The sequence below is a fragment of the Labrus mixtus genome, chromosome 5, assembly GCF_963584025.1.
Source record: "Labrus mixtus chromosome 5, fLabMix1.1, whole genome shotgun sequence".
Taxonomy (NCBI): domain Eukaryota; kingdom Metazoa; phylum Chordata; class Actinopteri; order Labriformes; family Labridae; genus Labrus; species Labrus mixtus.
Window position 1 is genome coordinate 24931370 of NC_083616.1, and position 138458 is coordinate 25069827.

The 138458-nt window shown below is 42.6% G+C and overlaps 3 protein-coding genes across 4 annotated transcripts in view; 2 read left to right on the forward strand and 1 right to left on the reverse strand.

Annotated features, from left to right (window-relative positions):
• Positions 1-4296: 4296 nt before the first annotated feature.
• ptch1 (patched 1) lies at positions 4297-58526 on the forward strand. Its single transcript, XM_061038776.1, is given in 25 exon segments — positions 4297-4868; positions 6453-6645; positions 23846-24035; positions 25067-25136; positions 25267-25358; positions 27082-27280; positions 27444-27565; positions 29169-29316; positions 30579-30710; positions 30921-31076; positions 32573-32671; positions 33782-33907; positions 37067-37185; positions 37802-38187; positions 38190-38482; positions 39644-39953; positions 41227-41369; positions 45411-45594; positions 47530-47810; positions 49943-50080; positions 50222-50364; positions 54501-54600; positions 54747-55100; positions 55202-55751; positions 55861-58526. Coding segments are annotated over 24 exon segments (4698 nt in total). The 5' UTR covers positions 4297-4697; the 3' UTR covers position 55751; positions 55861-58526.
• An 18293-nt stretch (positions 58527-76819) lies between these two features.
• Positions 76820-112089, forward strand: fancc (FA complementation group C). Of its 2 annotated transcripts, XM_061038778.1 has the most exons (16): positions 76820-76966; positions 77157-77207; positions 80622-80866; positions 87616-87703; positions 87897-87991; positions 94771-94878; positions 95690-95754; positions 96312-96476; positions 96607-96763; positions 101273-101328; positions 101452-101551; positions 103244-103319; positions 106018-106138; positions 107973-108147; positions 109715-109927; positions 111349-112089. In XM_061038778.1, exons 3-16 carry the CDS (start codon positions 80666-80668, stop codon positions 111544-111546), a joined length of 1818 nt encoding a protein of 605 aa, XP_060894761.1. In that variant the 5' UTR covers positions 76820-76966; positions 77157-77207; positions 80622-80665; the 3' UTR covers positions 111547-112089. The 2 variants fall into 2 exon arrangements, with proteins under 2 accessions (XP_060894761.1, XP_060894760.1); XM_061038777.1 differs by lacking the exon at positions 77157-77207.
• An 811-nt stretch (positions 112090-112900) lies between these two features.
• Positions 112901-138458, reverse strand: part of aopep (aminopeptidase O (putative)) — an 86832-nt gene continuing 61274 nt past the window's right edge. The window contains exons 15-18 of the mRNA XM_061038779.1: positions 129620-129736; positions 123759-123845; positions 123502-123650; positions 112901-114221 (exon numbers count right to left, since the gene is read on the reverse strand). Coding sequence (XP_060894762.1) covers positions 123510-123650; positions 123759-123845; positions 129620-129736 — 345 coding nt within the window. The 3' untranslated portion in view covers positions 112901-114221; positions 123502-123509. The remainder of the gene's footprint in view (positions 114222-123501; positions 123651-123758; positions 123846-129619; positions 129737-138458) is intronic.

Consider the following 138458-nt stretch of genomic DNA (forward strand, 5'->3'; position numbering starts at 1 on the left):
CAAGGGTCAGAGCGGGAGATTGGTTAATGAATTTGTTGCAGGACTGATGCCCAAGACAAAAAGCTTTGGAGTAAACGACAGTCAATAGCTACATATATCGAATACGAATAGTGATAGACCAAAGTTTGGAAATACTACAGACGAGTAAATGACTTATTCTGTTCTATAGATAATTCAAGATTATTTTCACCAGTAACTGTAATGCTGTTCAGCTTTAGTATAACTGAACTTTATAGACAATAACAAAAGTCTGAGATTGCCTGCGGTGACTAAATTAAAAGAAGCTGATTTGGAATACATGTCTCCATCCTTGGTGTACGGTGATTCCTAAAGAGAACAATTAGTCCATCTGATCCATATTAACACATGATAGAAAAAAAAGGAAACATGCTCATGTTTGGTCAAGGGTGTTTTTGGCATCTAATGTGCATACGTATTTCATTAGTTCACACAGATGCTTGCAATATAATCTCTGAGAGCATTTTTTACTGGCATATCTTTACAGCCTCTACACTACAGTATTCAAAGGATAGGAGCGTTTTCCACAATGACCTGCGGCACTCTGATGGAGTCCGACAGCGCATTATGACAACAGCCGGAACATGTCGGGCACAGATATGGTGAAAACAGTTCTTAGCTTATGTTTGCGATACAGGCACGTTTCACTGAGACAGCCCTGGTTTTATTCAAGAGGCATTAGGGGGCATCACAGTATAACTTTATGACACCTTATAGATGTCGTCACACTCAACCAAACCTGGGATACCTGATGCTATGTTGTTGAAATATGTGTTGTGTAACTTTAATTAATGAAAAAAAAAAAACCTTTTACGGGAAATCATTTTATCTTAACACCTTTTTTTTCCTCATTTTTTTTACGAGATGGGGTCAAACCAATCACATAATCTGAGCTGTTTCAACAGTCACAAAGTTATAGATGTTTGAAAAAAAAAGATGGTGACGGTGGTTTAAATTTGATATTAATAGTCGTCAGTTATAAAAGCTAATATATAATCTTTTAACCTGTTTGTTGGGGTTTATTAAGAGCTACTCAAGAGCCAGCACTGTAATGAACTCAACAGGAACACTGAACATTGATAACTGAACACTTTGGGACTTACAATTGACAGCATGAGCATGGTGCATAACATTTAATGTGAACAATTATATAGGCTACATTGCATTTACATTGAATGTGCCATGTTGTTCAGAATTGACTGTGCACTATTTCTTTTCATTGTGAAATAATAGTTAGTGTACACAAAATCATGCAGCATTAAATGTAATGTGCAAAACACATTTGAGTTGCAATAGCATTTCATATGAAATAATATTAATTGTAGCATTTCATGTGCAATATTTCTTCTGATGCATAACATTCAATGTGCACGTGTATCCTTGTAAGGTGCAACACTTACCCAAGACTACAATGAAGGCACTTGGTTTTCTTAATCTTAATGTACATCTTTTTTATTATTAGACATTTTTATAACATTAGGCATGGACTGGGATGTGTGTGGATAACTGTGATGAATGCTGTTCTTTGTTTGAGAAAATCCCAGCAAATTCCGTTGTACAATGCGCAATGCCAATAAAGGCTTCATTCTATTTTATTCTATTGGTGTTTGCTTTAATGTTAATGTTTGTCCCAATGTGTGCATGCTTTCTGATATGTGCAACTTGTATGCACATCCCTACTTACAGAAATAACATTATGTTGTAGGCCTATAGTAAAGTGTGTTCATTCTGAAGCATGCCATTTAAAGTGTATATTTGGAGTTTTGTATCTAATGTAAACACACTCTCATTAGTGCACAAATGTATAAGTATTTGTAAGGTGTTTCCTTACAAATGAAGCCTATTACAGCATGCACCTCTGCCTACCTCTTTTCACTTGTTTGCATATACCTGCTTACAGTATTAACATTCTGTAACATGCACATTTGTAAGTGTATATTGTATGTTTGTGTGTCTAATGTCTGCACACACTCATTTATACAAATGTATAGTTTATGTGCATCTGTGCGTATACAAATGTAGCCTTTCACAGAATGCACCTCTGACTATGAGTGCTGCTGTGCCTTCAGTTGGTACTGTTTAAAGTGTTAGGCTTATCACGTGACTGTCAAAGGGTCCTGCCTAAAGACCATCCAGGAGGTCAAAAAGAAACAGCCATGGAATTGTGAGTGAACACCTTCCAGGACGCTGGATGCCAGCGACCAAGACGGATCTCCTTGCGACAGTAAAGTGAAGTTCTTTTTATCTTCATCATAACTGACACGTTTCAAATCCACGGGAGGCGGATATCTCGGATTTGTTCCCCCGCCACCTGGACTGAAGATGGTGAGTGCGCGGCTGGCAGCCAGACGAGCCGCTGCTGAGCTGGAATGGCTCAGGTGTGCGTGTGTGTGTGTGTGTGTGTGTGTGTGTGTGTGTGTGTGTGTGTGTGTGTGTGTGTGTGTGTGTGTGTGTTGGTTCATTCTTAGCATTTAAGAAAAGACCCATGAATCCATAAAAGACATTCTACTGTGGGTTAAATTGAGTGATGTTTTAAAGGATGTCCAATGTGAGCTTTAGTGAGAATATAAGGGCATTTTATGCAGCTTGTGAAAAAAAATAGCCTAAAGACAAAAGCATTGTTGTGATAGGCTACTGTGCGTAATAGCATGTGATTTAATATTCATTAAGATTTACTTTATTGATCCCCGCAAGGGGAAATTTAAGTTTTTACACTCTGTAAGTCATGAACACACACATAGGCTGAAATATACACACACACATGCAGAAACAGGATCATATGGACATGCACTAATGGAGAGAAGCCAGAGTGACGGAGCGGCCCACAGCGGGCGCTCCTGAGCTGATGGTGGGGAGAGGGTTCGGTGCCTTGCTCAGGGGCACCTCGGCAGTGCTCAGGAGGTGATCTGGCACCTCTCCAGCTACCAGACCAACTTCCATATTTGGTCCGCACCGGAACTTGAACAAGCAACCCTCCGGTTCCCAACCCAAGTCCCTACAGACTGAGCTACTGCCGCCATTAAGGTAGGTAATGTATTTAATAGGCCTAGTTATTTCCTTAGAAGATATTTTGTATGCTGTTGTTGGGTTTTTCTAGCGATGTAGAGTAGACTATGCTACACAAAACAACAGTTTAGCTGTTAATTGTAGACCTATGTTGGACCTTTGTCCTAATTTACATTTTTAATATTTCAGGTTTTTCAAATATTACTTCTTATAAACAGCCTACTAAAGAATCCCGTGCCATTGGAGTAGGCTACTGTGTATTAAATGTCACTCTTAAGACTAACCTACAATAGTTAAGAAGCCTATAATAATGTCACACTTCTCTGTAGCACCTCCCCTTGAACCGCTGTAATCTGAGGCTGATTGTGATAGTGATAGTGAACCAACACTAGAAGTGCCATGTCGTCTTTAACGCTTTCACCATGTTTGTAGAATGATTTGCATTTGATAGTGAGGCCACTACCACCATCATGGTGGTGACATGGGCGGTTCTAGGCAGGGGCCAACAGGGGCCAGTGCCCCTGTAACACTGAGCTTGCCCCCCCCCCCCCCCCCTGTGGCCACCCCTCCAAAAGGAAGAGCCCTTCTCAAAACAGGTAAACAGTAATTGACTCAACAACTGGACTCACAATCTAGTATTAAATTCTGTTACTGAAACAAATATAAATCATGGTATTTTATGATGTGCGCTATTCTTTGGCATAATATATATATATTTTTAAAGCGATCATCTTTGTCTATTTTTGACCTGGGTTTAATGTTCCCCTCTGCCAAAACAACTGGCCCCAGTTTGGTCCCCCACAGTAAAAGTGGTCTAGAACCGCCACTGTGGTGGTGGTTTAGAGACAAATATATCAAAGTTGAAACCCTCATTTTTTGTACATGCCTCGTCCCCTGTGTGTCGCGCACAACGTGTACTTTAACTCAGACCTCGGGATTTGTCAGGGAAATCTCTCTTCCCAGCGACGGAGCTGTCTAAAGCCAAATCACCAAAAACGCACCGATGCGGGTTTGGCTGTCCTGAAGCCTCCCCTGAAGTTGGGAGATGCACACATGAGGTCTCTCTGCCTGGGTGGTCTCTCTACTTTAGTGAGCTGTTGCTAAGCAGCTAATAATAGTCGTGTTTGCTGAGTAATTTTTGCCCTTCTGGAACCAATCAGAAGCAAGAAACTCCTGCGATCTGACAGCCCCAGAGGCGGGATCTCGAGACTTTTTTTTTTTTTCTTTTTTTTTTATTCTTCACCCCTCCTCCTTTTCTGCCTCCAAATGGAGAGAGGTCTTTTTCTCCTTCTACTATTGAATCTCAGAGTTGGCCGTGACGCGCGGCCCATGGGAAGACCACATAGATCTCAGCAGAATGCTACGACCATCGAGCTTTCTCCCCCGACGACTCGTGTATGGGAATCCCTCTGCGCAGCTCGCCTTTTGAGAGAAACACACTTTTTGTGACGGGACACGGTGAAAGCGGTGAGAGCGGTGGAGACCTCCGGATCACGAAATGTTGGGATGGAAGGCGCAGACTTTGACTCGCCGTCTCCAACAGGAGTATGAAGTCCTACTTGACGGGTGTGAGATCTCCGAGAGTGAAACTTTGTTGCCTTGGGATATCGCTACACGCCATCGGGGAGATACAATAAAGTGGGAAACGGTTACCACCTCGCAGTCCCCGCAACATGGCCTCGGCTGCTAATGCGCCCTCCGAGCAGGAAAACAGAGACCCCGATCGGCCGAGGATAACGCGGAGGAACAGGGGGGACTATACCCGCAACACACCGCTGGATTTGGAGTATTTGCAGCGGCCGAGCTACTGCGATGCGGGCTTCGCTTTGCAGCAGATCACAGAGGTGCTTATTTCTCATCTTAGCCTGGAAACAACTCTTTCAGTCTTGGGTTTCATTGTATTCGCCGAAATAGTGGCCAAACTATGTCCCGTCGCTGCTAGGTAACGGGACGGGCTGGGCAAAGGGGGGACACGGGGGTAAGGCAAGGTTGAAGGAAGCCGAAAGGTTTCTTGTTATAAATGGTGCATCTGTAAAGTTTCTCATTACGCAGCCGGCTTCTCTTCACAGAGTAAAACAAACTCTTTACACCAGCACTACCGCTCCTTTCTTCCCAATACAACATCCCAGCCTCTAACGGTCTCAGACGAGGCAAAACATGCAGCTTTCACTCCCACTCTGCTCTGCCACTGAGGGGGTTCCTAACGCACAACTTTACGCAGCTCCGCTCTTAAAGTTTTAAAAAAAACGTTTTTAGTGGTTAAAGTTAAAGGTTTGCATGACAGTGTCTGAACTTGGTTCGGCTCGCGTAAAGGCAGAAGAGAGGAAAGCACAAAAAAAAAAAAAAAAAAAAAAAGAATCCATGTGGCTGCCCTCTTCCGTTCACAAATATTGTGAGTCTCCCCCCGTGATGGCTACTCCACTCCCCCACGCAGGCCCGGAACACACGGGGTGCTGCACGGGGGAGAGGGGACTGTGTGTGTGTGTGTGTGTGTGTGTGTGGTGGGAAATCTGTGGCTTTTTTTTTTTTTTTTTAGCTTTTTGAAGTGTCAGAGTGTTTAATGTTACAAGATTACACCACATCACAAATAAAGAAAAATGTTGAGTGGATCACATATCAGACTTTAAAGTCTTTCCACAGGTGTGCTGTTTTACAATATTATCAATAGCAGGATGTCAAGATGTCTGAGGTCATGTTTTTTTTTTTTTGTGGGGGGGGGGGGTGTCTGTGTGGAATAGAGAGACACATAAGTCCATCAAAAATGCTGCCTACACTGCATAAGTGTGGCTTGACAACTGTCTCCCCTTTATCTACCTGCATGCAGCCCCGAGGTGCAGCTGCAGAGCATTTCTTTGGAGTACAATAACAAAAACAAAAGTGACACATGATGTCAGTAAATCTGTCCTCCGAAACTCATCACTGCAGCGGAGAAATGACAGAAACGGACGAGGCTGTGTGTGTGTCTCTGTGTGTGTGTCTCTGTGTGTGTCTCTGTGTGTGTGTCTCTGTGTGTGTGTGTGTGTAGGGGTTGAAGATATCTGACTTTTGCATGTATCCTGCTAAGGTTACAGTTTATACATGATACTGATATGACGGAACCCATTTGCTCTCACCCTGGGGAGTCCTCAGTGGTTTCCACACAGTCCGCAGCAATCTGCATTTATCACATCTCGGCAGAGTGAGATGCTGGATGTGTTTATTATTTGGAATATGGCTCATGTTTTCCTCTCGGATGAGGTTCCTTATGTCAGATCAGGGCCGTTAAACCTCCTGTACATGATGCTGCCATGTCTTGTTTCCTTGCATAATGATTTTAACCCTTTTTTTCCCTTCGTGCACCCTGCAGTTTCACCTGTCCAGGTAAGTTGAGCTTGGCTTGTGTTTTTTGGTAACTCACAGTAACACCGGGACTCTTGTCTTCCTCATAGGGGAAGGCGACGGGGAGGAAGGCACCTCTGTGGCTGAGAGCGAAGTTCCAGAGACTTTTATTCAGGCTGGGCTGTTACATACAAAAGAACTGCGGAAAGTTTTTGGTTGTGGGGCTGATGATTTTTGGAGCTTTCGCTGTGGGCTTACGGGCAGCTAATCTGGAGACGGACGTGGAGAAGCTCTGGGTGGAAGGTAAGACAATCTGATTTGTTATTGGTTGTTTTCTGTGTGTGTGTGTGTGTGTGTGTGTGTGTGTGTTTGTATGAATGTAAGATGCTGTGATTATTACTTTTGAGGGTTTGTTTTTTTGATGAGGTGGTTTATTGGAGGAAAAAAAGAAGGGGGGTGGGGTGGGGGTGGGGATGGGGGGGGGGGGTAGATGCTACCAAACAAGCCTGTGGGATTGTTTATTGTTTACTTCCTGGCAAAAGGCCAAGGGAAACTTGTAAATAATTTTAATTCCTGCGAACATTCTTTCACATTATCCGAGCGGTGTTGGATGCACTCAGGAGAAGTGCAAGAGGTGGCTGCAACTGCACTCAGAAGTAAGGTTGTAATTAAGTTTATAAGCTGCTTTTGGGGTAGAGGAAATTTTTGTCAAAGCCGCCATTTTGTGAGAGTGTGTGAGTGTGTGTGTGTGTGTGTGTGTGTGTGTGTGTGAGTGTGTGTGAGTGTGTGTCTGCCTGCCCCCAGCAGTTGAATGCTCAGAGACTGTGTGTGGTCCCGTTTTGGACAGCTCTCAACTTTCCAGAAAGATTTGTCTCTGGCTGCAGGGAAAAAGCGGAGTGAGGACAAGAACTCGTGTTTGTGGAGTGGATACGCCACTCACTTGTTTGTGTGTGTGTGTGTGTGTGTGTGTGTGTGGGTGTGTGTGTGTGTGTGTGTGTGTGTGTGTGTGTGTGTGTGTGTGTGTGTGTGTGTGTGTGTGTGGGTGTGTGTGTGTGTGTGTGTCAGAAATAACTTATGAAGACTGAACATTTTAAAGGAAAAAAAAAAAGAAAAGAAGGGAACTGTGTGTGTATGGGTGGTGCTTTGGGGGGCAAAGGGAAGGGGCTGTGCTTTTTTTTTTTTTCTTTCTTTCTTTCCTTTGATCCGCATTCCTGCACTTATGGGCTCGAGTCGGCTGTAGGAGTCATGAATGGAGGAGTCGATTTCACCGCTGAGGAATTAAAAACATTTTTTTTTCTTGTCCTAAAAGAAGATAAAATATGGTGATTACGCAAAGTTCTCGTCATGTTTTTTTTTTTTTTTCCTTCCCTATTTTTCTGCACATTAAATTCCAAATAAACATCTCCCTGAGATCCCACATTAACGCACACTGATCCACGCACACAATCAAACACACACACACACCTCCTCCTTTGCTTGGATGCTGTGTCCTTGCGTGCGTGCGGCTGCAGGGGTCTGACAGACAGCGCCTTTTCATCTAATCTGTGACGCAGGCGCAGTCTGCAGCGGTTTAGAGCAGAGGGGAGCCTCTCAGTACAGGACTCCTGATAGTCAGAGGAACACACTGTTTTCACGCCCTTTCTCCCATGTCACACCACGGTCATGTCTACGAGGGCGAGGGGCACCCTGCGAGTCTGAAGAGATATTACTGACCTCACTGTAGAGTTGTCACGATACCAACATTTTCAACTGCAGTCCAATACTGGAAAAAAATCAAAATCCATACCTGTTTCGATATCGTGGCAAACAAGAATATAAGTTCTAGGCAACCATTCATGATTTGAATTGCCAAAGGTTGCAAGCAATCTCCTGCACACTGTCTACATTTCTCAAACACATTGGCAATGTTTCGGTAGCGAAAAGGTTGGACCACTGCTTCTCTCTCTTTCCTTCAGTAACTGCAGCTTTGTGCTTAAATATATGGACAGCCTCTGTACTTTTCCACACTACCTAACATTAAAATAATGGCGTTAGTATGGTTTTAAACGAGGTCTCGACATGAGTCAAACATTTGAACATGCTCACTCCAAAGGTCCATCCTCTAAGTTAGTGCCAGGGACGCCATAAAGGGGAGAAGAGTTAGGACGATTCTAAGTGTCCTGGACTGATAGGGGCCCTACAAATATAATGAACAGTTTGTTAGATCCCTGGTGGCGCTCCTGGTTGGCAGGATTGAGTGCTGAATGTCATTCGGAAAGAAATAGTTTGAAATAGAATGAATTGGCTGTCTGTTGTGATTGTAATTCTCTCTAATAAAGTGAAAAAAACAAAACTTTGCCAGCTTGTAAATGGACTATAGTTGGTGAGAGGGGAAGGGGAAAAAACATCACTAACTTGTAAATGATATTGGTCTTAAGGATGCTCCTTTGGAACAGGTGTATTTAGATATATTTTAAAGTATACTGCAGCTACTGTTGGAGTGTCTCTGGATTCACCCTCTGGCACTCAAGTTTTTGAATACTTTTCGATACTACAAGGTTTGAAACTATCCACTCTCTGCTCTTTAAATGACTGGTTTAGTATTGAAAAGTACAGAAGCTTTAAAAAAAACTTTGATCTTCAGCCATATTTTCAGCCTAGACTTGTATTTTTTCTCGCCATGGTATTGAAACAAGTGTCAATACTGTGTCATTTGATTGCCACGAGAATAGTGTGAAATTTAAGACATCTGGTATTGTGACAGCCCTATTTGACACTTTGAAAGTTTTTGCCTTTTGAAAAACACTATTTGTTACACATTTTCAAAGTGTAAACCTCTTGCTGACATCGTTTTTTGGTTTTCAGGACTCAAAATGTCTGATAATAAAAAAACATATCAGCTTGGATGGATTTTTTTTAAAGGTATTGTGTAGCAAAACAAGGCTCTTTGCATCTTTTCAAGCGTCAGGATCCTGCGGTGGATTTTCTTTTTTGTTTGTCAGAGGAAGAGTACTTGAGCATGGTAACATGATCAAGTGCTGGTCATTATTCTGAATGACTTCGTGGTCTGATTCATGAATCAGTGTCGTACAGTTATCCACGGCATTGCTGGATTTACAAACCTTCACTTGCACATAACTCCTTTTTTTGATAATTGTTCTGAGCCTTGAGTTACCTTGACCTCTCTTTTACTCCTCTCTCTTGCACTGAAGTTGGACCCCAGAGTTTTGTGACTGTGAGAACAGGCTGAAGAACCTGGCTCATGCAGACACACAGAGACCTGTTCATGCACACAGACTCTGACAAAGAGCCCGGGCCGTGGTGGTTTCCTAGGTCCCGGTACATGAGGGGTTCCAGATGTTGATAGGGAGAGATCTGTTTGTTTAGATTAGCCTGCACAGCTGAGGGATAGATTAGTTCTGCCTGGACCGCGGAACCGTGCGCTGGGCTGTGCTGGGGGACCGGCCCAATCATACGAGAGGAAAAAAGAGGAGAGAGAGAGAGAGAGAGAGAGAGAGAGAGAGAGAGAGAGAGAGAGAGAGAGAGAGGAGGAGAGGACAGAGCGGCTGTTTATGTTTCATTTGGAACTGCCCTCCGCAGGCGACCCATGGACGACCCCGCCTGGAAGCTTGTGTGGCCTGTGGACGCACGCACACACACACATCCTCACACACACATCCTCACACACACATCCACACACACACATCCTCACACACACATCCCCACACACACATCCTCACACACACATCCACACACACACAATAGGTCATGCTCGATCTCTCAGCTCCTTTGCATTTCACTTGAGCTTCTTTTCTTGCTTTTTGTGATCTCATGTTGTGTTTGTCGTCACCTGTTTTTTTTTTGTTTTTTTTTCATACTTTAAAGGTGGATGATGCTCAGCTGTGTGTCGTAGCTGTTTCTTCCACACGCTGTGGAAGTTTTCACTGGGATTGTCTCCTTTTGACAGAGTGCTCACTCAGCACTGTTTATAAACACAGGAAGTTCTGTTTATGAGACAAAGTGACAGAGAACAATGGGGAATGAGCACTTGCCTCCCCTGAAGAGGTGATCGTGTCAAACCTCTGAGGATGTACGGTGGGGGGGGGGGGGGGGGGGGGGGGGGGGGTTGAGTTTTTGCTAACCTTGTAGTTTAGTCCTGATAAAAAAATGATGGTGGCTCGTATTTAGGCCAGATCCACTCTTGCTTGTTTATGTCCACATGGGCACACACAGGAAATTATTAGCTCAAACAGGAAGTTGTAGTATTGCGGGCTCCTATCTTCCCCTTACAAAACGTGCGCTGCTGCTCTGTGTGTGCTTTCTCTCGAAGTTCAGAACTTCAGATCCATCTTCAGAAGACAATTCTAGATGATCTTAGCTGTATTTAACTCCAAACCCACATTCAGCGGAGAAGACACAAAAGAGCAGAAAAAAAAAAAAAAAAACCTTAGAGTTCATCCTGGCCACAAACGGAAAATGAAGCCATCCCCTGGCATTCTGGGTGAAGGCAAACATAGGCCAAATTGTAAAGAAAATAGCAGCGCCGTCTGCGTCTAATTAAAAACGGTATCGCCTAAACATTGGCCTTCCTGTAGGCCGACCCCTCCACTCTCTCTCTCTCTCTCCGTCTCTCTGTGCTGAGAGAAGGGCTGGAGGTGCAGTGGGGGTTACGGGGCTGTGTTGATGGGTTAGAGAAGGTACAGGCGGCGGCGGGGGGGGGGGGGGACTTCGGAGATGTAGCTTTTAAAGCTCAAGCTCTGGGCTGAGGATTGCACCTGGGAGTTCCTGTTGGCGAGAAGAGCTGTCTGTGGTTAGCCTGTAGCTTTAGCAGAGCGTAGAGAGAGGATGGGGCCTGGTAGCAGTCAGAACATTGTCTTTTGTTTACATTCTGGACTTGAGTTGACCTATACAGAGATATGTGTGAGGGGATTCAAGTTGAAATGAGTTCATAGTCTCTTAGATTTATGGCCTGGGCCGGGGCGAAGGGGCTGTGGGTTGAGGCTACAGACTGCGAGGAGGCCTCTAGTCCCCGAGCGCTTTCTTGGGGGGACATAAGCGAGAGAGGCCAGGGGCCACGGGGGTTAGACCCCTGGGACCCTGAGGTCATCTCGCGGAGGCCCCCGCTATTTAAAACCTCACCTGATACTCACCCTGTGGCCTGGGCGCAGAGTGAAGGCTCACAGCAGAGGGAGGGAGGGAGGGAGGGAGGGAGGGAGGGAGGGAGGGACTGCAGCAGAAGTGGCAGCTGTCACCAGGTGTTGTTTGTGTCCTGATCATTTATGTGCGTCGTTTTGAGAGCGTCATCACGAGCCAGATGTTCATTGTTGTTGTGTTGGGTTAGAAGTGCAGGCAGTGTTAGTAGTATATTCCACCAGGTTGTGTTTAACCTTTTGACATCTGTCCTCCAGCAGAGGGCAGTGAATCAAATATAACTTTTGCTTTAATCCCTGAAACCTGTTGAACATTCATTCTCACACAAAAATATTAGAGTTTTGCATCAATGGCAGACATCATTCCTGCTTTAATTATCGAACGTATTAATCGGACCGACCCGATAAATCGATTAACACTCCTGACATATTCATGATTTATTTCCCTCATTACTGCCTCATTGCCATTCCTTATTTCTGATATGAATATGACATGAACAGTCGTCATGTTTATGAGCGTCCCGATCCTGATTTAAGGTTCCACAATCCATCTCTGATCGGGAGGAGACAAAGCGTTTGGTCCTTTGCTCCCTCGCACAGTCTGTTTCGTATATCTGCTGTGAGATTAAGAGCCCAGTTGAAGGAGTCGGTGGTTGTTTTGTTGTTTTTGCTGGTGATGGCGGCAGAGCAGGGAGCGGTGTAATGTTGAGTGTATTGCGGAAGAAGCCTTGACGTCCTTTCTTGTGGATGAAGATGAGGAGGAGGAGGAGGAGGAGGAGGGGAAGAACGAAAGAGGAGTGCCCCTGAATGTGGCTTCTTCACTGAGACGATTGTGGTTTGCATGATTGAATTATCCAGCTTTTTGATGTGTGTGGGAGTATTGATACATACATGGATGCACACACACACACACACACACACACACACACACACACACACACACACACACACACAGATGGGGTTTAGGGTTTTGGTTCTGTGAATGAGTAGGTGGTTGAGTGCTACTGGCATGTCATGCTATTTTGATGGGCCTCTTTTTTTTTCATGTTCTTCTTCTTCATTTTCTTTTCTTTCATCTGTATTTCTCTTTTCTTTTCTTTTCTTTTACTCCATCCCTCTACCTCACACCGCTTTTATACAGCAGCCGCGAGCTGTATCAAACACACAAAAAAAACCCGCCCACACCCAATATTTCTCCCCCAAGTTAGAACACAATACACTACTTCAGAGCCGTTGATTCTGTCCTCTAGTTTCAAATGCGAGCGTGCACACACATGCACTCCTTTTTTTTTTTCTTTTTTTTTTACATTTTATTCTTATTTTTGCAAACTGGACTCAATTAACTTTTGTGTTTATCAGTTCACTACAAACAGGATTAAACCTCCATGGAAGGAATAACATTCCAGCGTGTTTTGTTAAACTTTACGAGTTGATGAAAAGTGCAGGCTAGCTGGTGAGGGATTTAGCGTGGGGAAACATTGCGCCTCTGGTACTGTACACAGACTTCCAGCGCTATTTTCTCAAGCTGGCGCTCGCCCTCGTTTCAAAGCAGTTCTGTATATATTAGCCCTACTTGGCTTTAGAAATTAGAAATAACTATTTAAAACTTTGCTGACTAACTTTGATGTGTTTGTGTGTGTGTGTGTGTGTGTGTGTGTGTGTGTGTGTGTGTGTGTGTGTGTGTGTTTGCTTGCTCTCAATCCCATTCACAAGCAACATCCTGAGATGCCTCCAAGCTCTCTGTTTACATTTTGCATTCTTCCAGGCGCTCTTATTCAAAAACCAGAGCCCTGCGAATGACCGACCACAGGAGACTGTGGAGAGAATTACCCTCCCCTCCCCCCCCCCCCCCCTCCTCTACCTCCTTCTTACTCGCTCTCTCCCCTTTTTCTTCTATCCCTCTCTTTTCCTCCCTGCCAGAAAGGTCTCTCTCTTTACCCGAGCCTCCCCCCTCCCTCCCCACCCCCCCTTCACCACCCCCCCCCCCCCCCGGCTGGAGAGAGAGTGGCCTCAGAATGCCAGATGTATTACAGAGTGAGCCACGGCAATGTAAACACTCAGGCCTGCCATGAGAGCAGGGTGGTCTGGCCTCCCTCCTTCCCTCCCCGCTCCTCTACTCCCCCTCCCTCTTCCCCTTTCCTCTCTTCCCTCCCTCCCAGCGCTCACTGCCAGAGGGGTGGAGAAAGCACAAAACAGCAGAGCGAGAAAGTGTGTGTGTGTGTGTGTGTTGGGGGGGGGGGGGGGGGGTTAGGACGAAGCGAGGGATGAAGCAGGAGTATAGTAGCGGTAGTGTGTTTGTGTTTTGGCTGCGGTGCCTACCGTGCACCAGGAGAGAGATCGGGTGTGGATTGATGCTTCTCAGACTGCAGAGCTAGAGAATCTTTCATGCAAACATGCCGTAAACTTCTGCAAATTGTGCGTGTCAATGGAATATTCTAGACCCCTTTTATGCACATATGGGTTTACGTATGCAGCAGTATAGTTCATTGCAATTCCTGCGGCACAACGTCATAGGAATCTGGCAGCGGCAGCAATTACACAAGTACCACACATGCAATGCGAGGCATAAAGATACAGAGATATAAAACGCTTCCTCTCTCCCGTGATTGAGAGGTCTGGAGCTCCAGATTGACTCAGTGTGCAGCAGGAGGAAAATACTCTCAAGTGCTGATACCGCCCTGCAAGTCCGAGTGAAACATCAGAACAAAACACAACAGCGGCTGTTACATAAGGTGTATCAAGTGTCACTGCTTTCTGTCATTGTCTGTTTGGTTATCTGTTTGGACATTTACAGCGGATTGTTTTGTCCAGGCGCTGCTCTCAGTGATTGCAGCACAGGGGAAAATGAATCAAATGTTTCTGTGTACTATGCAAGAAGAGGCTCCAGGTGACTTCCAGCAGAGGATAATCGCCCAACTCTGAAGTTCATCTCCGCTTCTCGAGGGTCTTTCAGCCCCATTGTTTTGGTTGTACGCCAGAAACTGTAATGCTTATCTGCTTTGCTTTGGGCTTTACCGGCTGACGGCTGCTATGTGCAAACAGGCTTGAATAAAACTCGCTGAACACTACATGAACTGTACATCAGCAAACAGCAGAGAGACAAACGGTAAGGTCATAGCTGGTGATGGTAGTCATCGATCTTGCCTATACCGTCCCACAGGGGAAACTTCACAGTAGCTGTTTTTACATTATGCTGAAAATATCTAGATCATTTCAGGAGGACTTCTCTGGAGATTATCCTGATCTGGCTGCTCACATATGCACCTCACAGCGGGAGATTATCCCTGTCAGACAGAAGGTGCATGGGGGGGGGGGGGTCTCCTGAGGTGAGAAAATATACTTTGTGGAAGTAGCGGATGAAGCGACAGAGTCTGCTATACGATGCTATGCAGAAAATGTAATGCCATTTAAGTACAGCGATCGTATAGCGGGTGCATGCAGACAGTCTATGCACTGACTCCAGTCACGTGATATAAACCTCACCACCCTCTCTCAGTGGCTCGAGGTGAATTCTCCAGATAATTTCCTGCTGTGTTCTCGCATCAACTCGCTCAGACTTTATGTGGAAAAAAAATACTAGGAGGCTGGCAGGAGGAAAATTTGTGTGTTTTGCGTTCACACATACCGACAATTATCAGGAGTTTTCTGCAAGTGTGAAAGCCCTAAAGAGAGCCAAAAGCAACTTCTCTTACAATTATTTGTAAAATAATAATTCAGCATATGGTACCAACACATATAAACAACACATGTCAACTTTCAAAGCAGTTTTAAGCTACTTGCTTTTTGCTTAAGTGCCCCCCCCTCTCACACTGATGCCTGTAGTAGTTACGGTGTAACTGTTTAAAAAAATATATGTTAAGGTCATTTGACTCAAAGTTGCATTATTTTGGCACCACAGGTTTGATAGTTTAAAGTGCAAAGTTAACCTAAAATGTAATTGAAGGATTTAGGTGACCAGGATGAAATCTTATTATTATTATTATTTTTTTTTTTACGACTCCCTCTCTTTTGTCTCCCCATTCACACTCGCTCTCCTCCTCCTCTCTCCGACTTGTGTCTTATATTCCACACTTTGGAATGTGTGATTTTTTTTCGGATACCTGGAATCATGGGCCATCTTTCCAGGAAATGACAGGGAGATGGCTGGTTGAGATTGGCCGCTCGGGCTCATGTCACGGTCTGTTATGGCTGGGCCGCGGGCCAATCGCAGGGCAGCAAATGCAACAGGGGGGGAGATTCCTCACCTGGCTTGCATTGGACAGGCACCGACAGGGGATACATGATGAGATTTTTCTTTTTTCTCTCCGACAGATCTGAAGTTTCAAATTCTGTTAGTTTAACTTTTTTAATGTTTTTTTTTATTTAACCTAGCAAATGAATGCATGAGTGCTTGGCTTTTTAATCACTTTAGCATCATTCAAATTGGCTGTTGCATCAAATCTCGCTCGTCCTTGTTGCTGCACACACTAATGAAGACATCATTCACCCAACCACTGCACACATGCATGCACATGCGACACACAGACTCTCTGTCAGCGATTTCTTAGCCTACTACTACTTCCACCGCTCTGTGAATCCATTGGCATTGAATAGTTTTTTTTTTTTTTTTTGGTGGGGTTGGGCGGTGTTAGGAGGGAGAGAGAGTGGGACCTGAATGAAGGCAGCAACGTGGAAGAATCTGCCCATTGAGGAGTGTGTGAATGTACACCTCGGGCCCAGGGGAAGCAGCATTGGGAGCCAGCCGACTGCTAAATACACCCATTTTAGAGGCTGCAGGGGCCGGACAGGTGATTAGCATAATCAGGGGCGAGGGGAGCCATACATATGGTAATACTGGAGTTGGGAGGCATGGGTGGGGGTTTGGAGAGGAGAGTGTGTGTGTGTGGGTGGGGTGTGTGTGTGTGTTTGGACGGGGGGTGCTGGCAGCTGGGGTGTCACATTTGTGCAAGGGGTCAGGGTCTTGGGGGGGGGGGGGTCTCGCGCTGCCCGAGGAGACACCATCTAATCTGCACGTCAGAGCACGTCTTCTACTCAGTTTCATATCTTTTTTCACCCCCAAAGTTTTGGTCATCTGCTCCCTTTTTTTTTTCTTCCTTTAACTCTCACCCCCTCTCTGTCTTTCTTGTTTTACCCTTCCTCTGTGTGGTAGCCCCCCCCCCCCTCCTCTTTCAAAGCTGAAAGGAGAGAGAGAGAGAGAGAGAGTGAGTGAGCGAGGGGGAGAGAGCTGCAGAGTGAGGGGGGGCTCACCACGGGTCAGATGGGGTCTCAGCTCTCAGTGAGGCCTTTCATCACATATTTGTGGCTGTGTGCACACCTGCATTGCAGTGCCCACATTTAAAACTCACCATTACTGCTTTGCATACTGCAGCGTTGGCTTCTACTACCACGAACACACAATACTCCGAGTACTCCCTGGTACTGTTAGTAGTTTAAACACAACAGAGAATGCATTGTTACAGTACCTTTGTATGGATCTCAGAGTGTCATCTTCAAATGGAATAATGAGAAGACAAAGAACTCAAGGTTCATATTCAAAAGCTGGAAATGACAATGGACCAGTGACTGGAGTTTGTAGTACAGTTAGACAGTAAATAACCCCCCCCCATAAAAAAAAACAGGAGAGAGTTCATGTTGCATTGCTTTGCAAAACTTGTATAGAGGATGAAAAGGAAAATGGGAATAAAGTTATTGAAATTAATATCATGGAAAAAAATGACCTTCCTACCACGTCTGCAGATGGATACACAGAATGATGCCTTAGGTGGGGGTGTGGCGGTGGTGGCTTGGTCGTCAGGAGGTGGAGGTGGTGGTGATGGGCTCGGCTGTAGGGATGATGTGGAGGTTTATTTAAGGCTGTTTTGTCAATGTTTGTTTGAAATTTACGTCAGTCATCATTGCCAAAATTGCCAAATTAAAAAATACATTATAGTCATGCGTAATGAAAGGTTACCTCATCATAGGATACAATACGTGATATGTTGCGCACGATAACAATAATATCACTATACAGCAATACCATGATAATTGATAGATTGCAAAGTAATCTCATCACGATGTCTGTTTAACTGAAGGTTCCAGAGTGCAGGATAAATGTATTTATTTGCTGCAGGTTGGTGTCAGCTTGCCCTCTTTTTCGTCTCACCGCTCTGTCCGACATTATTCAGCTTTCTCCTGTTCAACTCGTTCATGCCATGAGTACCAACATGAGGAGTCCAATCGGCAGGGAAATATGTTTAGAGTAACGTATTTACTTGAATAACAAATATCTATTTTGCACCAGCGATTCAATCATTTTGTGTCACGGGATGCAGATATGTTGCTGTATGGATATCATGTCCCACCCCTTATGTGTATACCTGATATAAGTACCGGTGTGCACATTCGTTTCTGATGCATCTATAAATTGTGCTTTCTGTACCTTTGTATTTATTTAGTTATGCTCTTTTATAGAGTTATAACACACACACACACACACACACACACACACACACACACACACAGACAGAGTTACAGCAGATGGTAGGAGGGAGCAGCAGATGAGCAGGGGAAGAGGGCAACAGGTGTGTGTTGTTCTCAGTGATTCAAAGCTCTCTCAGGTTATTGACGGAAGCGGATATGATTTCACACCAATAAAGCTGTGATTCTTTATAAATTGTCATAAAGAGGCGGAGCTTAAAGATGCTAATAAATTCCAATGTTTCTTCTTCACATATCGATGATAAAGAAATGTTCATCATTGATGTAGTGAACCATATGAACATATTTGACATCCCTTTGTGTTCTTTCAGTTGTTAATGATTTTTACTAGAAGCAGCTGGATACTTTATTTTCATAATAAGAGCTTCTTTTGAGCTTCTTTGTTTCAGCATTTTCAGTGTGACGTCAATTTCAATGTTACAATTACTTCAAATCAGTCACATGAATATAAACACAACAGAACAGCAAAATGACTTCCAACACTTAAATACAGCCCGTGACATCTCATGCAGCAGGTGTAACTTCCCCAGCGTACTTGGTCCATGTCTGTTATGTGTCAGCTGAGAAGTTTCTATTTAGAACATTTGATTACTTGTGTCTTGCATGCAAAACAAACATTTGCATCAAAGTTTACACATTTTATTTTCACATGCTGACTTTCCATTCTGGACACACCTTTTGGCTGTTTCTAGTGTTTATTTTATTTTCCTGATCACATGTCCCGGTGTAGTTGTTCTGCAGAGATGTGTCCCTCCTCTGTCGGTGTACAGAGCTGCTCAGGGTATGGGAGGTCGCTGTAGACTTGGTGGCGGAGAGATGACCTGGTTTCGGGGGGCTTCCTCCTCACCACAGGGGTCCCCTGCTGAGAGGGGGCCTAATCCAGCTAATCCTTTCTCTGCACACACACACACACACACACACACACACTCACACGTAAGCACACACACAAAGATGTGTTCCGCCAAATGCATGTACATACAGAATAAATTCACATATGCATGCATGCAAACTAATAATTGATGCATCTTATAACATGTTCTGAATCTTATCCATATATGTGCACTTTTTTTTAAGCTAAAGAACCCCCTCCAGTGTCTGTTTCTGTAGGTGGGAGGTGAACGTTTTGTGTGCACAGTACTTGCACAGTGTGTATGTTTTAATACCAGCTTCAGAGTCGTGCGAGCTGTGTGCCGCTTCTTGTGCATGTTTTCCTTAAAAGTGCGGGATGCTTCCGTTGTCAGGCGGCAGAGATGTGCAGAGGGTGGGGCTACGCTGTTTGTGTGTGTTGCATGGAAAAGAGAGAAAGTTGGCAAGGGGGGTGGGGGGTGGGTGGGCTGGGCTGGCTTTGACAGAGGGGCCGGGCTGATTGCCACCATGATCTGGCCAATCACAGAGTAGAGCTGAATAGAGCGAAAGGGAGAAAAAACGAGAGTATAAAGAGGAGGGGGGAGTTTAAGGCTGAAAGGAGGGAGAGGGGAGGGGGGGGGTGATGTCAGTTCCTTAGAAACCTACTTTCTCTCCCGTTCGTCCCCGCAGCCCCCCGTTCCCCTACTTTGAGAATAGCGGGGACCAGGGGTTAATGTTATGCAACACGCTGAATACCCACACTGAGCGCTCCAATACAGTGACACACATAGGACTGCTTCTCCTCTCCTGCCTCGCCTCGGTTCCCTTTTCTCTGCTCCTCTTCTGTGTGGGTCGACTTTTTTAAATTATTAACTTAGCATAAGCATTAAAGCACTTATATTAGGGTTAAGAATTTTAAACTTAAATACGACGCTTGTAAAAAAAAATAATCAAACAATATTGATACCTGTTTTCAAACCAGAGCAACGCTGCAGATGTATTTGTACATATTGGACGGTGTCCCCCTCCTCTGCTCTCTGTCTGTCTGTCTAAGACATGGACAGACGTTTTTACACCATTAGGACCACCACTACATTTCTCTTTCTCTAGTCAGGAAGCTTCTCTAGCTTTGAGTGAAAAATCTGTGTTTCTTTTTAAGCTTTAATGCCTTTCGATGATATGGATTATTAAAATAATGGAGATTGCGTCATTAAAAACCATGTGGTATCCAGAAGTATCAAAAATGTGAACAACCTAATGCTGCACCTGGATATATGACACATATATAGTTAACATGGACAGTCTGACTTGTGAAGGATGTGTGAATTAAGAGAAGGCTGCTAGAGGGCGGTGTTACCATGATGGTCATATTGTTGTTTTTAGGGAAAGAGTTTTATTTCTTTTCATTTAACCAGCAGATTGTCGCAGATTGATGATATTTTGATCCATACAAGTTAATTCAAGTCATTTAAGTCCCCCCCCCAAGAAATATTTTGGTAGCCACTCTCCTGTGTGAGGATTTCTATGAAATGTGAGTCTTCGGTGTGTTTGCTTCATTAGGGCGGTGGTTTCTTCAGAAGAATTGTCTCAAAGTAAATCCACGAACGACACTCACTAAACTATTACGCGTTTTTTTCCACACATTCACACAAAACTGATCACAAGGGAGTGGGCAGGGTCGATCAGCGAGCGGCCGGTGTAATGTTGGCGCACATAGAGAAGCTGCCGCGTATACTCTTGTCTGCTTGCCCCGTGTCTTCTTTTCCACTCTTGAGTTGATACTGTAGAATTTGTCCAATTCCATGTAGTATTAATTCAAAGGCACAAAAACGTTGATCGTAGTGTCAAACTCGTCTGCCATCTTGGATTTTTTTATGTCATGTCGTGACTTCTGAGACCCCCCCCCCACTCCCCCTCATCCGACAGGGAAACTTCAAGCTGTGAGGGACATGTGTAATTAAACATTTCAGGGGTGGGCTGTACTGAAATTTGGTCCTAGAAATGTTCAGGAGTCCATTGAACACCGCTTTAGAAAAAAAAAGGGTTGTGAGTGAGTGATGTGTAAACCATCAGATATGGAAAAAAAAAAGGGTTGTGAGTGAGTGATGTGTAAACCATCAGATATGGAAAAAAAAAAAAGGGTTGTGAGTGAGCAACGAGGTGTTACAAGACGCCTTTTGAAAGTCTGTGACACTTTGTTTTAGGTCGCAGCAGCTTGAGCGCTGAGCGGGACACCTTCAAGATATCAACACATGCCGGGGTCAACCAGTTTTCTTAGCAGAAGGAATATGGGAATATGTGTCATTGAAGAAACACAGCTGTGTGTACACACACACACACACACACACACACACACACACACACACACTCACACACATTTTCCTGGTCCAGCTGGGGTGTTAATTTCACCCCGAGGCTGTGTGAGTGTTGACCCCAAAACGCTGTAACCTCGTGAAGTGTGGAATTCTCTAAGCCTGAGGCCGTGATGTGCTGTTTCCTGTAGAGAGAGCGAGTACATTCCTTTGACTTGTCCCATTCCTCGCCGCTTGCTGTAAACTCGGGGTCTTTGGGTGGCAGTCCCCGACTTGGAGTGTGTTCAAAACAGACAGTGACTTCCTTGAAATCTCCTTGTCTGTATTGCTGTTTAAACAGACCTTTAGCTCTTTTCTTGCACGTTTAAAAAAAAAAAAAAGAAAAGCTGAAGATGAACGCACTTCTTTCTCCAAACTCGTGTTCCCAGTTTCCCCCTTGATGGTGCGTTTCAGCCAAGCCTCAGGCTAGCTTTCCATCCGAGCATCGAGTGCACCAGACAAGTCAACTTGTTAGTGCTCTGTCAGTGTGCGTAGGGTCTAAATCAGTTCCATGCGTGCTTGTTTTGAAGGCAGCGCTGGTGTAGCGTAGCCGTGTAGCAGTGCAAAGCATGTCGCTCCGGTTAGCCCCGGCCTGCTATTAATGATGAGTATTATAAACATGCCTTCAGACAGGATCGGATGGGAATGCTGTTTGGGTCCAGAAAAAAAGAAATCAAGTGTGTTTTCTCTAATGCCCCAAGACATGGCCCCCTCCCTCCGGGTTCCATTGGTCTGACTGGGTGGTCCGGCTCAGCAGAACAGGCATGCTTATGTTCAACTTTAATGCTATTACAACGGGCTGAAAATATTCAATCTATGCCTGCTGTTGCACGAATTGAGCGGAATTGTTAAATTGGATTAGGGCGTGATAAAATGTTACAGATTTTTCACACAGTCGGCTCTCTGACTGGGTGGGTTTTTTTTCCCATTTTGTTTGTGTGTGTGTGCGCGCGACTGTGTGTGTGCGCGCGACTGTGTGTGTGTGTGTGTGTGTGTGTGTGTGTGTGAGACTTGCCTCAGCTTTCACCAAGCATTCAGTTACTGATGATGGAAGATCTCAAATCCTCTGCTTGTAAATCAGACACAGATTTGCTAAACAGCAACACACACACACACACACACACACACACACACACACACATTTGCATATTTAAAATATTTTTCTTGTTCAAAGAATGCATTTGTTCAATTTTGATTTTTTTTTTTAGATTTTACTGATGCTTGCATGCCTGTAATTCCCTACATTTGTATGTATGTTTGTGCGTGTGTGTGTGTGTGCGTGTGTTTGTGATAGAGACTTTGCCAGATTTGCCTTGGCTGTACTGGGGTGGAGCTGGGCAGCTAAACGACCTGAAAGGCTGCTTTTGTAGCCGAGGCTAGCTCAGGGCGCACGCACAGGGCTTAGTCCCACCACGACACTGGGAGCAAAGCCTGGAAGAGAGCCTCTCTCTCTCTCTCTCTCTCTCTCTCTCTCTCTCTCTCTCTCTCTCTCTCTCTCTCTCTCTCTCTCTCTCTCTCTCTCTCTCTCTCTCTCTCTCTCTCTCTCTTCATCAAACACACACACTGTCACACACACACACACACACATGCAGTTAACATGGCCTGGCACTCCTGTCTTGTTAGCAAATGAAAGCAGAAACGTTGAGCTGTTTTTATGTGAGATATCGATTAGCTGGAGGAGTTGTGTTTCTCATTTGAGAGTCACAAGCTGGCTGTGAGCAACGTGCTGCTGTTAAAGATACATGTCTGATCAAATGAATGCCATGGTGAGCTGTCTATATGAGTGTGCATTGCAGTCAGGATCAACTCTAGATCTCCAGGTGTTTTAACTCATGATGCGAGTTTCTGTGTGTCTCACCATCTGTCAGTTTTGGAAAGTGTGTCAAATGTGTGCGTGCTCTTTGTTAGTTGTATCCAGGGCTCATTGTTTTCAGTTTGTCATTTTAAAATAGTTATATTTAACATTTTTACGTTACTTTGCTGAAATTGTAAATGTTTGATGGGTTTAAGATGTGACTCCTTCTTCAAAGTCTGGACATCAAGGACCACAATGAAAGTCTTAAAGCCCTTTTTCAGACTGCGCCATCATGATGCTCAACCATTATCACGCCTTTGTGCTTTTATGTTGATGCCACAGCGGTGTGATATCGGTGTCCCAGTCAGTGAACAAACACACTCAGACGAGCACACAGACACAGGGCTGCTCTGCTGCTTTACAGTGATCCGGTCTCGTCCCTGTAACACCTCTGTTACTACCTCTGATGCGCACACAGTTGGAAAGGCCAACTTGAGCCCATCGTCATGCCTCTGTGATATTCACATTGAAGACGTTACAGAGGCGTACATGTCTCACATTGAAGTGGCTTTATGCGAAACGCTTTCGTCTATGAATCAGTGTCATCCTTTTTATCACAAATAGTTCTGACTTTATGTTTCTGTTGAAAGAGTAATTTGTTAAATCCAAACAGTGGTAGGTATGTAGCAGTAACATCTTACAGTGTGTGCATGGGGGGTGTCAGACCAAAGCTGAATCAGTTAACACCTCCTTTTGGGAGTACTGGAAAAATCTGTTCAAGCTGAAAATAATGAGCCTTCAATGTGTTCCATTTTAATCAGAGTCATTCAATGTAGAGGTGCTTTGGTATTTTTGCAGAGAAGCTTTGAACTTTCAAACTTAACAGAATTCTCTTCTTTGTCCAGTTGGCGGGCGTGTGAACCAGGAGCTGAGGTACACACGGCAGAAGATAGGCGAGGAGGCCATGTTTAACCCTCAGCTGATGATCCAGACGCCGCGGGATGAAGGAGCCAATGTTTTAACGGTGGAGGCGCTCCTGCAGCACCTGGATTCAGCTCTCAGAGCCAGCAGAGTTCATGTTTACCTTTATAATAGGTAACTGACATTTTTCATATTGTTGCTGTACAACAGGCCATGCCCCCCTTTGTGCACACACACAAAATAATTTAGCATATTTACCCTTTCTGTCCCCACTAATGATCTGTACTGGTAAGTAACACAATTTTTCACATACATCTTCTTACTATATACATACATATACATCTATACTAATTCTTTTAGGACTCAAAAAGAAGATGTCACAAAACTGAAGTACTTTGAAAATTGCATGCAAACTCTTTCACACTGTTTACTTTGTAAAAATACTTTTATTGGCAATTTTTTACCCCAAACATTGTTAGTAAGTGCTTTTGTTAGTTAGCAGTGTGTACGAGTTTGCGAGTAAACAGCCAATCATAGTTGGGGATTTTGGGGTGGCACCTTGGGTGGATTTCCCATGCCACCCCTCTGGACACACCCCCCCTGACTGTGTCACAACTTCATGACTCCTCTCAAAGGTGCTTATGACATGAAGGAGGGAAGTGGAAATAAACTGGCCAAAAAGAAGTTTACAGCAGGATCATGTCAGACAGTGATGAAAAGAAGTTCAGGGTTATCCCGATATATAATTATATGATTGTCTTGCAATACCTTAATGGTCTATGTATTGTGATATCGTTGTTACCGTTTGCCGTGTATCACGTGTCGTATCATGAGTAAACATGCGATCCCCTCCCCTCATATGAGATGACTTTATTGCCCCCAAGGAGAGATTTGCCTGGCGGATATAATGCCAAAGAAACATAGAGCTCAGAGCAGCTTGATGTCAAATAAAAACACTCACGACTGGCAACCAGAAATAAAAATCAAGTCGAGCATAAAGACACTATATTGAAATGGAAGATAAGATATGATAAAGAGCGCTCCTGTTGGTTGCCTTCAGTTATGTCTTGGCTTGCAGTTCATCGTCTTGATGAAAGACGTCTAATTATCGATCATCATTCTTTGAGCACTCTAGCCTAAGGGGCTCCTGTTGTTACAAAGCAATGATGAAAACTGAACATCGATTCTTTCCTTCTCCTTTTCAGACAATGGAAATTGGAACACTTATGCTACAAATCAGGAGAACTAGTCACAGAAACTCATTTTATGAATCAGGTAAGATATATTAAAGAGGCATTATCATCATCCTTCCATCTCTGGTGATTTTTTTCTTTCTCCGTCTTGCTTCCTGTCGTCAATGTATGTCAATCCTGTTTTGTTCTGGGCCCTGTTTTTGTCCAATTAGATCATAGAAAAGCTACATCCCTGCCTCATCATCACCCCTTTGGACTGTTTCTGGGAGGGCGCCAAGCTCCATTCAGGAATGCTCTATCTCCCGTGAGTACACTGAACTCCTTTTTTTTTTTCTTTTTTTTTTTTACTGGACTGAATCTGTATTTTATGATGTGTTTGTTCAATAACAACATGCCAAAACAAGCGTGCATATTATTCAACTGACCAATCTCTTTTTAAGCATCCTGTCACATAATCAGATGTACTAAAAAAAAAAAATCTAACTAAGCACATAAAGGACTTTCCTCATGATGAGGCCAGTTTGCAAACAGATGAAAATGCTCTTCAGAGACGATGAGACACTGAGCTTATGAGTGCTTAGAATGACAGGAACAGTATTGTAACAGTACTTTCAGATTGTTTTCAAGACAGAGGACGAGAGACTGTGGGGATTTGCTGCTTGTTTTTACCCCCTTTGGTAGAGGCTGCCCAAACACGCTCAGCCCATCTAAAGAGACACTAGAGAGAAACAAGAGTGTGTGTGCATGTGTGTGTGTGTCCTGAACTCGTCCCCTCTGAAGGCTCTATTGTAGTGGTTGCTGGCATGCGTATCGCTGGCGATAGTTTCTCTCCAGCCCTGGGCCTCACACCATTGTCTGGCCCTTCTGTTGCTAATGGCCTGCTGCTACAGTAATACTCAGCAGACCTTTACCTCTGCATGCATGTGTGCATGCACACAGTGTGGGACACTGCCAACCCTGCATATGTTTTCATTATTTATTTTGCAGATGCGTGAAACTAAGTGTCTCCTATTGCATCTGTGTCATCAGACTTCATGAATGTGTGAGTGTGTGTGTGTGTTCTTCTTAGATGGTAAATAAGGTTTTTACTATGTTCTGGTTGGGAGGCTGGGAATAATAACCCAAGCCTGGTTAAGCACATACAATGTAGTCTGAATGACGGAGAGAGAGAGAGAGATTCAGAGAAAGAGAGGTTGGAATGTGTGAGGCAAAGAGGAGACAAGGACTGGTCTTCAGCAGGAATTCAGCACTGCACCATTGCATGATGGGAATTTGTCTTCATTTATTGTATTCTGTCATCAAGCAAGAAGGGGATTTTTCTCTTCATTAAAAACCTGTCGGCTTTGGAGGTGAAAACTTGAGTCAAACATGTGAAAAAGTGCAACTCAGCCTTCAACAAATTCTGTTCTCTCACCCTTTTGTCCACCCGTACAGTTCTTGTCTTAACTGCAGTGTCTTTATGAAACAATCATCCTGCAGAAAAGAAACTCCTCGCAAATTTGCATTTAATAATCTGAAAAGTTGCACTTCTAAACACAAACTCCAAATATAACCGATAAAACCCTTCTGATGTTTTCACAAATGCACAAAACTCCTGAACACTTTCCAAATGTTTCAGAGTGAGCCGCACGTGTGCCTGATCAGCTCCGTCTCTATGACATTTATATGAAAGGCGAGACTTGAAAAGGTCGTAATTCTCCCGCCTTGAACTGGCAATATCAAAGGGGCTTCAGAATCCGATGCACAGCCCCTTAAAAAATGCTTTAAGTCCCATTTAAACAGAATCCTTTTTAATACTATCTAAGGAATTCAAAATATTTGATACTTGCATGATACATTGATACAATATGATTTAAATTGATACAATGCCATGCAGCTTAACTTAAATATTTGGTGCCTAGGACTTCTATTTTTGTTGCTGTGGTATCAAAACCGGTATCTTTGTGGTTTGATTTTTACTAGTACCATATCAGTTTCAATAAGTTTCAAATTCCGGTACAGTGACAGCTCTCCCACTCTCTCTGCAGAGGTAAAGACCCTCTCCAGTGGACCAACTTTGACCCTAAGGAGTTCCTCGAGGACTTGCGAAAGGCAAACTTCCCCGTTGAAGGTTTCGAGGAAATGCTGGAGAAGGCGGGCGTCGGACACGGCTACATGGATAGACCCTGTCTGAACCCTGCTGACCCTGACTGTCCCCTCACTGCGCCCAATAAGAACTCAACAAAGGTAGGCACCCACTTTATGTAGGCGCAAGCTTTTTTTTGGGGGGGGGGGGGGCATAGAATATCCTCTGCACAAGTTTTATTTGTTTTGGTTGAACGTCAAGCCTTTAAGTCTGAGCCTAGCTGCTGACAGTTATTTTTCTCGCCTGTTGCTTTTATTGCACCAGCCATTCGACGTGGCGCGGGCCCTGAGAGGAGGCTGCCACGGTCTGTCCAGGAAGTACATGCACTGGCAGGAGGAACTGATCGTGGGAGGGACCACCAAGAACGGCAGCGGACCCCTGCTCAGGTAACATACCCACACTTACACATACACACCCTCATAAACACTGCCGCGATCACTGCAGGGCTTATTCTGCAAAGAGTGTGTGTTTTTTTTTTTTTTTTTGTTCTTTTTAACGCTCTCCGGAACGGTGCGTGCGTGCATGAGTGTGTGCGTGCGTGTGCGCTCGCTGCTGTAAATCTTGCAGTCATTAGCAGATTCCAGTGAAATCTTAGAGCTCCAGCTGTTCCTGCTCAGCTCTCACTGTTCTGCCTGGACACTACCTACTCATACACACACACTCACACACATACACACATGTGCACAGGATGATCTATTGCCTGGCTAGTTTGTGCAAATATACAGCGATTTGGGGTACATGGCCTTAATTCCAGCACAAGCAGCAGGACAAAGCTTAAAGATTATGCGGTATCCCAATGGAGATATGATATGTACAATACTAAGCGGTGTATGCCCTCCACTGCAAGAGAAACACATGCACTCTATAACTGTTTCATATCCATTAAATATACAGAGAAATAAAAAAATGCATCTTTTATTAAGCAACACCTTGCTTCTTAGACAGGGTACGTTACACAAACTATGCTACATTTAGCATTTAATGTAAAAGTGTAGTTTTAAATGGTGCACGGATATGCATGTACACACAAAGGAAAAAACACACACATACACACTCTGACGCATTAACACACATACTGGTAACAGAGTACAGTGGGGTGCGTTGTTTGTTTTGTGGTCGTGTTTTTTCCTGGCAAGGTTGGGTCATTAGGGTGTCTGTGCGTGCCTGCCTGCCTGCCTGTGTGGGTTTCTCTCTCTCTCTCTCTGTGTGTGTGTGTGTGTGTGTGTGTGTGTGTGTGTGTGTGATTCAGTCCCTCTGTCCACTGGGCTGTTACTGCTGGCACTCAATTTCTACATCTTGTTTACTAACTGCCACCATTACCTCGATTATCACCACATTACAGGGATCACATTCATGAAGAGAACGGCTAGCTCACGTCGACTCCCGCAGTTCGTCGAGTTTGACGAGCTGACACCGCACCGACTGACTCGACTGCCTCGAACGTTTTGAAGCTGCAGTCTGTTCCAAAGTCATTTTTGTAATGAAGCTATTCGCGGTGATTCTTCATGGTCGTCATCGCTGTGTGCACCAACGGGGGCGGTGCATTCCTCCTCGTTTCATTAGATACCACAGCTCTGTTAAAAAAAAAATCTGTCAGAACACGATCAGGAATCTGCCAGATTAGGACCGGAAACTTATTTTATGGGGTCTGGCTCCTTCCTTTGTCGCTATAAAAGCCAGTCTGTATCGATCGTGTCATCCAGTTTAGCAGATAATATCTTTGGAAGGAATAGTAGCAGTGAAGCGAGGTAATGGTGGTTTTGGTTAAATTAATAAATAAATAAAGGACGCACAGATTTCTAATACCTTTCAAAGTGTCATGGTAACACATTAGAATAACCATCACTAATAGACAGCACATTCTAAGCTTTAATAAATCAACGTTTTTATTCCCTCATGTTCAGGTAAAGCTTGTTTCTCATTGATCTCTTTTTTTTTCTTTCCCTCTTTCATCCTTTCCTCCTCCTCTCTTTGCCATCCTCCGTGCAGTGCCCAGGCCTTACAGACCATGTTCCAGCTGATGACTCCCAAGCAGATGTTTGAGCACTTTCGGGGCTACGACGATGTTTCCCACATCAACTGGAACGAAGAGAAGGCTGCAGCTATACTGGAAGCCTGGCAGAGGAGATACTCTGAGGTAAGACACTCAGAAACAGGAGAGAGAGAGAGAGAGAGAAAAGAAATCTACCCTAAATCCCCTACAACCACATTGTAAATCACCGGCCGGATACAGGTGAACATGGAAAGGCCCCATCCAAAGCCGGGGCCCCTGATAGATCCTCCAACCACTGTTGGTGTGTGGTAAAGGGCTGAAGCTCTCGCTGCTAGTAGAGAGGAGCAACAGGCTGAGCAGGTCTGGAATACATTAAGGGTGTGCTGAATCTCTCTCTCTCTCTAACTCACGCACAAACGCACACACACTGACACACCAAAAAACTTCACACACAATCTCTTTCCCAGCTGTGGCCCCATTGGTGGCTCATGTGTGACATCATCTGGTCTTTGTTTTGGGGGCCCCAACCTCTGTTCGACATGGCGTGACCTTGTGTGTGTGTGCATACATGTATGTGTGTGTGTGTGTATCTGTGTGTGTGTGTGTCCAATGTCCATTCATCTTGGGGCCCAGGGATCACTGATAGAAAAGAGGGTTTTAATTCAGAAATGGAATGAAGTGTTTTTAACAATGAAACAAAAAAAACACACCAAAATACTGTATTCTGCGTGTGTGTTCATGCACATGCATCAGGTGTGTCCGCTTGAATGCCATGTGCATGCATGTGGGCGTGTGTGTGTGTGTGTGTGTGTGTGTGTCTGACATATGCGCGAGTTCACACGTGGGTTTTTCCGAGAGTGTGTGTGTGATCTAGTGCGTGCTTCCTAATGTGTGTCAGCCAGCATCGCTCCCCACTGAGCAGTAAGTGCAGTACAATGTTGAAGCCATCTGTCTGCCCGAGACGGTGAAAGAGAGAGAGGATGGCTCGGGGTGCTGTCTGCAGATTCTCACAAATGCCTCCCTCAACAGAGGCAGAGCTCAGTATTTACAGCTGTGATTCGTTTTTGTCATCTTAAGACACATAAGGTGATACAGTATGTACCTTTTTTTTTTTTTCAATGCTGCAAAGTCGGGCGGTGAAATAAACCGCAATTCTATTTGAAAGAACAAGATAGTAGCAAATTACAGATTAACACAACATCATTAACATTCATTATGAATTAGAAAGTTGTGCTGCACTGTCTGACGTTAACACAGGGATCACATAGAGTCACTTCTCCTCCTTTTGCCTTATTACCTGGTTTGGTTTAAGTTGTCTTTCCTTCTATCTATTATAAGTCTTAATAATGCTCTTCCTCTCGTTTTCCTCTCTTTGTCTTCCTTGTCTGTGTATTCTTTCTCTGTAGGCCGTGTTGCAGAGTGTGGCAGCAAATTCCTCCCAGAAGGTTTTGTCTTTCACCACCACCACTCTGGAGGACATCCTCAAGTCTTTCTCTGACATCAGTGTCATCCGTGTGGCCAGTGGATACCTGCTGATGGTGAGCGCAGGGGACCAAGAAGGAGATCACTACATTTCCTCATTTGAATGTTTATGTTTGACTTCACAGCGGGGAAATATGGTTTGAAACAGATTTTGTAACTAGATGTGAAGAGATGTGATATTTAAGGAAAATGCTTAAAGACAGACTTACACATGCAATAGGTTGATTAATAAATGGATTCCTTGTTTGCTGTGTGTGTGTGTCCAGCTGGCCTATGCGTGTCTGACCATGCTGCGGTGGGACTGTGCCAAGTCTCAGGGGGCCGTGGGGCTGGCGGGTGTCCTGCTGGTGACGCTCTCTGTGGCGGCCGGTCTGGGCCTCTGCTCTCTGCTGGGCATCTCCTTCAATGCTGCCACCACACAGGTATCACATATACATACTGCATTTACATACTGATCAAGGGGTATTGCTAAAAAAAAGAAAAACATGGATAAACACACTTAAATTATTATTACTTTTTGTTTTTATTGTACATACGGTGCAACTTCACACATAGTTCCAATCAGGAGTTTGAAACTGATGTATTGCACAGAGAGTTCAAAGCTTTTGTTTATTTCTAACTCTTTCCCTAGTGAGGCCTTTCATGTTATATGTTCGGGTATCATGTTATGTTTGTCATTTTTTATCCTTTGACATCGATTTGTTGTACAAAATCTGAAACATTTTCATTTATGATGTAGGTTTTTGCACTTTCTAACACCAAGAAGAGAATTTTGAGAAGATGATAACCAAAAGATGCTCCAAATACTTTTATCCGTAGTGGTAATGTCAGATAGCGTTGTTGAGGCCGAGCATACTCTGTCTGGTTTTCAAAAGGTCAAGGTGGAATGTTAGCCCAGACTGAACGATTCGATCGTTTCGGATGCTCGACCAAAGCTCACGACGTCTGAGCTCACACTGTGCTCGCACTGTGCCGTCTGATTGTTGGGCACGACTGAGCTCACACTGTGCTCACACTGTGCATGTTGAATCAGGACCAAGCATTGACAACTGTCGATAAAGTTTCCTGTGAAAACTCCCACAGATGATAGTCGAAGTCAGATTTTTCTGTATTTTGGTTTTCTCATCCACACGTCTCAAATCCAAACAGCATCAATAACCCTCTCGCTCTGTCACATGTGCACACACTCGGCAACAACAACAAACAAAAGCTAGCTATCGGAGCTAATTCCTGGCAGCTGGAGGTCTGCAGTTATTTCCTGCCAATGTGTCTCTCGCTCTTATCTTTGGTGACAGGAGGCGGGGAGACGCATCAAGCTTTTGTTTTTTTTGCCATGGTGCTTTCAGTTTGTGCAGGTTTGAGATCAGGAAAATAAAGCTCTGAAGTTTAGGGAACAGATTGTGGCTCTGCTCTCACTGTGCAAGTGTTTGCAGTCATACCACCAAAAATGTCCAACATGCCAGAAAATCATATGACCAGTCTGGACTTCCCTTCACACTGCACGGCTAACGACACGTTGATCGGACTGAAATTCAGGCAGACCTCAAAGTCAGTCATGCTCCTTGAGAATCGGGTCAAAATCAGCCTGAAACCGCACTGTGTATGCCCAACTTAACACCAGTCAATTATTAAATCACAGAATCCGCCTGACACCGTTATCAATCAATCAAGAAAGAAATTTGATGTCGCTCTGTCGAAGTTTTTTTCCTCGAAAACATCAGCTTATTTCACCCAAAAAACGTCTTTTTTTTATCGCAGCAGGAACAGCTGATACTGTATATGAAATCAGGTTTCAGAAACGATACAGGGAATGGAAATTCTTTTGTCAAACCATCTGTAAAGAAGAATGTGTTCAGTATGATATACAGTATGCTCATTGAGAGTGAAAATGTGTGTGTTTGTGTTTGTGTGCAAACAGGTGTTACCCTTCCTGGCTCTGGGCGTTGGAGTGGATGATGTCTTCCTCCTCGCTCATGCCTTCAGTGAAACCGGACAGAACAAGAGGATCCCCTTCGAGGTGAGAAGGGGATCCTTCCCCCCCCCCCCCCCATTTCTGCCCCTCTGCCGTCTTATCTGCTCCTTAGAGGAATGTGTGAAAGCCTGTCTGTGCCTGTGATGTGGCATCAAACAACCCCTGTGCCACACACACACTCAGCCCGCTTATCTAAGCAGCGCTCCATGATAAATATGTTCCCTTTGAAAAACATTACGCCAGCCACTGCAGACTTTTTTTTTTCCGCCTGTTTACATTTTAATGTCCTTTTTTTTCCTTGTTATGCGTTTCTGTTGCCGTACTTTTTGCTGGAATTTCATAAAAATAAGTTTAAAAGATGTATTTTGCATCTCACAATATAGCTCAAGGTGCAGAGAGAATTTATTACAAAAAAAACCCCAACTTGAAACCAAAGCTTAGAAAAGTTTAGAAGAGTATATTTCTGCAACCTCATGTGTATGTGTGTGTGTGTGTGTGTGTGTGTGTGTGTGTTTCTGTGGAGCGGGATAACTTTCCACCTCCAGACGTGGGGAAAACACCAGCATGTATTTGCTTGTTGTTGTTTTCCCTCTGCTTCCTTCCCCGTGCTCTATGTGTCCCTCATCCCCCAGCTTCCTTTGTGTGGCTGAGATGAAAACTAAACAGAGCTGAACCTGATCCCTCCCGTCTGAGACACACACACACATACAAACACACACACACACACACACACAAAGATGAACACGCCTCAAAACACTCCCTGTGTGGTCCTGCACGTCCTCGGATCTTCACACAAGTGCCGCCAAACCTCCGAGCAGGCTTATCTCTCCTCTGCAGTCATCATTTGACTGAAAATGCCTTTTATTTTAAAGAGCGGTGTGTCATTATGTTCTTTTATTTATTTTTTTCTTCTCTTACCTCCAATGTTCGCACAGAAAGAAAGACACGCCCAGGTGGATTAGCGTTGAGCACTTCAGGGCTTAAAGAAACATTGCAATCACTGTCACTCATATCAGTATTAGGATAATTGTACGTCATCTCAAGTATTACATGTTCGCCTTTGGCAAGGATCGGATCAAAAGAGATGAGTTTCATTGCTTTGCCTTTCATCTCTCTCTCTCTCTCTCTCTCTCTCTCTCTCTCTCTCTCTCTCAGGACCGTACGGGCGAGTGTCTTAAGAGGACGGGGGCAAGCGTGGCTCTCACCTCCATCAGTAACGTCACAGCATTCTTCATGGCAGCCCTCATCCCCATCCCGGCGCTCAGAGCTTTTTCTCTACAGGTACGCCACAGCAGTGCTGGTGTGTGTGTGTGTGTGTTTCAGTGTGTGTGTGTGTGTGTGTGTGTGTGTGTGTGTGTGTGTGTGTGTGTGTGTGTGTGTGTGTGTGTGTGTGTGTGTGTGTGTGTGTGTGTGTGTGTGTGTGTGTGTGTGTGTGTGTGTGTGTGTGTGTGTGTGTGTGTGTGTGTGTGTGTGTGTGTGTGTGTGTGTGTGTGTGTGTGTGTGTGTGTGTGTGTGTGTGTGTGTGTGTGTGTGTGTGTGTGTGTGTGTGTGTGTTCAGGAGAAAGGGAGAGAGACTTCAGTCGTGTGGGGCCTCTCTCTGCTAATAGTCTTGTTCCAGTCTTCATTGGCTCCAGATTTCTCCAGACAGTTGTTTTATTGATTTCATTCATCAAACTGAAAGTGTGTGTAGTGCATGTGTGTGTGTGTGTGTGTGTGCACGTGTATGTGTGTGTGTGCATGTGTGAGGAGGAGTGTGTGTTTTGTTAAATCCATCCAGCCCTCTCCTTTCCTCTTTGAGAGGCTGTTTAGTGGTGGGCCCGTCGTCTGTCCAGATTGTGGCCGATGTCTATGTAACTGAAACCCTCTGTGTGTGTGTGTGTGTGTGTGTGTGTGTGTGTGTGTGTGTGTGTGTGTGTGTAATAGCATATCCTCAAACTTGTGTGTATGTGTGAGTGTAAGAGTTGTAGCATCTGTGTGGGAGGTTTAAAAAGCAATAGTCTAGCTGTTTGTGTGGTTTTTTTTCTGTAGTGTGTGTGTGTGTGTGTGTGTGTGTGTGTGTGTGTGTGTGTGTGTGTGTGTGTGTGTGTGTGTGTGCTTGTGTCTTAATCGTGTGTGTGCGTGTGTGTGTGTGTGTGCGTGTGTAAAGGTTGGGGGATCTAGAGGGGAGCTCTGACTTCTCTAACATCTGTCAGTAATTACAGACGTCACCAGAAGAGCGAAAACTGGGACAGAATGAGACGTCTGTCAGTGGGACAAAAAGCCTTCAAATAAGCACTCAATTGTTAATCATACAAATGCTCTGCCAATCAGAAGGATACACGCTGTTCACAGAAGACAGGAGCAGAATAAAGCTTCTGTATTTAGGCTGAAGCTTTGCCTTTTTTTGGGGGGGGTTTAAGGAAGAGTGGCTTGAAAACTAAATAATGTCTAATGCAAAGTTGGTCATTATTTTCAGTGATGTAAGTGAGCGAGGGCACTGTGTACACTCCTGTGGTTAAATCCTCCGCTTTCTTAGCTCTGTCTTTGGCTCGCTCTCTCACAGACACACACACACACACACACACACACACACACACACACACACATAGTGAGGCAAGATGTCGCCACAGTGAGTACAATATTAGCATGTGTGGATAGATGGCTTTAGTACAGCGAGTCTGTCAAACATGATCCATTTACCCCATGGGTCTAATCCATGCGGCCTCGTTTTATACGCACACATACACTCAGGCGCGGACACACACGAACGAGTAAAACGCACACACACACACACACACACACACGTGCGCATAGCATGCATAGTTTATACTTGTGGTTTTGTGACTGGTGGAGGGCAGACTTGCAGCGAGGCAGACATTCATGCTGATACCCATCTTTCATGATGGAACACACACACACACACACGCCCATCACTACTGCAATCAGTGGTACTCATGCGTGCAGTGATGTGTGTCAGTAGAAGTGTGTGTGTGTGTGTGTGTGTGTGTGTGTGTGTCTTTATCAGCATTTCCTGTGAATGACCCCTCCTTGGATTCATCTCTCTCTCTCTCTCTTTTCTCTGTCAATTTCTCCCGTTCACTTCCTTCCATCAGTACGGACAAAAAAAAAAAAAAAGGGGGGGTTTTTTCTTCCAGATAACAACACGGGAACACACACATTCACGCACCGAGGACAGATGTGAGGATAAATCTTCCCACTCTGGGGTCAACTCACGGTCGCTCTTTGTGTGTGTGTGTGTGTGTGTGTGTGTGTGTGTCTGTGTAGTCAAACTGTATCCGTCTGGACGTTAGTGAGCCAATTGAGAATGAATTGTTCTCCTCTGCTTTCAGAGGTTTCTGTCTAATCTGCGTCTCTTCTTCTCTCACTTTATTTCTCTCTTGTTGAGTGAGTGTTGTGCTGAAGAATGAGGGAGGGCGAGGATGTTCTGTGTGTGTGTGTGTGTCTGGTTGGTGTTAAGGTGTGGTTTAAGTAGGAGGCTGTAGAGGGTTTTTTTTTTTAACTGCCAGGAGATACGTACTTGTGTGTGTGTGTGTGTGTGTGTGTGTGTGTGTGTGTGCATTTTTGTGTGTGTTGTCTGTACAGCCGCGGTGCCTGCTCATCACCTCAGGCCCCGCGGGCCTCCGGCTCCTTGGGTGGTCTGGCACACACACCGGATTGTGTGTATAAATGAGCCTGTGTGTGTGTGTGTGTGTGTGTGTGTGTGTGTGTGTGTGTGTGTGTGTGTGTGTGTGTGTGTGTGTGTGTGTGTGTGTGTGTGTGTAGTGGTCTGGCAACTACGCAAGATCCAGATTGTACTCTGGGAAGGGCCCCAACCTAACCCCAACCCCCACCCTCTGCTGCAGTGCACCTTCAAATACTTAACCACAACACTGTACTGGCTTCTATTACTCACACATACGCAGACACACACACACACACACACAAGCAAACGCACACACATGTCTGTCACTTTTCTCTTTACTCTTCGTGTTTTTGTCTTGGAGGAAATTAAGAAAGTGTTGAAAGGAAAGTTTTTCTTGGCGCAGACATTTCTAATTGTGTTATTTTAAGATTTGTTTGTTTATACAGACGTTCATTCTTTGAGGTCATACGACATCCTTGGAATATTTTTACATTTGAAGGACATTGATAGAGATGCAGAAATATTGATATGGACATTTTTTGGTTTTAATCACATTTTTTAAGTTTGTCTTGAATAAAACTTTTAGTCTGATTTGTATCTGTTTTGTTTGTTCCCGCTGGATTTGAATCTTTTGTAACGACCTTGTTGTGAAACACCTGTTGCGTCAGACTTTATCCAAACAGACGCTTCAACACTTAAAGCCATCTGCTTTCTCTTCCTTTGCTTCTGTATTGTTTCAAACAAGTCAGTTCAAACTGCGCCCAAACAACTCCCCCCCCCGGTGTATAACGGCATGTTCTCCGTGTGTGTCGACGCAGGCTGCAGTAGTGGTGGTGTTCAACTTTGCTATGGTGCTGCTCATCTTCCCCGCCATCCTCAGCATGGACCTCTACCGACGAGAAGACCGACGTTTCGACATTTTCTGCTGCTTCTACAGGTGTGCACACACAACGCTGTTATCACACAAAGACGCTCTTTTATTTCTGATGAAAGTGACGGTTCAATAACTCTTTTTAGCTTTCATGTTTCTCTCTGATCTAAAAATGATCTTCAATGCGTGCTTATCTTCCGGACATCTCTTTACTGTAATCCCCCCCCCCCCAGTCAAAACCTAATTACTGATTACCTCTGGCTGCTCGGTTGATTCACTGAAATTTTTTGTTTTGTTTATCTGTCACAGTCTTTATTAAACTTTGCCAGTCTGTCTGCTGGTCTGGGCATGCTTCTTGGCACAACAATCATACAGATGTGCACACATACTATTAAATTCCCTTGACGGGCCTCGGCTCCATATTTCATTCTGTTGGCAGAGAGATCGAAAGAATTCAAAATAACATCAGATTCAAAAACCAAAAAGATTTAAAGAAGTTAATTATTTAAAAACTGAGTTTTTCACCTTATTTTATCTACAAGCCAATCCAAACAAATCACCCCTAAATGAATCATTAAAATGTTTTGTATTTGAATTTTGAATAAAATGCTTAACCTTTTCACAAACTCTGATACATCCCATAATTTCTCTGACTTTTCCTCCTGTGTATTCATCTCTTTAGCCCATGTGCCAACCGTGTGATCCAAATAGAGCCCCACGCGTACCTGGATGGGGCAGATTCAAGCCGCTACAGCCCTCCGCCATCCTACCGCACCCCTCCGCCCTCCTACCGCACGCCTCCGCCCAGCTACAGCAGCCCCCCTCCCTCGTACAGCAGCCACGGCTTTGCCCAGCAGACCCAGATCACCATGCAGTCCACGGTGCAGCTCAGGACCGAGTACGACCCGCGCACTCAGGCCTTCTACACCACAGCCGAGCCCAGGTCCCAGATCTCTGTGCAGCCCATCAACCCAGCTCCCGCCAGGGGCAACCAGAACGCCGACTATTACAGCAGCAACGCAAGCGGGAGCAGGAGCAGCAGCGGCAGCAACCACGGCAATCTCAACAACACAACAGCGGGAGAATGGGGAGCAATGGGGGATCACGGGGTTCGGACACGTTCTCCCATCATCATCCTGTTCCTGCTCCGGCTGCTCCAAATGCCAGCTCGGCTCCTCAGGGTGACGTGGCCTCATCCACAGGACAGATCCCGGAGAATAACAGCTCTACACGGGACCTCATATCCCAGTTTGGGGACGGCTCACTGGGCCTGCGCTGCCTTGAGCCTCCCTGTTCCCGCTGGACACTGGCATCTTTTGCTGAGAGACACTACGCTCCGTTCCTTCTGCAGCCCACTACCAAGGTCAGTTTAGCCTCTTTCAAACATTCCTGAAGTTCTCTTGAACAAATAAAGACAGCCTACCGCTAAAGTTTCCCAAAGTTGCCCTCTCACACGTCTCTCACAGCGGGAAAATGTCCCAGTGGGATGGGAAGGTTTCAGGAGGCAGAGCATGACCTCATAAAAGGATGCTGCGGATGTCACAGAGCTTTTCAGAGTGCGACACCCCAACAGCGGCGGGACAAAGCCTTTTTGTCATTATGCCTTTTTACTGGCATATTGATTCCAAAAGTCGTAATATTGGTGTCCCAGTCTGTGATTTCACATTGCTTTATGGCGTTGTGAAAGCAAGAAACAGCTGGGGCTACACAAACACACATTTTGAATATTAGACAGTCCATGGGTTAAAATATCTCACCTTGTGGAAACTTAACAAGGAGGCTGGCAGAATGTAAAAAAAAAAAAAAAAATGTGGCCGTGTTGGTTGTGACATACAATACCATCCCGGAAAATTCCAGAACTGTGAAGTGCATGTGTGAAAAGTTAATTTTTTTATATACTTTATGTTGTTCATAAAGAGAGTTCATTAAAAAAGGGGAAAAGCTCCTGTGTGAGGTAAGGAAAACGTTTGCGCTGACTCACCGTGGTGATAATTTGAAAGGGAGGATTAGTCACTGAAGTGAATGGTGAGAGGAAATGTGGGGTGGAGGTTGCGGTTCTGTCCTATCTGAGTCACACACGCAGTCTGACCTCAGTGCTGTGGGTGGCCTGTCTTCCAGAAAGCCTCCCAGAACTGAAATGATCGCGTGGCCCGTACTTGATATTATTAGAAAGTCTTGTCATCACACTGACAAAATGTTTCCTCAGTGTACCAGATTACTTCATGTTCTGTCTATGATTCCTTAAACCAATACTCGCCTGATGACTAACAGGACTATTCTGTTTTATTACAACCTGCATCTTTCTTTTCTTATTATTGGCCCACAACTTAACTACAACAAAAGTCTAACGAGGAAAGAAACATCAAAGTTAGATCATCATGTGGTCTGTTTGCAGTGTTCGTTATTTTTAAATCAATCTGTTGTTGTGACTTTTAAACGTCTTGCTTCCTGCTGTTTGAAACGTGTGAACTTGAATCCCATTGCACAGTGAGTTGATTGATGAAGTCCTATCTCTGCCCTCCAGGTGGTTGTGATTGTGCTCTTCCTCTGCCTGCTGGGAGTCAGTTTGTACGGGACCACCCAGGTGAGGGACGGCCTGGAGCTGACCGACATCGTGCCCAGAGAAACCAGCGAGTACGACTTCATCGGCGCCCAGTTCAAGTTCTTCTCCTTCTACAACATGTACGTGGTGACGCAGCGGGCCGAATACGCCCAGAAGCAGCCTCTGCTGCACCAGCTCCACCAGAGGTTCCACACTGTGCGCTACGTGCTGAAGGAGGACAACGGACAGCTGCCCCGCATGTGGCTGGGCTACTTCAGGGATTGGCTGCAAGGTAGAATTTAATCAAATAACTCGACAGACCCAAAAAAACATTTAATCAATTCAACAATGTTATACAGAGTCAGTGTAAGAGCACTTAAATACTACCCTGATACTGTCACAGATGAGTTTAATATTAATACTTTATTTAAAACAACTTCTCAAGAAGAAGTTTGGACCTGGTATTCATTGTTTTGAGATCATATTTGTCTCCTGTGTTTTGACATCAATCTGCAGGAATCAAGATGTCTGGCAGAGCTTCAGAAGCGGGTTGAAACTGTAAAATGAACAGTGACAGAAGTCTTGATTAAAATCACTCGTGTCCACATTAAGTGGGGTTAACGGAGGAGGACAAAGTGGTGGGCCGCAGAGACAACAGTAAATGAAGTTGTCATTGCAACCTGCAACCCACGTACACTCGTTGAACTCACACTGGGGCAGAATTGGAAATTCTTTTGAAATGTACTTCTTGAGAATCTGAACTATTTAGCATATCAAAAAAACACAGATTTTTTAATATTATTAGACCTTAAACAATGTTGTGGAATAGCAGGATTCACAATAGGATGCTTAGCTGTTTATATAATCATCCAGTTACAGCTCATAATAACTCTGATGTGCCACTGATCAATGATACTTCCGTAAAAATGGAGTCGCTTCCATCAAGGAAATCACACTCATTGTCTTGCCTTTAACCAAGAAACAGTGTGTGTGTGTGTGCCGTCTGGAAACCACACAGAGAGTGTGTGGGTGAGTGAGACAGAGAGTGAGAGAGAGAAAACTGTGTCTGATATTGCTCTCTGCAATGGTAGGACAAATTGGAGCCAGACAGGCCAAGGAACGAGACCCAAAACAACATCTTCCACAGACGGACGACAGCATGGGCCGTGGGGGAGAGCCAATTGTGTGTGTGTGTGTGTGCGTGTGCGTGTGTGTGTGTGTGTGGGGGGGGGGGGGGTCCATACACATATGGATTAGAGAGTAGTATAGAAAAAGGGAGACACATGTTACTGATATATTCCCTAATGATCGCTTTGAATCAAAAGCAGCATACTTTTGAAGCTTTTTGAAGCCTCGTTTGGTGGTTAAGAATGGAAGAAGTTATCATATTAAATCAATCATGCTTATTACAGGGTGAGTGTTGGGTTGCGCGGCTGTGTTTTGTTGTGTTGTACTCGTGAACTGGGCTCTTTTTCTTTAAGTGTAATGCAGAGGAGGAATGAAGATAACAGGGCATGAAAGCTTTTAAAACCTAACCCGGTCCGTCTTGTTGCGGTTTCCTGCAGGTCTCCAGCAGGCTTTCGACAAGGACTGGGAGGCCGGCCGCATCACTCTCAACAGCTACAGGAACGGCTCCGATGATGGCGTCCTGGCGTACAAGCTTTTGGTGCAGACAGGACGCAGGGACAAGCCCATCAACTTCAACCTGGTGTGTTCTAAAATAACCCCTAAATCTGTTGTTCCTGGAGATGAAAGTGCTTTAATTTCAGATTGACAGACTGGATAGTTTAATTGGGGCAGTGTCCTGCATACCATAAAAATCTCTTGGTATTTTTCTCTTTTCTCCGTCTCTGTGTCCTTCTCCATCTTCATTCTGTGATGACTTTACCGAGCTCAGGAATTTAAAGCTCTCACTGGGGCTGCACACGACCTCTGAAAAACCTATTAACTCTTCATTTAAACCATTTGTCCCTTTTTGGTAGTTCTGCTGTCGTGTGATGTGAATGAATGCAGGGCTTTGACAGTGAGACGACTTCCCCTTAGACTTTTAGATTGGTGCATTGTCAGTGATGCTGGACACTGTTTGTGGTATTAAATAAGGTCCATCAATAATCAGCCTGGATTCCATAGCGCAAAGACAAAGTTGTCAGAATGAACTGAAACTGCAGAAAGAAATGTATGAATAACCCAATATGAAGACATCTTTGCACATTTGTTGCCCATTTTGACATCTGATAAATTGAGATTGTTGGCATCTCTGTGAAGAAAAATGGCGATATATAATCGGGACATAGTTATGATTGTGTTTTTAATGATTCTCCCTGTGCAGTGATTGGTTGAGCTGTTTAAATTATAGTGAGTAAACATCAAATGTAGATATCTAAATCACCTGGAAAACTCCAGCTCAGCTGTTGAATGGAGTCTTGTTTCCAGAGTTGAACTGTGGTGGTGTTCAGTATCCAACAACAACGACACAAGCCAATCAGGCGAGGAGCTAAGTTCTAAAAAAGCAGTTTATCCAAACAACATGGTGTAATTTCAAAATCAAGTTTTTCTTTCCTCACAGAAATATGCCAAACAGCTTGTAATGAATTGAGAAGCAGGGGGAAATGAGGGGGCATATTCGGGTTGAGTAAATGTTTTATAGGGCATTACATGTTGTTTTTAGTACCACCACTTCTTGGCAGGAGATGGTGAAAACAGACGATAAGGAACTGGAGATTAAAAATCTGAAATTCTTGGCCAATTTTTTCTGCAAATCCGAAACACAATTGAGTTAATTTTCCTCCAGGATAATTACCTTTGACAAGAAGCTAAGCTGCGTCTTTTGTTTATTTATATAATTAACATGTGAGCCAATTTCCAAGTAGTGTATTTCTACTTCTAAAAAACATTTCCCCTCCTCTTTTAGCTCTTTGTTTTTCACTTTCTCTTATCCGTTGAGGCCCATTGCAACATAGCATTCTTCCCATCCTTTTCCACAAGCCAGCAGGAAGCAGAGGTAAGCCTGGTGTGCGGCCCTGTGACATCATTTCCTGTGCCTGTGAGGGAAGGGTATTTGCCGTGAGGCGTGGGGGCCGCCAGCAGAGATGCCTGGGCTTCCCGTGACAGCTTGAAGACATACAGTTGTTGCGTATCCCGCTGTTAAATTCAATCCAGATCCTCTGGAATCCGGCTCTCTTTCTTGCCCCCTCAGTCTCTCCTGCTCCACTACTACTCCTGCTCTCTCTTTCTCTCTCCTCCCTTCCTTTCCCTCCCTCTGTGCTCCACCGCTGTGTCCTCTTTCAGTGAGAGGAGCTCAAACACGTGGTTTCTTTGAGGCAGCGCTGTGTGTGCATTTGTATGTTTTGAGTGTGTGTTCTGCTTTTGTGTCTGTTGTGCGTGGACCTCCAGCAGTAGCTGTTTTTTGTGACTCAAAATGAGGACCAGATCTTTTTCCAGCCCTGGCAAATTGCAGCGCTAGATGTTTTATTTTGATATGCCACTCCATGGATCTGTGCAGAGGTGTTCTGCCTTTGATCTGTTGCTGTTAACATTTCTCTCGGTGCTGGGCGACCATTCGTTCCTTATGGCCCTGCCTGGGAGTCATATGGTGGCTAGTGGTCTGTGTGAGTGTGTATTTGTTGTGTGTGTGTGTGTGTGTGTGTGTGTGTGTGTGTGTGTGTCTGTGCAGGGTTTGAAAATAAGAGAAAAAAAAGATAAAGCTTTGGAGAATGAATACAGAAGGAGGCGGGTGTGGAGAAAAAGGAGGAGGGGGGAATGTTTGAAAGTGCTAGAGAGTCATGCTAACGCTATCAAGGGCCCTTTTCTTCTCAGGGCAGGGTCCGTCTATGGCGCCAGGCCTTCTGGGTACCCGTAGGGGTCAGGAGAAGCAAGTGTGAGCAACATTTGTACAGATGTTGTGTTATTTTTATAGCTCTACTCCATTTGCTGGGTGGCATTTCCTTCAGTGTTAACAACCAGGTTAACTGCACACAGACGCGCTCAGGGACTCCAGCCAATTTTTTTATTGTTACGCTAACTCAAGCAATTTTTTTCTCCCCCCCCACCCCCACCCTTCACAGAAAAAAAAAAACCTAACCCTTTCTTCATCCACCTAACCCTGTGAGTCCGACCTCACCCCTAGAACTCTGCCAGGCAGCCTCTCTGAAGGAGGGATTTATGGCTCCTTGAAGGGAGAGTGGCAGGGCAGCGCACATTAATGGTTTTACCTCTCAGGCGGTAGCAATGCTAGGCTACACTCTTCTGTTTCCACACTGGACGGAGAGACAGCCATTCTTTTCTACCTACTGACCAGCAGTCACAACGAACGATGCTCATGGGAATGAGGAAAAATAATGTCACAGACTCAAAAAAATGCAATTGAGAAATGGATTTCAGAAGTTTAGCTACAGGCTAACAAAGAGTTACCATTTTTTTTTTTTTTTTAACCAGTTCCTCATTTTAAGAGTTACTGAAAGTGACTACAGTGTAAGAAAATTAGAGCTAAGGTGCCGTTATCAAAGTAGTTGTTATATTTATTTACTGGTAAGATATGTTATGCTAGTTTATGTTTGACATTGGTTGTTTACAGCAGTGGAAGCATCTCTTTGAGAAATGCTCAAGCTAAATGCTAGCATCAGCATTCCACCATGCTTTCATTGACAAGCAACACATGCTGATTGTACACAGGAATATGTCTAATTTATTTAAGCAATTAAAACAATTGCAGCATAAGAAGAATGTGATTTGTTTTGCAGATATGTGACTGGAACACTGAGTAGGCCTACACTCAACGTATAACCTACAAATGGCAGCAGTTGGTTAACGTAAAAGAATCACAAAGGTTGTCACATGTGACACTGAGATCATGACAACTTCCCTTTAATCTAACAGGCTGACAGGCTGTATTCAAATGTACCAAAGTGGCCGACCGGGATCCATTAATGTTGCCAATAAGGCATTTTTCTCAGCTGTCAAAAAAGTTAAGACGACATAATAAAGTCTTGGCATTTAAGCAGCAATACAGTCACCAACTTGTCAGATTAGAGCTCGTCTCACACAACTACTATTAATATATGTTAATATATCCCACCATTAACGTTACTTAGACTTGGCACGTCCTCCTCAGCAGCTGCTTCCAGACAGAGAAGGGCTGCAGGCTTTCTTCTTAAATATATTCAGAGCGGTCAGGACGTTGGGCCATGAAGTTGGACCGGCCAATATCTGCTGTATGTAAAGGGAGAAGCTGATTCGACATTTTCCATGTTTTAATGTGGCATGATAATTCTGGGAAGCTGTGATGAGGAATACGGGAATTTTCAGAAAGAAGACCACTGTTTTACTTGTTGATGTTTCTTTGGTCGGAAAGAGAGAGAGAGGGACTAATATTTGACTCTTATTTTGAAAGCTGCTCCGTTCTCCTGCAATCATGCATGTGTATAAATAAGCATGTCTGTGGTCGCCTCACCTGAAGGAAGTTTTAGTTAAACACGTCCCATTTCCACAATACCTTTTTTGGTGTTTTTTGATGTATACTTTACCCTCCACCAGTCTTTCACATTGCTGTTGGTTCTTGGCTTTGTTCAGTGGCTTGTCAAATGATCACCAGGTGTAGCCGTGATTCAACAGACATTGAAAGAGAATGGCTTCCATGGGTGTATAGTACGGATTTAAGACAAATTTGGAGTGGTCTCTTAATGTTTCCAGAGCTGTCTGCATTAGTTAACATGGTTCCATCATTAACTCGTCTTTTTTCTCTGTTTTGTAGCTGACTCGTCAGAGGCTTGTGGACGCAGACGGCATCATCAACCCTGGGGCTTTCTACATCTACCTAACCGCCTGGGTCAGCAATGATCCTGTGGCCTACGCCGCCTCGCAGGCCAACATCCGCCCACACCCTCCTGAGTGGCTCCATGACCGTACCGACTCTATGCCCGAGACACGCCTCAGCAGTAAGTCGGCGTGCAATATGTCCAGAAAATGTGCTCAAATTAAAAGGAAGCCTTAAAGTGTAATGGAATGACGTTTTTTTTTCTGCAACACAAGGAAGGAATTCATATCATTTGTTCCAACAATTGAAGCTAAGTTTGTGGAAGTTCTTACCTGGTACACGGTACATTTGAACTAATTGCATTTACTAAGTGAAACTTTTCATACTGACATTTTAAGCCAATTTTTTGTGGGGCTCGTTGGTCTGGGCTCCATAAGACATCTGCTGCATGTGAGCAGTGTTTACCTCTTGTGGTCTGAGTTATTGCTCCTCGTCTGCCTCTTAGCTTTAAGTGAGGTAGTAGACTTTACTGTACCGCAGCGGTGTGTGTGTGTGTGTGTGTGTGTGTGTGTGTGTGTGTGAGTGTGAGTGTGTGTGCGCACATTAGTGTGTGTGCGAGCTCAGGTTGCAAGGCTGAGGACCAAAACACAGCTCACTGTGGTTCTTCTAATGGTGCCTGTGGTGAATGCTATAATCCTGGCTACCATGGGGCCCTTGCATTACACACACACACACACACACACACACACACACACACACACACACACACACACACACACACACACACACACACACGCACACACACACATTATTAAAACCCAGTGACCCCAAACACTACACACACCCTGTTCTCGTTTCCCTACCACACACACAGACTGTTACTAACATATAAAGTACAGTCATGTTGTTGTTTGATTCTAGCCTGTGATTTGGTGCAAGTCCGGAAGTGCTCCACGGGGGAGGAAAATGATTGGATAACGAGAAGCGACTTGGGTCTGGGTGGGAAGCACAATTGGATAACAAGCAGGAAGTCCTTTATGGAGGGGGAGGGAATATGATTGGATAAGCAGCGTGAAGTGCTTGGCTGTGCAGGAGCCCCCCGGAGCAGATCCGTGTTGGCCAAAAGCCAACTTGTGTTCTAATGGAAATTTATAGTTGAGATTATAATGGGCCAACCATGTTAGCAAGTGCTCCCGTCTGACCCCCGATGGCAGCGTGGAATATATACACGTAAAGCAAGAGGATGTCATGTTTAAAATGATGGAGCTGGAAATGTTTAGATCCGCCATGTGCATCAATGTGTTGGTAATTACATAGAAGGCTGAAAACTGAATGAAAACACTGTTTTGTCAGCAGCAAAAGTGACTTCACAGCATAGTGACAGGCAGGTACGCGTGTTTATGAATCTATATTATGCTTTATATGGCAGTTGCTAAGTTTAGGGTGTGGTAATGGCGGTGATTCTGACATTGTAATTACCGTGAATCAACGTTAGCTCTGACACTCTGCTGTGTCTGGAACTGATAGGCCCTCATTAGGCAGGCTGGGCCACAGGCTGGCTGGGCTGGAGTCAATGGAGCTCTGTTTCACACTGCTCCGCCCACCCCTTACCACACACACACACACACACACACACACACACACACACACACACACACACACACACACACACACACACACACACACATGCACGCACACACTCTCGAGCACAGATGTAGCCGGTCTTGGAACAAAGTTGAATTAGGGAGGCAGTGCCTTGATATTGGTGGTTTGGCTGGAGAGGCTAAAATGATTTCTGCAGATAGGCGAAATGATCAGAGCCTAATGTTAGTTAATCAGAGCAGACAAATATCATCTGCAGATGTCATCGTTGCCTTTGTCGATGTATCTGATTAACTCCACGTTGTTCCTTTTTTTGCAATCTGTTTCTCTGAATTCAAATGTTTTCATCTTGCAGGCTGCTGTCATGACCTCAAAGTGCAAATCATTTATCAGTCGCTGCCGCTGCTCGTATAAAGATAATAATGTAGAAACTACAGCTTGAATTGTCTCCCCCCCCCCCCCCCCCCCACACTTTGCACATATTAAACTTTTCTTTCATCGTCTCTCCCTCCAGTCCCGGCAGCTGAGCCCATCGAATACGCACAGTTCCCCTTCTACCTCAACGGGCTCCGGGAGACGCCGCAGTTTGTGGAGGCCATCGAGAGTGTGCGGGCTATCTGCAGCAACTACAGCCGACAGGGATTGCCCTCCTACCCAAACGGCTACCCTTTCCTCTTCTGGGAGCAGTATGTTAGTCTGCGCCACTGGCTCCTGCTGTCCATCAGTGTCGTGCTCGCCTGCACCTTCCTCGTCTGTGCCCTCTTCCTGCTCAACCCGTGGACCGCTGGCATCATTGTGAGTATTGGAGTAAAAAACAAACAGACACAGTACGGCACATATAGGGGTGATAATGTCAAGAGAAACAGACCTATATGTGTTTATATGTGTAATACACCTCCACATCCAAATAACAAAGAAAAGGCAGAAAAAACAACTTATAGGTATTTTAATTATAACATAGTTCTTTCCCTGCTCTCCTCCTTCCTGTTGCTTTTTCTGTGTGGTCCACAAGGCGTCTCAGAGAAAAGAGAGTCAGAGAAGGGAGAGAGAGGGGCTGCTGTGTGTTATTGTAGCCCCAGTCACCAGTGTTTATCTTATGCTGTTTTGTCAGGCCCAGTCTGTTTAGTCTAGTCCAACACTCCCAGACATCAGTGCTGAAATAAATGGGGAGAGGACACATAGTTGCCCAGGCAACTTGCTCTCCCACTCCAAACCCATTAAAAAAAAAAAAAAAAAAAAGTTTGATATTATTTCCATCTTCCACACTCCTCCTCTTCCATTCCTTTCAAAAGAGCGGTTTCTCAGGATACACACATTCACACAAACACACAGAGACGCACACTCTACACACACGCTTAAGCAGACATGTATATGCTTGCGCACATACAGCATGAATATGTAAACACACAGGTACATAATTCACGCAGAAACTCATCCACTAAGTGCTCTGGTTTTTCTCTCTGGTGGGTTGTATTTTACGACAGGCAGTGGCCAGGCCACCAGAGCTCTTAAACAGAGGGGGAGGGGACCCTGTGTTCATCCTTCAGGCTTTACTAGCAAGATCAAAAGACAAGTTATGGAGAGGCGTCAAGTTTAACCGCTCGTTCTGTCCAAGACTAGACCACCGCCAGCCCTAAAATGTCAAACCTTCAACCTTAAGTCCTTTCAAACCCGCTCAGCTATTTGCATTGAAATCCATCTTAACCACATAGACGGACTTATTAAACCTTGTGTCCCTCGTTTGGAATAATAAAGATGTTTCTAATGCACTTGATGTTGACTGTTGTTCAGAGCGTAGTCATTTGTGATCTGGTGTTGCTTGCTATCCGTTATTCCTGTTGGTATTTTGTTCAACTGTGGAACTAACAACAACCTAAAGGAGAAATAATAGTTACACACTTCGAAATTTGCCCTCCTGAAAAACAAAGATCTCAAAAGTTTAGTTTTAGTTTAATTCCCTGAAAACTGTTTCGTCAATTCATCCTTCCAATTTTAATCACATCACCCGAGATGCTCTTGTGTAAAAGCTTAACAGAGACAGACAGCATGCACAATTACTCCCTCTTTGACACACACACACACACACACACACACACACACACACACAAACACACACACTCTGTACATTGCATATGAACACATACACATTCCCCCTGCCCACCTCAGCCGTCTTCAAAGGATTTTGGGCCCCATGTAACCTGACACCTGTCAGCTGATAATGGCATTTACTCTCAGCTCCTGTCTCACTGTGCAAACCCACACACACACACACACACACACACACACACACACACACACACACACACACACACCCATACACACACACCAAGACACACATGTTCCATCCAGATTGATGGTTCCCACTTAACACAGCAGTAAAATAGGGATTCTGACACATATCCTCAGGTATTATTTCTCTGATCCGTCTTGTGCACATTTCGAGTCAACTGAAGAGCACATTGTTATGTTTTTAGATCAGTCACCTGGGAAACATGTTTTATAATACAAGCTTTATTGTTCATTTCTGAACACTTTGGATGCACTGCACTGTATGTAGACACATTAGTGACATGAAAGACCATCACAGACCACTTCAAGCCCAAGTTTCAGAGTATTTGAGGACAAAAAGTGATTGTAGAGATTTGTTCGAACAAATCAACTTTAACTTCTTATTAGAAAAAAATAGATATAATATTAGAATTACAGTTATGTCTCCTTTTTTAGGCAAAAGCTAAAGCTGTTTTTTCAGATACAATAAGATTAAAGTATCTCACGAGAGTTCAATATTTTGCCGTACTGATATTTTGTCCCACTCCTGATCCTGGATGTGACTTTATTCAGCCTTTTTCTTTCTGGCCCCTTATTGGAGAAAACCCATAAAAAGGATTCTTCATGTATTTGAACTAACGCTCCTTCTCTTCCCTCAGGTATTGGTGCTTTCTCTCATGACTGTGGAGCTGTTTGGCTTCATGGGGCTGATGGGAATCAAGCTGAGCGCCGTGCCTGTGGTCATCCTCATCGCCTCCGTCGGCATTGGAGTGGAGTTCACCGTCCATGTGGCCCTGGTAGGCACACAAACCCAAGAAATAATCTGGCCTGTTGGCACAAGAATTCATCTCCAAAGAATAACGACTGATATATCGTGAAAGCTCTTGATAAGTCCCCTTAAAAAAGAGACATTAACTATTTCTCTGTGTGTGTTGTAGGCGTTCCTGACAGCCATAGGGGATCGTCACAAGCGGGCCGTGCTGGCGTTGGAGCACATGTTTGCTCCGGTGCTCGATGGAGCCTTTTCCACATTACTAGGCGTCCTCATGCTTGCTGGGTCTGAGTTCGACTTTATCGTCAGGTGAGTTAAAAAAAAATCAAATCACATCCCTCTAGTTAACTCCAAAAGCTCACAGGACTGCACCTCTAGCAGAGGTTAAGCTGTGGTTTCTGTGTCGTGTCAGTGGACCGTTGAGACCATGCCTCAACCTGTATGTCACACAGGAATCTACCTGAGACACCAGCCATGCATGAAAGCTCTCTCTCGTCTTCCACCCACATCTCCCTCTCGTGTTCCCTCTCTGTAAACCTCATCCCCCTTTCCGACAGGGTCCGCACATTTCTCGGAGAAGAATCTTCACAAACAAGAACCCTTTTCTCTCTCCACCCTCCTATCCGTTATGTATTTTCTTTCATCTCTCTCTCTCTCTCTCCTCTGCCTCTGTGTTTCTCATGCCGGACATTTTTAGGGGGCGGGGGGAACCAGAGGAAGGATGGAAAGTTGAAGGTCAGGAGAACAAAGACGAGGAGGGAAGTCGAGGGTACAAAGTGAAAGAGTGAGGGGGAAGAAAGAGAGAGCAGAGAAGTCTTCTCCTTCAGCTAGTTTAACTGCCCTCGCTAGACGTTTACAAGCATGGGAAGGAGTATCCAGGTGGCAGGGCAAGAAGGACAATTGCAGAAAGACAGGAGAAGTGGAAATTAAAGCAGACTCTGTGGGGAGCTCTGCGCACTCTTACAAGCGTCAGACCGAAAAGTAGCGCGTAGTCGCTCTACAAGGGAGTAAAAGGAATGATTCTGTGCATTCTCAAGCCTTCGGTGTTATGAGAAGTTTCCAGTGAGCTCAGTGAATAATTTAAAGTAGATGAGGTAGCGGTGTGATTTAGCTGACCTGCTCCTTTAAGAAAAGGGAGCACTCAAGTCCATGTGATCGGTGAGCACACACACTCTGTCATGTGCAAAGGTCTGCGCTCATGCATGCACAATCACACTATCACACATAGTCCCCCTAACACACACACACCCCTGCACCCTGACCCTGTAATCATGGGGGTCAATGATGGCGTGCCTTCCAGTGAGAGAACACACAGCAACACACTCACAGAGACACACTCACACACACACACAAACACAGGGAGGCCTAAAGACCTTCTCTCCGCACCTCCAGTGGTGTGCTCTGGTTTCTGGCTCAGTCTCGGGCCTCCATTTAAAGGTTCTGCTGTTGTCTGAGCAAACAAAGCTGCGGCCCAAGACGGCGCAATAACAACAGGCCCCGGCTCGTATTTTTCTGCTTGCGCTGAAAGAAATGTTTCCCTGACTTTCCCCCGCCGTCAGCCCTGTGAATGTTTTCACTCCAAACAGCCCAGTGGGATTCTCAGCCTGGTATGTGGGCTCCACGCGTCCATGTGTGTGCTCGTACGTGTGTCCCAAAGGTGACGTGGCGTTAACCCCACCTGGCGTGTTTTGACCACAGTGATGACACGGTTATTTCAGTTTTGATAATCTAATAAAAGTAGACTAAGGACGTGTGGTTAGGCTTTAAAAACTGTGTTAGAAGAGTCTGTGTGTGTGCATGTGGCTGTGTTGATCTAGCTCCTATGAGCATGTTGTGCTGTATTCACACATGCACAAAACTTCTGAAAATGTCCCACATTTTTTTGGGGGGGTGAGCTGCATGTGTGAACTCAAACAGTGGAGATTTTTTTCACCGCAATATTATCCAGACTTCTTTTCCTGCTTGCCCCCCTTAGTGAAATTCCCACCTGAAGCCGTGGTGAGCTAATGTGCAAACTCGAGCAGGAATTACTCGAGTTGGTTGAGGTGATAAAGTTTATATCCCACTACCGGTGAGCCACTGGCGATGCTTTTGTTGTGAAGAATTAAGCAGCCTCATGCTCTTTTCTGCTCAGCCATATGTTCTCTTCCACCTACATGTAGCTTTGATATCAAGTCAACTTTGGAACATTTCAGGGGCAGGCCTTCCTTACATTTTTAAATACATTTTCTGGAGGGCAGACGGCTTCGTACTAGGTGTCTGTATGATTTCTTCCTTTATATCTGGATTTTGTTCCTCCCTTTGATCTTTCTATATTACATTTTTCAGTCATGTCATGGAGACATGAAGACAGGCATTTTTTTCATTTCTATTGAAGATTCACTTGATCAGTTCCCATATCTGTGATCAATGATGTATTTTTGTCCCTCCAAGAAATCTGTATTCCTATTGGTCAAAAAGGTGACAGGTACCTTGTGTGAATTCATTTTTAGGGGGAAATAAAAAGTGATGGTGCATTCACTTTCCTGTCATTTTGAATGAGGGATTATTTCCAGCATCCTGAAATGGACTCATCTTGTGACAGTGGGTCTATCACAGCATGTGGTCATGTCCACACCTCACATCAGTGTACCAACAACACTGGATAGGAACAAAAAAAAAAACGACTTAACTGATCTCATTGTTGCATGTTGTTCGCAATCAAAAACGTGGCCATTTTAAAAATATTGAGTCTGTTTCCGTTCAGTTCCATTGTCAGAAACAGTGAACCAGTATTGTCACATTAAGGCCACACAACTAACACAGATTATTTATGAATGTGCATTCAATTCTCGGCACAGCTGCACAGCATACCAGCAAATCTACACCTCAGTTAGCGCATGCTTAACCCCCCCCCCCCCCCCCCCCCCCCCCCCCCCCCCCACACACACACACACACACACACACACACACACACACACACACACACTTACACAAACAGCACAGTGTACAGTCAGGCAAAGGGCTTCATCAGTGTGTCCTGATAACCTGAGAGCGTCCACTGCAGAGAACCAAATGAGGAGGAAAGCCTTCCCCTAATGAAGAGAGCTGGATTGGTGAGAGAGAGAGAGAGAGAGAGAGAGAGAGAGAGAGAGAGAGAGAGAGAGAGAGAGAGAGAGAGAGAGAGAGAGAGAGAGAGAGAGAGAGAGAGAGAGAGAAGAGAGAGAGAGAGAGAGAGAGAGAGAGAGAGAGAGAGAGAGAGAGAGAGAGAGAGAGAGAGAGAGGAGATTGGGGGGTCTTACCTGATACATTGGAGATTTAATTAGGCCGAGGGGATTGTGGAGTGGCCGGGAATTTCACAGGGGCTTAGCTGGAAGGAAAGGGAGAGAGAAGTGAGGCAGAGAAGAGAGAGAAAGAAATAAAGAGAGAGAGAGGGAGCGAGCTCGGAGGGGTGGCGCTCTGAGGGTCCCCTTCTCTTCTTCCTAGACTAAATTGTTTAAATTCTATACCCTTCACTTCATTTGTTTGCCTCTCCCTCTCTCCTTTTTAGAGCCGGAGAGGAGAGAGAGGCCCCTGTCCTCTTGTGCCCCCCCCCCCCCACCCCCACCCCCTAATGTTCCCCTCACCCGCCTCTCCTCTCATCCACCCCTTTTTTTTTTTTTTTTTTTACCCTCTCTTACCCCCTCTCTCCCCCCTCCTTCCTTCACATTCCTCACTGCTTTGTTTTCTCCATGTTTGCTTATACACCACACACCCAAGAGAGAGTACCCTCGCCCCCAATAACTGCCCCCCCCCCCCCCCCCCCCCCCTCCTTCCCCCTTCTTTTTTCTTTCCTTTCCTCCCGTGCCTTTGAATTAACCAGCTCCGGCTAATTATGCTTCCCCTTTCTTTTCTCTCTGCGGCTTCTTAAAGACTAACTCTCTTTGGCAGGACTTAGAATCACATAAGGTACATTTCTGTTTTGCTCCTCGAAACCACAGTGCATGCCTGCCTGTCTGTGGGGGGTTTGTGTGTGTGTGTGTGTGTGTGTGTGTGTGTGTGTGTGTGTGTGTGTGTGTGTGTAAGTGTGTGTTTGGGGAGTGGCCAGGCATCTTTGTGGAAGTATTCTTTTGGGCATGTGTTATGGTTGATCTTGCACATGTCTACCCATGTCTAAACCTCTGTGGTTTGCGCAGGTATTTTCTTTGTTTTTACGTCTACTCTGTTTCTCTTCTCGTCTCCTTGTGGTGGTCTCAGCGACTGTGTTTTGTCTTTAGCTATTTTGGTCCTAGTCATGAATTGTCCTTTTTTTTGAGGACTGTGTCTGTGATATCTGGTAGTCTTAACATTTTTTATGAAACAGGGGTAAAACATGACGTAAATGAATAAATGCAATGTTCTTGTCCTGACCAGTTGTGTTGATTATCTCTGACATTAAAGTGTATTCCCTCTAACTAAGTTTGTGTGTGTACCTGTGCTGTTTTCAGGTATTTCTTTGCAGTGTTGGCCATCCTTACAGTTCTTGGAGTACTGAATGGATTGGTACTTCTTCCAGTATTACTGTCGTACTTTGGACCCTATCCTGAGGTAAGATCCCATAAAGCGACAAGAGGGTTTAAATAGAAAAGGCGGTGATGTATCATGCAAGGGTGCATCATTAGCTGGCGATACAAGAATGACTTTTTTCTTTTGTTCACTGACTCCTCCTCACGTTTTCTGTTCTCACCTCTCAGGTGTCACCAGTCGATGGTCGCAGCAGGTTACCCACCCCGTCCCCAGAGGCCCCCCCTCCCGTGGTCCGCTTCTCTGTCCGTCCTCACCACACTACCGGGACCGCAACCACCTCGGGCGCAGCTTCAGACTCTTCGGACTCTGAGTACAGTTCTAACACCACAGCGTCTGGCATCAGCCACGAGCTGCAGAACTACAACCTGCCCTCCTCACACAGAGGACAAACTCGAGCAGAGGAGCAGCAGTACCACCTCCAGGCCAGCAGGGGCAGAGCAGCCAGGACAGACGAGGAGAGAAGAGCAGGAGCAGGGCACAGACGCTCAGCCAGACAGCCCGAACCTCCAAACTATTCTTCGGTAAGAAAATACCCTCCATCGTGTTGCATCTATGATTCTCTTATTCCAGTTTTTCTAGTTTCTGAATTAAAAAATAAAAATCCAATTGTTTTGTTCTACAGACTGTGTCCTCTCAGGGTTGTGATTCTGGGACCCGGTCCAGGGCTACTCAACGTACCAGCAGCAGGGACCCCAAGAGCCAGCTGCACTGGCAAGCCCCGCCCCCAGCCCGCCCGCGCATGGACGCTTTTGAAACTGCTACTGAGGCTGGGGGCCATCATGGCGCTCACAGCCATAGAGAACACTCAGCAGGCCATAGAGCCCGCTCGACCCACAACCCACAGCCTAATCACCACCACCCACACCACCACCCTAACCCCACCCCATACTGCCAACCCATCACCACGGTAACGGCGTCAGCCTCCGTCACTGTTGCCGTCCACCCGCCCCCTTTATCCAACCAGAGCCCCCCCACTTCTTCTTATCCAGGATACACTGCAACGGACAGTTACTGCTCATCAGGGCCGAAGGAGCCGGAGACTGTCTTCCAGGACCCACACGTGCCGCTGGACACCCACACAGGGGTCAGGGGGGTCCAGGTGGAGGCCATGGAGCTTCAAGATTTGGAGTTTGAGGCAGCTGAGAGCAACAGTAGCAGGCGGGCGAGCTGAGGTGAGCTTTTAATGACTTGAGTAGATCTATCAGGAGTGTAACTGCACTTTTTTTTTAGGCCTGTCTCATCAATGATTACTGACAACAGTATTTATTTTTTTTTTCCCAGTTGTGGAGAACCGAATTACACCGGCCAAAGACCTGGCCTGGCACAGCCCAGCCCAGCATAGCCCAGCCTGGCCTAATCCCGGCAGAGAAATAACTCTCCAGTGTTGCCGTCATGGTGCTCATTTTTACTGTAATCCAGTGGACTATTGTCTTAGATATTTCTATCTATATTTAAAAGATGTATACATATGTAAATATGAACAAAAAGTAGTAATAATGTTTGGAGATGTACAACTCCTCATGTTAACAGACTGGGGCTGCCATTTTATATGGTGTGCACGTGCGTGTGTGTGTGTGTGTGTGTTTGTGTGTGTATGACATGGAGAGATAGATCTCTGATTACTGTTCACTCATCTGTGGATCTGTGCCATTAGGAAGCTTCATCTAGACAAACATACCTGTCAGCATTCACTGTTGCTGCTCAAAATATATTTTTTAAATAATATACATTTATAACTCTATGCAAATGTCTCTTTAAACAAAAGAAGTGATCTGTCTTCATATATGTGCGTGTGTGTATGTGTGTATGTGTGTGTGTGTGTGTGTAGCAGGTGAGTGTTGTGCTGTGTGGTGTGAAACAGCCCCTTTATTTTCTGGCTTATACATCAGATACATCCTGAGAACAGACTAACAATAACACCCTCACTTCAACATGAGGGAGGGGGAATGTTAGAATTATCAAACAGGGCTATGGTATATATGCGTGTATGTGCGTGTATGTGTTCATGTATGTTTGTTTACTATTGTATAAAGGTACGCATGTTAAACTATTAATTTTTTATCACAAACCTGTGGTAGTTATGAAACAATTACTGTTTAACTTGACACGCTATGCGTGCTATTTAAGACGAGCAGAAATGAAGAAATTTTAAAGCTGTTTTTTTTTTTTTTTGGTTGTTTGTTTTGTTCTTTTAGTTTTGCCTCTGCATTGGAACATGTTCCTACTCCCAGCTTTGTATCACTGTCTGTTAGGCTGCTCTTTGGTTGTATTTTACTGTAAGAGGTTATGTATTGTTTACCCTAGCAGGCTCCATACAGGTTCTCTGGCATACAGTCAGTAAACCCACCTCAAAAACTCACTCTGTCATCACAGGGGCATTCACGTTACTGCTTCTGAAACAGGGTCAACACGGGGCACTAACTCTGTACCCGAAGTGTTGTGTTTAGTGGATAAGCTATATCTCAGACTTTATACTGTAACCCGATCCAACATGGCACTTGACTGCATTTAAACTTCATTCACAGAAATATCTCTCCTCAAGTAGCTCTTTATTTCTGTTCAAACAATAAGCTAGCCCACGCAGCCTGCTAAGGGCTAAGCCCTATATGGCCTGACGATGTGCTCTGTGTATGCCTCCATATATATGTGTGTGTGTGTATAAACATTTCTGTGTTTGCTGTAGTCCATCAGTCCATCATCTTTCTCTGTCTCAGCTCTCTTTAAGTGACAGAAAAGACAACTGGCCTCCTTTTGGTCTCAGCCGCCCCCCACTGACCTCAGCTAATAAAAATCCACAACATAACGCCATGACACTAATTGGACAGCCCCTCCCTTCATGTGCCAAATGGCACAGACCTGAGCCTCAGGGGTCATAGTTTACTCTGCCACCCCCCTCTTTAAAAGCAATGGCCAGTTTATGTCTGCATGTGGGTCTCAGTCAGCATACATACAATCCCCAGTTTCAGATCCCTGAGCCCCTCACTGCATCCACACCTCAGTTTCCTCTTCTTTTACTCTCCAGCTCCCTCTACACGCGTAGCTCTTCCCAGAAGTCTTTGCAGTTTTCCTCCCCCTGTCCACCGTTTTATGTCAGCTGCTTGCATGAAATAGCTTGTTTTGTTTGTTTGTTTGTTCGTTTCTCCCTATGTCACATTGGCAGCAGCGGAGAGAATCATAGCTGGCAACTATTTTATTCATTTTAAATGTTCTTTTGTTTGTTTTTTGTTTCAACGTTCAATTGCGATATTTATATTTTTGTAATATAAAATATGTTGTTGTTTTCTTTCATTATTATGGTGATGCCAGTGGATAACAAATGCAGGGATTTTTATGTCTATTGAAACACTATTACAGTTTAATGTTTTGACATTAATGGAGTTTGATCTGTATAAAGTGCTTACTAATGTTAAATAGGAAAAAAAAGAGTATATAACATTTTACACTACAGGTCTCATCATAGCTCTTAGAGGATTTTAAAAGGAAAAAAAATCAGTGGTTCTTCCAGACTGCCATTTTGGTCTCGGTTGGCGTGGATGTATGCTGTTTTCAGTTACAAAGATAAATGTATGCCATATAATTTATTTATATGAAAATTTATTTTTGTAGTGTACATAGTAGTTGTCAAGGTATTTGACAGAAGTATATTTTTAAAGAGTTTATATGTAATGATATACCATAACAGAAAAAAAAACTTAAGGTGCACACTTTCACTGCTTACTGTCTTGTGAGACAACATCAACACCTCCCCTTCAGTATTATGTTCGGATCCTCGGAGAGAGACAGCTGTTTCTATGGGTTTGTCAAAGGCTAGCCATGAAAGTAGGAAATTGTACTAGCTCTCTAAATATTAATGTTCAAACACTGATAGAATTCTAACAAATAAAAATATTATAACTTATTTGTCTCGTTGTTCATAACTTTAATAAATGGAAACTGAAAAATAAAAAGTCTCTTTGTGAGTTGATTTTCTTCATTGAGGTTTCACACTTAAATTGGAAGGTTTGAATTGTTGGGAAATATATATATATATATAATAAATACTCTTTTTTTCATTACTTTATTGCAGATATTTCTTTTTACATTACATGTCAAATTGTATCACTTTTTGGACAGAAAAAAGTCAAAAGAAAAAATAAGTCAAAAATTGGAGGGATTCAATACGCTCTTAATTTAAATACATTTATATTCCACTCCATCTGTTTCCTTTACCCATTTACTCCAGTTTCTTATGAATTCCTCTTATTTGATTCTCAGCATTTAAATGATTTTTTCCATGTCTCTTATTCATTAACTGTTAACTTCGTGGCTCAGTTGGTACCGTCGTTGCCTCTCGACCGAAAGGTTGAGGGTTCGATTCCCAGCTGAGCAACATGTCCGATGTCTCCTTGGGCAAGCCACTTCACCCTGCATTGCTCCCGCTGCTACTGTGGCGGTGTATGAATGGATTAGTGTTGTACCTACTCTATGATGTACGTCGCTTTGGATAAAAGCGTCTGCTAAGTGAATTGTAACATTGCAACATTAATAGATGATTTAACATCCATCCAGCTATGTGTAATTTGTTTTAATGCAGCTATGCTTATTTGCATATAAATATTTGTATCCCTCCTTCTTTATTACTGTTGAAGGGAAACCTTGTACACTATTAACTGCTGGCTGTAGCTATTTCTACAAATGAAAATTATTTGTGGTTTTCTCCTGAACTGACTGAATTTGTGGGAAATACACTTGTTTCCTTAAGATGAAAAAAAACAGTAGTGTCTGCATTGTAGCTAACAGCATCTTGTTAGCCTAGCTTAGAATGAAGACTGGAAGCTAGAGAAGCTCACCGGTGCGCTGTTTGAAAAAAAAAAATCAGTCAACCTTTCAAAGTTAATTTCTTTAAATGCATCATCCAGTTTGTTGATTCCTGAGATTACGTCGTGTAAAAACAGGTCTTATATTTGCATATTGAGATTAATAATTTTTCAATATGAACATTGATACTTTACAAAGCTAGATCTTTCCAAGCTGTTTAGACTAGGCGCTAAGCTAACAGGCTGCTTGTGGTAGATTCATATTAGCAGACTCTTTTCTTAGGCTTTCAGAAGAGTAATTCCTAATTAAAATTCTACCTAAGTCTTCATTAACAACTTCCGTCAGGCTCTTTCATTAGTTTTAATAAAAGGTATTGTTTTTCTTCTCCTTTTGTTGAAGTTATAGCAATGCTGTTCATCTCAATGCAAGTTAAAATATTTCTGGTATCCGCTATTAAGCAAAGCTGCAGGTAAACATGACCTCCCTTCTCCCGCCTCCCCTCCCTCCCTCCCTCCATGGTGTCCTGCAGTATAAAACTCTGACATCTGGTCTGGAGCCATGCAGCCCTCCCCAACAGCCCCCCCACCTCCACTCCCTGTTCGGTATGATTTTGATTGACAGCTTTATAGACTGCAAGGAAATTGGTTGTAGTTACAATACAGCTGGCCTGTTTCGAGTAATGAAAAAGGGCATGTGGCCTTGAGCTTGCTGCCCTGATGGTGAGAGTGGGAGAGAGCTTTGTCAACTGCATGGGTGGCAGCTATTAATTCTCATACTTGATAGTTGTAAGTGAAATTCTTAGATACTCGAAAAGCCCGTGCAACTAAAGCACTTTGATCAAAATTTAACCAAGTCTTCTAAATTGCCACATCATTCTTAAATGCAGATGTTTTTGTAGGAAAACATCCTGCTACGTCCTTTTTGCCACAAAAAGGAATCAGTTTTCCAAAGACGCAAACTCAATGTGAACCTAAAGGAGTCTGAAGAACTCCCCGACCCTGGGTCTGTGGTTTGAGCCAGGCAGTAGGCATGTCATTATCTTTTAAAGCCAATAAAGGCTCACTACTCTGCAGTGAGTTGTCCAAACAGGGCGAAGAGGAAGGCTGACATCTTACAAATGACAGGGTGTGTTTGGGAAGCTGGGTGGCAGGATGTTTTCTTTCATGTTTTGAACTCTTCTAACTGGACTTGACATTTTTAGTCTGTCCCTTGATGAGTACAAGCAACAGGCTTGCAGAGACAGATGCGTAGATTGTAAAATGGCACATGGATAACTGCAAAACATGTTAGAAAAGGTCCAAAATCTGTGACCATACCATGGTTGTTTGTGGTCGATACGGTTCATAAAGCTCTCATGTCCTTTAGGTCTCCATAACCAGCCCTCCCTCCATAAATGGGGGACCCAAGGTCAAAGCACAAACACACCCCCTCCTTTTGCCCTCCCTTACCCTTTAGCCCCTTTCACCTCTAGCCTATAGACCCATGCACACACACTTGGATTTGCCCTCAGAGGTAGAACTTCACATATTGAGGAGCCCTTCATTGTCGCTAACGAGACCTAGGTGGTTTATATATTGAGTGTTTCCTGTACCTGTCCCCCAGAAAAAAAGGGAGAGAAAGATGGAGGGAGAACCAAAAAGTAAGAGGGAGACGGCAATTAAGAGGGTCCTTCTCTTCTACACTAATTGACAGCACTGCCATGGCTCTCTGCCCAGACTGCGTGACAATGGAGCAGAAACACACCACACACAGCAATGCTTTTTTTCCATTCTTCCTCATTTCATTCATCTGTGTTTTTATTGTCCTTGCTTTCTAATCTCAGAAATACATGTGCGAACACTGCAGGGGAGTCCTACAAAAAGAAACTATTAATTCCTCTGTTCAAGCCATTTTTTTTTCATTTCATCTGTCCCTCCCTCTCCCTCTTACCATCGCTCACTACTTCCCCGAAAGGCTTGTCCATCATCACCTGCCGGCAGAGTTTAATCCTTTGGGTGTACACTCTCAGCTACATGAATGATTGCTCTGTTGACATGACTGCTTGGGACACACACAAACATACACACGCACTCCTGCCAGACCGAGGGACAGATTTACATTCTTTAAAAAAAGCGAGGTTTAAGAATAAATCTGCAGAAGGGATCACATGGTGTGTTGATGTGATTATAGATCCAGACAGATATGGTTTTCTAACTGACACCTTAAAAACCTTTCAACGGCAGATTTGTTTCTGTGTGTCTGTCAAACAACATGTGAACATGGTTTGTTGCCAGATTGACAAAATGTCAAAGATACTGTAAACCAGACTTGAGTCACAATGAATGAATGAATGACAGTGCTTCACATTAAAGTGGGGTGCACACAATAAGATAATCAGGCCGATTTGGGGCCCAGTTCCCTCTTCTGACAACCCAGAGCAGAGTTACGATTTTCTATGTTTCTAAAGATTATATTTCCAGAACCGCGAGGGCAGCCAAGCACTCACTCTGTGTGTGGAACACGTTCGCCAGTTTTTTACCTCTGCCTAGTGCTACATGTTCAGTCCATGTTCATTCTGTCTCCATGGCTTCCTTAACTTTATTTCCCATTTTCTTGTGAATTTCCAATAAGAAGTAGTCAAAGAACTATTGCCAGCTTCTTCTGCAGATTGTTTTAATTTGCACTTTTATTAGTAATGCTTAGAAATCCATTCGACTTTATTATGGTTAATAGGCAAGCTTCAGTTTTTTGTTATATTTTAAGAAAAAATATGTTAGCTCCCTTAAAGTGATTAAGTTGAAGAGATAAAACACTCTTATCTGTGAGGTATATATGAAGTTAGGACCAGGTGACAAGAATGCTTATTGGGTGACCATATTTTCCACTACTCCAAATCGGAACACTTGAATTTTGTCGCAAACCCACATTCATCGATCCACAGGTCGGTGACGTGTGCTGATCACACGAGGTAGAAGGTGAAGGTGCCCGTTCAAGTTGGTGGTCACTGGCGTTTTCCTTACCGAAGTAGGTCGTGACAGTTCTACTTCCAGTCTGTACCCACCGTTTGGGTTGCTCATCTTCTTATGGCTTTGTATGTCTGCATTTTCACGATGGGTGACTAAAAATGGACACCTGCAGTTTGTGCAAATCACAGCATATTCATTCTCTGTAACTTTTAAAATGAAGGAGAAAACACTGACTTCCTTTTGGACAAGCTTGCCTATTGCCATTATGCAGCAAGTAAGTAAGATAGGCTAGCTGCAACCATGAGACTGATTGAAAAATCAGTATTGAACTTTGACTCATGGTGCATTGGTGATGTTTTTCTATTGGTTAAAACAGCAACAGCCTCGACAATGACATTGATCGACATATAATCAGTGTTGCAAGAATTGTGTATTATTTTGTTATTTTAATGGGTTTAAACTGGGACAGGGACTGATTAAAAATGGGACATGTTAATGTTTTATGGATATTTGTGGGGACTCGGCACACAGATCTTAAAAATGGGACGGTCCGGGTCAACTTGGGTTGTATAATCACCATAGCTTAGCTTAGCATAAAAAGTGGAGGTGGAAACTAGCATGGCTCCATCTAAAGTAAATGAAATCCCTTGGACACCCCAAACTGGTTGGGGGTTTCGTGTTGGTTATTTATGTAGCAACAGTATCATTTTTTGCATTTAACTCCTTACTTTTGAAATATCAGAGCAAATTCCTTTACAGCAGAAAAAATACAACGGTAGCATGCCCAAGCATTTCTCTACAGAGACTCTATCATCATTAAAAAGCAAATTTCTTTTCTGTTCTTTTATATTCTGTTGTCTTCTGTCAGCCGTCTCGAGGTGGGTGGCTTTGAGTGGGTGGGTGTTAGTGATAGTGTTCAGTTCCCACCCAGGGACCAGATTGACTTGGCTGGCTGTTTTGTCTCTCAAAGAGGGAGTGCACTTTTCCTACAAAACCGATCCAGAAGAATTTGAAATCTAAATCCCCAGTGGCAAGTCTTACATAAGCTGTATTAAAGTGTTGTTCCGCACACTGCATTGGTGTATATATGTAAAAAAAAAAAAAAAAAAAACAGCCTTTATGAGAATGACATGTGAGAAATATGCTGGGTATTTGTTTGACATGTTGGAGAGAAGCTTGGTTGTCGGAGCCAAATTCTGAGCGTAAATTTGTTAGTTGACAAGGGACTCCAAAAACTGTCTTCTCTTCATAACCCCTATCTCTCTTTTCTAAATTGCTCACAGTTGTTGTGTCTGGATGGATTAAAGAATGAATTCAGTCTTTTAATATCAAATAGAGTTATTGGAAGATGGACTGTAAAAAATATCAATTGTACAAGCTGTTCAGAGAAGGTTTTCAAATGTGTTACTGCTATGTAATCCATGACGTAAAAAATATACAATTACTTGCTTATAGGGTATAATTTCATACTTTAAAGCGCCTGTGAGAAAATTTTCTGTTTGTGTTGATTTTGGTGCCCCCCTGTGGACATAGCAGTACGTCTTATCTCTTTGATTTCGTCCTGTATATGTGTAAGTAGTGATTTAAACAAAAGATCTGCTATCTTTTAAGATCTAAACCTAAAGTACATTAAAATGAAGGGTGTGTAGCAGGATACTGTCACATACTCCGCCTGACACCAAGCCTGCAGCAGCTGTTTCAGGCTACAAATTTCATGGAAATAGTTGATCTTGTCGATCATAGTTATCTTGTTATCTTTTGATGGTCAAATAGTGGCATCAGAATAACTTTCAATCTGTTTAATTACCAGTTAAAACTCCTCCGTTTAATGCTTTGACAACATTTCTGCTACCTTAATACATCCTGTCAGTTTTGTTTTGCCATGGATTCACTCCAAGGATGGCAATGTTAGTCTTTTGGTTGGTTGGTTCACCCTTTGATCCAAAGCCTCCATTGTAATTTGTGTTTAGTGCAAATTAGTAAATGATACATTACATAACTTGATTCAGCAAGAGCTTTATTCCAAAGCAACTTGGACAAAACACAACAATTACAAGAACTTTGGAGCCTCATCAAATATGCATAAAAGCTCCAAGTGCTTTATTTAGAAATAATAAGAGAATGGCTCAGATAGAGTTATTTCTTTGTACTGTGGACCAAGGTACACTGGAAACCAAGCAAGTCAGTTTTTTAGACAACAACCAAAGGTGTGCAGAGTTTCTGCTGTTGAAAATGGAAACTTGTACCTCTCTTGAGTCAGGACATCAAACAAGATGTCATTGAGAAGCAGCAGGGTTCCACTTGAGGGGGTATCAAGCAGATCATCAGTCGCAGATTAGTGATCAGAATGAGTTGTAGGATTTGATCATATTGTGAACATAAAGTTGAAGTACCAGTGTCTTGGGTTGATTTCATGCAACCAATGGAAGGCAGTGCAGAAGATTTTTTGTATTTTGGGAAAACTCGGTCAGACTGGAAACCAGCGTGATGGCTGTATCCTGGATGAGCTACAGAGGTGCAGCAGATGTTTCCTCCTGATATTGTGGTGAAAGAATTTGCTGGTACAAGCTGTAGCAGTGATGTATTCACTAAAGGACAGATACTCATTGGATCTTGCAGCAAGCTCAAGGACATCACATAATTCTATTTGAATAATGGGGAGGGAAAGGATTGGTTGGACCATGCCTGGAAAGGTCACAGCTCAGTCTTTTCAAGGTAGAAATTGCCATAGTATGCAGACATCAACTGAGAGATGTCAGCCAGAAACACAGAGATTTGTACAGACCAAAATAAGTAGTAAGTATTATCTGAATTTCTATACGAAACAAAAAAAAAACATCAGGGGACCCAGACCATAACCCTGAGGAACTACGGTAGTGAGGCTACACAGGTTCAGTTTTAAGTGCAGTCCTTGAGGTATAGCAAACAGACATGCTAGGCTGAGATGGTGCATATTGTTATCACTATTCCTGCCAAATATTAGAGACGGCAAAGATGTTGTTGACCTTAGTATTAACTTAAGTGCTGCTACAGATTCATGAATCTAGGCTCAGAGGGGGAATTCACTAAGAATGGGTCATGGCCGCTAATAGCTCCAAGGTCCAATTCTGTGGCACAGTTCCCTCCAACTCTATTCAGACGTAAAATGTTCAATCTGCGTGTGCTGTTGATGTGTTGTTTGTGAATTAGACTGTTTTTGCAATAAGATCAATGGGAGAGCCAATATTTCCCCAAATAGTAACATAATGGCTCATCTAAATAAGTGAAAACAGCACTAGTGCACTGAACCACTAGTTGCTCTGTAGTGCACAGAGGAGTATTTGAGTGTGCTTTGTAAATTAAATACTGTCTTTTTTCTCAATTAGTGTAAGCTATGCAATTCTTTGTTTAATTAGGCCTTTATATGTTACTTGTCCACATGTTTAATACCAATTTTCAACTCATTGTTGCATTCCAAAGTGGATGTATACAATTTTTAGGATCATTAATATTTTAATGGCCAAGCACCCTTTTATTCATACACAACATTAGTAGTGTCTTTCAAGGCTTTGGTTGAACTCACTTCTTACTACAGCTCTCCAGGAATCCTGAAAGAGGAAGAGGGAGTGGAGAAGAAAGGGGGAGAAAAGCTGCTCTGAGGTCCAAGACAGAGACGGAACGATTTCCAATTCTTAGAAACAGATGATATGATTCATTATGCATTCAACAGCATTCAAAGGCTTCTGCTACGAGTGGTCCCAAAGCAGAGCCAAGATTGTATCTCTCATAGTCTGAAGCCGAGATCTCAACATATTTCCCAAGATTATTATCACTAGTGGCTGTTGTTGCGGCATTCAGACAACAATCTAACCGTTATGCTGATGTGCTGTAATTTGTAGTATTTTCTCCAAATTTCACAACTTCATTTTCTTCTATTTGATGCAGATTTAAGACCACCCAAATCAAGCTTGAAATCTTGGCCCTGAAAAAAAAAGTTTTTTCGTAGTAAGAAAGTAGTAAATGAACTTGATTGAAAGAGAAAGAGGGTAAGAGAAAATAAAGAAAGAGGTGTAATCAAGTCACAGGAGAAGGGGGAGAAAAAATTAGGAGTAAAGACAGATGGAAAATGGAGTGAGGAAGAAAGTGAAGGGGGTAGCAGGATGGTTGATGGTGGATGGGAGTAACCGTATGAGAGTAATTATAATGACTGATGTTGTTTACTCCCATTTCCCCTCGCATCATTTATTCTGTGGAGGTGGAAAACCCACCCACTCTTTCTTTGCGTTACAGACGAGTTCTACGGAGCGATGCCAAGCCCTGTCATAATCTCTCCTCTTCAGTTAATACTGGGAGCATTTATCCTGCCCTTTGCTTTCCACCCTCCTTTACTTACATTCTACCTCTATTAGACTTCTCCTTAATAAGTCATTTTCTTTACTTTCCAGTTGACGTTGTCCTTATCTGTCTCAACCCCTACTCCCTCTTTCCGTTCTTTTGTTTTCATTACTGCTGTGTGTGACTGCTGCGTTCGGGCCGAGCACATGTAAGACGTTAGCGTGATGTACAGCCGTTTACACTAAAGTTGACAAACTAAGGTTGGACGCTGTCATCCTTTCTTCCTTTTGTTTAATGTAGACCTGGTGGCGTGCGTCGCACACACACACACGCACACCAAAGTGAACACACACACACACACCACCCACCTCTCTGTTTAAACTATGTTGTTTTTCTTCACCAGAAAACATGCAACAATGTATGGAAACAGATGTGTCATCTGAAAATGCAAAAAGGGGGTGACGAGGGAAAGAGAGAGAGAGAGAGAGACAGAACGAAAACCACAGCTAAATATTTTCATCTGTGTCTGGGAGTGTTGAGCGAATACACGATTCTGCAAATCCAAACAAAACTGGAGCATATGATTTCACATGTCAAACACTTTGTCCTTAAGAGGAGGGCTTAAAACTGTAGGTCGTAAAGGAAGTAAAAGTGGTACAAATTACTTAAAGTACAGTAAAGTTCAGGAGGGTCTTTCCTTGTTGGTGATGGTAAACACTTTGGAATTTGCTAATGATCTGCCCATTCACAAAGAGGAGAGATTTTTTTTTTTTCTCTTCCATCTGTGCTTATTGATTCTGGCACCATGACAGATGCCTAATGAGAAACAGGGCTGGAGGAGAGCTCTGAGGACCCCAGAGGGAGGCTCAGTCTGAATCAACGCGCCACATGCTCAGACAATATACACACACACACACACACACACACACACACAGATATGAGAGAAACACATTCAGGCCCGATGTGAATACACGGGGATGAGTTTATATTGTAATAACAGACACGGAAAATGATAGAATAGGTGTCAACGATAATCCCGAACACTGACCTCCTCTGTCTGGTGGTCTTTGAAGGTTTTTTTTTCAGATGTTAATTCCATTTCAAGATACATCTCTTCTTTATTTCATCAACTCAGTAATGGGAACCTATTTGTTTTTAGTCCATTTAGACATAAAGACTCAACTCATGCATACACACAGAATCTATATTACCAAATCTGAATCTCATGTTTGAAAAATGCTGTCAAATCTTCACACAAGACAACCAGAAAGTCAAATATGCCCTGTAGAATTCCTGCATTCCTGCTCTTTTTACAAGGGGCTCAGCAGGTCAGACTCAAAGCTCTTCCTGTCCGCATAGGAAAGAGCCATTGAGCAACACACTGGACCCCAAATTACCCCTGATGATCAAGGTAACACCATACATTGCACTGACATCAGAACGTGTCTGTGTGAATGGGTGTACAAGAGGCAAGTTGGGATGCAGTGTTTGGATGCACACATTCGGGGTGCGGCCAGACTTTCTGGTCCACCTGGGGCACCGACTAATGCGAGGGTGGCATTAATGGTGCGTTCCATTTGATCTCGGAAGTTGGAAATTCCGAGTTGCCAGTTGGACGTGTCATCAGGAACGCCTCCTGAAGTCGGATCTCCAACTAGAAAACCCTGAGGAACTCCAGTAGCCCAAGCAGAAATCCAACATGGCTGCTGCCTGCATCACCTGTGAAGTCTCTGGAACTCTCTCCCACAAACCATCCGTGACAGTAACTCTCTGCCCACCTTCAAATCACGGCTCAAAACACACATTTTTTGATGATCTTATTCTGTTTGACCCCGCCCTTCTTACTGTTTTTGTTTTTGTTTTTGTTTTTGTATTTGTGTAGTTGATTGTGTTCTTGTTTTTACTTACTGTTTTACTGCTGTGTCTGTAAGGTGACATTGATAGAATCATGCAATTTCTATCTGTGGACATTTTGTCATGTTACTTTTGTGCGCAAACTATCGCTTTGTATGTTGTTATCACCTGGAATTATCTATTGAGTCATTATTTCAGCAAAATAAGAAAAATCACTTAAAAATAATGTCCTCAAAAATAGTTCCTAAAGTGCTACACTTACAAGGACACACACACATAGAGAGGAACATCTGAAACAGTTCAAAAAAGTAAAAAAACACTGAGTTCTTGTCTTTCATTTCTCAATGCGTGTCACATATTCACTCAGAGTTTTTGGTGGTATCTGTTTCGCTACTGATGAACCAATGCAAACTTCACCCTCACGCATGCACAGGCACACACACTCACACATAAACACACATTTTAAACTTTAACAGAGACCTGATTGGAGTGGAAGTTGTCGGCGTAGGATTTGAGAGCAGGAAGTGTGTAATTATCATGGACAGAGGGGCAGATAGATGGATGTGTGTGTGTTTAAGACTCCCCCTCAATTTCCCTGCAATCTACTGGACTAATAGAAAGCATGTGTGTGTATGTTACTGTGCGGTGCATGCAATTGTATGAATACACCTAAAGGTTTGCGTGTGATACAGCGTGTCACGGCAAAAATGGATACAGTTCAAGTTTCTCTATGCTGAACTCGGATGATGAGTGAGTGACAGGGACAAGAAAACTGTGTTGGGGCCCAAGAAAGATAGAAATGATTCTCACAGAGTGTCCGTTTCTCTGCAATTATGATCATTTGATGAGAAGTCCAACAGTGCTAATGACTGTTAAAGTGAAAGTTTGGTGAAGGATAAGGATACCAAACTTAGTTTTTTGTCTGGTCCCTGCATCTTCCCTGAGGAAGATCTTTTGGATCGAAACATTGAACCTGTTTAAAATAAAGTTACTCATTGTGAGCTGAACAGTGTGTGGACCGTTCTCTTTTTTCCTGAATCTATAAAACTCTATTTGGCATTCACAAAACTAGACATTCACTTAGCTAGAGAATACTATAAAAGAAACATTTTTAATCAGTAATTCTACCAGTGGACTATTTTTTTTTTTTTTTTTTAAATCTGGCAATGGCAATTAGAAGCAAGATCTTAGATGTAGCTACTTGAGTTTTATTGGCAATGATTTTCCTACTAACTAATTGCAACTATAAATCTGAACATGTTTACTTCCTAGTGGTTGATTAACAAATTATAGAAGGTAGCGGTCTTGTGTCTTAAATGTAAGAAGGAGTACCAGATCAACCTGTGTAACATATACACACAACAAGCTAGAATCTGTGATTTATGCTATGTGTAAAATAACCATTTCATATTTGTAAAAGATGTGAATGTTTTCCAGTTTTAATAATTGTGTCTGTACGGTTCACAGTAAATGTGTGTGTGTGTGTGTGTGTGTGTGTGTGTGTACAAGCTTATGCATGCAGTGCTGTTTCACATTGGTCACAGAACCTCTCCCTCTCTCAGCCAATCCCCAGCTTCCTCTCAGAGCAATAAAGGAGCATGCTTTAAAAATGCCTGGAATCACCATAAAAAGTGTGTCCCTGCAACCACATGTGTCTGTACATGAGAGAGAGAGAGAAAAAACATAACTAGGAGATTCATGTTTGTATATAAGTTTCGGAGTCTCATTCATATGCACTAACAGACCAATGAGTGAGCTCCGTATGTCAAGAGAAGTAAAGAGGGGTTATGTAAGGTAAGATCTGCTCCTCTAGGCTGGATTTCACACTCATCTTCTGTGACTGCTCACACCAGACATTATAAAGCAGTTGAGACATGATTTCCTTTTAAGGCGCCTCTGTATTGCATTTTTATTTTCTACTTGGGTATATTTTCTTTTGTGTCATTCTGGATGAACGTGATGACCCTTGAGCTCCACAAAAACAAAACAGAACATTACAGAGAATATATATATATGTGCTCAAGAAACAACAATCTTTTTTATTGGTTGTTCTCAAGAAGCTCTCAACACGGGACGAAGCCTGAAAAAGACAAAAGTCTGTTTTATTGTTGAAAATTACAGAGTGTGATGTGAGGTTCACTCCAGAGCCGTGGAGCACAGTAAGCTTTGTAGTTTTTTATTTATAAGTAAGATTTTATTGGCTGATCCAGAAGAGAAAAAAGTAGAGTCAGGGTGAGAATTGAATGTTTTAAACTGTGATCAGAAAATATAAACAGTCTAACTTCCATTAACAATAGTTAAGTGTTTTACGGTGCACACTTTCATGATGAAATGATTTACGCTTAATAAGTATTTTTTCACAAATCAAAAGTGGTATTTTTTTCAAAAGCCAGTTAGAAATTCTGTCATGGATAACAAAATTGGTTATTTTTTTACTTTCACCAACCTAAAAAGTTGTAGTTTTACTGCACAACCACGACGTTATGCTGCAGGATTTTCTTCTTTTAAAGGATTTGGGGCTTTTTATGTCTTTATTGTAGAGATAGTACAGTGGATAGTCAGAAACCAGCGACAAAGAGAGAGTGGGGAACGAATTGGGAGTAAGGAGTCAGAGGTCGGATTCTAACCGTGCCACTGCATCAAGGACTACAGCCTCTGTGCATAGGGGGTGCTCTACAACCACTAGGCCACATTGCAAGAATTCAAACAAATTTACTGTATATCGTAAAGCCATTTAAAAAAGAAAATAGACTACAATCAATCAATCCATTTGAATTTGTATTGTGTCATTTCATAACACGTTATCTCAAGACACTGTAGAAGAAGAAAAGAAAAGGTGTAAACCGTACTCTTTATTATATTAGTTACAGAGACCCAACTTAATCCACCTTCAGAAAACACTTTGTAACATTTAGAAAGTAACAGTGGCAAGGAGAAATTTTATTTTAACAGGCAGAAACCTCGAGCAGAACCAGAAACGTGTTGAAAACTGTGAGAGTGCTTGGAAAATGGGATAGAGGGAGAGTCCGGAAGAGAGAGAGTGATGGGGACAAACAAACAGAACAACAACAACAGATAGCACAGACTTATGGCAATAATGAATGTCATTAAAAGTCACATTTATAAAGACTGTCATTTTTTGGGAAAAGTTATGTCTTTGGACTACATTCAGTTGTTGCCCTGTATTATTGAGTAGAAAAGGTACCCAAGAAATGCCTCATCGATCGTGTCTTCACATTTCATTTTTTTTGCTTTAAATGGCACTAACAGCCGTCTTTAACACACATTTTTAACAAGTCACGCTGCAGGTGAGGGTCGTTTTTTTTCAAAGGGAATACATTTGAAAACAGCAGTGTTACATTGTGTTGTTGGGAAAATGCAGCAAAACACTGTCATGATAAAAATGATAAACGATGGACTTTCACTTGTACATATGTTATCGATTACACATTATGTTTTCAGATGTCTACCCAATTATAAATGAGTCTTTTGATAGAAGGCACAAGGAAGACCAGAGCATACCATCAAGATTACGACAGCATTTATGATCTTCCATCAAGTTCCTTCATTGAAAAGAAAAAAGATATGTTGATGACCATGCCAAAATTAAAAGTAAAAAATATTGGATTGAAGACAGAGTTGGAATTGACACAATAAAGGTTAATCATCAAGACAAATAGGAGTGTGTCGGATGCTTTGTTAGTAAAAGAGATATAATAATCCATTACAGTTCCCTCTCTGATTAATGCTTTACTCTTCTATGAATCATGTTGCAAACTGGACAACTTTTGAAAAATGACAGAAATAATGAGATGAAGATAACAACCCACTTATCATGTATCGTTTTTTTAAAGGTTATTAAAATAGATCACAGTGTGCGCAAAGATTCATCAGACTGAACATATCAGATACAAGTTTTCACCAGTGGAGTGATGAAAAAAAAATGAATTTCTGCTTCACATAATGGGTGGCCCAAATACTTTTTTCCACTCTTCTGTGGTTAACACCATTCAAAAACAAAATCATTCACATTTGTAAAAAAAAAATAAAAATAAAAAAATAATTCAAGTCTCATAGTTAAAACTGTGTGAAAGTGTCTGCATGAAAAATGCAAAGGAAAATAAAGTTTTGTGCAATGGATATCCTGCGGAGTTGAAAATGAAAAATTTACTTAATTCAGAAGAAAGAAAATGCAGTTCCACGGGTGTCCACTTGAGGCTGGCTGCAAAAGGCAAGTACACCCCATTAGGTCTTATATTAAAATGACAATTTTTACAGCATTATTACCAAACAAAAAAAAAGAAGTTGGTATCAATACCATTTTTTACCAGTTGCTACACATTGCACAAGGGTAGAATTTTTTTTATAACTCTTCCGATTTAACTATAATAAGCATAAGATTTATTCATATATTTGTACAATTGAGGGACTGGCTGAATTGACTGACAGATGAACGTATTGTCGCTGCTTGCCACGAGGCTAAACACCTTTTTGCGTGTTTCTAGATTGATCTAAAAGTAGGTGTCCACATTTCCGATACGCCGACTGCCCATAACGCCTCTTCAGAAACCAATGGGTGACATCATTGAGACTACATCCAAGTTTTAAACAGTCTATCTATGGTATTGAAAAACACGACAAAGAGCATGAAAGCTAAGCTTAACAGTGCTTATCATGGAGTTCATTTATTCCTACTGTGGTAGCCAGCAGTAGAGCCCACACACAGTGCAGGGCATCAACCAGAGGAACATCAGTATCGGGTACACTCAGATAAGTGTCAGGTCATACTGGGCCACAGTGGAAGAACCATGGTGGTAATGGCTTTGGCCTGGACCAGAACAGGTAATAGGATTGGTCTGGATCAGAACTGGCAAATTTGTCAGCAGCTGTGTTGCTCCTGCTGTCTGTTAGCCCGGGATAAACTCCATAGACTGATACCCAAGCTCTCCACCAGGCTCCATCACTTTCTGGCCAAACCACAAGGTCAAAAAACACAAATACTTCAGAAATGAGCCATCGCAGGCTTTGACTTCCCTTCCAAAATCTATATATGGTCGCGTTTTTCTTCATTGTATGGGGCAAGGGTTGGATCTATAATTTTTCAGATTATAATCTTGCAACAACTCTTGTGATGATTTTGGCCTTAAAGTGACAATGATGTGCTTTCATGTTGACCTAAATGGATACAAGGAGGGAAAAGAAGCACCTGTGAGTTCAAGAGTCAAAGAATAAAAATGGTGTGTATTTTGAGATAAAGAAGTAATGCTTATTACCATCTGAGCCTTTTTAAAGTTGAACTTTTTAAAATGAATAGCCTTGTCACTAATAGTCAGTGTTTGTCCCTTTAAGTTTAGTCAAATGTTATGCTAATTTGTAAAGTCAATTATTCTGTTTATTTTAAAGTAATGAACAGTTCTGGTCATTGAACCAATTGCATGCTGGTAGATTCATCCAGCTGGCAATTATAAATTGCTGGCTGTTATCAGACCTGCACTCTAAGCATTTACCCATATGCACTTTTAAATACACACACACACACACGCACACACACATATGGATGAGTTGCTGCCCTACTGCGTGACAAACCGTCTCTTGGCTCTGTAATAATCACAGAGTAGCAGTACAGTAAAAACACACGTGGTTTACACTAAATTTCTCCTAGCTTCCATATGTGCGCCCATGCAAGACACCCACACATCCTCAAGGACAAACACACACACACACACACACACACACACACACACGCAAAGACACATTCATACACACACAAAACCATCAGTGTGTGGGTTTCCACTTTGGGCATCAAACCTCTCTCTCTCTCTCTCTCTCTCTCTCTCTTTCTCTCTAGTTCTTTTGCCATGTTTTTTCTTTCCTCCTCTCTCTCTTTTTTTTCAAGTTTTGCCAGGGACCTTGTTCCAAACCCATATGCTGATGTTTTTACAAGACTGAGACTCACTCACTGATGCACACACACACACACACACACAAACACAAACACACACACACACACACACACACACACACACACACACACACACACACACACACACACACACACACACACACACACACACACACACACACACACACACACACACACACACACACACACACACACACACACACACACACACACACACACACACACACACACACACACACACACACACACACACACACACACACAGCACCATGCATGTGGAGAGACCTCGCTCTGGTACATCTAGGGTGGAGATGATGGTGAGCCTTGTCAAGTGTCTTATGGTTTCAACTCCTGCCTTCACTGGATATTTTTTTGTTTTTCGGGGGGTAAAATGTACAGTAATGTGAAATTAAGTGTAAATTTTTATTGTCTTGACGTGATTATTATTGGCAGGGGATGTTACAAATTGCATAATTATTTTCAGTATCCTTTGAATCAAGAATAGCAAAGCAGTCATGGCTTAAGTCTAAGATAACTAATACTGACTTCTTACACTTGTAAGTAGATATGATGAAATATACTTTCAAGGGAAACTAGACTAGAAGAAAAATGATGTTGCACCTTCAAGACTCTTGTACAGACTGTTTCCATGTTCTAGGAATCAGGCCACAAGCATCAAATATGGGGAAACAGGCCAAAATCAAACACACACATAAAGTGCACACACCTGTGTACACACCCACATACACACACACACACACACACACATGCAGACCCGGACTTTCCTACCACAGAAATTCTGCCACTGAACCACTTTAAACACATTCCCCATCCTACAGACTGCTTCACTGCAACATTCAAACTGTGCGCACATACGCATACCATGTCTCGTACGTGTATATTGAGCGGCATTCAAGTGGTAAAGGCACGCATTAACAGCCACCACCACATCTGACCACACTCAGGCACATGCACAAGAAGAAGGACATAATTAAGACATAAAGTCAAACTGTGTATGTGTGTGCACATGTTATCTGCATATAACCTATTTCTCATGCAAGCATGCATGCCCACAAGCCCACACTCATGCACATGCACAAACTCACACATATGACATTACGTATGTTTAAACAACCGTTTCCTGGTGCAGTGTGTGTGCTGGGCCGCTCAGGGTCTGGCTGGAGCCTCTGGGTGATTTGTCAGTTCAAGCCATGCAGGCCGAGAACTCCTCAAAGTTTGCTTTGGGTTCCAGAGGGACAGGCTCCGGACCCCTGAATTCCTGGCCAAGGTATGCACTGTGCTTTACCCTCTGGACTCTCACCCCTGAAAGTGCATGACACACACACACACACATATACACACAGATGAGAACATAAGCATATGCAGAGAAAGGTGTACATTTGCAAAAGTGGTCACACCTGCACGTTTAGCACACACTTTTACACATACAGCATGGTCTTTGTTCCAAGCATTTCCTAAGTCCTTTTAACCCCTGAACTGTTAATGAGTTGGTGACAGGTTTCTCGTCAAGGCAGGTTAGATAAGTCCAACTGAACACATGAAAAACATTTACATTAATAGATGGAATGCATGATCTGATTATGCTCAGTGGACAAAGCATACATGGTCAACTTACCTACAGATTGTCTTTTTAATGAATTGTACAACATTTTATCAACAACTATCAAAAAATAACAGTCTTTTCAGAATGAGCTTTTCATATACGTAAGTAGGAAAATAAAGGGATTAAACCTTTAAGGGGATTCAACTTTGTGGTCACCTGTTTGTTGTGTTTTTTTGTCAAAGAATTGTACTTCCACTACATTACGGCAAAAATATACTTAAAAAATGTATTCATACTTTTTGACAAAACAGTCTTCATTTCTATACCAAATATTGTGTAAGCAAAGAACATGACATTTGTTTAAATTAAGTCTAAATTAATTAATTTGTGTTAATTCTTGATTCATTTTTAAAAAAGCAAGATTTAAGACTATTTATCGTTATCTTACGCAGAACGGTAACTTTTATTCTCCTTATTATTTTTCTTTTTGAATCATTTTTCATTTGATGTAATAATTTGTATTAGGCTACTATAGTATTTAGATATTGCCTGTGTGTTTTGTATGCCTAAAACATGTCTTGTCATACTTTTTCCAACTGAAAGCATTAACTATTCAACTAAATTAAACAGTGTAGTCGTGGACAGACACACTGTGGAAACCTTCTTTGACAGTGGTAACCAAAGAACTGATATATCATCTATTTGTGTGTCAGCTTGTAGCTGCTCAGTAGGAGAAATCCATCCTTTTACCGCTCCTGCAGCCATATGACTCAATTTCCCAGCAGGTCTTGCGCGAGGAGAACAGGCGACTACCAGCCAATCGTCTTCTTCCATACACGGAAGTTAGAGGGAAGAGGGAATTTCAGATTGTTTACATCACGGAACGAAAAGTTTGTCTTCTTGTCTGAAGATATTATGTAGAATGAATGTCTAAAGCTGACTTCTACTCTGCGGAGATTTAAGTTTGATGTCTGCACCACCCGTGTACAAGTAAGTCGACATTTAAAGCTTCTATACCAATATTCATACGGCAGTAGATTAATAAACTAACAAGCTAATAGCTGGAATACAGTAAACTCGGTGAAGAGGTTTAATCATTATTATCACGTTATTAGAGTTGTAATGACTGTCTGACTTGTTTGTATTAAAAAGTGAACTGACATGCTTTATCCGTGTGTAGTCTACCTGTAGCTGAGTGAAGGAAACACTGGCATCCTGTGGTCTGTTCGAGGTGTTACACCTGAACCTTTAACTAAAGCAGGGGTGGGCAACTGGCGGCCCGGGGGCCACATGCGGCCCCCATCAACCCTCAACGTGGCCCTCAGGTAAATTTTTACATATCAATTAATTGGGAACATGAAGAAAACATGACAAAATCTGCCATGAAATCATGAAAACCAGAAGTATGTCCATAATAATATTTGATCACTGGTACATGTTGAGTTAAATTTGAGACATAATTGACTGTAATCGTTTTTTTGTATCCTACAATTTGGCCCCCTGGCAGTGAGAATTAAATGAATGTGGCCCTTGCTGTGACCAAAGTTGCCCATCCCTGCTTTAGGTAGTCAGATAATGCAAGCTGCTCCTCCAAATCCTGGAAGAGTTGGTTGAGTAAAGTCAAAGTACCTACAGTAAAAGATTGTAATTATGTACTCCTCAAACATTTCTGTACACCTGCCTTGTAATGCCTAATTTCCATTGGTTAATTCTCTTCACTTTTCTTCGGCTGTGGCTCAGTTGGTAGAGTTGCCGCCTCTCAACCGGAAGGTCGAGGGTTCGATCCCCAGCCGGGCAACGTGTCCGATGTGTCCTTGGGCAAGACACTTAACCCCGATGGCATTAGTTACTTCTGATGGATGATACTACATAGCGACCACTACCATCAGTGTGTGAAAGGGTGTGAATGGGTGGGTGTGACATGTGGTGTAAAAAGCGCTTTGAGTAGTAGCGCTTTTCTTTGAGTAGAAAAGCGCTATATAAGCTCAAGTCCATTTACCATTCTTTAAGATTCTTGATGAATGTAAGATTGTGGGAAAGCAAAATTATCAAAAAATGTATAATTGTATTATCTGGAATTAGCTGTACATAAATCTCCCTTTTATGGCTGTTGATGCCACGACCCTCACAGTAATCTTTTATAATCCAGGTCAGGGATGGGCAACTGTGGTCACAGCAAGGGCCACATTCATTTAATTCTCACAGCCAGAGGGCCAAATTGTAGTTTCCAAAAACGATGACAGTCGATTATGTCTGAAATTTAACTCAACATATACCAGTGATCAAATATTATTATGGACATATTTCTGGTTTTCATGATTTCATGGCATATTTAGTCATGTTTTCTTCATGTTTCCAATTAATTGATATGTAAAAAATTAACCTGAGGGCCACGTTGAGGGTTGATGGGGGCCGCATGTGGCCCACCCCTGATCTAGGTGTTCTTAAACATACTGCAGCACACAGAGGTACATTTTTTCAAAAGGTGATGTTAAACTGATTTGATTAAACTGAAAAATAATGTCAACAATCTCATAATTTGAACTGCAAACTCGCCCCTTACCCAAAGTAAACAAGCTTAGTTTAAAAAAAAAAAATCTTCAAAGATAATATTTGAGCAGTCACATCTCGTTCCTGCTCCAGAATGTGGACAGCAAACACCGGAGCTGCTTGCAAGTGTGTTTATGTGCACACACACATACGTAACTTTTAGCCTGTGTGGCATGGGTTTGCTCATACGCTGATAAATGATCTGTGTCTTACTGTAAATATGCTTGATTAAGATTGTTGGTAACATTGTCTGCTACTTCCATATTGAGCAATCAGTTTGTTTCCGACTATGTGTTAATCAAAGTGGAGCTCTGTACACAAGTAAACAAGAGGCGCTTGTTCCTAATTTGGTTGGGTTTTTTTCTGCTCCTTGAAAATGAGTATTTATATATTCACATCAGCGAGCCATAGGGGCTTTCCAGCAGAGATGATGGCAAGACATTAAACAAATTGTGTGCAGTGAGGTGATCATAAAACACAACCCTGTGGTGTCTTAAACAGACCTGTCATTATGGTAAAACAACACACACACACACACACACACACCATTCTCAGGCTTTCCAAATTCACGCCACACATCCCGACCCACACACCCTTGTGATCTGCCCCCCCCCCCATACACACACACACACACACGATTTTCCCTCCATCATCATAAAAGATGAAGAATGTTCTGTTTATTTCTCAGTAGGCCTCCGTGAATGTGTTCGTGTGAAAAGGTTTGATCGCCTGCAGCGTAAAAGTTTGACGCTTAGATGGTGGTAATAAGAGCTTAACATAACCAGATGAACTACCTATGTCTCCATAAATGTTCCTCTGATCATAACCTTCAATTTTCTATATTATAATTTAATTCTGCTCTAATGGAAAAATAGGGGAAGATGTAGGCCACACATGCACCATACAAAGTGGAGCCCACATGCATTGGCAGGATATTTTGGGGCTGGCTCGACTAAACGTTGTTCTAGACAACTCACAGTCGTTTATTCAAGCTCACAGTAAGGAGGTTCCTGGTCCTCTCTGAGTGGAGTTTGCATGTTCTCCCCGTGCATGCATGGGTTCTCTCCGGGTAGTCTGGCTTCCTACCTCAGTCCAAAGTCATGCACGTTAATTGGTGACTCTAAAAAAAAAAAAGATAAAGGATGGATGTCCCAGGTTCAAATCAGACCTGTGGCTCCTTTCCCGCATGTCATTCCCCTCCCTCTCTCTCTCTCTCTCTCTCTCCCTGATTTCTGACTCTATCCACTGTCCTATCTCTCCAATAAAGGCCCCAAGAGCCTATCTAAATATTAATTTAAGAACCAGTGGTTTAAATTCCAGGGATGAAAGGAATTTTCACAGAAACATTGTTAACACTGTGCTTCAAACATGAAAACATGCTATAATGATCCTCTCACGGGTAGATTTAACAAGCACACGCATGCTTTTAGCCTCCTGTTAACGTCAGTACTTACACCGATGGTTTTTATGATTCTTAATGTCTGGGAAGAAACATCATGGGACTGAAGATTAATTAAGGTTTAGTATAATAACGTCCCCTCCCTGCTTCAGTCCTTTGAGACATATTTGGGAGACCGCTGGTTTAAGAGTGATTTTATTAAACATTCTACTAAGAGTTTCATCAACTTATGACAAACATGGTCAACTTTTTTGGGGGCAACCCTACTGAGCTTTATGACAGAAGTTTGTTTGTCCATTTTTATATTTGATTAAGTGTATATTTTGGGGTACAAAGGTGACATTTATTCACAAATATATGCGATATTTGCATTTTTGAAATGCACAAAGAAGACCCTTTCTTTTATTCTTACAATTCTTCACACATGAAACTCCACAATGGCGTGGGTTTTCATTCTTTAAGGAAAGTTGATCCACCCATGCTAGAAATGCTTCAGAAAACATTGAATATCTTTGCGGCCAATATGGATGCTGAAATTGTTAATTAAAATGTGATTTCATTGGAAGATCGCAACGTAAAAGTCAACATGGTGCAGCTGAAACAGCCACAAAGAAAAGATGTTTGATACAGATGTTTTCTGTATAATAGATGGGCTTGACTGCGGTTTTTGATTTTTGATTTTTTTGTTCTGCTTAGGATGTCACCTTGTTCCTGAGAACATTCACCTGAACAAGCAGAAAATGTCTCAGCTGCAGCCACAGAGCCAGCTCCGAGGTTCAGCCGAGGAGCCCCTCCTGAACATCCAGCAGATGCAGTTCTGGCTGGACAAAGCGGTGGCATGGGGCCAGGCTGAGCGCCCAGACACTCGGAAAGACACCTGCCTGCATTTGAACAGACTGAGGGATTTCCTTCAGCGACTCCTCACACATATCAACAGCATGGTGAGCTATTAAGAAACGTTGAGCCTGCGCCTTTACATCTTTTTTTTTACTATGTAACAATGAGCAACAGAAGCTTTAACTTTTATATTTGTGAGAGATTGAGACAGTCCTCCTAGTCCCTGACCTCTTACAGGGTTGAACAACCTTACCGAATTAAATATATTAGTTAATCAGTTAGGCCTAACAGCTCTCTGATTAATGAAGCACTAAAGTAATTTAAACACCAGCACTTCTAGTACACACACACACACACACACACACTGGAACATGCACACGCTGACTCTTTGTCAGAGCGAGAGCACGAACAGCCAGGCCAGCGTTGGAAGGATCGTACTAACAGAGGCTGCTCTGTGCTGTGCAGAGGCTTTCTGGCAGCGCTGCAGTGTTGAGTTAGTCAGGTAATAGCCGCATTGGGACCTTCGGCGCTAACCTAATGTATCCCTATATCAGGTCCAGCAAATTTGGGAAGGGGGCAGAGGACAGGAGGGGGTGCAGGGCTGTGAGATCTCAGTGTTAATTCGACCTTGACTCCTGCCTCCAGCTCTAGCTCTTAGAACTCTCTGTCTTTCTGCACTTTTCTCACATAACGTACTCTTTCCTCACAGAAGAAATCTTTTTCATGTCAGCTTTACAGTCGTTTTACTGTTTTAAATGTACGTCTCTTTGTGACATATGTTTTAATGTAACACTGTGATGGTTAAAAGCAGTCTCAATGTCTCTCTGATGGTCTTACTTATGATTTTTTCCCCTTGATTTGGGCAACAATCCCTTTATATTTTATAGATCCAGCACTGTCTGGCTGTTATTCATATCTGTCCGTGTCCTTCTCTGATAGCATTACTTTGAGTACATGTCATGCAGAGGTTTCAGCATGTGTAGGATGATGGAGTGGATACAAAGAAAGAGAAAAGAATGGTATAGTTTAATTGGGTTGAAATACTTTTTTACTGGCAGTGATCTCATTAAAAAAAAGACCAGATGAGGATATCCTGCTTCTTGGCAGCATTTTGCAGCCTTTGATGACTGAACAACTTTCCTGTAGCTTATGCACAAAGATGAGAAATAGTCCTAATTATTGTTCTTTTTTGGATTTTACATTTGGTTAGAAAAGTGAAGGAAGCTTCCCATCTCAATTGTACACATACAGACAACAAGAAAAGTTCAACATTAAAGCCAAGAAGGCCTGTCAAAAGTATATGATCACTTGATTACAATTATTGGAGCAGACTGCAAGCAGTTTGCAAAGCTGTAAATATAGGCAATAACAGAAACAGGAAATTAAATAACTATGGCTCCATGTGCTGGGTTGAGACAAATACACAGTTTGCCTTAGCTCAACAATGACAAGTCCAAGATTAGAGCTTGGCTGTCTAGACCCTAATGCTGTTTGGCAGGTGTTTTGATTTCAGCACCTATTAGACAATCTTTCATAACGTTCAGAAAAAAAGATGATGACAGAAAGGTGCTGATAATGGGTCTTTGTATTTATAGTGCAGAATCTCCCCTGCGGGTGCAGCCGAGCATTTGACAGCTCTGTGGAAAGTTGTGCTTCGGGTCACATACAGGCTGTCTGGTGCTCTGCTGCTTAATTTCAGTTTTAAAAAAAACCAATCTGTCATAAAAGAATGGGTTCATCAGCATGTATTCCACAGAAATATGTCCATTGTCCGACTCCTTACATAAGCTATTGATGAATGAAAGAACAAAACACCTCAAGTGAATTTAATTTTTTCAAGTGAAATAAAAAACTTAGGTGAAATGTTGCTTCCATCCAGCTTTTCTAAAAGAGTAGTTTGGATAGAAATGCTGGGATGGATTCATTGCTTTTGGTATCCCAGTTGCATAGTATATTTTAAAAGCTAGATACATGACATGTTACAGTCTTTAACCCCGTTTTTGTTACACGGGGGGATGCACTTATTGGTTGAACATCAGTATCAGCCGATATCTATCCCATTGACAGTCTTTGGCTCATCAGCAAATAATGTGTCATGCACTGATGTCAGCAGCCGATGTGTTGTGTTAATGCTGCTGGACAAACTATTTTGGTGTCACGGTCAAACATGAAAGATAAAGTCGTCAGTCTGGGAGTCTTACATTGTCTCTGGGAAAGATCAGTGACATGCTGTTTGCAAGACACTTTCCAGTGACATTTTATTGGTGTGCTGTGGGGGCGCCGGTGGCCTAGTGGTTAATGCGAGCGCTCCATAAGAGGCTGCAGTCCTCAAGCTGGTTGCCTAGGTTTGAATCCAACCTGTGGCTCCTTTGCCAAATGTCTTTCCTTGCTCTCTCTTCCCGATTTCAGGCTCTATTAACTGTCCTATCTCTGTAAAAAAAAAAAAAAAAAAGGTATAAGAAGCCCCCCAAAAAATAAGTCTTTCAATGTGTGCTAGGGTAAGCTGAAGGGATGTGGCATCACTTTCGCATTTCGACCAGAAAGTTCCTTTGCATGGCTTCGCTTCAAATTACGCCTACAGCCCAATATGTCAGCAGCCGTCACGGGGTACTCCATGTTCAATTCACTACAACAGAAGGAGACAGAGAAGCGCTGTCCGTTGTGATTTACAGTCGATGTTTCTTAAGAGTCTGATGAGAAGATCGGGACCAGTATTAATACTGTGGAGTCACCTCAAAAGTTTTTTTTCCCCATAGTTGCTACACGACTGCTCAAAGGGACTGTTTTGAAAATCACACTGTCCTAGATAAGACGGATGCAGGGGGTGAGGTATTCAACACTACACTCAAGTGTATATTTATGTGCTCACCATAGTAACCCTTGCTGTTAGAGCCACTCTGATTGTGACTCAGTGATGTCAGAGACAGAAGTGTTTCCTCACTGTTCTCTCCATTGTTGTCTATAAACTTGTCCCATTTGCCCCGCTGGCTCTACTTAATGAGCCACTTCTGTCTGACATGCCTGTCCCTAATCAAGACAAGACACATCGATCCAAAGGTTGCTCATAATCAGACAATGACGACGTTGCTTGATGGAGACTTGGCGCTGCCAGTCAGTGATAATTACTTTCTGTCGTGATCTGCATTTCTTAGTAACAACACATTAGGAAAGCTCTTATTATAAAACGAACATTCCTGTTTTGTTGCATCACCAACACACACACAAACACACACAACATTAACCATGTGTTGTTGGATTGATAGGCGGGCTGAGTGTAAGGGCTGTGTTCCAGGCAGCATTGGTGGTGTTGGTGGGGGGCACAGAGGGGGGCATTTAGAGAAATCCTATTGGGACTATTACCATCCTGCTTCCAATTAATGATGATCTCATCCACTTGAGTGAGTCAAGTAAGTCTCTTTTTCTGTCTGGTCCTCTTTTTGATCACATAAGACTAAAGTATTATTGTTAAATACAGTGCTTTATTGAGGCTTCTCCATGTTTACCAAGTCGTCTCTGCTTATTTTGATGGAACGTGCATGAAATGATGTCATGATGTTGATTACATCTACAATTGCGACTACATTAGTTTCTTCTTTGATATGTCCCTCTCTTTTTTATTTTCCTTTCCAAGTCATGTTCCTCCCTTCTTAACATCACTACTCTACTTGTACTGACTTAAAAAATAATAATCTTAAAAGTAATTTTTGCCCTTCTTAAACACAGTGATTTCTTTCACCAATTTATCATCCTCAAATAGTCCAAAGAATTCAAAAAAAAAAAATTGGGGGGGTTTTAGATACAGGACAGTAAATACAGTTGTAAATTAGAGGGAGAGAGAGAGTTGGGAATGACATACGGCAAAGGGGCGACAGGTCGGATTCCAAAATGGGCTGCCTGCTTTGAGGACTGTGGCCTCTGTACTGGGGGGCGCACACTAACCACTAGTCCCCGGACGCCCGTGCCAATGCTTTTTTTAATTCAATAAACTCAATAGCCTGTATCTCTGACAAATGAGACCTGACCAAGAATAGCAACAACAAACAGCTTCACCCATAAACAAGCAAACACATGAAGAGGCTAAAGTTACATCAAACGATCTTTATTGATTCTTGAACTTTTCAGAAGACATTCCCCCCGGTCCAAAGATAGTACCTCATATTAAAAATGTTCAGATCTTCTAAGTTTGACAGTTTAGACTTTATTGTCCACATGGGGAAATTCCTTTTGAAAGCCCCGTTTCTGTCCAACAGACAATTCCCACCAAAAAACTTGTACAGAAAAAAACATGTACAAAACAAAGTGAAACAACATTCAGAAGTTCCCGCTCTGGCCTGGTTGAATCAGTATGTAGATTTGTTTCACGCAGGAGGTGCGGAAAAGCTAAAAGCTTTTGATCCACTGATCCAATTCAGTGTGGACTTTGGGAACAACAAAGTGTACGACGGCCATAGAATGAAGATCAAGAGAACAGAAAACTAGATGGAAATTATGAATTGCAGAATAAGGCAATGTCTGATTCATGGTGACTAAGACTGCTTTTGAATTCACGCCCCAAAGGGATGAAAATATACAAGTGCGTGTTTGCTTGATTAAGACGCGTGTCAGTGAGACTGATGGGATGTTAGGCCCAACGAGAGAGAAAGAACTGAAGCTCCTCAATCATCCTATGGTTCTGTTTTTCCACATATTAGGTTCAGATGAGACCCTGACCACAGCCAGCTGAATCATCTTTGGTTGAGCACGAGCACACTGCTTCAATAACAACTGTTTTATTATGTCAGATTTCTTTGTGTGGGCCTCTCCTGCGTCGAAGCTGTTCTCTCAAGTTAAATTAGCTCACAGATGAAATGAATGATATGGTCTGTGAATGTGGGATGGATGCTAGGTAATACTGTAAATGCACATAAACATGATTCATGCACACGTGTGCAGACATGCTTGTTAATTTAAGCTGTACGTCACCGCTTGGATCTGTTTTTCCTTTTCACCTCAGTATTGTAAAACATCGTGTTGCTCCGTGTGTATTACTGTAATATTAAACCCAGAATACAATGGGATCAAAGTAATGCATTACACCTGTGTCTTCACAGTTGTCCGGATTCAAAAAGTATGTTTATTGTAGCCACACTGAAGTCATTTTTCTTCAGCTTGACTTGAGTGTTTGTGTGTTCGGCTCCTTGACAAAAAGTTTCAATGTTTTTTCATACTTGGTTAGAAACAACAAGTGGGTTGGTTCTGAAAAGACAAACTTATTTACTGATTGATCGTTTGCCTTTGTTTTAAATGATAACAGCTGTGAACATCTGTTTTTCAATGGATTACACCCTTTTTTGTGTTGTGTTCGACATTTCCTTCTCTCTCAAAGTGCTGTAGAGCAGAGGTTCTCTAATTAAGGTTCAAGTATACCTCCTAGGAGTACTTTGGAAAAGGTTTAGAAGGTTTTTAGAAAATCACTCATCTAATAAAAATAAAAATAAAAAAAAGTTCATTGAAATGTAAATGAAAATTGGATGAACCACATTAACCACCATATTCTTTCTATTTTCTTTCTTTTAGACCAGCTTTATATTTGCACTTATTGTTAAATGAAATGTGCATGAAGCCAGTTTTGATAATAAGTGACGAATGAAAATCAAGAAAATTAAATGCTTTTTTTGTAAAAAGGATTTAAACGATGCCAAAGTAGCACATTAAGTGCTTGTTGGTAGCCACTTTGTTCTTAAGAAAATGAGACACTGGGGGCGCAGGTAGCCTAGTGGTTAGTGTGTGCACCCTGTACGGAGGCCATGTTCCTCCATGCGGGCGTCCCGGGTTCAAATCCAACCTGTGACTCCCTTCACGTGTGGTATCCCACTCTCTCTCTCTCTCTCTCTCGCTCTCTCTCTCTGACTCGATCCACTGCCCTATCTCTAAAATAAAGGCATAAAGAGACAAAAAAGTAACCTTTAAAAAAAAAAAAATGAGACACTGAGAGCGCAAAGCTGTATTGTCCCTTTTTTGTATCGTAGTCTTTTTCTACTTAGAAGTGTTGGTCAGGGGGTTCTTCGATGAAAGATAATTTAAAGGAATAAGAATATTGGGAAAAGTGTGAGAACCACGGCTGTAGACCAAGTCTTGTTTTTCATTTACATCAGCAAGCTGTGCTGACATGTATTCAGAAACAGTCCAGTGTACGATTTTTACAAGTGAAGGTCCTCTGGGAAAGCCTCATATTTATGAACTTGAATGTTAAAAAAAAGTCAGGATTAAAGGTTCTTCACGTTCTTAAATACAGTGTCTGCCTTAGCATGAAACCTTCTGCATGTTTTTAATAGGCTGTGAGTTGAAATGAATCACATGGTGTGTGTTTCTGAGCTGGATAAACAGCTTCAGACACACGCACACACACACACATACTAAAACCTTAACAGGTACAGACCAGAGCCGTGCTCTGAGTCTGTACTGTGTATCTCTCACTGTTCATACTAAAGTGGGAATGTTGACATGATGAAACAAGGTTAACAAAGGTGATGCATGAGATATGTGCTGTGCACATGTGGATTTGCCCTTCTATTAAAGATGATGATGCTTTGTTATTAAGCTGACTTATGAATGAGGTCCTTATGTTTGGTGTTGCAACAATGGGTTGCTAGGTGCAAAAGGATAAAACATAACAGGTTGATACAGTTGAAGATGTGTAAACGGCCTGTTTGTGAATTTGTTCAGTTTCTGTTACATCAAAGATTGACCAGATGTATAATACCTATATTTTCTGGTTATTCCACTACATTATCAAAAGTGTTCGACTATGAAAATATGCAGACTAAAACATTCATTGTCTCCTGTCTGTGGCTTTCTCTATTTTGTCCTGAAGAGCTCCACAACAGAGACCATGAAGACACTTCCCTTCTTGGGCCAGTTTCTTGGACGACTGTGCTGGAACCCTTATGTCACTGCTGATGGTGAGTTCAGAAAAACCATTCAGCTTGGATAAACAGTAGACAGATATGGACAGGCTAATGGCAGGCATGAGTCATTTTGCTGCTTGAACTCTTCAGTGTTAAGGGTGCTACATTAAAGCAGAAATCAACCGTCCATGTGGAGATGTTTTAACTTTTTTAAACTGTCTGTGTTTTGATGTTTTGATTTTTGCAGCTACAGGCAGAAAGCTTTTGTTCCAGTGTCTGTGGGGTCTTTACTCTGAGCATCCAGGCAATGCTGTGGAAAGAAAAGCCAACCAGTGGATACAGGTATGGTCACTCAGGACTTTCTTTATCTCTGTTAATAGAGGACTTATATTCAATGAAATTGTGCTCCGTGAGTTCTTCTACATGCCCATCGTCACTGTCTTTGAACATTTTGAGTTTATGCAAAAAATCAGAGGAGTTGCTATTAAATCAGGCAAAACATTGACAGTAAAAATTATTGGGGATATTTAAAGGTCACATATTCTCCTCCTTTTCAACTAGTTTGAACAAGACTCCGAGGTCCTCAAAACATTTCTGTGAAGTTTCTTGTTCTAAGTCCACTCTGATCCTGTATTTCATCATGCCTATAAACCCCTCTATTTCAACTCTGCCCAGAAAAGGCTGTTTCTGTGTATGTAGCTTTAAATGCAAATGATCTGTGTTTGACCACGCTCCTCTCTGGAAGGGCTTGGGTGGCTTGGGCTTTCATGCTCCATTTCCAGTTTCTCATAGCCCAAAGCAATGTCTTCATTTTATGGGGGGAAAGGGTCAAATGTACCAGCACAGACAAGTAAACGAAACGATTAATCTATGTATCATTCTCCGGGCACATTTTGCTCTGTATCAAGAATGTTTGAAATCTCAAGACCCAGCATTAGTTTTCTCAGATTTGTTGACTTTGGGTAAATTTTGGACAACAACAGTTTGATGCTGAGATTTTAAACAAAGTATTTACCGGGCTAAATTACTTGATACCAGAGAGAGCAACATGAAGTCGTCTTTACTTCCTGCATGCTTTGATTGGTTATATAGTATAACACACGCATGAAAGACATAGCCACGAATGAGGGGAGCTGGTGGAAACAAAAACACTTCTTATTTATGGATAAATCGAGGCCTGATTCCACCAATTCAAAACATACTTTAGTTGTAACTGTATTATCTCTCCCAAGTGTGCATCGTGTTCCTTTTCTCAAATTTTCATGCCGGATCTGTTTTCTTTTAATGTCCTTATTAGTTCTCGACTATCATCACTTGAACAAATACTCCTCTAAAAGAATCTGTGTAGGACCGCCTTTGGGCTGCTGAAGAGATTTTCTTTCTAATTTGCTTTTAATAGGAGTTCTCTCGCCAGGCCTCCGTGTCTCCTCTCCAACGGGACATGGATGATGAATGAGGTAGATTGGGTCTCTGTTAGTCTTAGCCGTCTGTGCCCAAAACTGTAAAACATATTCTGCAAGCAAATGAAAATGGGCTGTTTCACTGCCCCTTGTCACCAGAGAAGGCTCAGCCTTTGTGGTTAGTTGATCTCGCTCACTGTGTGTTTTCGAGGCTCGCACACAAAGGAGGGAACGAGAACAGAGGGGAAGAAAAGATTCTGTAATTTTCAACTTTGGTGAGGGTTCACACAGATGGCTTATGATAAACAATGTGGGACCTTCACATTTTTGCCAGATTAACTGTGTGTTTGTGTTCTTTTGATTAATTTCTCATCTAATAAAACATCTTGCTAATTAAAACAGGGCCTTGAAAGTAAACCTCGAAATTTGCCAGATGGTCTTTGACCCTAAAGAGGGGAAGCCGAGTGCATGTGTGCTTGGATGTGTTTGCTTATGGCTGCGTTATTGTATAGGTGCATGCTTGAATATCTCTATGTATTGCATGTGTGTGTGCATGAAAGAGGAGATGGTGTATAGTTAACATTATATATGTATAATATAATGTATATTGTTGTGTTTTTAATATAGATTTAAACAAAACAAGAATAGTATTTAGTAAAACAGATTTCTCAATGGATTTTATGTTTATTTATATTCAAGCCATTTGTGAATCATTTTACACAACACCATTTATTTTATTTATTTCCTCCAGAAAACACAATATGTTTAAGAAGAAGGAGATATACTTTATTAATCCCGCGAGGGGAAATTAAATTTTACACTCTGTGATTGAGACATGCTACAAACATACAGGCTGAAATAAACATGCACTAAAGGAGGGATGTCTGGGGGGGGGGGGGGGGGGTAGGGTTAGGGGGTTTAATGCCTTGCTCAAGGGCACCTCGGCAGAGCTCAGGAAGTTGCCATTCAAATATCCAGACTTGGTCTGCACCGGGACTTGAACAGGCAATGTTCAGGTTCCCAACCCAAGTCCATACAGACTGAGCTACTGCCGCCCCATAAAGTAATGTTGTCATTACTCTAACTTCCCACTAGTGTCACTTTTGGCGACCCTGTGGATAAAGTCACACCCCTTATCTCTTTACTGATTTTCTTCCTAGTGTGTTATTTAACAAAGAAATCTCATCCTGCTTTCTTGTAACAGTCAAATGTTTCACTCTGTGAATCTTTGCCTTGGAAGACATAAACAAAGGATCTTTCTGCAGCGTGAAATTTTCAGCTCACACCTACCCTGTATTAGCAAAAAACAGCTAAACAGAACTAGTCAATCATTAAGATGATGGTCTCATTTCTTCAGATCACAAAGAAGCACCAATACTAATTTCAGTCGATTTCATAACCAGTTAAGAACTCTTCACCGGAGCTTTAAAGAGGATAATCAATCACACAATCTTTATTTGTATAGAGCCAATTAGTAACAAATGATAATTTGAGACACTTTACAGAAGAGCAGGTAAAATACCTTACTCTTTGTTATGTTACAAAGACCCATCATGAGCACAGCACTTAGCAACATTTAGCAAAGTTATAGTCACAAAAAAACAGGCAGAAATTGTGGTAGGGGGTAGATGTTTCCTTTGCTGTGGTTCAAATCAGACAGCAACAGTTGAAAACAAGGTTTGCTATGATTAATGGTGTATATTACTTCCATAAAAGCTGAGAAATCTACCTCTTTTACCCCTAAAAATTCTAGTTGTCCATTATTTACAACCCTTTGTCGGAGTAGTTAATTGTAGCGGGTTGCTTTCGTTACAGCTGACTACCTACAGAGTTCACCGAGTCCACTCATGGACCGGATAAAAGTGTCCAAAGAATACAAGTACAATAAACTCATAACCCACTCTGCAGCCTCCCCTCATTCTCCTCCTCGTCTCCTCACAAGAAGACTCCACTCCCCACAAATAACTGGAATGGCGGGAAGTGCAAAAAAACCTACTCACCGCAGCTCATCCCGTCTGGGGGAGCAGGGCAGATGTATGGTTTTAGGCCAGAGATGGTCTGTCTCTGTGTCTCTCCCTGAGTCTGTGTTGTGTTGGACTGCCTGTCCTGGAATGTACAATGCAGCCTGTTTTCTGTTAGCTCTGTCTGATCTTGCTCCCCAACATTGTTTTCTTCATGGCTCCATAATAGACTGTTGGTCTGGTGCTAAATGGCACCTTAATACTGTGTATGTTTTGTGCATTTTCTCACATATGTTTGTAAGCGTTTGTACAAAAAACAAGCCTTTTGCTGCTACTGTATCTAATGTTAGTAGCCACATGTATTTTTCTCTTGTATGTATGATGGTGTGCAGAGTATTTAGCCTTTTCTCCTCCATGGCTCCCCCTAACCCCTCCCTGTCTGCCTCTCTTATCCACATCTGAGTGTTCTCACTGGTTTTGATGAATGCTGGGTACAGCCACATGGCTGCAGGCTATGTCAGATAGTCATTAGCTCAATCGGTCTTCTTCTCTACATCCTGTGCTGGCGGGGGGACCACACAATGCTGCAGAAACATGGCGTATTCTTTGAGGAGATGACAGACGAGTAAAGCACGAGAGTTTAATATTAGAGGGCTGGGTGATGGTCCGTTTGGTAGTTTAATCTTTGATGTGTAACTTCACTGACTCAAACAGGTGAAACACAGGTAGGCCCTGGAGCTCCAGAGACAGCTTTATAGTCTAAAAACACATTTTGGAGTACGTGCTGCTTTCGACATTTTCACTCTGTTTTGTTTTATTTGGAGAGGAGTGTGTTTTTGGTGGCAACGAGGTCTCCCCATTAATCTTTTTATTTCCTTTTGAATGGCAACCCATCAAACAAAACAAAATATTCAGGCGCTGGTGGCGCAGTGGTAAGTGCACGCGCCCCATGTATGGATGCCTTGGTCCTCCAAGCCGGCAGCCCAGGCTCGAATCCCACCTGTGGCTCCTTTCCCGCATGTCGTTCCCCACTCTCTCTCTCTGATTTCCGACTCTATCCACTGTCCTGTCTCTCCATTAAAGGCACAAGAAGCCCAAAAATAAATCTTTAAAAAACAAAAAACAAAAATATTTTCTTTCTTTCGATTTTTTTTCTTTTATAGATTTCTTTGATTTTTATCTAACTAACAGAAATATGAAGATGAGAAAACAAAGATTTGTGGTTTATCTGATGTTGCTTTTTCTTGGCTACAAACAGCCAATAGAAATGAGTTCTTGGGCTCTTATTTTCAGATGCTGCACAGTCATTGTGAAAATGGATATACTTTTGGTTTTTAACAAATATTTGAACTGGGTAACTCTTGTTACGTCTCTGAACATGTATTGATTAAACAAATAACATACAGAAGTGAGATTAAGAGGTAATGGTATAAGTTATGTTTTCAACTTTGATCCATGCTAAACTTTTCCAAACCTCCTCTTTTTTTCAAGATTGTGTTTGGGGCTTTTGCCTTGTTTTGGACAGGAAAGCTATACAATGACAGGAAATGCGGGGAGAAAGAGTGTGGGATGACCTGCATGAAACAGCATCAGACTCATGAATCGAACCTGCGACCTGTGCTTCAAGGACCGTATAGACTCTGTTCATGCCCCCATGATCCTCTTTTCATGCTAAACTAAGCTTATCCTCGCTTTTATATTTTGAATACGAGTGGCATCATGCTTCTCTTTAACTCTCGACAGTACAGCTAACTAGCCTTTTGCCAAACATGGCACATTGTTCATTGAATGACAAAGTTTTACATTTATGATAAGAATTGTATTTGTTGTTGTCATTCTGACTTTACAGCTCTCCAGTGTTTAACTGAAAATTACTATCACTCCTCAATGATTGTAACAAACACTCACACATGTCAGAAACTGTATCAGGGTTTAAGTTGTTGTAGGTGGATTTTAAAGATTTGTTTACATTTAAATTCAATGTAGATCCAGTCAGTCACACAAACTATCTCTGTAACTTCATTATGTCAAATACCACTAATAGTTTATAGTCAGTAGATGATATCATTAGCCTACATATTTCATACACTTTTATGCCCTTAATGTCTGTACACATGTTTTTACCACTATCGCTCATAACTTAATTACTTTGCTTTTTCATCCTGACCCCGTTTTGTTCTCTTTTCCCTCATTTCATCTCCCCTCTTCACGTCTCTGCTGTGTTGACCAGATGAGAGAGAGTATACTTGGGTCTTTCTTTCATTGGTTTGGGTAGAATTCAATCTTGGCTTTGTAATTGTTAACAGGCACCCATCAAAACCAACCAACCAAATCTTTCTTGCCTTGTGCATTTTTTCTCCATCCTCTCTTTTAATTTTAGATTTATGGAGGGTTATTTTCTATCACGATGTCCAAGCCCCCAAAGCCAGCTTCGTTGTTGTTTTTCTGCAAGAGAAAGTCGACTTTTCACCTAAAGAATTTGCCGTCCATCTCTCCCTTTGCCCCTCAACCCATTCCTCTGGTGACCACACCCTTTTTTTTTTCTCCCCGCTGCAAATTGAACCATCGCATTGCGTTCCAGTCTCTCTCTCCGCCATTCCTTCTAACCAGCCTTCCTTCCCTCTCTTCTCTCCAAGCCCCACTGTGCCTCCTTACCCCGGGTGGGATAAGTGTGATTGGTTTTGTATGTACTCGATGTGCAGAGTTTGAGGGCGCTCAGATGGTAGTGATTGGGGTTGTTTTGTAAGACTATGTGGAGGGTAAGCATCTTAGCGTGCTGTAGGGCCTGGCCAAGGAAACCACACAGCTCCACCAACAGCACTGCAGCGCTCCACTGCCTGGGATCTTGGGTTTTCTCCTTCACTTGTTGTTTTTTATGTCCCCTTTTTTTTTAAAAACATATGGTGCCTCTTTCAATCTCTTTCTCTCCTCATCTCCTGTTGATCCTCTTTCATCTGCACTTTGAAAGGGATTTGTACTTTCTAAGTCTTCTCTTAGTGGTCTGGATGTTTCTGTGTTTTTGGTTCATTGGAGTTGTAAAAACGCTGCGTACATAAAAAGATGTGAGGCCTTGGCTTTCTCTGTTGGATCACACTTGTTCAAACATGTACCAGGAGATCAGCTTCTTATGGTCCATTAGACGAGCGAATCCTAAGGTCTCGATTAATCACTCATTCAAATGTAAAGGTCTTTTTGCAATTTCATCACACTTTCTAAATACTGATGAACAAAACAAACGATCACTTTATTTAATCATTAGCCTTCATGAAGTCCCTGAATGACGAGCATACGACCTTATTGTGAGTTGAGACCCTTTTGAATTGGAAAAAACACTCTCATAAGTTGAAAAACGTACAGTATGAGTCTAGTGTTCCCTCTCTTTGTTCCTCCGTTATGCGTCGTGTTTTTTCACAGACGAGAATCAGCTGAGTTTATTGGTCTGGTTTTATCAGTGTATGATGAGGCCCCTTCTGAAAAATGCTTGTAAAACACCAAGGCCGTCTGTAACGAAGAATGTTCATTTCTGAACCTGCTCATATGCTGTCCATACATCCTCGCTTACTGGAATGCCTTTTCTGCACTCATGTGGTTCGAATGATGTGACGCCGACGGAGTCATCCTATGTTCCAGTAACTAATTAGCTTTGATGTTATGGATCTCAGGGTTTGAGCCGGTTGCATTAAGATCTTATTCCCAGTTTAAGTTATGCACATGAAGTGATAATAATCTGCTGCACATTGTGTCGCCTCTCCTCTCACAGAAACTGTTTAGTCAACTTGCTACAGAAGAAGAGGATGTTGCAGCCCAGGCATTTATGAAGCATATGAATGTACCACCTCATGAGTACCATCTCAAAGTGCTGAGAAAGGTATTGGCCTCTCTAATGCTGTTTACTAAATCTTGTCCTTGTTTACAGAAGCATGTCCAGATGTTTTTTTTGACTGGAGTGGCCGACCTGTGGCGCTGAGTTATGCAGGCATGGCATGAAGTTTGTGTGTGCACTGGTACAAATGCATATCATTTATTAACCCTTTCTGTCTCCACTAATCATACGTACTTTAATCACTAACATTAAGGAAGACAGATCTTCTAAACCTCTGTTTATATTCTTTTAAAGAACACAAAAAATGGCAACTTGTACAGTTTCTAAGCTTAATTCTTTAAAGATTCAAAAAGTGACCAAAGCCACAATTTAAAGAACATCTAAAAATTGCAGTGAAGCTCCAGTCCACTGTCTGACTTGTGAGATACATTGAAAATTTTGGTTTTGAAATATTGTCTATACATTTATTTTTGTAGCAAATGTTTTTTTTTACATAGTCTGCAGGATTTTGATTGCATTATTTTATGGACTCATTTCTGCACAATTGCCTGTCTCATGAAAAAGACATGCAAAGTGTAGTAGTAGTTTGAAAAAGTATTGTTCCAACAGTTTCAAGTACCAACCAAAGATAAAGTGCTATACGTAAATTTCAGAAAAAGCTACCAGCAGCCTTTTCCAACACAACCCCAAAGGTTGATTTTAACACATGTGCTGCCTTTGACAAAGCAATTAGCAGATAGTTTAGGATTTTTGGGTTGGCACTTACAGGGGGGCCCATGCCTCCCCTGGCCACCCCTCTGGACCTCTGCCCATATAAACATGTTGACATTTTCAAATAATATTCTCCTTATTTCAGATGGTGGCGATGCTGCAGGAAAACATTGGGAATAGCTGCAGTTCTTCTAGCAGCATGAATCAGAGGTACTGCACATGAGAAACTAGAACAGCAACCATCAATTAAACTTATAGCTGATTCATCATTCTGAATATTTTCTTAACCGATTGTTTTGTCTCTTAAGAAGTCAGAAAATGATGGAAAATAACTATCAGTTCTCCAGAGCCCATAATGATGACTTTATATGCCTCTTTTTTAGCCAACACACTGGCAATAATCCCAAAGATAATCAATTTAATATGCTCTAGAACAGGGGAAAGATGTAAATCCTCCATTTTAAAAGCTTACTTAATGACAGAACGTTTGACATTTTCTTTTTTTTTTAAGGTCAAACTTTAAGCCAAATAGTTGCTGATTTGTCGACTGATTTGTGCAGTTCTTCTCCTTCCAAAATAGATAAAGTCTTGAACATTAGCATGCTGTGTGGTATGAGATGCTGCCAGAAGTTAGTTCTTTACATAAAATAAGAGGAATACATTTTGTTAGAAAAGATCAAAGCACACCAAACTTTTAAGCCCCTGGAGGTACGAATTCTTATCTTTACATGCATTTGATGAGAAATCCTGTTTGTGACTGTTTGCAGGTGTTCCTGTGACCGCATTCAGGCCACGTCCGAGGCTTGTGTCCCGCTTATCACTTGTCCTGAGGCTGCTCCTCTCATTGGTGCTCTGCTGCTGCAGTCGATGACTTGTGTCAGGGCAACGCTCAGTGAAGACTTTCTGGATGCTCTCAGTTCTGCCTACTTAAGGTAAGGGGGACATTTAAGTGTGAAGACTGTTACCTATGTTTTGTTTTTATTTTAAATCAGTCCCAACATATAATCCTGTTTCCATCTGAAAGTTTAAACTGTGATGTTTATGTGTTTGATTTCATTATAGCCAATGCTTGTCACTGGAGGAGCAGGCAGTCGTGTCTCTGTGGTATCATAACCTGCACAGCCTTGAAGAAACCGTGCTCAGACTGCTGGAGTGTGCTCAGACCAACACTCAATCAACACCACAGAAGCTGGAGCAGCAACTAACACAATCACTGCTGGTGAGTAATCATGTGTATGTTGATTGAATACAACTTAGAACGTCATACAGTATTTGCAGAAACAAATGTTTTCCATCAGAACTGCATTTAATGCCCAGTTAATAATCATCTCTGGCTCAGACTGAGACGGACAATTCTTTTTATGATGGACTTTTTATTGTGGACGCTGCAGATTTTCTCGATCAATCGAGAAAATTTAATTGGCACAAAGCAGTGAGTGTCATTTTCAGTTTGTCTCCTTTGTCCAAGCAGCAGTACAAAACCCCAAAGATAGTAACTCTACGGTTGTATAAAACGAAAATGAGAGTGAAACTTGACATGTGAGGAGCAGAACCAGTAATATTTGAAGAATTACAAGTCTGTAAATGAGATATTAATATGTCTGCCAAATATTGTGTCCAAGCTGAAACGCAGCCACCCACCACTAGCCTGAGCTGTAGTCATAGACTAGCTGTAGCTCCAGTCGCTGCCCTTCTCTCCCAGCTCTACTTCCTGTATAAAAACAAGCACAGGGAACGGTTAGCATCTTAGCGCTGCGCGGTTTGACAGTATTTCAGTCCAGGAAATGGAGATAAAGATTTTATTTTTGGTTTTTTTGTGCCTTTATTGGAGAGCTAAGACAGTGGATAGAATCAGATATCAGGGAGAGAGAGAGAGGGGAATGACATGCTGGAAAGAAGCCACAGGTCGGATTTGAACCTGGGCCGCCCGCTTGGAGGACTACAGCCTCCATACATGGGGCGTGCATACTAACCACTGCACCACCAGTGTGCTTTCTTAACTTTAGACTCGTCAGCTAATTTGAATTTAGATCAGCGTTTAATCAACTTTGAAATTCATCGCAGAGGAACATCTCAGTCTCTAGTTTAGTGCATCAACAGAGTGTGTGATACTATCAAACAAACAAGGCTGTTTGCAGGGAGCCCATGGTTATAACTTCATAGATTATACCTCCATGCACAAACATATTGGCATTATTAGGAAAAGGAAGTTGTCCATTGACAGCCTAGCCAGGGATGAAAGTAAACTGTGATGCATTTTGACAGATTTGAATTATGATCAGATCAAAAGATCTCGCTTTCACATGTGACCTTCTTGAAGGCCTTGTTTTATGTTCACAGTTAGACTTGGAGAGTCATGTGTAAAATGTTGTGACATTGTACTTTGGCATTTTCAGCTATTTTCCTGCTGCGTGAGCTGGCAGCATTTCGACTGTTGATAAATTGGTGACATGTTGCTGCTGTTAAATGGATTTGTTATGTACATACTTTGACTCATATGCCTTGAATTACTGAGTCTCACATCAGATATCTCTGCACAGCCCATATGTGTTTGGCTATACTTTTAACTGCTTAGTTAAACTGTGAAACCAAACTGGGCCTGCTCATTTTATCATGAAGGATAGTGTTGAAATGTTTGCATATACATCGGTTTTGGATGTGTTACACCGGCTTTTTTGGTTGATCTTTATTGACTGTTTTTGCCCGGCCAACTCACACCATTTGGCTTCCCTCTGCATGCATCTCACATCATTTGGCTGGCTCTAAACTGCCTCTCACATCATTTGGCCCGTGCTACACAGCCTGTACTGTGCATGGTAAGTACTGAACCTCTGTCACTTGAGTCCATGGCCACTCCTCACTTCATTTAACGCAAGATCATGCCAAGTTCATAAGTCAGCAAAGATTTTTGGATTCATAGATGTAGATCTCATTACTTCAACAACAAACAAAAAGAATCTGGAAAAATTGAGAGGATTTTTGTTCCTTTCATTTCGCCAACAGGGGCTTCTTTTTATTTAATCAATAATAATAATAAAGTAACACCGCTGACAAAATATTGTCAGACAACAATATCATTGAGTGGTTCACTGGGACTAGACAACTGAAAACAAAAACTCATAGAAAACATAGAAATAAGGTTCAACAATGTCTTCCATAGTGTTGTCAAGACCGCACTAACCCAGACCAAGACATACCCAAGACCAGAGTGAGCCGAGACTGAGACAAGACCAAGACATTTAGTGATTGAGATCGAGTCAAGACCAGGACCATAAATATCACTGACAAATCATCATCTCTTATGAAGAGGCCTGTCACTCATTTGGCCCATAACACGGGGGAAGGTTGCTGAAGTAACCGGGGGATAAAAATCTAAATGAATTGAAGTTATTTTTTCTTTTTCAAATGAAAGTAATGACGTGGAAAAATAGCCTGTCAGTGGTTGTCTTAATTTAGAATCCGATGTCTGCCCAGTCTGAGACAGAGACAACACCGAGACCTTCAAAAAGTGGTCTCGAGACCAGTCAGTCACAAATTTCGAGTACTACAAGATTAGTCTTCCAGAATTCAAACCTGTCCATGCAGTGTTATAGACAGAGTAGGTATGACAGAAAGAGTCGAGGGGAAAGAGATTGATCTATACAGACCAGTTTTCTGAGGATTGTTTATGCAAAACTCTGCAGCCAGCATTAGGATACCTCATGTATACCACCGTGAATGGCATCCTGTTTACTTAGGTTACTGATTGCATTGCCTTTGGTAACTTTGACTGTAAGGAAAACTGTGGTGAGAAACCAGTTTACCTGCCATTTGGCCTCGTGTAAGGTGAGGTTCAGTAAAGTTTGTCAGTTGTGTCAGTGCTGTTTTCCCGGAGTGATGGTCCACTGGAGCTGTGCACAACATCACACGCTAGTATTGCACCTTCTTCAGTTCAGGAAATCACTGGTGTACGTACATGCATGTGAAATACTAACGCGGCATGTAAAGAAATTCACCTTCCTGTTGATTGCACTTCATTGCATCGTCTTGAGTTTGTAGGGTTACTGGGTTGTTACGAGACGACCTGTAAACACTTTACTGAACTTTTTGTATGTGCGTGTAAAAGACAGAGGCAATCATTGACTGTTTATTTATCCGTCCTGTCATTTGTTCACCATCTCATCTATTTCTCTGTTTTTACCACCTTGCTAGTTGACACGCTCAGTGTGTGCAGACGAACCCTCACTCATATGTATCCCGTCGCCGTGCTTGTTTATGATATTACATCTGGTTTTTTATGTCAGTCTTAAAGAGGGTGGGAAGTATACGTTTAGCTTTCACTCAGGCTTCAGGATGTTTGGATATCAGATGTGTGTTCACCGCGTCTACGTCCGTGCAAGCAACTCTTTGTTAGTATACACGTGGAAATAGAAAAGAAGAAAAACAAAAGGCGTCTAAGCGGACGGGCTCGTCTCTTTCCTAGCCTCCCTTTCACTTTCTGCAATCAAAAACGGGAAACATGAAATTAGGCTCCACATTCCTCGTTTTCGCTGGTCCCCCCCCCCCGTCCCCCCGCCGATCCAGTGAGAAACAAAGGCCCAATAACAATAAACACTCACTTCCTGGGCCTTACTGCCAAAAACAGGATGTTTGTTGTGTGCTGTAATTGACCCTCCTTGAAGTGTTAGTGGTAAGGTATGGAGGAGGACTCTCAAAAAAAAAACCCATCTGTTTTCACTAGGGGGAACCATGACAGTTCGCACACATGCATGCGTGCTGGCATGCAACCCACATATGCACAATCTCACTGACATACTGAAACCGTATGCCAGTTTATTGCTCATGGCCACGATACACTTACAAGTAAACTCCTCCTTCGTTTGATTGATGTTGTGTTCTGGCCTGAGAGCCAAAAGAAGAAACAGACGTAACCAAACTGAGGATGCAAGCACTTGATTGGTTTCGGAAGACTGTAATGACACCATATGAACACTGGGTGGGGCTGTTTGTTCATGCTAACCTCACTAGGCCTGTAATTGGTCTATATTTCTGGCACTTCTCTGTTTCATAAGACCAGATTGAAATGTATAGGTGCTTATTGGCTCTAGATGTACTTTGATAATTGACTGTGATAATTGTAATACATGATTTACTTCATTTTTGACTACTGACTTAAATTGCAGGGTTTTGATTGGCTGGGAGTGAATAACATAAAATCTATTTGTCTTCTGCAAGTGTTACACTGCAGGATTGATGAGGTGGACTGCATATGCTCCCCATATAGTGAGGCGTCCCTATATATGAGTATGAGCTGGAGGTGGGGTGTGTGGGTGTGGAGAAAATAATTAGGGACTAGAAGAGATATATAAACATAAGGAGGGAGGCAGTCATGAACAGGACAGCTGTTAAATGTTTGCGCTGGGGCGTTTTAGAATGTGTTAAATCTGAAACACATGATGAGCGTGCATTAGGAAGAGATGAGAGAGTAAGCGTGTGTTTGAGTGTGCGTGTGAGGGAAGGACTGACAGTGTAGTAAACTGAGTGGTTAATGGGGAGAGAGAGACAGAGTGAAAACTGGGAGGAACAGGAGGTCTATGGCAAAGGATGCTTGCGGGTGATGCAACAGTGACACCCAGTGGGGGTTAGATTGGTGTATTTGTGAGCTGTTTATAATGGAAGCACTTTTTAGCTGCAATAATTGACCCTGATAGTACAGGCTTTGTAACTTGTTTCTTTGTGTGTGTTTCAGCCTAAAGCCTGTGCTCAGCACTGCTCCATATTCTTGGTTGTAAACGACATCTTCAGGTGAGTTATGTGTGATCCATACATGTAAGAGTGATGTGTTTATGGTTCATATTTTGGACAGCTTTCTGTATTTTTTGTTGTTGCAAATAAGATACACTAAGATTATCTGTCTGTTTCCGACAGATCCATCCTGAAACAAGCTGAAGGAAATGAGCCTGTTAATAGTCTAATCCAAACATTTACCTGCTGTTTCCTTCGGGAACTGGCTCTGCAGCAGCAGCAGGTAGGACCGAACTTCACAGCAAAATATCCAAATTATGTGGCCCCAGCTGGCCTAGTGGTTAGTTCCCGCATCCAATGTACAGAGGCTGTTGTCCTCAAATCAAGCGAGGCCTGGGTTCTACTCCTTTCCTATATGTCATTCCCTATTCTCTCTCTCTCCCCTGTTTCCAGCCCTATCTAAATAAACACATAAAAAGACCACATAGTAATAATCCAATCTTTAAAAAAGATCCAAAATATATGACATCAATAATTTTTATGTCTGGGCTGCAACTAAAACTAAAAATATGCAGCAAGTCATTAAACCAAAACAAACTGCTGTTTGGTGACACCTCCGCTATTCTGAAGCCTCTGCTCTCCTCCAGCAACAAACCTCCAACCAAACCTCAACTCAAGTTCACACGAAGTAGTTGTGAATGAGAACGCACCATAATTAAGCACCATTAAGCGCAAGCCTGAGCTGCAATTGCCGGTGTCCTGCATTGTTGTGTTAGCAGGCCAATGTTAGCACACTTTGGTTAACTCATAGCTTCACATTGCACATAAATTAACAAAGAATGACTGTGATCTAAAGACACTTATGTGGCATCCAAATAAGCAGTGAGTATTTTATTCTTCTTTTCTCTAGTCCTGTCCGTCCCGTCCATGTAAACACAGCCCGACAACAATAAGCGCTTCTCGCTAATTGTAGACACTCATGACTCAAGAGAGATATTTACATATACTTGATATCCTCTGTAATTAATAATAATTCTGCTGTATTTATGGATGATATATCACACATTCTTCCTCTAAAGTGATGTTTGGTTACTAACAGCAGAGACAACACAATCAGGTATCTTCAGATTTTAATCACACTTCTGATAAGCTGTTGAAGTAATTCTAACATATGTCCCTTTAGTATCCAGTGCAACAGAAGACTTGAGCTTCACCCACTGTTCACTATAGATATCCAATTCTTCTAATTCACCATCTTTGCTGGAAATAAAAATATGCTCACTTAGCTGCAGGCTTAAGCACACCCCCAGGGTGCTGAACAATTACCTCGCCTCTTCAGGCAAATTCACTTAACATTTGATGAATCCTCCACATCATTATCACCTGATCTCCAGCAGGGAGCTCGCTGCTTACACACCACAAACACACCTTTGCCGAGTAGACAATTAACGCTAATCACTTTTAAATTTGCAGGTTTACATGCGTACTAATAAAGCACCTGCAATGTGTAGAAACCACTTTTGTTACAGTGATGTGCCGCAACACGCCTCTCAACATTTCCCAAACTCTACGCCCCAACAGACTCCCTCAGATACATATCACTCCGATGTTGCAGAGGGGGCCTCCCTCTTCACTCACATGTCAGCCATTACTGTCAAAATGCACAAAGACCCCAGATGTGTTGGGACATACTGTAGGTGTGATTTATAACCTGCTATACAATCTTTCTAATGTAGCCAGTAGATGGCAGTGCTACAGTGTTTTGACGGTGAACCCAGCTTTAATGGCTGTAGTCACACTCACTAAACGCTCCCTATTACATGCTACATTAGTCACTAGCACCTACTGTATCACCGCTACACAGCCTTCCATTCTAAATGTCATTTCTCAGGCTTTCAGAGCTCAGTGATGTATGAGTTCAAGGTAAGTATGATTTACATTTACGGAGCTAAATTTGTGCTCTGTATTGTTTCAGACGAGAGTATCTCTGAAGGCCTGGTTCCCACAGTCACCTCAGAGGCTGCTTGTTCCTCTCCTGACCCTGCCGTCAGGTCAGTGCTTATACACACACTCGTCCAAAGTGTGTCTTCCACAGGATATTTCCCTCTGAGAGAATGCACAAAACCCTGCATTGTGAGACGCAGTCCTGTCAGGTATTTTTTTAAACTCTGTGTCAACAGAGTTTTCCTGCTGCACAGTGAATGGGCTCCTGTGTGTCTTACTTTTGCTAATCAATTATATTTCTTTAACAACTGACTTCAGTATTTTATGTCGGATATAAAAGTTGACACACTCTGATCTATAGAGAAGTTTGGGGGGCGGGGTCAGTGATCCAAAATAACTAGCTTGTTCAAACTTATTAAAGTCACCTGACATTACATCAAAGTTCAGGCTGAATCAGATATAATGTGTTACATTAACACACACTGGACTTTTCTGTTTCCACTGCACACTGTGTTTCATTCTATACTTTTAGATAGTTCTACTTACCATCATCTTGCAAATACTGCCTTAGAGAGTATGATGATCATTTTTACTTGATTTGTATGATCAATGTTTATGTGTGGGAAAATGTTTTATTAAAGGGATGCACAGTAGAGGAGGTGAGTGCAGGGGCACAGCGGAGCAGTGCTTATCAGTGTGTGCCCAGACTGGCCTGTAGGACAGCAATGATTTACATGAATGGAGCCATTTAGGGACACACTGGAGCTCAGCCAGAACTCTGAGTTAATTATTACTGTGCGTGTGTGTTCGTGTGTTCGTGTGTGTGTGTGTGTGTGTGTGTGTGTGTGTGTGTGTGTGTGTGTGTGTGTGTGTGTGTGTGTGTGTGTGTGTGTGTGTGTGTGTGTGTGTGTGTGTGTGTGTGTGTGTGTGTGTGTGTGTGTGTGTGTGTGTGTGTGTGTGTGTGTGTGTGTGTGTGTGTGTGTGTGTGTGTGTGTGTGTGTGTGTGTGGAGGGTAATTTTTCACAAGAGACTGAACGGAAATGGTTCTGTGAAAAGTTAAGGATATGAGGTTTTATCATGATTTGCACTCCTTCTGAAAAAAAGTTCTTAACGAAGAGATAAGATTGCATTGTTAAAACACGGCTTCAGGGGAAGACCGGTTCAAGATATCAAGCACTTGGAATATTTTTTTGCAAGAGTTTGTTCGTCAGCCTGCAGTGTCAGTTAGATCGAGGTTTTTAGAGCAGAGTGTGGTTTGTGGTAGGAAAGTTATTTTTGGCTGAACAATGAGCCATGTGAGAAACACCACGCTGGCCCTTTAAGCTGTTAAAAGTAATAACTGGAAAACAGGAAAACGTAATTTTCAAGTTCTAACAGTAGTTGATCCAGTTCTGCTTGGAAAATTCTTGTGGCTGATTTTAATGAAGTTGTCTTTGAAGGTGATTCAACTTAAATTGCTTGTGTTTACCCTCTGGACTGAATCACCTTTTTTTGTTGTTGTTGAAGTATTATACATCTTAAGAAGAATAGTTTAAGATTCTCGGAAATAAACTCAGTCATACGTAAAGTTGTTCTGTAACTATCACAAGCTGCTTGTTGGCTTAGCTGGGAGGAAAATGCTATTCTTCTGTCTCCGTCCAAAGTCACAATATTTATCTATGAACATCCATGTGGTCCACTCGTTAAAACTGTGTATATGGTATTGTTTGTCAAAGTGTAAAACAGACTTTTTAAATTCAAAATCATTTCTCAATAGCTGTCATATTTGTTGTTTTTCTTCCCTTGGTACTCAGGAGACATTACTGATTCATGACCGTTAATGACGGAAATAACTGGAAATTAACCAATCATCATTATTGTTGAAGCTCTGTGAAAAATTACATTTTGTTTGTTTGGTTAGTGGGAGGACATGCTGGGGATTTCTAGGTAACAATGTTACAATTTTACAACTTATTGCTTTTCCTTCAGAAGATCTTTTTGTCCAATATGTTTACATCTGAGAGTTTATACAACACCAGCAAGGTCATGAGCTCTGACCTCTTGGAGTTGAGTTTTGATGTCAACTTAAAGTTGCATGACAAACAAGTTACTGTGTCAGGTTAAGAATTAGTATTAACATTTCCAATAAGGCGACCAGAGCCGACCACTTAAGAAAGCAATGGGTAACGCCACTGACAACACGTTCATTTTGTATACAGTCTATGGATTCATCAAAAGCAAATATGTACATTATGTATTTCCCCTGTTTCCAGTCTTTGTGTTAAGCTAATCATCATCACATTTGTATTACAAACAACCATCCATCCATTTCTCTATATGGCTTGTCCTGTTTCGCGGGGTTACAGGAGCCGATCCCAGCTGTCATTTGGTGAAGGCACACAATGGACTGGTCTCCATTTAATCCTAGGACCAACATGTAGAGACAAACAAATACTCACAGTCACACATACGGGCATCTTAACTTTTACTCATATTGTGTGTTTGGATAACCTGCTGCTGTAACGCCACAATTTCCCAGTTTGGGATCAATAAAGTAATTCTATTCTATTCTATTAAGGATCATCAATTGGCCTAACGAGTACCCAGAGAGAACTCGTGCATGTATGGGGAGAATGCATCAGTCAGCAAATTCACCAACGACTTGGCACGACTTCTCATCTAAAAGAATGAATGAATGATGCTAAATGTATTTCCCATGCTGTCGAACTATTACATTTAGTAGGCTTTGAATATTGTTCATATAAATGATCTGTATATCATCTACAAGTGTTCATTATGTTTGTATGTCTGAATGTGTTCTTGCAGAGATGCCTGAGGATGCTTGGAGACGTCACCTGAACTGGCTCAGTCGCTCATTACAGAGACTGACAGAAGAAGAAGAAGAGGAGGAGGGAGATGAAGACAGCAGCAGTAGCGCCAGTATAGAGTGAGAGCGAGAATGTGTTAATATCTGTCCGCTTCCATCATCCTACCCAATGCTTGTGTGGTGCTCTTATTTCCACGAGCTGCTGTCGAGGGGTTGGTTAGTCAGATATTTTCCCCTCGTATCACAGCAGAGAGGTCCTGGTGCGCTCTGTGGCTCGTCCAAGCGCTCATTAGAGACTATAAGCTTGGGAAAGAGAGAGAGCTTTGGAGAAAATACGCGTTGGAAAGTCAAAAAAAAAAAAAAAAGAGTGCGAAAAGGAATGTAGCAGAAGAACCAAAAAAAGATACCAAATCAGCATGAAATACATAAAATTAAACATCCTAGGTCTGACGGATTAAGAGAAAAAGAGGATAGAGCATGCAGATAAGAAGCTCAACCCCGTTGATGTCGTAGATATGTAGACGGCTGACTTGATACCCTACAGCTGCGGTTTTTAACGAGCCCATTATCCCAACCGCCGCTTCATTTTGGAGCTCCATGCAAAATTCCCAAAACATTGTTCTGAGCCAGCGGTGGGAAAGTAGTGTGTTGTGTTGCTCCCAGTAAAGATGCAGCTGCCAGGGCCCTGCAGCAGGGCGTTCAAGGAGCCAAGGCGAGAGAGGGGAGATGAGGAAGATAGCTCTAACGATGGTATTAGGGAAATACGAGAAAGACAGTCAAATCGATCCTCTATCTTCAAGTCGTTGTCTCATTGTTGCAGCTGCGTGGCTCAGTTTCTTCTCTTCTTCTGCGTAAATCTCCCCCCTTTTTTAAAAAAAATCTTACAGTAATTCATGACTCTTAAGTTCCCTCCTCCTCTTTGTCTCCGTTTGTTCATCTTCAGGGCTGCAACTAACAATATTTTCATTATTGATCAACTGTTTTATACATTTTTTATGGGATGAATCATTACTTGTCGATGTCACAACTGGGAATATCTAATGAGATTCAGTTTCTAATTCTGGATCAGATCTGTGTAAGAAGCTTGTCTCTCTTTGATCAGACATTGTTCCTGTCAGTGGAGGCAGGTCTTCTACCCCAAAAACAGTGTCTCATTAACTAAGCTCTTGTGATGTAAATTTCCCTTCCTGTTGTGAGAGGGTTTGTGTGATGCACTGGAAACCAATGAAGAGAAAGCTTCATACATGCAGTGACAAAAACAGTGGTCGTGTTAATTCACTGGAATGCATTTAAGGACTTCTTTAAAACCTTCCCCCTTTATATCCTTTAAGTTTCCAATACCTGGGTTTTATGATCATCTTTATTTTACAACATTAGTTTTGTATATATTCACAAACATTCCTTGGAAACACTGATGATGGGATTTGTAATCACCAGGCTATTTAGAGACTTGATGAGACCACCGAACTAATCTTCGTTTATAAATATTCAGCCCCCTATAAAGAACTGTTTTTCTGGTAGACTTGGGAAATTGGGTACGAGTTGAAGTTGGAAGAAATGATGGAACATAAAATGTGTATCAAAAGGTTCCTCTTGCTTTGTTTTGTCAGAGCATTTTACCAAATCTCTGCAGCCGACATTGACGTACTTCATTTCATCTTCACGAGTTGTCACTTTCAGTTATTTGTGACACCCTGTCTGCTGATGAATGGCGGAAGATGCAACTGAAAGTTCTGCAAAAATCATCTATCTGGATTGTGATGACAAATTTGTGGCTCAAAATTGTGTTTCCAAGTTCAAGAATTCATTTCTATGCCTATTGTAATCAAACATTACTTTTCATCCTGCCACATATGCTAATGTCTTTATTATTTCTTTATCCTCCGTACGGAAAGCCAGCTCAGCCAGCGCTCTATCCGCAATAATGAGCCGTGTTCCTCTTCCTGTCCTGCAGGGGGCACCACACAGTGTTTGAGGCCTGGTTCCTGCTGGTTCAGTGCGCACACTGGCTGCAGGTGGCTGTCCAGCTGCTGGTGACATCCGGGCCTGAGGACGGCGGCCCCCTCCTGTGGCTGCTGACTTTCTACCACCACCCCACCAACAGGGGGCACCACAGAGCACAGCAGCTTGTAAGATTTCTTTTTTTTTTATTTTTTTATTATTAGCTATTATTTTAGCTTTGATTGCACATTTTCTCTACCGCATTGTCTGTGGCGTTGTCGGTAGGTCCACTGCTCTAGTTCAAAACAGACTGTAGCCACCATGACCTCAGCTGTTGGTTAGAATAGTTTTTATAGGACATACGTTTAGTGTTTTTACATCTTTGAATTTTAAACACGTTACATGACCAATATCGACAAGTGGGTGGAGCTGCCCTCAATGCACATTTCTACACCTCTATCCTGAGTGACAGCACCTTGTTAGCATATTGACAATCACCAGGTAGCCGGGTACTTCACACTCTCAAATATACCCTGAATTTCTATCCTTTGTACTTTGAGATTATAACTCACAAAAATAACATCAGTGTTTAATATTGTGGTTAACATGCTAATCATCTTCATGCTATAACTGTTGTTGTGAAGCTGTTAACATACTGATGTTAGCATTTAGCTCAAAGCGTCACTGTTTCTTGCTCCAAGCAGCCACGAGCATGGCGCTCAGTCTTGCATTTTTGCATCATTTCATTTTCAAAACACTTTTCAAACAGTGCTGTAGCTATCTGTAAAGGAACAACACCGAGCAATAAGAACACACTTGACGTTTCCTTCCTTGATGTCTGGAGAAGTACGTTAAGAACTGCAGGTTTTAGGGCTGTCAACATTTTTCAATACTAAAACAGTACAATCTCTGTTCCTCTGTTTTTTTTTACGGTATAGGTATCAGAAAGGACTTGAGCTGTAAAAAAAACAAACAACAGCTCTCTGACCAAAAGCTTCCGTGAGCCAAAGAGAGAGAGCACTGTCTAAGTTTCATACATTGGCAACGTATTTGTTAAATGTAGTCAGTGTGCAGGAGTTAAGCTGCATTGTTTGGTAATTACAACAAAGAAATAGCCAAAACTGTGTGTCTATGACTTGTGGTATCTGAACAGGTATTGATCATTTTAGATTTTTACTAGTAGCATATCAAAGTTTAAAACTCTGATGTTGTGAAAACTCGAGGTATAAGGCCAGTCTGTCTAAAGACGGTTCATCACTCAACAACACGACAGCGTGGACGCTTTGTGGTCATTTGCTCTTGACAGGTCAGTTGTCACGGAAAGCCGTAGAACAAATCATGGGAAAGAAGAATAACACATTGAATAATAAATTATGGATGACCTCCCATCGGACCAGGAGAGAATGAGGCGGTGGAAAAGAGAGAGATAGATGCAGGGTGAGGAGGGTGATGTTGTATTGATTTCTCAGTGAGTGTCTGGCCAGCTGGCCTGAGTTTCATCTCTCTGTCTCCTGTTTGTCCGCCTCCTCTCATAACCCTCGGAGACTCGCTGTCTTTGCTGCCATCTCTTCCATTACTATCTCTCCTTCCTACTCACACGGGGTTGTCTTTGTTCCGCATCTGTGAAATACTATTATATTGATTTTTCTATTTGGAGGAAAGAGACTTTAAGAAGTCGTTCTTGATTTCGTTGTGGTCTATAAACAAACATCTTTCTGCTAACATTAGACAATCACGTGACCTGTTATTTTCCAGGTACGTGCCACTGAAGCATGGGAACACCTGCGCTTCGTTTTTATGGTCTCACCTGGCCCTCCTCCTGAGGAGCGCCTGCAGGCACTGGTCACTCTGCTGTCACCACAACCTCAGCAGCCATCACCGCCCACAGTATTGATCCTCAGCCTCTTAGTCAACGTTGCTGTTTTCTCCCAACTAGCTCTGAATGGATCAGCAGAGATTTTACAGACGGTGAGGAACCTACTGTACTTATCAATTGATTCAAAACTTTTTAGGTGTGCAGGGAAATTAAATAAAAACAAACAATAGCATGGATATTTTTAAGTTTATTTTCATGTATTTTTTTTGGGGAACTTGAACATGTAAAATGACTTTAATGTTTATCTAAAACAGGGGTCTCCAACAGGTAACTCGGGGGCTACCGGTAGCAGGTTTTCAGTAGCTCACCTATAGGTTGACTGAAAAATAAAAAATAAATCTGACTACAGTAAATGCACCTCTTCCCACTATTCATGTATTTGGCCCATAAAAACAAGTGTAAAGTAGTAATGTTTTATTGGACATTGATGTGAATTTTCAGCAACATAGCTTACTATGTGGCAGAATAAGAAGTGTAAAATATTCAAAAAAAAAATGTTTGGACCTTGATGTGAATTTAAGATTATTGATAAGCACTGGCTTATTGCAATTTCCCACGTGTACAAACAGCAGCTTAATCCAGCTGATGTGTGCGATGTAAATAAATGCAAGCGATTTGATGCAAGTAGCTCTTGGCCACTTCCATTTTTTCAAAGTAGCTCTCAGGTGAAGAAAGGTTGGAGACCCCTGATCTAAAACATGTTCTGACTTCCTTCTTTGCTTCCAGGTAAAATGACGTAGACTTGAGTAGTATGGGTTGATACTGATCTCCTCTCCGATCCTTATGCAATCAAAAAAATATATAATTTGATTGAAAAAACACTGATTTTGACATTAACTAGTTTTGACTAACAGCATCATTCCTTTTTTGTGAATGTGACGTGAGGACTTATATGAAACCAGGAGATTCTTTCAGGCTAATCAGTTATTAGATTGGTGCACTGACAGACATACTCGACAAAACCAAGTCAGAACACAGCAGAACACCTCCATCTCATATGATAATGTTGAGTAAAATATATACCAGGCCAAAAAAAAGTTTAATACTCCAATTAACATTTAATTCTGCTTTGAAGATGACATAAGATAAGACAGAACTTTATTCATCCTGAAGGACGTAATAGAGAGCCAAAAAGAGCCTCAAACACAAGTGAAATAAAAGACAACTGTTAAGCGTGAGGTAAACACACAGAAACAGGACCTTCAAATAGAACAGCAATAGAAGTATGATAAGTTCAGTTACGAAAGTAAGGTAAGTAGAAATGCACTGGCAGTCATGTTGCCAGTAGTATCTGCAGTTGTTCTGGGAGGTGGCATGATATAAAAAAGTTGTAATTACATGTCTGAAGTTGTTTGCTGTTCTTTTAAAGTCCTCATTCATCTTAAAGGATGTTTCTTTAGTGTTCCAAATAATGCCTTATCATAAACCAATTTAGTCATTTTTTTTCTGCACTGTTACAACCGATATATCTTTTTGTATTTGTGTGTGTGTATTTGTGTGTGTGTGCATCCAGGTGGTGGAGGGTTCTGGTCTGGCTGATGAAGCAGCGAGTCTTCTCAGCTCACTGGAGCTCAAACTGAACGGAGGAAGCTGCTCGTCAGGCGCTGCTAACAGAGTTCATCTCAGGATCAAAGCTCTTGGAAACGCACTAACACATACGCATGAAGCATCGAGCCCTGCTGAGAACCAAGCACACACACTCACACTCTAAGAACAGGTGAGAGTGCATACCCTCCCCCACACAAACACACACACAAACACACTTATTAATGCAGAGAACCACACATCAGTGAGTTCATCCTCGGCTCAGGGTTTTTCTCCCAGACACCTTTGCAGAATGACAAATAGCCGCGCCTATTGTGTAGATATGCTGCGGTACAATGACAGGAGTGTGTCAAAACAGCCCGGCGAGGACAGATTATGTGGAGAGGCAGCAATTATACGCACAGACACAAAACACGACTACAAGGCCCACAAGGACACTTGAGCAGTGACAGATCACACTGCAAAGAAGCAGCAGCTCGTACAGCGTGTCACAGTCCTCCCACTCACATAATTGTCTCACAACATAAATCCTTCACGCTACACATGCTGACTGAAAGGCATTTAGGTTTAGAGGATGGGACAACCAAACAGCAGTTATCTCTGGATTATTACACTTTGTGCTCAAATATGTGAATATGAATAAAAATGTTGCAGCACTGAGTATACTATCAAATGTAAATAAACTGAATTTCACGTCTTTCTTGATGAACATTTTCTACTGCTTCATGAAAAATGACTCAGTTCTTTTGCATTTCATCCAGAATTTCTATTTTACCCTGCTTATATTTATGTGTCACATACTTTATTACTCACTGACTCTTGCTAGAGATTTACAGAAAACATTCAAATGCAGGCTGTAATATCTACATGTTTTCTGGTGCCAAAGCAAAAATGATTAAATTCTCAAATTACTCTTAAACAGGGATCTTTAATATTTTGTTTTCTCTTTTTTTTTAAGATTTACGTTGGGGCTTTTTATGATTTTATTTAAAGATAGGTCAGTGGATAGAGTCAGAAATCGGGGAGAGAACTTGGGGAATGCAGGAAAGGAGCCACAGGTTGGACTCGAACCCTGGCCATCTGCTTGGAGTACAGTGGCCTCCGTACGTGGTGCGCGCACCAACCACTAGGTACCGGAGCCCGTCTTTTGTTTTTGGTTCATGATGTGTTCGTTTTAAATTTGATGATCATGCAGATTTGTGTAAGAGCAAAAATAGGGCTTTAGATGCAGCAGTTACCAGTTTCATTTACTTTTTATGGCTTTTTTTAGGTCCCAGACCAACGATGTCATCCCTCAGATTAAACTCAGTCATGTTTCAGCTACAGAATTAGTCCATATAACAGTCGTCATTATTATGATAAAGGCTGGGTTATAGCTGCTTCTTTGGCACCCTTAAAAGCACAGAGGGACCTAAAGTTTTATATCAGACATACGGTAATTGACGGGGTACATTTATTCTCCACTGCCTTCTGTAACCTTAAAGAAAAGTGTAAACCAATGCAAAAGAAGCATAATACCTAAAAAGATTCTTTAACTTCTGAAGTTTACTAGAGTAGAATACACACGACCAACACCCGTCTGAACTCTTACAGGCGCACATCCATTTTTCTGCTCTGGGTATGTGAAAAATAACTTAAGTTGGATTTCACTCTCATTTTTGTCCCAGATGTAAAACAGCAGCAACTGAGACGTCCTTGAAATGAGAATGTGTCTGTGACGTTTGCACCCAGTTGAATAGAACTCAGAGGTAATAGACATGAACGAAGATAAGGTTTGTACTCCTCCTGTGGTCGAATAAGCTGACAGAAAAGACACACGCTGATTTCATGAAATATGATTTTTTTTTATTTGACATGAAAATATCAAAGATTTGTGCTTACAATTAAACAAACAGAAGAAGTTTACAAAAATACAAAAGTTACAAAAAGCAATTCTTAACTACACTACACTACAGTGTTATTACAAGCTGGAGTGAAGTCATCTGTTATGTCTGAACCATGACTCGCCTGAAAGAGTACGTCCAGTCTAAACTGTTAACAGAACATGACTTCAGACTAAACAGATGTGAACTCACACACACACACAACAGCTCAGGTTCTTAAACATGAATGGAGCTTCTCCCTCTATATGCATGTATAAGGTGGTCAGATTTGTAATACATGGCTACTTTTTAATACCACGTGTTTTGATATGATACTAACTCCATTCATCTTTTTACCAAAACAATAGAAAAAGTATCAAAGCTTTACAAAAAAAAAACTACAGCTCTTCAGTTTGCCACCAGAGAAAGCGAGCACTGTCTGAATGACACAAATACGTTGATAATATTTCAGTGTTCATGACATTTAAACAGCGTGCAGAAGTTTGCCTGCAATCTTTGGTGATTAAAAGCCTGAATATTAGCTGCCTAGGACTTCTCTTTCTGCTGCTTTTATCCAAACAGGTTTTGTTTTCGTTTGAATTTTACCAGTATCGTGTTGAAGTTTAAAATCTGGCATGGTGACAACCCCATCCATGAAATATCCTTATTATCCTGTTATCTATCAGTTTTAAACCAGTGAGAAGATCAGAATCATTTGAAAGCCGTAGCGTAGTCAACAACATTGTACTTCACTACAAACAGCTTGTAGCACCAGCGATTTTTTTCCAGCCTCGAATGAACACATCTGCTGCTTTACAACTTGCCAGTTGGCCTTGGCTGTGGAGTAAAAGCACATCCTCATGGTGTTCACACTGCTGAGCGATTCTGCAGCATCCCCTCTTCTTCTGAGGAGCTGAGTGCTGGACCCCCGACCATCCTTTGAGCCAAACTCCTGTCATCTCCGCCCGTAATCAGCTGCCTGGAATAGAAAGATACGCAGAGATTTGAGCACTAAAGAACATTTGGTGGATATCCTAAGTCCTGGCTGAACTGTGTAAACCTTATATAAAGGCTAACACTGAATACTGTGGGTTCAGCTCAGGACAATTGGTCTATATGTTGTCGTGAGCCCGACCTGTGCTGGGTTTTTGAGTTGGATACCAACTGACAACATTTGTCTCTTAAACAAGGTAAATAAGCACACGGTTAAAGAAACATCTAAAAACAATTGAAAATATTATTGTCAGTGCCATCTTGTGGACACTGACAGTATGTCTCACAAAGCTGCAAACAGTATCAGCATCTATTTCCCTTTTTTGTTGCTGTTAGTTGGAAAACCCTAAAAAATACAAAGAAATCAAAATGATTTACAAATACCGGATTGTTGGTAATTTAATTTGTGGCAATTTCCTCCTGAGTATTTGAAAAATGTTCCAGCAATTGATATGGATAGATGCATATGCCTGCAGCTGGCCCAACTGATTTCATAAAAATAAGAAGTAGTTCTTTTTCAAAGCAATGAAGGATTGCACTCAAACATGATATTATAAATTAGTACAATTAAAGTGAAATCATCTCTTCCTGGAACCAAATATCAAACACAAAGGATGTGACTTGTGGGGGGAAAATCCTTCAGAATAAATCTCTTTCGGTTAAACCACACAACAGCAGCTCTTGTGTGTAAGGGAAAGACAGCTTTATGGAGAGTGACGTGGTGTTTGTTTGTTCTGTGGTGAGTGGACTGGACTCCTGTTCCTGCTGAACTGAGCCAGTGGTTCTGTAGGACTGATTATCAGCTCAGTAGGCACAGGAGGCCAAGCCCAAGTCTGTCTCCTTCTCATGAAGGACTGGCTGGCAGTGAACACACATTTTTCCCCTTTTTCTTTTTTTTAAGCAGCGTGTGTAATGAAGCAAAAAGCAACGCTAACTCGGGCTGCGTTCCGCTTTGCCAAACCAAGAAAACAAACAACTGTCGGTTCATTTACGCTGTTCAGATCGTCTGATTTCACGAGGCGGTTAAAGGTTTGACAGAAAACATAGACTATATAAAGAATGGACAGCAAAACACCTTGACTCAAGTGAAGCCAAAAGTCATAAACCCTGCCTCCTCCATGTTAACAGATGGGACCCAGATCAAACTTTCAGAACAGGCATCAAGTATTTTCTCAAACCCAGTATCGACGTGATCCCGCCATTTTGTGTTCCAGTCATGTTTTTTCTAAGTTATTTGATAATATAAAAACATATGAAATCCCATGTGACAGCTCTGTTGACTCTTGCGGTGCTACGTGTGCTTGATTAGCAATTAGCCTACACAAGAGCCATTGAACTTTCCATAACGATGAGTGTCTGCTTCAAACCGACTCGTGAATCTGTTCTACTGTGGATCTTTTTATCTGTTAAATGTGCACTTCGGTTAGAGGAAGCAGCGTGATGTCAATACTACTATGAAGACTCCAAATGCCAGCTTCTGTCAAAAAGGGGTATTTTGGCTTCATATTTGCAAAACAAAAAGAGGATGAGGCATGTTGTCCATATATATATATATACAGTGTATATATATATATATAGTCTGTGGTATAAACCTCTCCACTATAGTGTCAGCGTTACTGCTAAAGAGCGGGGGACATTCAGAATGATTGGTTGGCACACAAAAAAAGGCTGTTAGACTATTTTAGGAGTGATCATAAAAATGTGACCATAAATCCGACATATTCACATTTCTTCACCTTCTGTGTCGAGCATGCACACATACTGCATTACGAAAAAAAAAGTTCCCAGCAAATACTCTGAAATGCTGCAGCTCACTAAAAGAAAAGGCTCTACGTTATGGAGACAATCAGTCAAGTTTAGCTGCGTGAAGAGGAGAATGAGTGGGTAGCGTGGGGGGGGGGGGGGGGGAATCAGTTTATTTTTGGTGTCTCTATACAATGTTGCTTTGTCCTTTGATGTGCACTGCACCATTTCCCTCCCATTAGAGTGTAATAAATCACCTTTTGGATACGCGCTCTGATGGCAATTCCTCTCTTTTACAGGCCTTTGATGGTCATTACTCTTTTAACAGGCCCTAAATATAGGTCTAAAAATGGCAGGCTCCACATGGCCCTCATTTCTAATTCACACATCTGTCCTCGTTTAGTCGCCATTTTGTCGTCGTGAATATAGAGCGATGTAATATACCTCCTCGCGGCTCGAGCTCTGAGCGCCAAAAAAAGACTGACCAGTTCTGAGATAGATTTCCACCCATCTGTCACTGTTTTGATCAGGGAGTGAGAAGTCCCAAACGGTATAGCTTTGCATTCCACTTAAGAATAATGGAAGACCTTAGCAGACTTATTTAAAGTATGCGTCGATCTTCTTTCCACGCAGACCAGCTGCAGTTATTGACAGCTTGGTCGTTTGCAGATTAGCTCACTAAGCAGGAGTCGTTCTTTTGAGAAGCTTTTTGTCTGGAAGGAAGATGTCACTGGAGTTTGTCGCACAACACTTCCTAAACAAATCTTTTTCTTGGGACACGCGGGACGGACTGAGAGTTATTGATCATTGTGTTGGCAGAGGCAGTTGGCAGGCGGCATTGTTTAAAGCTTATCTCGACTAATTTGGGAACCCTCACTCAGTGCGCTCTGTAATGCCTCCAACAGAGCGTGTGGTGAAACCCAATTTACTGTCCCTGCTTTTCCAGTCATCAGTGGGTGTTTTACACGATCGCTGCCTTTTGTGTCTCCTGTCTGAGACAAATAATCGAGACGTACACTGGGCAGTAAATCCACCGTAGAAACACTTAATTGTCCCATTTCAGGGAAAGTGACATCCATAAGTGATGGAAAGCGCTCAGATTGCTGCAAGATATTCCTCATCCGGCGCCTCAGTCTTGTGTTTTCCCTCACACTGTGCAAATGTGTCCTGCGAGAATCTGTATGCTTTATGGATTTCCGTTATTTTCTTCTCCAGGCTGAGATTAGATCAGAAATCAATACGTATTAGCCCGAGATGCACGGACAGTGTGATTTAAAGTTCAAATCTGAAGCACTTTAAGTACTTCAAAGAAGATTTGGAGCACTGATTGTGTGCGGGACTTGCCAAACAGTATCTCATCTAAAGCTTTAAGAGAAAGGAAAAGCTGTAGAAAACATTCTCTCTCATCATCAGAAAGAACGACAGACAGTCAAAGCACAGTTACAAACATACCTGCTGCTAAACCTGTAACACTTGTAACTCACCACTACATTATAAAGTGTTATTATTATTGAACACTGGAGATTCTGCTGGTTGACTTTCTTGACTATGGACAGAATAAGTCTTGTTAACCTTTATAATCTATATTCTTGTCTTTTCACACGTCAAAGGTTTATTTCAATGTTTTGCACACGTTATGTTGTTGTGTGTGTTACCTCCGTTTCTAGTTTTTAATGCTAAGTGTAGCTAATGTTGGATCAGCTGATGTAAGACTAGCACCAGACTAACACAAAGATTACTATCTCAAAGCAGATAAAGCAGTCTTGGATCATATGCTGGCTGAAAAGTCACATGAAAATGTCGTTACAGAAATGCTGAATTAGGTTTGATGTCTGCTGTAAACACGTCTTGCAGTTTTGATGTTCTTTTTCCAACTAGAAGAACTCACACGAGCCCCTTTTTCACAGAAGCACGACGGAAAATGTCTGGAAAATGTCAGTACAGTCTGCACTTGAAATTCCTATTTCACACGCGACCCTCACAGGGGGGAGAGAGATTTTCACCTGTCGGATGGGACCACACACGGCGTCAAAAGAGAGCTGCAAAAGTCACAGTGTAATGTTTACAATATATCCACGATTAGGGACACTGTGATGTCAGTTTGTGCTTTTCTATCAGAGCTACATGTAATTGGATGTATTCTCAATAACAATAAAAGAGAGTGGGTAAAGTGCATGCTGTTGAGTAGAGAAGAGTCTGACTATGAAGGAGCTCCATGATGTGCATGGAGATGGAACTGGTAGCAGGATATATAAACGTCATCACCAACACCCACCCACTTTCTGGGGGGAAATTTTCCTGAACATATCCTGCTGTATTCACACATCAGCTCACCCCGACTTCTTGTGGAAATATTCCCAAGAGGCCTGCAGGACTGGATAAAGTGGAAGGTGAAAAATGTAGTCACTTTAGTTCACACATGTAGCTCCCCCTGTGAAAAGGGCTAAAGTGATTTTTCAGGGGGAAGATTGTCCACCTGGTATCCTGCTTCTTGAGATAGAGATGTAAGAGTCAAGGGGGCCGAATAAAGATCGATGAAAGATTTTTCCTTCTTATGAAAATGAGTAAAGGCCTTTTCATCAAAATCTCATCTACCTGAATGTCAAACTATTCTTCCAAAATGCAAACTAAGCAAACAGAACTATGACTTTACCACTGCATCCAGAGTGATTACATACCTGTCAGCAGCATTAAGCAGAGTTTTGTGTCCTGCGGCCTCATTAGTACTGAAACTACAGTCTCTCTAAAAAAAGCTTCTCGTCTCTCACCTTCACGTAAACTACAGAGTGTGCAGCCTGAAATCATCTGCAGGATTATCTTTCCCACTACATGACTAAAAAGGAGACCGAAGCAGAGGAGGTGGAAGTCGGGAGCAAAAGGGAGGAAGATGAAAGACGAGAGGAAGAACAACAGACAACACAGACGTTCACAGTGCGGTGCTCATTAGCGATGTTCCGTGGCGTTTTCAAAAGTGTGAAGAGGCTTGTGTGTTTAATTCTTCTGAGTGAGAGGGTCTCGGTGGAAAGTTTACAGACGGGCAAGTGAGAATTGCAGAGCGAGAGAGAGAAGAGCTTTTTAGACCGAGGAAGGAAAGGATAAGGAAGGAAGGAAGGGATGAAAAGAGAGGGAGGACAAGGAGCGCTATTAGATAAGAGAAAGGTGAACGAGGACGCAGGGCAATCAAATAAGGGGCACAAAAAGGACAAAGGGGAAGTAGTTCTGTGACTGAAATGTGTAAACACACATCAGATAATTGAACTCAACAAAAGCAAAACCACACAGTGGCCACTCAAAAACACACTTCTTGTCTTTCCATGTGTCTTTCACACACGTTCATTGTATTCCTTTTGTCTGCTTGTCGGGGTCATGCTCTCCTCAGGTGCAGAACTTAGCCACTGTGAACAAAGAGGGAATCAATCACTGTTCACCAATCAGCTAAGCTCTGTGCCTGGTTGGAGAGAGGAGACAAAACCTGTCTGGAGGACTGACTCTCTCACACACACACACACACACACACACACACACACACACACACACACACACACACACACACACACACACACACACACACACACACACACACACACACACACACACACACACACACACACACACACACACACACACACACACACACACACACACACACACACACACACACACACACACACACACACACACACACACACGAACACACTACATAACACCCACATGAAGACCCCCCCAGCTCCCTCATCATCCTATTTTCCCCCCCGTCTCTGCACTTCTCAAATCATCAACTCCTCCAACACAATCACACTCTCTTAGATAATCATGTCTTCTTTAGTTTCAAGTTTCCAGGAGAAGAATAAATGTGTGTGTGTGTGTTTAGAAAGGGGTTTGTGGTTGCCATGGCAGCTGGCTGGGTCAGGGCTGTGTGGTAATCCCTGGCAATGTGATTTTATCATAAGTCACAAATCAGCACGCCAGGAACCCTCACAGCCCAGACATGAAAGAAATGGATCTTCTCTTTTCTGTCTTTTACTTCATCCTCAAGTACAGATCCAAACTACGAAACACTAAAAACAATAACTCTCTTTTTTTGATCTCCTTTTTTCTCCCATCGGAGCGGAGTCATGAAAGACCAGGACCTGTAGCTCCTTGCTCCCTCTTCTCCTCTCTCACACTTTTTCCTTGGTTACCCCTCTCCTCCTCTCCCATTCGCCACGCTCGGCTAACCCGGCGATATGCCCCTCATTAAGCGGATCAAGAGGGATTCCAGAGGCATGTACCGGGGGAAGAAAAGAACGAGGGGAGGGTAAAATAAGGGGGGGGGGGGGGGGGGTAGAAAAGGACAGGGCAGGGAGAGACCACCCTTCTCCTTTTAAAGGGTTGTGCTTTTTTAGGTTTTAAAAACACAGAGCAGGGAGTGCGCCTTGACGGACATGTTATTTTCAGATAAAACCCGCTCAGCCCGCCGCGGCCTAATCCCAGCGTACTGTGATGTCTGTGTGAGGGGGAGAATGAGGGCGAGGGTGTAAAAGGGTAAAGGGAGGACTGCTTCACTTAAAGGAGGACTATGGGGGACCACAAACGGAGCAATAAAACATGACTCCATCTCCCCACAGTGTGATATGAAAAAAAGCAGCGAGGAGGCTTCTTCATCCATCATTTTAATTGGAGAGAGATCTGGACCTGAGCTCAGTTGGCCAACATGATCCATTGGTATTTACAGAGGCCTGTTTGGGTCGGTCCAATGGGAAGCCACGCTAAAAGTCAGCATATTAATCTCTAAACGGCTCTTTTCTTCTTCTATTCTCTTGAAGGTGTCTTATGCTGCTGTCTCAGTCCTCCTGTACTTGTAGCGAGGCTCCACAGGGAGGTGTAGTGAGGGAGTGAAGGATGAGGATAAAAGATCTTTGGGCACAGACGGATAGGCGCTGTGTGTGTGTGTGTGTGTGTGTGTGTGTGTGTGTGTGTGTGTGTGTGTGTGTGTGTGTGTGTGTGTGTGTGTGTGTGTGTGTGTGTGTGTGTGTGTGTGTGTGTGTGTGTGTGTGTGTGTGTGTGTGTGTGTGTGTGTGTGTGTGTGTGTGTGTGTGTGTGTGTGTGTGTGTGTGTGTGTGTGTGTGTGTGTGTGTGTCAGAGAGATTTATCAGGACTGTGCCAGATGCCGAGCACTTGTCTAGAAAGCCTTTCACATCCTGCACAAATGCATAAAGCTGTGTGTGTGTGTGTCTGTGTGTGTGTGTGTGTGTGTGTGTGTGTGTGTGTGTGTGTGTGTGTGTGTGTGTGTGTGTTTGTCTGAAGATAAAAGTCTGTCTTGTAGCGGCTTGGTCACGGCCTGAAAAAGGATTTAGAGCTGTAAGTCACTCAGGTTGATGGGGACGAGTATTTAGCAGCACACCTCTGCGCTGACCAAGGTCACAGACGCCTCGTTTGACCTTACACTCGTCCAACTGGTTGCTTGGTAACAACACAGCTGACTACACGTTTGTTCTGAGCGATGCGACATGAAGAAATAGGTATCGGCTGATTGTAACTTTTCATTTTAAATGAGTGTGATGTCATCACCGACTGCAACGGTATGACTCAGAAGTGTCACATTTAACACGCTGCTAGGGGGCGGGACGACATCTAGATACGACAACACGCCGTCGTGTGCATCACTGCGTCATGACTCTTCACGATGGCGCTCATGACATGAATGAGGGTAATGTGAATGGAAGGGGACAGCTGTGAGAAGAAGTTCAGAGATGAAGCGTGATACGAGGGGAAAACTGACACCAGGTTGCGGGGAATAAATACATTAATCCTGCATGTTACCCTTAAGGGCGTTAAGGGGGGGATATATTCTTCAGATAACACGTGTGGGCCACGTAATGCGTTTTGTAAGTTATCCTGCAGTTCCCACCCCTCCTCTCACTTTGTTTGATTTGCACCCTCTCAACTTACACTCACTCGAATCGACCCAACGGGCTTTATGGATGATGTACTATTGCAGCTCTTTTGAAAGTCACTGTACAGCGGGTGCTTTTCAGACCCCTTCATAAGTCAAAGGTTTTAATTCTTCACAATTTTCTCTCGTGGAAATATTTCAGCAAGTTCTCCCTTTGCTTGAACCCTTCTGTAAAAACAAAGGATGTCTTCACGAGCTTGATTACTTTGTATTTAGTCATACATTTGATTCAGGTTATTTATTATAAAAAGGGACCTTTCCTATGGAATTAATTAGACTACAATATCAGGAACTCCTTATTTTATTCCTTTGATGTAAAAACTATATAGAAAAATACAGTTAAGCATCTTTCAAAATGTAAACAATATCAGTAAAGCTGCTGCAATCCTTTCTTTTTATGATGCTGTATTTTAAAAAGGAGCTTGAAATAACTATAAGGGGGATAGGTCTTAGAGTTGTTATGTTACTTTAGTTGAATTTTTGAGCGAGGATCTTTTTAATTGCCTGCTCACATTATTCAAAGGTTAGTGTCAGTAATAGCAGGAGAAGATCAGCAGCTTCAAAGAGACCTGTCTTCACTCTTCAGTCCTCCTTTCCGCTCTTTTTTCTGCCTCACTTTTTCTGTCTGTCTGCCTAAACCGTAAATCTCTCTCTCTCTCCCCTTCATTTAGTGTAACACCAATAAACCCCTCACTTGTCGATGATAAGCTCAGAGGTTCACGGTTGTGCTGGTATGTACGCAGACAGGAGGAATTTCAGGGTCAAGGGTATAAAAATCACCCCGGATCAAGTGGAGACCGTCCTGAGCCCCCTCAGAAAACGCTCACTGACCCGTTCTCTCTCTCGCTCTCTTTTTCTCTCGTTTGTTTGAGGAACACATTCCCAAATTCCTTCACTGACAAACACATCCTGATGGCGCTGCTGTGAAACCATGGAAAAGGCCCCATTCTGAGTCTACACACACACACACACTGAGCTCAGAGAGGAATGTGAGGTAAAGGTAGCCAAGTGACTCAAGTGCGGACTGTCCGCTGGAATCAGGATCAATCCAACACAAAGCTTTCTTTTAACGTCGCCATTTCAGAATAACCCACCAGAGAAAAGACAGAATCACCGTCTTTCAGTTGCAGAGGGGCTCACACAAAGAAAAAGAAGAAGAACTAAAATGTCAAATGATTCAATCAGTCAAATGTCAAATGATCAGATGATAGAGATTTTTTTGGGAGAAACTCTGCTGTAATATTTATGAGGCTCCTTTGAGCTTTGTCATACTGATGGATTTAAGCATGGTTCATGTCAAACTCACCAGGTTACTAAAACCTGAGCTGGAAGTGAAGCATCTGACAAACCCTGCTCACATTCAACCCTTTCATAAATGTTCTCTGAACATTTGCTGAATTTTGGGGGGTCGTGCTGCATGTGTGAAAAGGGCTTTACAGACAAGTTACAATGGTTTACAGAGAAAAACAGGAAAAGGATGAAATGTGAGTTTTCTTTTTGGTCCATTTCTATCTCAGTATCACAGTGAGAATTCTTAACCTGCGGATACAGCATGATCAAAACGCTCAAAATAAAAATAAAGCTTCACCTCAAATGTCATAGGACCATCTGCTCCACCACTCTGCGTGCTGATTGGTCCATTTCATCCTGGACCAATGACAGGCAGCGCCTGGCCAGAGCCTGCTGCTCGCGGTCTTCTTGAACCATCAGCTCCCCGTACAGATACACACCCATGGCCTGAACAAACACACAACGTTGGGGTTTATTTCATGTAAGGTTTTGCTTCTCTGGTTGAATCAGAGTTAAAAAAAAAAAGACAAGTGTTCAACAGTTGTGTGTACGTACCTGGTCATGCACCAGAAAGTGTTCCACGTCTCTATAAGCCTGAGCGTGCTCGTGTTTGACCACCAGCTCACACCAGCGATGTCGAACCTGGAAGCCAAAACAGAGGCAAAAATACACACACTGTTACAATTTAATAATGTTCATAAATCATTCTTTATTTGACATTTTTTTTAATTGATGTTTCATTTGGCAAAAAGGGCCATGCAGTCCAGGTAACATGGACCAGCACAGAAGCAGAAACTCAGAGAAAAGACGATTAAGGAATGAGGCATTAAAAGATTAAAAATGCCAGAAAATCGTACTTCAAGCGAGAGCTCCACATCCACATGGGCAATAGTAGTTGCCTAAACAAGCAATTACTAACACTTATGAACTGTTGGTAAAGTAAATGAATATAACACGGTTAAAGTGAAGAAGTAAATATCAAAGCAGAAGTTTTAGACAGCAAATAAATACTAAACTCGTCTTTATACAGCAGTTGTTCAGAAAGACATGTCATCTGCTGCTTTTGGCCTGTACACTCACATCTAACGCGCTGTGGCCTCCCTCAGTGCCAGTAACAGAAGACAAACAGCTCATCTGACAAGCAGGGAGACAAAGCTGGAAGCTGCTCCGCTGACAAAGAATAGATTCATCCAGAATCGCAGGATTAGCTGATATGAATTTTGTCTCCTCGGAAAGGAAGCATCTCAATCGAAAGGTTACATTTCAAGAAGTTCTTTTTTTATTTTTTTTTCATTCTTCTGCTATGTGCATGTGTTTTTCTGTTTTTGTGTATAGGTGTGTTTTTACTGTATGTGTGCATGTGTTTGAAAGCTAATGCTTGGCCTTTCTCCCAGAGGATCAATAGGAGCTCTGTTGCTGGGGTTACAGGAGAGATCAGAGGCTGGCTCTGTCCCTGCCTCTGCCATCATCCTTCATCATCCGCTATGAGCGTGCACGTGTGCCCGCGCGGGCGTGGATACACAGAGCACGAGTGTGGGGATACACGGACAGAGGGATGATAAAAGAGACGGAAAAGCGATATAAAAAAAATATCAAGAAGAAAGAATCTTTTAAAGACGATCGCTTAACTTTAAAATCTGACAGTTTCACTTGAATGGTTCTCCGTGGGTTTTTCCAATCTCCGCCATAACTCTTCTCAGGACACTCAGGATAATAAACTAGTTCTTTGGAGGGTACTCACTGACCAAAGCATGGGATTTGTGGTGACTGAGTCTATTTTAACAGCTCAAGCTTTAGGCTTTTCAAAAGCACTCGTACAGGTATTCTTCTCGAGGCTGTATTCAAGAAAGGAGTCAAGCTTTGTTTGTTGCACCGCCGCTCCACCTGTTTATGTAGTTTATGAGAATGGAGACTGAGCAATGCTCCATTTACTCCAACGGCCACATTTAAATCCTCACAGTACCTCTGCAGCCTACTACATAAACATGAGTTTAACTGGTCTCAGAAGGGCTTTCTAGATCCTCTTTCATCAAAATCTTAAATCTCGAGTTGTGGAAGATTGTAAAAACCCCAACGCAGACATGTCAAAAAGGAAAGGGTAACATGCTCTTTAAGCTCTGCCCACATTGGAGCGTGGATATGCGTGTGTGTTTGGATTCATGATTATGTACAATGTGTGAGCCCTCTGGTGCCAGCCCTGCCCTCGCGGCCTGTGTAGCCCCGGCAGCTGTTCCCTGCGCTGGGTTACATTCCTGGGGAGAGCCCTGGGGCAGAGCAGCTGCCTGGTGCACCTCTCTTTACCCCCCCCCCCCCCCCTTTAAACTCTGCTTCCTCTCGCCGGGCCTCTCCTTCTCTGACAGCACATGCAATAACACGGTGACATTCCTTCATTTATTACTGCACCCCCCCGGCCCTCCTTCACCCTCCTTCACCCTCCTCAACCACCGCAACCGCTTAGTCCGACGCACACTCGGATACAACGACTGATACTAACATACTCCACCGTGACAAACAAGCCCACATATCTCATAGAGTCAAATTCTAATAAACAGAACAGATGTGCAAACGCGTCTATGGAGTGGAGTGTTACTGCGGGTTGCACTGTAGCCAGCTTTAGTGGGGGAAGTATACTGTCAATACATTCACATCATCAGGACTAACTGGGATCAAAAGTGATCACAGCGTAACGTTTTGAAACTAAAGAAAATTGTTTTCTTTTTTTATTCTTTCTGTCTAACGAACCTGGGCTGCAAAAACACACCAAAAATCATCATCACAACAAATGGTTGCCTAGGATTTCTTTTTCTTGTTGCCGAGGTAGAAAACATGTATCAATATTGATAGATTCATACTGGTATTGTATTGAACATTTTAATCCCTCTTTGTCCCCTTATACAAGCTTGCACAAGGGATTTTTTTGCCCTTTTGTTTGACATCTCTGCTCCATTTTATTATCATGATCTTTTTCCAAAGAGTTTGCCCAGTGGCACCTACAAGTCCTGGAAGGGCTTTCCCTCCTCTTTGATCCATCTCTGAGTTTTTAAAGTTCTCCCATTAAAGTTTTTTTTTTTTTTTTTTAAGGGGAGGAAGTTTTTCTAGTTCACTCGAGGAGCTGTTTTTGTTTCCAGTCTGTGAAGCCCACTGAGACTGTCAATGTGATGAAAGGCTACACAAATAAACTTGGTTTGACTTTTTTTTTTAAATCTCCCCTAAACACTCCTTAGTTTATTGTTAAAAACTCTTTCTTTTTTTTTCCACGTTTGTGGTGCAACCAGACTTGATGTGGTCCAGTCGAGTCTCCAGTCACCGAGGGAGTGAAGCTAACCTGGGCTGTAGCAGACAATAAGTCCTGTGTGCTTGACCGACAGATGGCCTTTGAAACACACAACAGTGCATGCTCGCTCTCAGAGAAAAAAAAAAAATCGGAAATTCGCTCATGAAATGTAATGCACATACATGCACAGTCACACAAAACCTCACATCACATGAGGCTCATATGAAAGGAGAGGATTGAGGTGGGGTTGGGGTGGGGGGGAGTCATGAACTTCCTCTCATACATGCAAACACATGCTCCAGCTCACACACGTATTCATGGTCACTCACACCGTTGACAAAGCAGCACGCACACTGGTGGTCACCCACATATTTCCTGTCGCTTTCGAGTACATGCTCACACACATTACACACAAAGAAACTTAAGCTTGCACGCCAGCCTTCACAGGACCTTTGACACAAAGACCTTTCTCACTTTTGCGGCACTGCTTAAATTCTCTTTAAGCTTAGAAGGAAATATACCAACTGCATCAGTATGCTTTGCTTCGGTTTTGTTTTGATTGTGAATTTATTTGCTAAAAAAAAAAAAAAAAAATGCAATGTTCCTTTAAATTTGTGATTAATATTCTACGGTATGTAGTTTTATAAAAATGTATAGTTATTAATCAGATGAAGAGCAGCCTCTGATCAGTCTTTGACCTCACAATGAACTCTTACATGTTCGATTACTGTCGTTTAAAAGGGCAACCAATCAGTGGCATGAAAGCAAGACTTTGATTTGGTAAGTTGTTTGTTTGAGGGAAGAAGCAAAACCCAGAAAGGTTGCAAAATGTAAGAAAATAATCAAACAAAAGGCCATGACAATGTTTTGTTACCACACAAGGCTAAAGCAGTTAGTGAATATGTTCCAAAGTGGATAAATCAAATTGATTTAAAACAGACAATTAGAGTGTGTGTGTGTGTGTGTGTGTGTGTGTGTGTGTGTCATTAAAGCGGAGTAAAGCCTTCATCAGGAGGCTGGCTCTGTGCAGCAGAGACTGACAATACTCTTCTATTTAAGGGCCAACAATCTGTGTCGTGTTTTGTCGAATCACGATGCACACTGAGTCAACGTCTTGCTAACTGCTCTTCAGCAGCCAGGAATCATTTCTCTAATCCAATATTCATCCACTCTGAAAAGCTCTCACTCTCTCTCTCTCTCTATCTCTGTGTGAGGTAAACAGTGAGGGGCTGCAGAGGCTGAACTGCACTCAGTCTTCCAAAAATATATGGAACAGATCAATCTTCTGAAGAGGATGCATTACCAGACAGAGAAGAGCTGAGTGAAAAGATTTAATGCAATCAGACAGGGGGGGGGGGGGGGGGGGAGAGACGAGAGAGGAGAATAAATGGGCACATTTATAAGGAGAGACGTTGGTCATTAACCTCTCCTGAATAAGATTACTGACATTAGAAGAGGACCATTGGCTTTAGACAGGTGCGAGCAGGTGTGTGCATGATTGTATACGAGTGGAAGAGTGTGTATATGTTTGAGTGTGTGTGTGCGGGTTTCATGCATGACTGTGTGCGTAATGGCCCTGTGTATTTTTGGCAAACACTGAAAGTTTTTTTTTTTTTTTGTAACTGGAAATCTCAGATGAGAATCTGGTTTCATCTGCCAGGAAGTACGACTAAAGAGGCCTTTTAACCTGAAGCTGAAGCTGAACCCAGAGGTCAAACACAAACTCAACTACTGACCTCTGGAACAATTACTAAAACTAACCACTAAAGACAGTAGGTACAATATGATATGTATTAACACTGGGTTTACTTTATTATAAGACTTTAGAATTCTTATAAAGATACAAGATTGAAGTCAATTAATGAAAAATATAAACATTTAAAAAACATACCCTAATTCAAATAAATACATACACAGTGTGAATACTTCGAACACCACATGCATGTATTCATTGCCTCTTCGGCTCTTGCTCTTGTTTAGGCGAGCCGGGCTTCAAATCTGTTTCTAGCATATGTTTTAAATATATTCTGGTGTCCCGAGCCGTGCAGCGATGTGCCGTTTAACGTTCTGCACCATGTCGGTTTGTTCTATTTGTGTCGCGCATCTTGTCCAGTATCCGCTCACCTCACGTCTACACACTTCATTTGACGACGACGCATTCTCAACCTCAAGATCTTCTCCTGCTTCCACCATGTGCTGCGCGATCTCTCTTCTTCCGCTTCTGACCACGGCCGCGAGAAGCCAAAAGCAGACAGCGCCCTCTGCTGTTTTAGAGTTTAGCAATATTATTTTTTTGTCCCATCGATTTGAATTGTTCATATTTGTATTCATTTGTTAATATAGTGTGAGGTATTGTTTCCCTACATGACAGTTACATAATGTTGAGTAAAACTGCCAAAAAGTTGTAGAAAATTAGAGGTTAGCGCTTTCATTTGGCAGAAGTTGAACAGGTGGCTAATGGAGCTAGGAATGTAAATAACAACAGTATCCTCAAATGTAACTTTTCACATCTGGATTCAATGTAATTAGTGCTAAAATGGCTTAGTAGAGGCGAACATCTGAGCCAAAGTGTATACATTACTGCCCCAAATAAACAGCTTGTATAATTAATAAGAAGTTGTAAAATACCAAAGATGGATCTTATTTATCTTTTCAGGATGAGCCACATGTGAACGATGGAGGTAAGTCTGGCGCATCCCGGAGGCAGCTGTGCTTTCACGCTGCTGTACTGAAGAGTGCAGTAAAGACCGCCGACGCACACATGCAGCACGAGAAGCACAAAACGGCAACAAGAAGAAACTCACACACACACTCACAAACAATGTTAATAGTGCCATTAAGGATCTGTGTGCAGTACTAAAACATAAAGTGAATTCTTGTGGGATTAAGTCAGTAATGGTGGCTGTAAAGAAGAGAGCTGCTATTACTGCAGAATTTACTGCACATTACAAAGCGCTCTGCCTTTGGGATGGAAGAGGGAGCGGAAACCTTCTACTTTTTTGTTTTTATTATTGGAAGAGATTATGGAGCTTGGATGCATATGCTCACTTGTCTGGGCATGTGTGTGCGTGGGGGGGGGGGGGGGGGGGATGTGTTGCTTTTCTGTGTGTGTGTGTGTGTGTGTGTTTGTGTGTGGTCCTACCTCAGCGTCTTGAGTCTGTAGTTGGTATGTTTTCTGCAGAGTGCGCATTGCCGCCGCGCTCAGCTTCTCTTCCTCGAGCAGAAGCTCCAAAAGCATCACAAGCTGCTCCGACGTCACCTGAGGAGACGAAACAATACGCGGGATTAATAGTGCCGACTGACACGAGCTCCGGCACGGAATACATTAAGACACTTTATTGGATATTATGAGCAGCAAAGTCCCATCCTCCTTACACCAGCAGCTTTAAACTACTGAACTAGCACAATGATGAACACATCGCGTACTGCGAGACCGATCTCAAATCTATTATTATCAGACTTATTTCATTCTCGTTCCAGCGGCGGTGGATTGCTTGATGAAAAATATTAAAAAAAAAACAAAAAAAACCTCAATATAAGTGAAGCAATTAATGCGGCCTTTCAAATAGAGGAAACGGCAGCACAATAAAGCGGAGCTGAAATGGAGATTAAATAAATATGGTAAACCAAATGGAAGTTGCGCGCGAGGGAAACATTAGGAAAAAGGGGGACGGATGAAGGGGAAATATTAAGATTCGTATCAAGGGCTGAGAGAGAAGTGAAACAAAGCAATGAAGCTGTCTCTTTGGATATCGCTTATTGTGGAGAAACATAAGAGAGCAGCAGCGTTCAGACACTAAGCCAAAGGAAGACATCTTTTACAACAGTCATCCTTTGGAGGCTTCAAGTCTGCAGAGAAATCCCCGACTGTAGCCATTACTGGAGCTTTAAGTGTTGAAAGAAAAGATTCACAGAGTGCTGTAAACGCCTTACTGTTTCATTTTAATGACACATGTTCTGTTGGCGTTACATCAAGGTAAAACAAGCCGTTTTATTCCACTGTAATAATGGAACAATGGAACATCCATAGGGATCTCCGAAAACTGAGCGGGGAATTTAGACGACTATTCCGAGGATGGATGTGGGCAGCGATATGAGAGAGCGACTTCCTCCTCAGGAGAGAGAGAGAGAGAGAGAGAGAGATAGAGTGCTGTGCCCAGCCTTGCCTGCCTCTCTCCGGCTCACACCCAGCACTCCCAGCTCTCTCTCTCTGGTCCCAGTCTGGGACGCAATTAATGGCTGAAGGCCCCGTAGAGACTGATGTGAAAATAGGTATGAAGTGTGTGTGTGACTGAGGGAAGCAGAGCGAGGGAGAGGGAGGGAGAGAGAGAGAGAGAGGGGGGGGAAAAGAAAGTGAAGGAGACTAAACTCTTTTATCCCGGTAAACACATCCAAAGTAAATAGAGGCATTTGAGCGGTATATATTTTCTAAAGCACCTATCCCATTTAAAGAAATCTTTGGTAAACAGCCTCCTTAATACTGCTGGGAAATACCTGAGCTAAAAGCAGGAAGTATTTCAGCTTGTAGCGGCTGGAGCGGAGGGAATGACACCCAGACTCAAGCTGGCAAATGGTCAAATCAAACACCACTACCACTTCTTCTTCACACACACACACGATCGTCCAACTCCGTGTAAAATCCGATATCCAGTCTCACCCCCCCCCCCCCCTTTCACCCTCTATCGACTCTCTCCTCCTCCCTCCATTTTGTGAAGACTGAGTGTCGTCTGAAGTGGTGTCTCCATCGCTAAAGGGTCTCTTTTGGGGCCCACCCATGATCCTCCCAACTCTCCCACCCTTTTTGAAAAGTCCACAGCAATAAAAGCACACACACACACACACACACACACACACACACACACACGCACACACACACACACACACACACACACACACACACACACACATATCCCTGAGCGCCGACTGTGAGGTCCTGTTGTGCCTGTATGTACTTATGTTGCCATGGTGGGTAATCAATACGTCTGCACCAGTGTCTCCAACAACAAATTCCTGGTCAATGATGGTACAGTGCTAATCAATTTCAATTGTTATTATTATCCTGACGCGCACACATTGTACATATTTCCGAGACAGGGACACGATTGTCTGCTTTCAGCTTGTGCAACATCTCCATGGAGAACAACAGCAACTAACATCTGCTTCCATAATCCGTCCACCTCCTCATCTACAAAAACAAAAAGCACAAGCGAGGTACGTTCGCTCCAGTGCTGAGTCCAAGCACCACAAGTCATTTACCAAAGTCTGACTAAAGTTATTTCTGATTCGTACTTCTGCTGCAGAACATTTCAGTGCGTTTTACACTTTGCTACATGCTGTAAATGTAAATCTACTCGCGTGGTTTCTACACGTTTGATCCTTGCTTTCAGCTCCATGCACCTGAAAATATGTCACACTTGAGGGGTTGAGTGTTGTGTCAATGACTCACAAGGACCTCTTTTTTTATGCACTGCAGGCTTTGGATTGAACCTCATTTTATATCCAAAGAATCTGCCTCGTGAATACATTTCAAGTAAACGTCTACTGAAAAACCTCTGGACACCAAGAAGATCACACATGTGATTTGGTATGATTATAAAAAAATATCAAGAATTTAATTTTGACTTTATGTCTGACAAAAGTTGTAAAGTCTTAAAACTTGTTCCATACCAGTCTGCGTCATATTTCTGAAGGGATCAATAAAGGCTTCAGACCTCAGCTTTTTGGAAAATCTAACTCCACATCAGTGACTGAAAATGTTTTTTTTGGGGTAGCTTGAGCGTGTTTGTGTGTGTGTGCGTGTGTGTGTGTGTGTGTGTGTGTTTGTGGTGAGTGAGATAGAGGGAGAAAGAGAGCAATTATAGGGGAAAAGGTGAACTCCATGGCTGAGTACCCCCTTATTAATGGGTAAAGCCTGAAGAACAGCACACACATACTTTCAAACTTCAAATCAACACACACACACACACACACACACACACACACACACACACACACACACACACACACACACACACACACACACACACACACACACACACACACACACACACACACACACACACACACACACACACACACACACACACACACACACACACACACACACACACACACACACACACACACACACAGAGTCTCATGTCATGACCAGGTCATGGGTAGCTCTAACAATAGCCCTTAATAGTACAGTGCTGAAAGCACTTTACCACTGAAGGGGGAAATGTATCCCTCTCTATCTCAACGATTCATGTGAAAGATCTCCTCTCTTAGACACACACAAAGACAAAAATACACACACACACGCACACACACACACACACACACACACACACACACACACTAATGGTGCAAAAGACTGATTCTTCTTGCGCTCTCTCTTTCTTATAAACGCACAAACACACCTCTAGTCTCACTCAAATGGACATCATATTTAAAAGTATATAAAAGAATGCACACACTCCACTTCTTGTACAAACCGCTGACATGGGTCGGTTGCACCGGCTCTATATTAAGTCGAGCTCTGCAAGGCCCTCTGGGAAATATGCGACTGAAATGTCCCCTTCACACACTGACCTCTGCAGAACAATGGCACTCACAAACGCACACACACACGTGAATGTATGAATGCACAAATATAGACTGTTTGCCACGGTGACTGGGAGCTCAATGAGACAAACAGTTATAGTAAACACAGGATATGATGTCCACCGCAAACTATAAATATATTCAGATGTATGTGTGTGTGTGTGTGAGAGTGCACTGCTGCACATGTGACTGAGAGATCAAAATGAGTGTTTATGAGTCAAAAGGAGGAAGCAGTAATAATTTTTCATGGGTGTATGTCAGTGCATGCACGTGGGTGTATGAGACTAAGCAACATTAGTCATGCGACTGATGCTGCATAACATGTTCATGCATACAGAGAAACACAAAACCAAAGCTCTTTAGCCTTTTGTACACACAACTTAAAGCATCAATAGAAACATTTTTGTGTTTTTTTTTAACCCTTAACACTGGTTGGGGTTGCGGCAACAGCTTACCAAAGAATTGCAAATAATGTTTCTGATACATCTGTGCGTCTCCAATTTATTTTTTGGAGCTGGATTCAAAGTATGAAAGAAGGTTGTCAAAGAAAAAAACTGTAAATCTTAAATCCTTTTCTGTCCCTTTCCAATAATCCATCACTCGTTCAGTATTTCCATGGCAACGGCACAGAGTACCACACTGTGTTCTGTGCAGAACACAGAAGAGTCAGCCTGTGTCCTTATTCAGGAGCCTGAGGATTGATTTCAAATATTTCCATTTCCTCCACCCATTCGTCCACATTCTCCTCCACCTCCGTGCTAATCAGGGTCATGGTCCCCACCTCTGTTAGTCTCCAGCTTCTGTAAGAGGTTACTCAGCAGTAAATATCACATCTCTGCACGAGGAACCTCAGATAACCTCTGCTTACTGAACCATCACTGAAAATATCTGCTGTGATTTTTTTTTTTCCTCCTATTTCTGGGTCTTTTTTTTTTTTTTTTTTAGCTGTTTTCTTATTGGAACGTGGGGCTGGGCATTCCTACTTGGAATGATAATCAGACAAGTTAAGCTCATTGCAAGGTACAGGAAACAAGAAATACAACTGGGGAATTATAAAAAACCAACTGTGGTGGATAGACCAGAAGAGCAAAAGCACCTATAAAAAAAAAAAAAGAGGAGGGGATTTTACTAAGTGACCATAAAATCTATATAATGAGTCCAAGGCACATAAGAGAAGCTGGTTCTATGCCCTTGGCACAGTTGAAAGGAATACAGAGGTGTTTCTAATGCTTTCTTTTCCTCCCTTTACCTTTCTTCTAACTCCCTACCTCCGTACCACCAGGGAGGGTGTGCTGCTTGTTCAGTCACACTGCATTATGGGGGCTGGAGACATTGAATAACTGTGACATTATAAAACCAAACTGTGAGAGGCCATTGAATAGTGTGTGTGCACGCTTGTGTGTGTGTGTGTGCGTGTGATGCCATTCAGCCGCTCGGTTGCCTTTTATTTCCGTCTGACCGCAGGCTCGTAAAAACACATTCTGGCACCAGCAGCCAAAGGCCTCAGCCCACGCCTCAGGTACTAAGGTTTCACTCATTCTTCCCCTCAAATCCCTCCCTTTCTCTCTCGCTCTGTCTCCGTCTCCACCACTGTCTGCTCCCTCCCCTGTCTCCATACCAACTCCTCCTTTCACTCCTCCAAACTCTGCGTCTGGCTCCTCCAATTATAAGCCCCTCCTTGCTTCCTTTATCTCTTACAGTCGGTCTTTATTTTACACTTGATTTAAGGGCCCAAGCATTCATCTGTGGCTCGAACTGCAAAGACAGTCTCGAGGATCCTGAGGAGAAACAGTACACCGGGCAGCTGTTAAGATTCTCTCTACGGTCATGACAGCATAAATAGCATCACAATTGCTTACACTTTTAATTTGCCTGTAACTGCTCTGTACAGCTGCATCGAAGTGAAATGTGAAAAACCAAAAAAAAAAAAAAACAGGGCAGATGGTCAGGACTAAAAAAGCAAAATTGGAAACCAAATGATGTAGAGAAAGTGTTGGTAGCTCGGGAATATTAAAAGTTGGCGATTAAGCTTTTGTAAATCCCAGCGCAATCTCAACCACTTTAACATGATGTGTTTATCCAAATCATCCAAACAGGTATATTATTGAGCATTTCTAACCAACAGATGAGAGGTAGGAGCGAAAATATGCAATGTCTACTGAACAGATTGAGTCTCACCACCTTCTCGGCAAGAAACACAAGACTTCACTTAATTAACAAAAATATGGTCACCATAGCGGGACGCCCATCTCAGAGAAAAGCAGGAGTCTGTCTGCAAATACAAATGTGTGGGCGATTTTATTTAAAGGTACAGAAGGAATGAGAGGACACTGTGACTATAAAACCTATAAATATGATAAGCAGCGAACCAATAATACATTTGCAAACTGTGGGGACATGATACTGCAATCTTGTTGCTTCACAAGGTCTAAAAAGACATTATAAAAACGACCTGCTGACATCATAGGTTTTGTAAACCAATTTTCGGGTAATGGATTGGAGCACACACAAAAGCAGAAATACAAACACACACACACACACACACACGCAGAAGATGCTGAAAGGTTATCTCTGAGTCACATGTAACCGGCTCGACTTGTGAAAATGAAGCTGTCCTCTGTGCAATCATCCCCACAAATGATGTCACACCTGCTGCTGTAGCACGGTGACGATCTCACTGATAGTGCCGGTCACAGACTGATGACCTCGCCGATGACCTACAGCAGCGCCTGCCTATCTGCAATCTAATCATTAATAACGGTAATTCTTTGTTTTCATCTTCAGCGAGTAAGACGTGTGTGTGTGTGTGTGTGTGTGTGTGTGTGTGTGTGTGTGTGTGTGTGTAAATCTGACTGGTGCAATCAGACGGAGCTAATCATGAATCACAACATAAAGAAGGGTTTGGAGAGAGGCAGACACAGTGGGGCAAGAGAGAAAGAACAAAACGAGACGGAGAAAGAGAGCCTTTGAAGTTTTGACCTTGCAATCATGATAAATGTCAGGATCAACTGTCTCATCAGTGAGTCTTTTGACACGAGCACACACGCCGACAACAGGCATAGTGATGGGAGAAAATGATGTTCACCAGCATGAGGATAATGGACAACAAGTATTCGCAGCACACACAATACTTTGCCAATCAACAGAGCCCATTTGGAAAACAGACACGTCAATATGCCTCATTTATGCCGCTAGTGGAGTGAGCTGGATACTTTTAGGAGCAGCTACTAGAATGTATAAAGGGAAGCTCAGACTGTATAAAGAGATGGACGGCACAACCGCTAGTCAAAAGTGAAGCCAAAACATTTGAAAACTCTCCGTGCTGATTGGCTGAAGTAAGCGCCACAGATTGTTCAAACTTTAAAATTAAAACACACATTAAATACAAACATTTCTCAATATGGTTTATGTTATTGAATTTAGTCCTTATCATGCTGCTTTACATCCAAGTGTTTCTTTTTTGGAGAAGTTTAGTTTTATTTAGTTATTTGATGCTAAAAACAGGGGTTGTAACTTCATTATTGACTGCTCTGTTGACTAATGCACCTCCTGCGTTGCTGTGCACAGGACAAGCAGAATAGTGAAGGAACAGCGAGAGGAAATGCGATGAAAGAATAACCCACACAAGAGTCTGTTCTGCTGTGGACGGTACTGACCAGAGGGATATTTGCTGTTTTATCAGTAAGTTAAATGTGTGCTTTGGAAAGTGGAAGGAGGCAAGATTTGAATTCTGCAGCTCCACCAGCAGGATCCCTTCTGCGCATATCCTGCCGTTGAATTACAGCACCAGCGGAATAAGTCAGCGCCTGATGCCGGGATATCATGGCTTCATTTTTGTACAACAGGAGGAGATGTCGACGCGCAGTCCATGTTTCATGCAGCTACTGGGAAAGCTGCGTGAACTTCTCCCCTCATTTTTAACCCCAGCGAGCACCCAGGGATGTTTGTGTGAAAGCCTCTGTTATTGAGTGGGTGTTTGATCAGCTGCTGCCTGTTAAGACGGGCAGCCCCTAGTAGCTGCTCTTTTCCCCCTACATCTTCCATCCTGGCCTTCAAGTTCACAGCCTCAGGGCCAATCAAAAAGCAGCGTGGGGTCACAGCAGGGTTGCGAGTCAAGGGTTAAGCTGAAAAAGCGCACACAGTGGGCCTGCCGATGAGGAATGACTGCTCCCTCTGAGGGAGAATCAACCGGGCACACACAGAAAAAAACATGTGTGCAAGTACCTGTTAATGCGCACACTTTCAGCAGTCGTCTTTTCGCTTATTGGATAGCTCTCGTTCATTGGCTCAGTACCTCGTTCTGTCTTTGTGCAGCCGCAGAAGGTGGAGCATTTGTTATGTAAAATCCAATGTTACAGCAATTTGGCATTGATCGTGAAGGCAATTAACATGTTTTCTCTCCTTCTCATCACCACCCTGACTCATGCTCGTTCACACACACATACACACACCTCCAAATCAGGGAAGTTTAATTAATCTCTGGCACTCTGCTCTGACGCAAGCCACAGATCTAACTGTCTCCAGTTGATACCTCCCTCTCCTCCCACAATCCATTATTCCAATCCCGATGGAGAAACAAACAAGTCGGATAAGCCCCCCTTTAAAAAAAAAACAAAAAAAAAAAAACATCTCTCTCCCTTCTCTTCTTTTTGGAAATCATAATTCCCCTGAAGGACTGAACTTGTCTTTTCCTGTGCTCTGTCCCCATCAGTACTATCACCTTTACTGGAAGAGTATAACAAGCCCCCTTAGATCACACCACACTCCATGTTGGATGCCACAACCAACCAGTGGGAGCCCGCCACAGCTGGGGGATTGAACCCAGGCTTCAGTGGTGGCTGGCGGGTGTTTTTTTCCCCCTGCACCACCCACAGGTCTTAAAAAAGAGAGGGGCCTTTGAAATAGAAGAGGAACAAAAGGGCTGCTGTTTGTGTGTGAAGGAGAAAAAAGCTGTTGCATTTGTACCCCAGTGAAACATCCAAACAGCTGGACGTCAGCTCAGACAAAGAGAGAGGAGAAAAGAAAGCGTCAGAGCCGAGCAGATATTGCAATACTGAGAGTGATACCAATTTTGCAGAAGAATATGCAACAATGGAAAAATCACTGATTTTGTACTAATACAACATGTGCTCACAAATAACTGTTAGAATTATTTAATGTCAACAAAGTCTAGTGCTGACAACTTCCTGCTAAACGTTGACGCTGTGCAAAACGTCCTGCAGACAAAGTTAGGGGTTATTGTTAACTATATAAAGATGGAGTGTTTGCTTGCATACCACTTCATGACAATTTTAAAATCAGCAAAAACATCATTAGATGTTCTTGAAAAAAAAGTTTGGATTTTGGTGCATAACTTCATACATGTAAGAAGAAACCACTAGTTCCTAATTGAGTCA

Excerpts from the sequence above, each read along its gene's own strand:
- fancc (XM_061038778.1), top strand. The coding sequence starts at position 80,666 with ATGTCTCAGCTGCAGCCACAGAGCCAGCTCCGAGGTTCAGCCGAGGAG. Across the intron at positions 87,992-94,770 it reads AAGCCAACCAGTGGATACAG|AAACTGTTTAGTCAACTTGC; the intron begins GTATGGTCACTC and ends CTCCTCTCACAG. Across the intron at positions 108,148-109,714 it reads ACCACAGAGCACAGCAGCTT|GTACGTGCCACTGAAGCATG; the intron begins GTAAGATTTCTT and ends GTTATTTTCCAG.